General features: G+C 41.4%; 1 protein-coding gene, 1 long non-coding RNA gene and 1 pseudogene across 3 annotated transcripts; all 3 read right to left on the bottom strand.

The window, feature by feature from the left end:
• Positions 1 to 1,369: 1,369 nt before the first annotated feature.
• Positions 1,370 to 7,279, bottom strand: LOC139437081 (uncharacterized). The gene is made up of 2 exons (XR_011646631.1): positions 4,638 to 7,279; positions 1,370 to 3,142 (listed from the first exon to the last, which is right to left on the bottom strand). It is a non-coding gene; the product is annotated as an uncharacterized lncRNA (long non-coding RNA).
• A 27,628-nt stretch (positions 7,280 to 34,907) lies between these two features.
• Positions 34,908 to 82,708, bottom strand: LOC101433871 (aldo-keto reductase family 1 member C1-like). 2 transcript variants are annotated; one of them, XM_004477368.4, is made up of 9 exons: positions 82,539 to 82,708; positions 79,919 to 80,086; positions 78,539 to 78,655; positions 64,585 to 64,662; positions 61,764 to 61,886; positions 43,853 to 43,962; positions 42,218 to 42,383; positions 36,249 to 36,331; positions 34,908 to 35,174 (listed from the first exon to the last, which is right to left on the bottom strand). In XM_004477368.4, exons 1-9 carry the CDS (start codon positions 82,620 to 82,622, stop codon positions 35,132 to 35,134), a joined length of 972 nt encoding a protein of 323 aa, XP_004477425.2. In that variant the 5' UTR covers positions 82,623 to 82,708; the 3' UTR covers positions 34,908 to 35,131. The 2 variants fall into 2 exon arrangements, with proteins under 2 accessions (XP_004477425.2, XP_004477426.2); XM_004477369.4 differs by lacking the exon at positions 64,585 to 64,662 and having other exon boundaries at positions 82,539 to 82,693.
• A 33,449-nt stretch (positions 82,709 to 116,157) lies between these two features.
• LOC101435315 (aldo-keto reductase family 1 member C1-like) lies at positions 116,158 to 139,986 on the bottom strand (annotated as a pseudogene).
• Between the last annotated feature and the right edge of the window lie 4,193 nt (positions 139,987 to 144,179).

Here is a 144,179-nt window from a genome sequence, read left to right as displayed (position 1 = left end):
CTACATTTACAACTTTATATTTCACTGCAGAAATAAATTGTTTTCAAGTGTAAGTTCCTGTTTAATATTGCATCCTTAGTACCTAACTTAGTGCCAAGTACATAATAGGAATTCAACAAATGTTTAAAGGACTAATACAACGGTTTCCCATTACTCCCAGTCATGTTGCTCACGGTCATCTTAAAATCGTACACTGTTAGAGGTAACCTCGTGGTCATCTAAAAATCATACACTTAGAGTTTAAAGGGAGCTGAATGTTCAGCCAGGATTAAAACACTTTAAAGTAATGATGATAATAACTAACATTTATTGAATGTTGAGATGTGCCATACATATTAACTTACAACAATATTGTTAAATAGAACCTATAAATATTGCCATTTTACACATAGGAAATTGAGGCAGAGAGACAAGGCATTTCCATAGACATATGCAGGAGGTACCACGATTAAATACCTTTTGTTTGTTTTAAGGATTTTAAAATGGAAGTTACATAAGTAAACTCAGAAGTGTGTTCATGTAATCTCTAGATGATGACATTTCCTCATTGGTCCCTGCATAGCCCTCTTTTATTTTATTATTGGTTTATTTTTTAAAATAATATAATAATTGTGACTCAGATCACCATTTTACTCAATATACATATTTGTAATTTAAGGGGTAGTGAATTTTCCAGGGTCACAACTTTATTTTGTGGTGTCAATCTCAAATCCATGTTTCCTGAGTAATGAGCTGGCACTCCTTATGGCTCCTCCTTCTTTTTCTTATCAATTTCCCTCTTTTATCTCTCTCCTTCCTGTTTTTCCATCTCTTTCTCTCTTCATTCAGATTTTCTTTAGATCAAGAGGAGAGAGCAAAATGGGTAGTCTGGAAGGTAAGGTAAGTGACTGGACAGAGTTGGTCAGCTAACTAATGGGTATTTCATTACTGCTTAATGATATTTTTCACCAGATAAACTCAGGGTTAGAAGGAGTGGCATAGGCCAAATCTTGCCTAACATATCCCTTCCAAGGTACCCTGTAGTAGTGCTTGATCTTCTTCCAAAAAATCACTCTCTCCAGGACAATTTATTTATTTAGGTAGCTCTACCTATTAGATCTTCTTAATGGTTATCCCAAATCAATTTCTCTAAGGTTCTATTCCTTGTTCTTAGTTTGAATATATGGGATTGAAAAGAATATCCATGAGGTATAGCAGTGCTCCAAAATATATTCACCAAATGCAATGAATGTGCCACAATGATGAAAAAGGTTGATGATGTGGGAGGAGTGGGGGGTGGGGGGTGGGGTATATGGGAACCTCTTATATTTTTTAATGTAACATTTTTTTGTGATCTTTGTATCTTTTTTAAAAAAAACACTATTAAATTAAAAAAAAAAAAGAATATATATGATCCTTTATTTCTCAGAGAGTGGTGTATAGACCACCAGCATCAGAATCTTAAGGTGTGGCTGTTCAAAATGCAGATTTGGGGGCTCTATCCCAAAAGAAATACAACAGCCTCCACGGAGGTGAGACCTATGAAGCTTTACATATAGTAAGAACTTCTAAGTAGTTGGCATATATCCCCAAATTTGAGTGAAACTCTGGACTAATCAGAATCTCTTATACAGAGATTTCAGTGGAAGGCAGAGATTCATAAATCCAGAAGGGTCCCGTGGGTAAGCTACTAAACAGAGAGGAATTCCCAAACCCAGAAAAGAAACTAGCTCCTACGGTCCCCCTGCACCTGCCCTGCGCAGCGCCGTTTGCTCCGTGGGTCCTGTGCTCCCTCGCGGTGGTCCTGCAGGGGACGTTTTTGTCTCAGCTCAAACTGCCTTCAGCTCACTGTGTCTCCAGCACAGTAACACGCAGCTAACTCCTCCCCGCTCCGGCTGTTCGTTTGCAGATACAGTGTGCTCTTTGTCTCTGGAGATGTCGAATGGTCCTTCAGGGATGTTGCATAATTCTTAGTTCCTCCATCAGGTTTAATTTCTCCAACGCATTCCAGCCCCAGCCCTGGAGCCTGTCGGAGCCAACTCATCCAGTAGCTACTAAAGGTGAATCCCGAGGTTGCACAGTAGAGCCTCGGAGAGCCCCCGGCTGCACCAGATCTCCCCCCAGATTCCAACAGTTGGATTTCACTCTGAACACCTGGAACAGGCCAAAACGTGGAACAGGCGCTCACCCGTGTCAGGGAGGCAGCAAGAGGGTTCCCACACGTGGTCGACTCAGAGGGCGCCGAGCGCGCTGCACGGCGGGCGGGGTCGCAGCGCAGACCGGGCGCCCAGGGCGCGGGCTCACCCGCTGGGTGACGCGGGGCGAGGGGGGCCTGCGCCCGAGGTCACGGAGCTGCTGCGCGCCTGCCGCTCCGCCTCCGGCCGATTCGCTAGGCAGGCCTGACAGACCCCCACACTTGAACTAAGTTAGACTGAAATCATTATCAAGAGAGCATTTCGTAGCATTTGCCGCAGTGAATGTGCTCTGCTCTCCCTGCCCATCGCACCTCTGAGCCCAACTTTTCCGAATGGTTACTTGCCGTCCTCGCTGGGCATTAGCCTTGGTGACCTCTCCCAGATCGCCAGGACTAAAGTGCTGTCATCGTTTCTACGTGTGCCTCACCTTCCTAAGTATACGACGTGCATTTTCATGGTCCTCAAAGCGCTAAGGAAACACTTCTGACACGTAACTGCTGGCTTCTGCTTTTCTAAGAGGCTGAAAGCCCCACCTTCAGGCTCACCCCAGCCATCTCAATAAAATGTCTTTGTTTTCGCCCTCACTCTTCCCGCAATCTCTAGATAAATCATAATTTTGGCTCTAATGAACAGGAGAGAGAGACTGGAGAAATTAAGGACCGTTGTGTAAAATCAAATCTTACTGTTTTGGGACAGTCACATGAAATTGATGCTTTTCCTCTAGATGTGAATCTAGGCGCCTGTGAGTTAATACACAGCATGGATTTAGCCAAAGGTGGTCATCAGCATGTGAGACGGTTCCAGCATCACTCTGCGTACTCAGGAGCTCCGGGTAGAAGGGCTCCCTGTTAATATTCTTCAGTAAGTGCATAATTAACGTGGCCCATGGCACTAACATGAGAGAGTAGTGGGTAATGCATATGTAATGGTTGTATTTCTAGAGTTATGCAAACATGGTTTCCGTGAATCTGAAAGTAGAGCAAAAATTTAGTATTTTACTTCCTACCTTTCTATGTTCCATTAACTTGCAGCTGTAATAAAATTTCTCTTAAAAAGTAAATATTCAATTTTATTCCCATGAAAGGAATTTTACGTACTTTACCCTACTACTGCAAATATTCGAATATAGTCTCCTTCCTTAGTTATATATGTAAATAGCAAAGAGATTTCCCGTTTTTTTTAAATTTTAATTCTCACTGAAAGCAGAAACACATTCTGACTTGTTATGAGCAAGAACTCGAGCTGCACGCTCAGCACTAATAACTATTTTAACACGCCACACATTGTTGGTTGCAATTTCAGTTCCAGTTTAATAATTCGTTAACTATTTACTAACTGAGCATCATGTGCAACATACTGTGTAAGACTCACAACTGGATAAAACGAAATGTAAAAGATATGACTCCATATCCAAAGAGGTTACCATACTGTCTGGGTGATCTCTATATTGAAATAACAGTACATAATATAAAGTGATTGCAACAATACATAATATAAAGTGATAAAGTGATTATGACTAAGATATTTAGTTGATGTTAATACTTGTTTCCTGCCATTCTTTCATTCTTCTTGCATTAGTTCCCTACTTTTTTCCCATTTTTCTCTATACCACCAAAAATTAGCAACGGAACTATTGTATACACAACATTTTAAGTACTTAAGTATCATTGTTACTTTTAACATGTAACATCATGTGATTTTTCACTGTGATTTAAATTCACAATAGCTTTCCATAGTTTATATTGCATATGCTCTTCACAAACCTAGAACCTTAGAACTTGAATGAAAGTATGTATCTATTGGCTGTAATTCTCCCCAACAGTGGAGGCTTTACCTCCACACTCTTCTTTTTGGTTTCAAATCTCTCCTCTCAACCTTATTCATCATTTGTATGGGAATTTCCATAATTCAGAAAATTAAAACCATTAGTTCTTATACACTCAACCAAGACCAACCTTGCAAGAGGAAAATGCAAATTACAGTGTTTGGGACCTGCAGTAACATGAGATGGAAAGGAGGGAAGAGATTAGAAAACGATTAAAGACATAAAATTTATAGGACCTGGTGAATTATTATGTATTGGGGTGATTGGAATTTCTTATAGAACAAACACAGGAATGATGAATATGCCTTTTATCCTCATAAGGAATTGAGTAGGTTTGGAAGAAGAAGATCATTAACACAGATTTGGAAACATTTAATTGAGCTACAGTTGCAATTATCATAGTGTATATCCACCATATTGCTGTAGAAATGAGAGACTGACAGAGAGATTGTACATTCAACAGTATTACTGCTGAATCAGTTAACAGAGCTCTGGAGTGAATCCAGTCTGAGTTTCTAGAGATCTCCTTTTCTGTCACTATTTCAAAGTGTCCTCTACATTCCTGGCTGAAGCAAATTTTTAGAGCTCTCCTACTTTTCCCATGAGAAAAAAAGAAGCAATAAATTAATGTCACTTACAGTTAGGGATGAATATAGTGAAGATTTAGGTTTACTCCTTCTAAGAACCTCATGTCCTCTGTTATCATTTGGAATTCAAAAACCTATTAGTGAAGTGGAAAACATTCATTATATTTATATTGTATAATTGTCCATCTGGTCTAATCAAAGAAATCATTATTACTAACAAGGAAATTACAATGTGTCCAGGAGAATATTTATAGATAAGAATCAATAAATATCCAATACTACACATAGAAAATAAAATAGAATAAATGTTCTCAATAGCAAAAACAACATATGTGCCCTAGATATCAATTTAGTATGAAATATACAAGGGATTTCAGTAGAATATTCTGAAATGTTATAAGGAATGTAAAAAAGAGTTGACTAACTTGAACAAGGTAACTTTTTCTCCTTTAGAGAGAGTTGCTATTATGAAAATGTCATTTGCTATAAATTAATTTTTACTTTTTTCATACTGCAAAATTCACTAACATTTATGAGTGAGAGGGAGTTCTTATACGGATAAGACACTTCTGTCCCTGGAACAGGCACACATAGTACATCCCTGAAAAACCAAGACTAATATTCTTCTCAGCTTGAAAATATTTGCTAGACCCCATGACTGCGCATCATTCTGTTAATTTGTTTGTTTTTACTAACTGAGGAATAAGGTGTAAATAAAAAGAGACAAATGCTGGAATGTTCCCCAAGTTGAAAATTAAATAGAAAATCCTCTGCCATAATCTTTTTTTTTTTAACCAGAATATTGCTTTTATTCTTTAATTTATTTTTTATTTTTTAAAATACATTGTTTATTGAAGCATATCATTCATACATGAACATGCATAAACAATAAGAGTATAATAAAGACTGTGAACTTAAAAAATAAACATATATAACATCATACAGAGATCTCATACATTACTCTTCCACCAACACTTGCATTGTTATAAAACATTTATTACAAACTATGCAAGAGCATCATCAAAATTTACTACTAACTATAGTCTCTATCTTACATTTGGTTTATTTTTCCCCAACACATACTAATTTTTAAAAATATTTTTTTTATTACAGAGATTGAGAATTTGCAAAGGAATCATACACATGTGTAGAATTCCCATACAACAGTCCTTCACCTACACACCACATCATGGTGGAATATTTGTTACAGATTATGAGATAATATCATCTGACTATTACCACCAACCATGGTCCATAGCATACATTTGGCACACTTTTTCCATACACCTCCATTATCAACTCAGTACAGCTTTGGCATTGATGCAAGAATATTATAGTACTGCTGTTAACCACAGTCTATAGGTCACATCAATTGTAGTTTTCCCATGCTTCTCCACATTCCCACGTCCATAATATTTTGACCTAAAATGTTGTACCATCCAGATAAATAGGAGCTCCCCCAGAGGACTCAAACAAAAATTGTCTATTTCAAATATTAGTATTGAGGTGAGATGGTAGTGAAATCACTGTTGCAATTTGGATTCACAGTTTATCCCTTTGCATGCTTGCACCCTGAATGCATACTGCTCAGTGTCCTAAAGGTGCTTTAAATTAATATGGTGTTTTCCTGGACTGGTAGTGCCATCATCTCTTGAGAATCTACCCTAATTAAATGCTTCAAAAGGCTTCCACACGTAAAATTACATAGAAAATGAGGATCTTACAGGTAATCATACCCCAATGACTACAGAAAAAAAGTCATCACAAACCAGGACACACAGGCATAAGAGATAGAAGAAACAGACCCACGAGAGTTATGAATATTGGCATTGACAAACAGCAAAATAACTGTGCTAGCTGTACTTCAAAATAATTCAGAGAGAAAGAAACTCTATAGAATGATTAAGAGAATACTAAAGGAATACTATAGAATTTCTATAAATAAAATTTGATATTAGAAATACTGAAGACTTCTTTAGCAGCATATTAGACACAGATGAAGTGAGAATTCATTGTATGGAATGTAGAGCTGAAGAAGTTTTCCAGAATGCTGTACATAGAAATCAATAAATGGGAAAATAAAAATGATGGAGATACACAGAGAATAGAGTGTAAAGTTCTATGTGGTTTCTAATTTGAGTTCCTGAAAGAGTACAGAAAATGAATTGTATGTGCATGCATATAAGTATTCAGAGATTGTAATTGAGGGGATAGGTAGTAGATAGTTGTAGAGAGAGCACGTAGAAGTGTGAGTATTTGGTGGCTAGGTAATAGGGTTTTTTTATACCATTCTTTCTATTTTTTTAACTATTTCTGAAAATTATAAAGAAAAATTTAAGAAAAAGTTACTGAAAATTAGCAAAATTATCATTTATCTAGGAATAAATCTAGGAAAAAGAGACAATAATGCATTTATAGAGATAAATTTTATATTAATTGAAAGATACTGGGAGCAGGTGCAACTCAGTAATTCCCTGCCTGCTTCACATGTATGAGGTCCCAGGTTCAATCCCCAGTACCTTCTAAAAAAAGATATTAACACATAAATAATAGGAATGTCACATCATGATCATGAATTGGAATTTTCATTATTGTAAAGACGTTCCTTGTCTATTATTTGATCTCTAATTTCAGTGCATTGGATGCCAAAATTTACTTTGGTGGTACTTAATGAGGTTATTCCAAATTATGTATAAAAGAAAAAGCAGTAAAAAATAATCAAGCCAATGTGATAGAAAAACCAGGAGTGAGAAAAAAGTATTACCCTTTTGAATGGCAAAACTTATTATCTATCAATTTAAGATAGCTTTGAAATGTAAATAGGCCACATGACAGAAGAAAGAGCTCAGAAACAGGGAATGGGTACTTGATATATAATAGAGATGACAATGAACATTTGTGGAAAAAATAAAAATTTTCAATAATTAGTGTTTGAACATTTAGATATCCATTTCATATATATACATATATATATACACACACATATATACTTATATGTACATATATATAAATACACATACATACTTGGCTATGTATTTGAATTGTGGGAAGACGGCATTGGACTAACAGGCAGGGCTCAATGCTCTCACAAAAACAATGGAAAATGAGCCAAAATTTGCCTTAGGGACCTGCTTTGAGGGTCAGCAGATCAGGACAGTGCTACACAACTCCCAGGAGGGTGAAGAACATAGAGACAATGAGCCTGAAAAAACAAACATGAATGTGGCAATTTGGCATTGTTTATGAATTCCAAAAATAGATATTGAATTGTGTTTATAAACTGGTCTGTTCCTCTGGGCATATTAGATTGTATTAGTCTAAGAGGTTTCACTTTTACTTGGTTAAATCAAGATTAGGGTGACTTGGTTTGAGTCCCTGCCTATAGCTAACCTACAGCTGTGGGCTAAATGGATGCTCAATCAAAGACAGGGAAGTAAACACACTGAGACGGAGAACATGAAGAGTTGAGTTTTTGATGCTGAAGCCCTGTGGAGAGAGCCAAACCATTCGCCTGAGAGTTCACAGCAGCCTTGTGGGGATTGCAGAGCATCTGAGCCCAGAAAGAGATGAGTCCCAGGAAGAGAGAGGAGCCTTATGGCAGCCTACAGCTGTAATTGGAAGAAACTGGGACCATGGAACCTTAAGAGGAAGGAGGAAGGCTGAACCCTCGCAGATATCACCTGCCATGTTGTGTCAACACATGGCAAAAGATTTTGGGTGAGAAAGTACCTCTCATGGTACCTTGAGTTGGACTCTTTAAGGCCTGAAAAGAAAAGATAGGAGAGAGAGGCTTGGAAGAAGGTCTAGAAATGAAGATTATATCAGTAAAATTAACTAAAACTCTCAAGAGAGTGGTGAAAATGTGCAATCTGAGGAGTAAGTTAGGGGGGAAAATCCCATTACAATAGCAATTAAAAGAATAAAATATTTAGGAATAAACTTAACCAGCATTGTAAGGCACTTGTATTCAGAAAACTACAATGCATTGTTAAAAGAAATTTAAAAAGACCTAAATAATTGGAAGAACATTCCATGCTCATGGATTAGAAGACTAAATATCATTAAGATGTCAATTCTACCCAAATTGATACACAGATTCAATGCAATCCTTATAAAAAATCCACCAGCATTTTTAAAATAAATGGAAAGTATGATTATCAAATTTATTTGGAAGGGTAAAGGGACCTAAATAGCTAGAACTTCTTAAAAAGGAGGTTGGAGGACCCTCACTTCCAGACTTTAAATCATATTACCTAGCTACGGTGGTAAAAAGAAAATAGTACTAGCATAAAAACAGACACATAGACCAATGGAATTAAACTGATGATTCAAAAACAGACCCTCATATCTACGGTCAAGTGATTTTTGACAAACCTGTCAAACCCACCCAGATCAGGTAGAACAGTACATTCAACAAATGGTGCTGAGAGAATGATATCCATGGCCAAAATAAAGAAAGAGGACACCTATCTCACACCTTATACAAAAATTAACTCAAAGAGCATTAAAAATCTAAATATAAAAGCAAGAACCATAAAGCCTCTAGAAGAAAAAGTAGGAAAACATCTTCAAGACCTGGTGGTAGTTGGTGGATTCTTAAGGGAGATGAAAGGACTGGAATGGACTACTAATGCTTAATGTATGTAGAAGTTTTATTTAACTTTACTGTAAAAGTGTGGAAATGTATGGGGTTGATAGTAATACATTATAGTGAGTAACAGCTGGTTTATAAATTGAAATGTGGCTGGAAAGGGTAGTCTAGGGATGTAAATGTCAATTGAAAGAAAGCTAGAGAATATCTAGGGACTGAATAACACAGTAAACCCAGAGGTGGATGAGAATTGTGGTTGATTGTACAGATGTAAGAGTGTCTTTTGTGAGCTAGAGTATATTTATATCACTATTGCAGGGTGGTGGGAATGTGGAGAAGCATGGGAAAAATACAACTGGAGTGACATATGGACTGTGGTTAACAGCAGTACTTTAATATTCATGCATCTATGCCAAACACATACTGTGTTGATAATGGGGGAGTATGGGAAAAGTGTGCCAAATGTTTGCTATGGATCATGGTTAGTGGTAACAGTCTGATGATATTGTCTCATAATCTATAACAATTGTCCCACCATGGTGGGGTGTGTTTATAGAGGGGTGCAATATGGGAATTCTGCACATAGGCATGATTGTTTTGTAAGTTCACAACTTGTGTAATAAAATTATATTTTAGTATTTCCTGCAAAGCCAGTCTCTTGGTTATAAACTCTGTCAGTTTCTGTTTATCTGTCTAAAATCATTATCTAAAATCATTCTCATTTTTGAAAGACAATGTTGCTGGATATAAGATTGTTGACTGGAAATTTTTCTCCTGCAGTATCTTAAATATATCATAGCCTTGTCTTCTTACCTCCATGGTTTCTGGTGAGAAATCAGCACTGAATCTTATTGGGTATCTTTATATGTTATGCATTGCTTTTCTCTTGCTGCTCTCAGAATTCTCTATCTTTGGAATGTGACATTCAGATTAGTACATGTCTCAGAGTTGGTCTATTTGGGTTTATTCAGATGGGAGTTCTTGTGCTTCATGGACATGGAAATCTATGTCCTTCAATAGGGCGGGAGATTTTCTGTTATTATTTCTCCAAATATTCCTTCTGCCCCTTTTCCCTTCTCTTCTCTCTTTCTGGGACACCCATGACATGTATGTTTGCATGCCTTTTGCTGTCATTTAATTCCCTGAGACCTTGTTCAATTTTTTCCATTCTTTTCTTCATCTGTTCTTTTGTATGTTCGCTTTAAGAGGCCATTTCTTCAAGTTCAGAAATCCTTTCTTCTGCCTCATCAACTCTGCTGTTATAAGCCTCCAGTGTATTTTTAATTTCATTTATTGAGCCTTTCATTCCCATAAGGTCTGCTATTTTTCTATGTATGCTTTCAAATTCTTCTTCGTGCTCATCTATTGACTTCCTAATATCCTTAATCTCTTTAGCCATCTCATTGAGTTTATTAAGGAGATTTGTTTGAACATCTATGATTAGTTGTCTCAATTCCTTTATGTCATCCAGAAGCTTTTCTTTTCCCTTCAACTGGGCCACACCTGTTTCTTGGTGTAGATTGTAATTTTTTATTGGTGTCTTGGCATATTGCTATCTTACTAGATATATTTATACTGCATGTTTCTCTCTTTAGTTTAGGGCTTTCTTGCCCTTTCTCCCTTGCTGGTTGTGTAGTAGGAGCTGAACTGTAGTTGGCACTGTTAGCTGTGGAGGCTCAAGCTGTCTGCATTGCCCCAGGTACTGAATGAAGGTTTCCCCACCTTTGTCCTTTGCCAGGAGTAGGGACAGAGCCATAGCTGTGTGTAATAATGCAAGTTATGCAGGCCTAGATTGTAGTTACCCAGAGAGACTGATGAAGCTTCCGCCTCTTCCTCCCTTGCCTAGGGTGGGGATGGAGCTGCAGGTGTGGGCAGCAATTTATGTTGTGTGGGTCCAAAATGACTGCAGTTGCCCCAGGAGACTTCAGTCTATTCAGTCTGTGCCAGCCAAATGTACTTGCAGTTACCAGGAAAGGCTTGTGCAGGTCCCTCCAGCTTCCTCCCCGCTGGAGATGGTGCTTAGCTAGAGCTTCAGTCCAATCTAGGTGGAAAGAAGCCAGCGCCTGCCATCACGGTGATTCTCAGTCTGCCCCACTTCCCTTCATGCTGGAGGAAGAGTTAAAATGGTAGCTACCAGCCTCTTTCCAACTTGGACAGTCTCAAACTCTAGCTGTTCTTAGGATTATTCTTTAGCCCACTGAATTTACTAATCAGTAGCTGAAGATGGTGCCCAACCATCTCTTCCACCCCATTTTTGGGAAGTGGAGCTTCCAATTCCAGCCACAGAATAGCTCCTAAGATGGTTTGTGCTGCCAGTGCAGGATGGACACCAGTTTCTGGAGTGCAGAGTGCTCTACTCACGAATCTTCCCTGCAGATAGGTAGTGTCCTCCTTCCATTCTTTCAAGGATGCTGCAGGATGCTCTTCTGGTGTTCTGGAGCCCCCAACTAGGTGCTTTTGATAGCTCTGGGTGATTACTAACTGCCCTGTAGCACAAGCTGACTCTAGGAACTCTTTACCCTGCTGCCATCTTCCTGGTTGTCCCAGTGATGATATTTTGCATATCTCTATTGCCAACTCATGTCATGGACTGTTAGCAGCATTTTGATTATTGGAAAGGGAGTCATTAGTACCCTTGAGCCCAATTAGAGTAGAGACCCAATTGCAAAACTCCTAGAACCACCTCAGACATCCCATGTTTAAGACTGTTCTGCAAGAACCACTCCTGGCACCGTTAGTCAGAGTTCTCTAGGGAAACAGAATCAACAGGAGATATTTGTCAATAGTATGAGATTTTATGATTCTCTCATGTGACCATGCGGATGCACAAGTCCAGGTTCCACAGGCAGGCTGCAAACCAGGGGCTCCAATGAAAGCCCAATGAAGGTTCTTGATGAGTTTCCGGGAGATGTTAGCTATCCAAAGACAAGTTGGAAAATTCTCTCTAAATGCTGAAATCACTTCCCCTTTTAAGTCATTCAACTGATTGGATAAAGCTTCACACATTGCTAAAGGCAATCTCCCTGATTGGTATAGATGTAATCAGTCATCTATGCAGTAAACTCACTGGTGACTAAAGTCCATAAATGCCTCTTTATTACAGTTAGCCCAGTACTTGCTTGACCAAACAACTGGGGACAAGTACCTAGCTGAGTTGACATATTAGCCTAACCATCACAGCCCATATGGGCAAAATCTATGAAAAGGTGGAAGGGTGCAGTGGATGGGCATGACAGTGATGTAGTGATGCGAATGGGTTGGGTGGTGCCAGTTTGTGAGGCTGGGGAGGGTGGGGTGGGCTGACTGTGGAACTGGGGGAAGAGTTGTGGGAGTAAGCAGGTAAACTCTGGGGATTGCAGTTATATGGTTGAAACTACAACACTAGGAATGTTCTTTTGGCAAATATGGCAGGGGAAAGTTATTGGTTTAGGGTGTGGGATGTGGAGGATATTTGAGACAGGTTGCTCCTGGGACAGGCTTCTAGGGAGGGTGTGAGTGTTCGTCTTGTCATAGTGGGTTGTATCAGTGGGTGGAGACCCACATAATGAGACCCACATAATGAGACCCACATAATGACCCCCACATCCTGGGGGGTCCTGATATGTTCTCAAATAGAGGGACAGAAGTCTGTCAAGAACATAGGCAGTGCCTAATAGGGCAGGATAGGCCAGTATGTCAAGCCCTTAATGTTGTTGCAAATAACCATGAATCTTTTTCTTCAAAGAGTGAAACTTGGTGGTTGTTGTGGGTCCTGATGGGAGGGGGAAGGAAGAATAGAATAGATGGATCATGGGGCATTTAGGGGACAATGGAAGTGTTCTGCATGATCTTGCAATGATGGGTACAGGCCCATGGTAAATTTCATCAAAATTTATAAAAATGTACAGTCCAAAATGTAAACCATAATGTAAATCATTGACCATGGTTAGTAGCAATGTTTAAATATTTGTAAATCAATTGCAAAAATGTACCATCTACATGTAAAATGTTATTAATAGGGAAAATGGGGAAAGGGGGAGGATGTTGGGTATATGGGAATCCTCTGTACATAACTTTTCTGTGACCTAAAACTTTTTGAAGACAAAATGAAAACAATAAGCCACTGGGGGAATAAAAGGAAGAAAATGTCACCATACATACAAGACAACAGATCTTATAGTGATGAAATACATAATGTCAAAAAATATTTTACAATATTTTTCATTATTTTTATTCCAATATTTAAAAAATGTTTTTGTATTTTATTTCTTATTTTTAAATCTGTCATTATTTCATTTTCTTATTAATTGTATATGGTTATTTTGCTGGCTTCATTTTTGGAGAAGTTTTGGATCACAGAAAGTTCACAACTATGCAGGGTATAAGTGATGAGGGATACATGGGAGGAGATTCACCTGTGGCATACCTTTAAGGCATATAAATGTGCTCAAGTGTTCATGGGGTATTGTTACAGTGGGTGGAGATTCACACTATAACCAAAAGAACATCAAATTCCCATCCTGGGTAGCTCTGCCACATTCTCTAATGTGGTAGCAAGAACCCCTGAGTATAGGGGCAGTGACTAGTGAAGGAGGATGGTCAACTGATGGACCCTTGATATTGATTACTGTGTTTATGAACCTTTAGTTTTGAAACTGAAACTTAGCCTAGTATGATAGAATCCCTTAGAGTTACTACCTGAGAACCTCCTTGTTGCTTAAATGTGGCCTCTCTCTAAGATAAACTCAGCATATAAATGCATTACCTACCCCTCAGCATGAGACATGACTCCTGGGGATGATCCTCCCTGGCACTGGCCGATTGCTACCAAGCAACTAACAATGCAACTGGAAAAAGACCTTGACCAAAAGGAGGAATGAGTAAAGACAAATGAGTTTATACGGCTGTAACAGTTTGATATGGTTATGAATTCCAAACCTGGGCATGATTGAGTTATGATTGGGGCTTTGATTGGGTCACTTCATTAGGGTATTGAGTCCCTGCCCCTGGGTGGATGGGAACTCACAGATAAAAGGCATGGCAAAGGACAGAGTTGAGGATTCTTAATGTTGGAGTTTTGATATTGGAGTTTGATGCTGAAGTCTTAAGCTGGCACCCCAGGAAGTAAGCACACAGAGGAAAGGGAAGCAAGCCCCAGGAAGAAAGGACACTGGAACCCAGAAAGAAGCAAGACCCTAGAAGGGAGGAACCCAGGAAGCCTGAACCCTTGCAGATGTCAGCAGCCATCTTGCTCCAACATGTGAAAATAGACTTTGGTGAGGGAAGTAATTTATGCTTCATGGCCTGGTATCTGTAAGCTCCTACCCCATATAAATACCCTCTATAAAAACCAACCAATTACTGGTATTTTGCATCAGCACCCCTTTGACTGGCTAATACAATGGCTAAGAGACTTCAAAGTGAGTTGGGAGGTCATTCCAGAGGTTATGTTTATGCATGTCTCAGCAGGGTCTCATTGACTGCCACAGTAAGTATTTTCCTCAAATAGGGGTGCTCCTAAGGGATCTGGAGGAATCCAGACACGCAGGAGTTTGGTGCCCTATCAGTGGGCCCTACTTTGCCGTAGTGTGACAGAGTTGTATTCAGTTGTGTTTTCCCTACATATAGCTCTTTCACCCCTTCTATTTGGACCTATAATTAGTACTAAAGTTGATAGGTATATGTCAAGAGACTTAAATCTTGAGCTGTCCACGTACCAGCTGGGTCCTGACTCTCAGTAGAGTTGCAATACCTACTCTTCAGTTCATAGGACTCACCCAGGACAACTAACAAGGAGAAAATGATGGACAATGACCATCCTAAGAGACAGAGAGAGTCTGCAACAGCAAGCAAGGTAGTACTATCCATCTGCCCCATGGGGTCTAAGCCCCCTTGTAACTAGAGATGGAGCGACATCACCATCCCAGAATCCTCAGGATTGAGGAATGAAAAATGGACTAGAATAGACTTACTGGTGTTCTACTATAGACTTATCGTGATTCTAGCAAAGGAAGAAATTATGTCTTTAATGTGGAGGCACTGGTCACTGGAAGTTGTGAGGCAGGGAGAGGGAAAACCAGGGGTAATATGGGGGCATTTTGGGGACCTGGAAATTGTCCTGAATGACACCTCAATGACAGATATGGGCCATTATATGTCTGGCCATAACTACAAGATTGTGTGGGAGAGAGTGTAAACTACAATGTAAACTATGGTCCATGCTTAGTGACAATGCTCCAAATTGTATTCATCAATTGTAACAAATGAACCACGCTAGTGAAGGATGTTGTTAACATGGGAAAACATGGGAGGGGTTAGGGAGCAGGGTATAAGGGAATCCCCGATATTTTTTTATGTAACATTTATGTACTCTAAGTATCTTTTGCAAGAAAAATTAAAAAGCATATTTTGAAAAAAGGAAATGGGGCACTGAGTGAGGGAAGGAATTTAAGTAAGTCATAGGAGCTGGAGTGACAATTCTGCACAAAAAAACACAAAAAATAAAAAACCGATCAAGTTTTCCAGAAAAGGAAGAGAAGAAAGCAAGCTCTTTCCTAGAGGTGACACAACTGGATAAAATGTGCAATCTTAAAATTTGTATCACATATACAGGGAGGAATCAGATGAAGAAGAGCTGACATAATCTGAAAGTTAAACATGGGCTACTGAAAAGTTCTAGAATAAGCTGACTCACTCATCAAAGAAAAGACTTAACACAAACACAATAAAATCCTAAATAAGAGGGAAAAATAGACCTTCAGAGTTATCTAGATATTCATGTGCTTAGACATCAAGAAAACATTATAAGCCATACTAAAAAATGGGAAATATAGCTCAGTAAAGAGAACAAATTAAAACTTCAGAAGAGACAGAAGTTGGAGCAGCTAATCAAAGATGTTCACACAAATCTCCTAAAGCAATTCAAGGAGATGAAGGAAAATATGTATGAAGAGACAAAGGATATTAAGAATACAGTTTGTGAGCATAAGAATTTTAGAACATAAAAAGAAACAAAGGTACAATAGCAGAGATTAAAAATACACTAGAGGCATAAAAAAGCAGATTGAACAGGGAGAAGAAAGAATCAGTGAACTAAAAGAAAGAAAAGAACTCATACAGCCAGAAGGCAGAAAAAAGAAAAGAAAAAATTGAGCAAAGTCTCAGGGATGTGAGTGACAGAACAAAATGCACAGACATATGCATCATGAGTGTCCCATAATGAGAAGAATAGGGAAAGGGGTCTGTATGAATATTTGAGGAACTAATGCAAAAGAATGAAAATGTACACATATCTCACACGCTGTACAAAAATTAACTCTGAATGATCAAACACCTAATATAGAACAAGGACTATAAAATGCCTAGAAAAAAATGTAGTGAAGCATCTTTAGGATCCTGTGTTAGGCAATGCTCTCTTAAACTTTATACCCAAAGCACAAGTAAAGAAAGATAAAAACGGATAAATGGACCTCCTCAAAATTAAAACTTTTGTGCATCAAAGGACTTTGTCACAAAAGTAAAAAGACAACCTATTCAATAGGAGAAAATAATTAGAAACCACCTATCTAGTAAGGGTTTAATATTCAGAATACATAAATCCTACAACTCAACAATAAAAGACAAACAACCCAATTTTTAAAATGGGCAAAAGTCTTGAATAGATATTTGTGAAAAGAAATTATACAAATGGTCAAAAAACACATGAAAAGATGCTCAACATCACTAGCTATTAGGGAAATGCAAATCAAAACTACAATGAGATATGTTTCATGCCCCCTAAAATGGCTAATATTAAAAAAAAAAACAGAAAACTTTTGTTTACTGTTGGTGAGCATGTGGGGAAATAGGAACACTCATTCATTGCTGGTAAGAACGTAAACAGGTGGAGCTACCATATTAAAAAAGTGCCGTCACCAATTGTAAAAAATGCTCCACACCAATGCACAGTATAGCTGGTAGTATTGCTCATCCAGATTCACTGCCTGATGTGCATAAACAGTCAAATAGGACACTGGGGTTTCAAAGAGAGAAAAAGCGATTATGACAAAGTACATGTAAGGTGAACAGAAGGTCTGTGGGTCTCAGATCTGTCTTCTGGAGTTGGAAGTGCTGAAGGTTTTTATGGGATTAAACAGAGGGAGGTAGGGATAGTGATGTGATTGCTTGTGTATAAATTCAAATTAAGGATTTACATTAGTTTATACTTATTGGTGGTGTGTAAATTCAAATTAAGGATTAAAGTTGGCTTGTATTGACTGGTTGTGTCTTTTGGTTACCATCAGTAAGCATGGGCCTAGGAAGTCTTTGAGCTAACTGACAAATGCAGCTGGAGAAATCCTTGCGGTAATGGGCAAATGCAGCCTGAGAAGTCCCTGAGCTAACTGGCAAGTGCAGACTGAGAAGTCCCTGAGCTAACTAGGGCACAGATGCATTGTTATAAATCATTCTGCTAATACAAAATAAAAACTACAAGTGAAGAAAATAACAAATAAAAGAATAAGCTAAATTAAGAACTCCAAATAAAAGTAAAACCACTGTAGTTCCTGTATTTTATGCATGATTGTTGTGTAAATGTCACAACTAATAAATAATCAAAGTAATAATAATAAAAATAACCCTCATTTCCCAAATTTATTTCCAACTAGCTGGTCACAAAACAGAGAATGTGTGCAAATCATAGCAAGTACAGGCAACCTGGGTTTATAGTTTTACTAGTTTTAATATGCCATAGAATTCCTCTATTCACCATGATGCAGCAATAATGTTGAAAGAAGGAGGTTGGATTTATCCTAGAAACCTTTTCTCAGGATTATGCTTCGGTCAGTTGGCATGCGTCAATGCAGGATAGAGCAGAGGATATTTTCCTTTGGGGAATGTCTTAAATAAGAGTCCCTCTAGGGCACAACAATGTTTTTTATAATCTCTTTTGCTGTACAGAATATCTCCTGGGTGACAAGGAAAATACAACATGCACTGTCAGTCAATTCTTGAGGAGGGGGCGTAAGTCCGATGGAAGAGGCAGCCTGGGGGAAGGCAGACCATGGGATCCTCACATCCAGACACATGACAGTGACACATCATGGACATGTGGCAGCAGTACACATTTTCCTCCAAGAACCCTCTTTTCATTTCTCAACAATCTGAGGAGTCCTTATACATCTTGTCACAATCCTCAGGAACTACCGAACCTGACCAGGAAAAACCTGAGGCTCACAGAGCTGCTAATGTCACAATAGTCCCTGAAGAAGTAATGGTTATTTGCACATTTGCATCCTGATGTTTGCTTAAAAAACCTGAAAAATGGCAATCCTGCCCTCCTCTTCACACCAAACCAACCTTCAGATGTTACATAAATGTTTATCATCTCCTGTTTATGCCTGAGACAAATAGTCACTGGAACTCATATAAAATATTTTTCATTTCATATCCTGTTGAAAAAATGGTATTGAAGTTTAAGCCACTTTTGATATTTACTTTTCTGGGCCTTCCTTATAATATGAATAAATTTATATGAATTTGATTTCCAAAACTATGATCCCTATTCTAATTATAAAACATATTGAGGAAAATGTTTGATTAGAAAGGAAATCAAGAGCACAATAAAGTACTTTATGGATTACTTGCCTTGCATTTAAAAGTTGGTTAGTTTTTTATGCCAAACACTCTGTCATTTAGCTATGGGGAATGTTGTAAAAAATCAGTTTCATGGTTCAAACAGAAGACCTTTAATGCTCTCCCTTTTTCTTCAGAAATCCGTGCAAAAGGGGAGCACTGTATTTCTAAAATATGAAAAAAAGAGTAGGTGACATTCTTTCAAGAATAAAGTATATATTTGCTTAGGTAAAGAGTCAAGAAACAATGAAATATTCTGAGCTCAGAGAGTCAATACCCCATCACTCTGAATCTTGGCAGAGTTACAGTTAACATCTACTCTCCAGTTTATCAGACTCACCCAGGACAGGTAACGAAAGAATGATGATGGACAACACCCATCCCAAGAAGCAGAGAGTATCTGCAACTGCAAGCAAGACAGTTCCGTCCATCTGTCCCATGGAATCTAAGCCCCTTCTCAATCGGAAGCAGAGTGGATATCACCACCCCCAAATCCTCAAGATAGAGTGCTGAACAAACATAAAGTGGAGTGCAACTATGGACAAAGTAGACTCATTATTATTCTAGTAATGGAAGAACTTGTAACATTGATTTAAAGACAATGGTCACTAGAGATTCTGAGTGGAAGGAGGGGAAAAAACAGGTGTCATATGGGGCATTTTTGAGACATTGGAATTGTTTTGCATGACATTGCAATGGCGGATACAAGCCATCAGACATTTTGTCAAAACCTATAAAATTGTGCGGTGCAAAGTGTAAAACATAATGTAAACTATAGACCATTGTTGGTAGCAATGCTTCAATATGATTCATCAATTGTGACAAATGTACCACACTTGTCTAATGAATAACAAATGAAAAATGTTAACAGGGAAAAGTGTGGGAGGGGAAAAGGGTGAGGTATGTGGGAATCCCCTAATTTTTTATGTAACATTTATGTAATCTAAAACTCCTTTAAAAACAAACAAAAAAATTTTAAATATTAAAAAAAAAATGGGATATTCAGATCTCAGAGATTCAATACACCATCATACGAACAAGGAAAAAAGAAATGACAGTTTCAACATGTCCTATGATTTCGAGGGACCTATGATTTCAGGGAGAGTCATTCCAAGTTTTGTTTTCTGACCAATTCTTCTCTCCAAACTTCCAAGAAGACGTAAAAGCCCATGCCCAAGACTTTTCCCCACTGATGGGGGCGTGGCGGTGGATGTAAGAGAAGGTGGGGCAAGCGACTGTTCATTTCATGCTGACTCACAGCTTAGCCTAACAAAACTCCTTTAGGGAAAAAGAATAGGGCAAATTAACCTTATCACTAAGGTATCACACATATTCTCTTGGAAGGGGGAAGAGAAAATAATCTCTTTTTTAAATTGTATGATTCCATTTATTTAAAATGTAAATATAATTCAATTTATAAAGATGAAAGGAGATTATTGGTTATGTAGGTCTGAATGCTAAGGGGTGTGGAGTATTTCTTTTTGGGATAATGAAATCATTCTAAAATTTTTGACATGATGAATGTACAACATTGTCATTGTACTGAAAGCCATTGGTTTTACACTTTGGATAGAATAGCCATAAACAGCAGCTATGTACAGTGGGGGAAGCATAGACAGATTGACAGGTGAGGAATTTTCCTGTTGTTTGTTTTTTGTGTATTGTTATCACTGAAATAATGAAAGTGCTTTAATAATGATTGAAGTGATGAACATACACCTATGTCATTATAGCAATACCACTGATTGTACACTTTGGATGAATGGTATGCTTTTAAAATATGTATTAATGAAATGGATTTGTTAACAAAAACCTTTTTGAGGACTTCCTGGAAGATGGCATCAGAATATTTTAGGCAGGGCTCAACTCTCACAAAAATAAATGGAGGACAAACAAAATGCCATCCAAGGAGCCTGCTTTGGGGTTCTGAAGATCTGGAGAGTTCTACACACCCCAGGAGGGTGAGGATGGACAAAGAAGCCAAAACGAACACATTGAGTTACTAACCCCTGCAACTGTGGACGGCACACATCCCCATCCTCAAGGTGAACCCATGCCTCATTGCAGTCAGCTGAGAGGGGAACTGAAGTCTTCCTCCCTGGAAAGAAGAAGAATGTGAGGGAGAAAGGAGAGGGGTTTCTCTTCAGAGATTTGACAAGCACAGCCTGCCTAGAGTCTCAGCTCCGACCAGACCAGAATCACAGGCAAGTGAAGGATGACAGAATCACCTCTATGAAAAGATTTGCCAACAAGCACCACTGCTGGCTGGTCAGGAAGCTGCAAGACCCACTTTTTTTTTTTTTTTAAGATACATAGATCATGCAAAATATTACATTAAAACATTTAAGAGGTTCCCATATACTCCACTCCTCACACCCCTCACTCCTCCCACATCGACAACTTCTTTTGTTAGTTTGATACATTCTTTGCTTTGATGAGTACATTTTGGAGCATTGCTACACAGCATGGATTATAGTTTATGTTGTAGTTTACACTCTCTCCCTGTCCATTCAGTGGGTTATGGCAGGATATATGATGTCCTGCATCTGTCCCTGCAATATCATTGAGGACAACTCCAAGTCCCAAAACTGCCCCAATATCACACCTCTTTTTCCCTCTCCCTGCCCTCAGCAACTCCCATGGCCATGGTCTCCACAGCAATGATATAATTTCTTCCACTGCTAGAGTCACAATAATTCTATAGTAGAATACCTGTGACCACTCTAATCCATATTTTATTCCTTCATCCTGAGGACTCTGGGATGGCGATGTCCACGCCACCTCTTTTTGAATCAGGGAAATGGCTCTGGTTTTGAGAAACATTTCAAATATAAGTTATTGGTTCTAAGAATTTCATAAATGAAGAAAAAGGGTTTAGCAAACTTCTAATCCAAGAGTCCAGATCCTGGTAACATGTTAAATAGCCTGAATTGGTTTTTGGACTGTTTATTTTCACGGATCGCTTGTTTAGAAAAGACTGCATAGTGACAATACTGTGAATGTAAATAACACTATTGAATTATATATTGGAAAGTGGTTAAAATGGAACATTTTAGGTTATATATATATATAGTAGCAGAATAAAAGGTATAAAATCATAGAATTGTACAACAAAAACAGTGAATCCTAACATAAAACTAAGGACTGCTGTTAAATAAATCTCATAATAGTGTTTCATCATTTTTTAAAATTTATTTATTTTTCATTCTCCCACCCCCAAGCCCTGGTTCCCTCATCTGTTTGCTCATTGCAGCACATCTTCTTTAGGAGGCACTGGGTACCCAACTGGGACCTCCATGTAGGAAGCAGATACCCAATTGCTTGAGCCATATCCACTCCCCCATTTCATCATTTTTAACAAAATGACCACATTTATGAAAAATGTTAAAAACAGGGAAAACTGTGTGTATGAGAGAGGTATATGGGAATTCTGTACTTCATGGATGCTTTATCTGTAAATTAAAACTTCTTTAATAAAATATTTAAAATAAAGTGTATTTTAAAAAAGAAAAGAATAAAAAGGCTGCACCTCTGCCTATTCATTCAGTGGCTCCAAGTTGGGCCCAGGTGTCTCTATTTCTGTGTAACTCTGGTTAACCCCTATGGTTTTGCAGATAAAGTGGTAGATTTGTGTCACCTGTTTTAAATTTACTTACATTAGGACATATAAAAGTTTCCTTTGAAAGGAGTATCATTTTTCCTAGGAAAGTTATAGGAACACTGCTACAGGAGCATCTCTAGATGAAATTGACAAATGTAACTAAATCTCGTTGTAAAGGAAGATACCAATGCAAGTGGACTAAGCCCCTGGGTCATGATTGAGACTTGTCCCAGCAACATAGGAAAGAGGTCTGTAGACTGAGCCGGAATAAAACTTACCCTGTTGGGCCTTTCACAAGAGCTCAGAGCAGTGAGTGCTGCAGCTACACCTGAAGGGGTTGAGCCCACAAGGAGCTAACCAGTGATTTGTAACATGTAGAAACTTTGAAAAATCCCCTGAGAAAGCAGATGGGTGACCCTGACTGCCCTGATTATCCTAATAATCACCTCTGGTGCTCAGAACCCCAAGTCACCTTTTGATTTCTCCTCCACTGTGCAGGCTGTTAAGCTCAAGCCAGAGATAATTTTCAATTCACACATTCCCTTGTGGTTTTCTGAACTGTCTCTTCAAATAGATTTCAATCCCTACCTGATTGACAAACGTTTGCTCAGTATTCCACCCTAGCCTGTTTTTTTGATCCTCTTAGTTTTAAGTGCCTAATCTGCCATCCTCACTACCACCACATCCAGCCACCAGGTCAATCTTTGACCTGGGGTACATTCAGAAGAGTAAAGATTCTTAAAGTTCCTGTACCAAATCTTATAGCAGCTCATGCCTGAGCATCCTTCCAAATTTCCCAATTTTATTTTATTTTTAAAAATACCAGGGATTGAACCTGGGACCTTGTATGTGTGCAGTGTGTGCTCAACCACTGAGCTACATCTGCTCCCAAACTTCCTAATTTTGATGCCAAAGCTACCTACTCAGTACTCCACTTTGCATCTGCTGTCCATGAACTGGCATCCTGTTTCATTTCTTTCCACTGACTGGGTTCATTGTCTCCATACTTGGAATTTGGATGTGTTCCTGGAATCAATTTCTTATGTCCTATTTGTTTATTTATTATTATCACCTCCTGGTACCCACTCTTATAGGATCTTGTCCTTGTAAGAAATACAGATACCTTTTCATGTTATCTTTATTTTGATCCATATGTTCCACCTGTGGATTCTAAAGGGAATCAGACTCATTTGAGGAGGAAATGTTTAACCCTTTATGAGATTGGATTTGTTGGTTGCTTGTTGTTTTATTTTGTTTAATATGTATTGTTGCTGCCTCCCTTCATCCCTCCTCCTAGCCTTTGTTATCTCCCTTTTCCAGCCGTTGCTATCCTTCACCGCCTACCTCATAGCTGCCTGCACAGTTCCGCCTATCCACTACCGCCCCGTAGCTAACCCGCCCCAATTCCTACCCCTCCCTTGACCTACCTTATATAATCAAGTGTCTTTCCGCAATAAAGTGGACTAGCTCATTCTCACAGGCTGTCTCCGTGGTTTTTACCGCGCGTCCCCCACGCCTGGAGAACCTAGGCCTACGCGCTGGCCTAGGGGCTCACCGCCGAGCCGTGGAAGCCCGCCCGGTCCTCGTGGGTTGCTAACTTAGAATAGCAGCCCACAGCAGGGGTTGCTAATTTAGAATAGCAGCTCGAGCAGGGGGCTTGCCCAGGATCCTTTCCTTCCACCGTCCTCCGGCCCCTCTCTGCTGCTGCTGCTGCTGTCTACAGGCGACCATTTCAGCTCTCCAGGTAGGGACCCCATCGCCGTCTTTTCTTCTCCCACTATGGGCGCCTCTCTCTCCTCACACCATACCCCTCAGGTTCGGCTTTTAGCCGCCCTGCTTGATACCAATGGAGTCCGCGTTTCCCTGAAACAGCTCCAAAAATACTGGGACCTGCTACTCCCTTTTAATCCGTGGCTCGCCACCTGCCAGCTCTGGAGCCCAGACACATACTCTCGACTCATAGATCGAGTCACCTCCGCCATAGAGCATGAAAAGCGGTCCTTTCCGCACGGCCTGCTGCCTGCCCTAGTAGCCATACGCGCCTGTCTCCTTGGTGCGCCGTCAGAAGCTATCCGAGACAAATCGGTTAAGCAACCCAATGACTATGAGCCCGATAATCCTGGCGACCCAAATTCTCTGTCTGACCAGCTCGCCGCCGCTCTCGAGCGCGAACCTCCCCGCCCGCGCTCCCCACGGCCCGCAGAAGCCGCTTCAGTAGCTCCTCAAAATAGCGGACTTTCTCCTTCTTCTTCCACCTCTGCCCAAAATGGCGCACTTCCGGCTTCTTCTTCACCTATGTCCGAGCCCGCCGGCGGGAACAAAGGCGCTTCCTCTCACCTTTACCCGCCCCTCCCTGTCTCATCATCTTCCGGCCCTGCCCCGGAAATAATGCAGTCGCCATCTTGGCCGGCTCCCGGAAATGACGTGACTTCGCCGCCATCTTGGCCGGCTCCCGGAAATGACGTGATTTCGCCGCCATCTTGGCCGGCGCCCAAAAATGACGTAATTACACTGCCATCTTGGCAGGCGCCTAGAAGTGATGTAGCCGCTCCGCCATCTTGTCCAGCGCCCAAAAATATCCCGCCACCAGTTTGTTGCCGCCTTGACGCTGCTAAGCCATCATTCTCTCATCTGTTTCCTGCTACCGTTCATCCCTCACCACCACCGTATGGCAGCAGCCCCCCACCTGCTTCTAGCGAAGCACATTCTCCCGCCCCCCAGCTATACCCACTCAACCCGCTGCCCACGCAGCAACGCCCTCAGACTTGGCTTCCCTTCACAGTAGAAGAAGTTAAAACTCTTCGTAAAACCGTTAAAGAAGACGGCATTGATAGCCCATATGTTCTACAACTAATAGAAGAGTTGGGGGTTCAGCTTGTTCTTCCTTATGATTGGATTTCTCTAGCCCGTTCCATCCTTCAGCCAGGCCAGTTCCTTGAATGGCGCGCTCACTATCAAGTAGCTGTTGATCAACAAGTAGTGGAAAATGTTCGAGCGGGTGTCCAAGATCCAGCTGATGCCTACACAGGGGTTAACAACTATGCTGACCCTCGTTCCTATGTGAACATAGACCCAGGGTTTTGGCACCGAGTGAAAGTTCTCGTTCAGCGGTCATTCTCTTTAATTTCCACCAAACAATCCACCAAGTTCACGCAAATGCTTCAAGACTCGCAAGAAACCTTTCCGGCATTTGTCGCCCACGTTATCGAAGCATGCCAACGTAAAATTACTAACGAAGATGCTCAGTTTGCGTTAGCAAAAGAACTCATTCTCGATGGGTGCCTCGCACCCTTCCGAGCTGTCATCCTTCCTATCCGCGACAAGCCAATGCACGAATGGGTCCTAGCTTGTCGAGACATTGACCCACAGACTAAAGCACTTACTGCTGCCTTCGCTTCCGCCATGGCTGTCTCATCTGCCTCCACTTCTGCCTGCTTTCGATGCGGTCAGCCCGGTCATTTTGTTCGCGAGTGCCCTCAACCGGCAGCTTCCCGCCCTGCCGTAGCACTGCACAGACCAAGAGGCCCCCCCACACCATGCCCACGCTGTGGCAAGGGGTATCACTGGGCCCGCGATTGCCGCTCATCGCAACGTATCTCCCAGCCTTTAAACTTCCAGTGGGGCAGGCCTCAGCCCCTCCCCCAAGAGGCCCTCCAGAGAGCTCCAAAACCTTAATGTGGACAATGCCTATCAAACGTCACCAAAAACCTTCCTTAGAGCTTAAAATAGACGGACAATGGCTTGAAGGGCTCTTAGACTCTGGTGCTGAAATCTCTTGTATTCCCTTTGAAATCGCCGCCTTCAATCATTGGCCCCTCGAAACCGGCCCTCAAGTCATCGGCGCCACGGGAGCTGCTACCTCCTGGAAAACATCCCAGCCTCTGCATTGGAGCGACCGAGAAGGCCACGAAGGCCAAATTCGTCCACTCGTCCTTTCTTCAGTCCAAACCATCCTGTGGGGAAGAGATGTACTCAGCCAGCTAAAAGCTCGAATCACCACAGAAGCCTTCTTAGCTGTGCCGCCCCCCCCCCTTATAGGGGCCACTGCTCCTGTTTCAAGACCTGACCCTATCCCTCTGGAATGGGACACAGAGGAGCCCATCTGGGTCGAGCAGTGGCCCTTGCCAACTCATAAACTGCAAGCTCTCTCTGCCCTCGTCGAAGAACAGCTACAAGCAGGGCATATTGAGCCGTCTACCAGTCCCTACAATTCGCCAGTCTTCGTCATCAATAAAAAGAACACAAGCAAGTTCCGCCTCCTTCATGACCTTCGAGAAATTAACAAACATATTAAGCCAATGGGATCACCTCAGCCTGGCTGCCCGCATCCCACTGCAGTCCCTCAGCATTTTTATGCAGCCACCATTGACATCAAAGATTGCTTTTTCTCCATTCCTCTTCACCCGCGAGACTGTCCACGGTTTGCGTTTACAGTCCCGCGTACCAACAATCAAGGAGCAGCACTCCGATTCCAATGGCGAGTACTACCACAAGGCATGCGGAACAGTCCAACTATATGTCAGCTCTATGTCAATCATGCCATTGAGCCGCTACACTCTAAGTTCCATCCAGAGCACACATACATCATCCACTATATAGATGACCTTCTTCTAGCAGCAAGTTCTAACACACTTCTCAATGATTTACTCTCTGCAGTTACGACGAACCTTTCAAGTCTTGGATTAATAGTGCAACCTGACAAAGTCAACCCCCAGCCACCTTTCCAGTTCTTAGGCTTTCATTTTCATCAATATATTCAGCCCACCAGCCCGCAAATCCATGTTTCTGATCACATGATGCTGACTGAGCTCCAACGGCTTTGCAGACAAATCAATTGGCTTCGATCAGCACTCCCCATCACAACAGCGCAAATGCAACCCCTTTTCGAGCTCCTGCAGACTAAGTGCAGTCCATCCGCTGCAGTCGTTCGCCCCATCACCATCACCCCAGCTGCCAAAGAAGCCATCCAACAAGTAAATGCTGCACTCCAGCAATGCCGCCTAGAGCGATTCTCTCCCGATCTCCCAATCCTTGCCTTAGTTTTGCCAACACCAGTCACCCCAACGGGTCTCCTATGGCAAGACGGCCCTCTTCTTTTTCTGCACACGTCAAAAAGTAAACTCCCAAAAATCTGCCCTTTCACAAGGGCTTGGATCACATTAGCCACGGACTTAGTACTTCTCTCCATACAGACGTACGGCGTCCCGCCACATACCATTGTTTGGCCTTTTGATGCAAAAGAAGTTACCTCTCTCATCATGAATAATGCCCAAATGCAAAGCCTAATAGAATTCTTTCGTGGCTCCTTTGACAATCACTATCCGCATCATCCACTACTACAAGGGGTATCTCAATTAGCATTTTCCAACCCGTTCCATCCGCTGCCCGCAAGAAAGCCAATTCCTTTTGCCATCACTGCTTTCACCGATGCTTCAAAAAAGGCATTTGCTGCTGTCATATATACGCCAAAAGAACCTGAGCCACGACAGTTAGTGTTTGCTAATGACTTTTCTGTCCAAACAGGTGAACTTTTAGCTGTCGCCGCAGTCCTCAATCTCTACCCAGACCAGCCTCTTAACATCTTCACAGACAGCTTATACACTTTACAAGTGTGTCGCAGCCTCCTGCTTGCTACTTTCCTACCCAGTGACTTAACTATTGACCAAGCACTCGCTTTTGTACAGCGACTGCTTGAAGAAAGGCAACAACACTGGTTCATTGCTCATATCAGAAGTCACTCTAGCCTGCCAGGACCGCTAGCTCAAGGAAATGCCCTCGCCGACGCTTTAGCATCCGGCCGCCATGTATGCCCAGTTGCCATTCAAGAAAACCTCACTGACAAAACAAGACTGGGAGACTTTGTCAACCAAGCTAAGCTCCTACACTCTCAATTCCACTTCTCAGCGCGATCCATTCAAAAGCTCTTCCCAGACCTCCCCATTGAAACATGTAAACATCTTGTACGTTCCTGCCAAACATGTGCACCTTTGCTGCCTCTTGGACCCTTGCAGCCTCGCGGAGCTAATCCCCGCGGCCTACGGCCTAACTCCCGCTGGCAACTTGACGTCACACACGTTAGCGCCTTTGGACGCCTTAAGTATCTTCATGTTGCAGTTGATACTTTCTCGCACCTGTGCTACGCCGTGCCCCTCACAGGAGAGAGCGCTAAACATTGCATCAAAGCACTCCGACAAGCCATTCTATTCATGGGAATTCCCTGGGATCTCAAAACCGACAATGGACCAGCCTATCGCAGTGCCACCTTTGCCAGCTTCGTACAAATGTACCGCATCACACACCATTTCGGCATCCCCTATAACCCACAGGGGCAAGGAATTGTTGAGCGCACTCACCAACAGCTCAAGCTACTCATTCAAAAAGAAAAAGTTTCCTCTCCCCATAAAGCCCCTGCCGACGTCATCACTGCCTGCCTTATTCATCACAATCTCCTGACCTTCGATGACAAAGGACTCTCCCCAACTCATAAACACTGGGGACCCATGTGGCAACCCTCGCAAGTTCCTCTCGTTCACTGGAAAGACCCTGCCACAAATCTTTGGCAGGACCTGGCTCCCTTGCTAGCACAGGGGAGAGGTTTTGCTTGTATCTTCCCAGACTCAGAGCCACAACCACTCTGGGTCCCTAGACGCTATATTAGGCCTGCCACTGACCCTAAAGTTCCCCCTAATGATAAGCACCCTATACCCTCCGTGAGAGACAACATTGACAGCGGAGGCCCAGATGTCACCCCATTCGCTCAAATTCAGCACCAGCCAGCCTCTCCCTAAAGTGCCTATACCTAAGCAAGTGCTCTTTGCTGATTGCCCCCCCCGTGAGGGCTCTCTTTTTCTTCTTTTGTCATTACAGATTTCCCGAAGACCTCAACTCTGCACACTCTACAAGAAGCGCTCCTAACGCCCCAACAACCCATCGCTGACAAGCGTCTGACCTCCGCCAAACGTGCCTTATAGCTCATCAAGAAACCTCCCGGCGCAGATGCTCCTCGCACTCCCCTCGCACCCACTCCTACTCTACTTCTTCCTTGTTATTTTCACCTTTCTAACAATCTTTTCAGCTGTCTGTCTCGCAGCCACAGCCCCGACAGATTGGAACCTTCGTCAACGCCTTCTCCTCGCTGTCGCCTGGCTGCTTCTGATTGGCATCTTCACCTCCCTTGTTGTCCTCCTCCCATGACTACTATGCGCCCCCAAGTACATTCATCTGAGCCTGCTACTCCAACACCGTCGCCCATGGGGACCACACCAGCTCTCTCTCGCCGCAAACGACGTCGACAACTCTTCTTTGCCCGCCGCCTAAGCCGTCTTTCTCTTGAAGATGATGACCCCATCGAACGCCAAGTTCTCCAACTCCTCCGACAAGCCTGCTCTGTTCATACCCCTGCCTCCTGCTCCCCCACCCTCCCCCACCTCATTCATCTCCTCATTCTCACGTTGTCTCTAGCCTCTTCTGCCCAAAGCTCCTGCTGGTCATGTCTTTCCCCCAGCCTCCCCCTTTATAATCCACCTGCTATTCCCTGCACCCTGGCCTTCTTCGCCCTCTCAGCCGCTGCCAATCAGAATCACCGACCTTTCAACTGGACTCTCACTCAGTTTGACAAACTCATCTCCTTCAACGTAACTGCAAGTGCCCCCTCCTTTACCCTGCCCTTTTGTCAGCTCGCCGGCTTCCAGCCCAAGTATCAAAAAGCAAACCAGCGCTCCTTTGTCAACTGCGAAAAACGTGGCCTCACTCGCGAAGAGACTATAGTCTCATCCGCCACTGGTTTCTATATCTGCCCAGCTTCCGCCATTGGCTGCCAAGACCCAACAAATTTCTTCTGCCCCTCCTGGGGCTGTGAAACTATAGCCTACGGCTGGCGAAATCCTCCTAATCAAGACTCCCATCTCTCTCTCTTAAGCACCACCCCCCTGCGAACCAACCTGGCCGCCAGCATCACGTTTTCTATCAAAAATCCCAATGATGACCAGTGGTTGACTGGCCGCACGTGGGGAGCTCGCCTATATGCACACGGCTACCACCACAGCAGCCTCTTCACCATACAAAAGCGCCATGCAACCACTGCAACACGTCCCCCTGCTATAGGCCCAAATCGAGTTCTCAACCTTCCTAAGGCACTGCCTCCTCCTCCTTCTCCACCTCCGCTCCGCTCCACCTCGCCCACTCCCTCACCTGGTACCCCCCTTACCACTGCCTCCCTCAGCTCCCATGCTCCTAAGCCTCACCTGCCCCCTACTCAGTACTCCAGTCCCCTCTTCAAACTAATCAATGCCTCATACACCTCCCTAAACACATCTTACCCCAACCTCACTCGGAGCTGTTGGCTCTGCCTCTCCCCCTCCCTTCCTCTCTCTGAACCTGTCGCCACCAACCTCTCCTTCAGCAAATCCTCCAAACATAATCCCGCCGAATGCAATTGGAACGCCTCTTCTGTCCCCCTAAACTTTCAGTCTGTTTCCTCCACAGGACACTGTGTTCACTCTCGTCGGGGCCCTCACCCCTCCCTTAGTGTTTGCTCTGATTACTCCTCTCCCGACACTACTACCAGATTCTTAATTCCTCATAACACCTCTCAATGGCTTTGTACCTCCACTGGACTAACCCCTTGCCTCAACGTCGCCACCCTCGATGCTAATAATGAAACTTGTATGCTTATCTTTCTCGCCCCTCGAGTCCTCTACCACTCTGACACTGACTTTTTCCGCCGTTTGCTGCGCAAACAAACCTCTCTCCACCTACAAAAAAGAGAACCAATCACTGCAGCCTTAACTGTTGCTTCCCTTCTGGGTCTCGCAGGGGCAGGCACCGACATTGCTGCCCTCGCCACACAGTCTTCTGCCCTCTCCTCTCTCAGACAGGCCGTAGATGAAGACATAACCTATCTTCGCGAAGCTGTCAAATATCTAAAAGACTCTCTTAACTCTCTCTCCGAAGTAGTCCTGCAAAACCGTCGTGGCCTCGACCTCCTCCTTCTCAAAGAAGGAGGTCTTTGCGCCGCTCTTGGAGAAGAATGCTGCATATACGCCAACTCCACCGGCCTAGTCTAAGACAATCTAAAAAATGTCGAAGAGGGACTAGAAAAGCGCCGCAAAGAATGAGAAAACGCAAACTATTCTTCTAATCTTTTTCATGCCCTCCTCCCCTACCTCCTTCCATTTCTAGGCCCGCTCATTGTCGTCATTTTGATTCTCACTGTGGGCCCCTGGGGCATCAAGAGAGTGCTCAGCATTGCCAAAGATCAAGCCACGGCTGTATCCCATGCAGTATTCAGCTCTTTCGTGCAAATCCATTACCAACGTCTTGCTACCTCTAATTCCACTCCTCAATCTCGACCACGTCCTCACCCCCTTTCCCACCGTACTTCCCGCCTGTGAAGCTGCTTGCTGTGAAGCTCTCTGACTTTAGCCGCCGGCACGGGTTTGTTTCCCTCGGCGTAAAGGGCTTGGGTGCACCCTCCGCCCCCCTTTATTGCTATACGTCTGAGAGTCCTTCGCGGTTAAGCCAGCCACAGCGCTATCCACCCCAAAAAAAAAAGCGTGCGCAACATCATGTTAGATATTTCGTCTAGCACCGGCATGCACCGACCCTAAGGGCTATGCATACATTCTGGCCAAATGATATGTCATTTGCCCATCGCCAGTCAATTCTACCCCTTTTCTCTCTCACCCTCCTCAGCCCATCCCTCTACTCTCTCACACCTTTTTTTTTTTATAAAACAAAAGGAGCAATTGTTGCTGCCTCCCTTCATCCCTCCTCCTAGCCTTTGTTATCTCCCTTTTCCAGCCGTTGCTATCCTTCACCGCCTACCTCATAGCTGCCTGCACAGTTCTGCCTATCCACTACCGCCCCGTAGCTAACCCGCCCCAATTCCTACCCCTCCCTTGACCCAACCTTATATAATCAAGTGTCTTTCCGCAATAAAGTGGACTAGCTCATTCTCACAGGCTGTCTCCATGGTTTTTACCGCGCGTCCCCCACGCCTGGAGAACCTAGGCCTACGCGCTGGCCTAGGGGCTCACCGCCGAGCCGTGGAAGCCCGCCCGGTCCTCGTGGGTTGCTAACTTAGAATAGCAGCCCACAGCAGGGGTTGCTAACTTAGAATAGCAGCTCACAGCAATGTATTCTTTTTTTTTTTTAAAGATTTATTTATTTATTTAATTTGCCCCCCTCCCCCAGTTGTCTGTTCTCTGTGTCTATTTGCTGTGTCTTGTTTCTTTGTCCGCTTCTGTTGTCATCAGCGGCACGGGAAGTGTGGGCGGCGCCATTCCTGGGCAGGCTGCACTTTCTTTTGCGCTGGGCGGCTCTCCTTACGGGCGCACTCCTTGCGCGTGGGGCTCCCCTACGGGGGGACACCCCTGCTTGGCAGGGCACTCTTCGCGTGCATCAGCACTGTGCATGGGCCAGCTCCACACAGGTCAAGGAGGCCTGGGGTTTGAACCGCAGACCTCCCATGTGGTAGACGGACGCCCTAACCACTGGGCCAAGTCCGTTTCCCTTAATATGTATTCTTGATGGAAGGAGGTTTGGTTAAGCAACATCAATTGGGAGGTTTCCAATCCACATGAGGAAAGAAACTTTAAAATAATGATCAATAATATGCTCAAGGAGATAAAAGAAGATACAGGGAATGAAATAAAGGATATGAGAAAAACAATATGACAATCCAGAGAGATTGAGTATTTTAAAGCACAATAACTGAAATGAAAAACTCCCTGGTTGGTTTCAAGAGCAGATTAGAAGTGGCAGAAGAAAGAATCATTGTACCAAAAAACAATACAATTGAAATGATTCAAAATGTAGAGCAAAAAGATAAAATAATAAAATAATAAAAAAGAAAGAAGATAGCCTAAGAATCTTGTGGGACACCAACAAGCATACCAATACACACATTGTGGCAGTCCCAAAAGCAGAGGAAGAGAGCAAGGGGCAAAAGGAATATTTAAATAAATAATGGCAGAAAACTTCCAAAATTTAATGGAAGTCATGAATATGCACATTGTAGGATTCCAAAGAGCCCCATATGGGATGAATTCAAAGAGAACTATGCCCAGACACATAGTAATCAGTTTGTCAATGCAGTGGACAAGGAAAGGATTTTGAAAGCTGCAAAGAAAAGAAATGAGTTATGTACAAGGAAATCCCAGTATGATTAAGTGTCAATTAATTACACAAATGTAATATAACAGCTTATGTGAATGTAAGAACTAGGAAGCTGTATGTTTAATAGGAACTGGGTAGTTGGCATATATCTCAAAATTTGAGTGAACCAGTGGCCTGGTCTTTGAGGAAATCTGTTAAGATATTTGAATATTCCTCCCCCAATAGTCTTCTTCAACACCTCTCTCTTCAGATAATCTCTATACCAAGTTTTAATCCTTTCCTTATCCTGGTTTCTCCCTTTCAATATATCTCCCTTACTTCCTGGTGTTGTAATTTCTGCAAAGTTAATGAGCATATTCCTTAAGAATTTATTCAAGACAGTGATCAACTAAATGGGGTGGAAGACAAAGGACTGTGGACATTTTAAGAAAACTATCCTATAGTGAAATGTTGGCCAATTAATCATTTTGATCATAAATGTTCAATACCTAACCCAAGTAATTATCTTACCTCAAGCCCATGTTTCTCCATTCTCCTGAAAGCCTGGATGAAATTAAAATATATTAGGTAGAACTGCATGTCTGTGTTCCATGTAGGTAAAGCTAAAGAAAAAAAGGAGCCTATTTTGACATGGTTATTATTGCTCAGCTAAAATGTAAGCTACATCCTAATCATTACAGCTTCTCTTTCTAAATCCTCTAAAACATTTTGCTTAATAATTTAATCTAAAACTTTGTCAGAAATTGTCCTGACTGCTTACTAGTCATTTACCACAAATCATGCTGCATACTTGTCATTCGTATCATCCACCTTATTCCCTATTTGAAATTGGAATTATTTTTTTTCCTCTAATAGCTCATATTCTAAAACATTTTCAGATCATCAAAGGTGTTTAAGCAATGTCATTTTAAAGACCTCAAAACTAGGGTAATGATTTATACAGGCCCAAATATTTGAACTAAATTAGGCCTATAACATTTTCAAGAAAGCATTTGCTAATATATCCCTACCAGTGAAGGTGCTCTACTCTCTCTACTCAAGGCACATATTTGAGCCCATCCTTTCAGACTCATTAACTGCCCACCACCTTGGCCATGGGCCACAATGACCTCTCCTTCCCAGATTTCCTGGAGCTCTGATCCTCTGAGCTGCTCAAAGGTAGTCCTTGCAGTGCTGGTCATGATTTCTACATATACCTCACCTTCCCAAGTACATGCCATGAGTTTTCATGGTCTTCTAGGTGGTAAGGAAACACTAACCAATACATACATGGTAAATACTGCTTTCCAAAGAGGGTGAAAATCCCATCCTCTGTCTCACCCCAGGAATGCTTATGAAACTGCTATCTTCCTTGCTTTTCGTCAATCTCTAGATAAATCATAGTTTGGGCTCTAATGAACACAGGAAACACAGACAGAGACTGGAGGAGGTAAGGCTCTTTGTGTAAAATTAAATCTTAATTGTTTTGTACAGACTCAAGATTTTAATTTCTTTCCTATAGATTTGAGTCAGGTCAGTGTGAGTTACTAAGCAGCACGGATTTAACCAGAGGTGATGTCTCTAATCAACAGCATCTGAGACATTTGAAACATCATTATTCACACACTGGAGCTCTTGGTAGAAGGCATGGTAAAGGCCATCTTGCTAATATTCTTCAGTGAATGGATAATTAGGGTGGTCCATGGCACTAAAATGAGAAAGAATGGTCAGTAATGAGGGTGTAAAGATTGAATTTCTAGGGCAATGCAGACATGGTTTCTATGAAACTGATATTATGGTTAATTTTTAAAAGTTTATTTCCTGCCTAACGGTAAATCCTATCTTTCTGGCATCAATAACATGATGCTATAATGAAGTTTCTGTTAAATATTAATAAGTAATCAAATTATATTCCCATGTATGGAGTTTTAAGTACTTTGAAATATACAGCAATATCCAAATATAGTCTCCTCCCTTAGCTACACATGTAAATAAAGCAAAGAGATATCCTGGTTTTTAAAATTTTCACTTCTCACTGAAACAAAAACTGATTCTGCCTTGTTACGAGCAGTAAGTCTAGCTACATAGCCCTAATAATTATTTTAAGATGCTTCAAGTTGCTGATAGCAATTTCATTTCCATTTTAATAATTCATTTAATAATTCATTAATTATTTACTGATTACCATGTGTAACATATTGTATAAGATTTACAACTGGATAAAATGTAATGTAAAAGATACTTGGCCCTGTATCCAAGGAGGTTACTAGACCCTAAAGGAGAGCTCTGTGTAAGTAACAGCAATACAAAATATAAAGTGATAAAAATGATTATGATCATGACAGGAATGATGGAGATGCCTTTTTTCATGATGAGGAATTAATCATGATCTTTGGAAGAAGATCATTTACAAATTTGGAAGCATTTAATTGAACCACATTTTGATTTCAATAGTGTGTCTCCACCATATTGTTGTAGAAATGAGAGGCTGCCAGGGAAGTTAGAGATTTAGCAGTGATATTGGATAGCTCTGGAAAGTGCTACAGAGAAAAGAGTGCAGAGGAGCATGTATAGAGGTCTAAGCTGACCATGGCCATGCTCATCCTTCTGCTGAATCAGTAAACACAGCTCTGGAGTGAATCTAGTTTGTGTGTTTCAGGAAAGCTCCTGTTCAATCCCTGTCTCAAAATGGCGTCTGACGCCCTGGCACTGAGACAAATTTTTAGCGCTCTTCTTTATTCTTCACCAGAAAAAAAGTGAAGCAAAATTTAATGTCACTTACAATTTGCAATTAATATACCGAAGATTTTGGTTTAGTCCATCTATGACCTTCATGTCCTCTGGTGTCAACTGGAATTCAAAAACCTGTGAGGGAAGTAAGAAAACCTTTATTATATTTAGATTATGTAAGTGTCACTCTGGATCAATCAAAGAAATCATCATTATTAAAAAGGAAATTACACTGTGTATAATGAATATTAATAAAAATAATAAGTATCCAATTACTACATAAAACCCTTTAGAAATTAAAATAGAAGTAAAGTTACCATTTGTATTACAACAATAGTGTATGTCACTAGGTAGCAGATCAGGAGGAGTTGCACGAAGGATTTCATAAGAAGATTCTAAAATGCTATTAAGGATATATAAAAAGAGTTGACTAAATTGAAAGTGATAATTTTATCTCCAATAGAAAGAGTTGATGGTATGAAAATATTAGTTATAAATTAATCAGTATAATAAGCTGGAGGTAAGTATTTGTACAAGGAAGGGATAAAATGGGGGCATAGGGTTACCGTTGGGTGGGGCTTTGAGGGCTTGAGGGGGCTAGGGATGAGAGGATGGGTAATATTGCCCAAGAAATTGGGGGGAGGGTGGGGGAACATACAAACATAGGAGATTGTCAAGTATTTGGTTGAGAGTATAATGCTGAGAAAACTGTTTCAAAAATATAATAAGGAAGGTTACCTGTTTAAGGTGCTTAAAGGGGATAATCTGACACAGGACAGGCTTCTAGGGAGTGTGTGAGTGCTCATTTTGCCATAGTGGATTGTATCATTGGATAGAGACCCATATAATGAGAGTGAAGGTATACCCACATCCTGGGGAGGACTGATATTCTCAAATAGAGGGAATTGTATCTCTTGAGAGAAATGGTGGCTCCCAATGCATTAGGGCAGTTGAGCATGTCAAGCCCTCAACACTGTTGCAAGTATCTCTGAACATGGCCCTTCAAGCAATGAAGATTGACTGTCACTGTGGGCCCTAAGGGGAGGGGGAAAGAGGTATTGAATAGATAGAATCAATGTAACTGTGAGGGCAATAGAAGTGTTCTACAAGATTACGCAAGGATGGATATAATAACATGTTAAATTACACCAAAAATGTATAGGGACTGATAGGCTAAAATGAAAATCATAATGTAAAACATAAGATAACTAAAAATTTAGAAAATTGTATAGTGTAAAATATAAACCACAGTGTAAACCCAAATGTTACCTTGTTTGAAAGCTATTGTCTCAATATCTGTATATCAGTTTCAGTAAATATAGTATGAACGTGTAAAAAGATTATTGCTGTGGAAGGGAAAAGGGTTTTATGTTGGATATGTGGGAGTACTGTATATTGCATATATGAATTACTGTGATCTAAAACTTTTGTGAAGATAAGCTCAATAATTAGAAAAAAGAAAAGAAAAAGATAGGTCGTAGACACTGAGGAAAAGATGGAAGTAGCTGCCTTGCCAATTTGCATACAGGGCAACACTTATTGCAGTGATGGAAGGCAAAACATCAAAAACAAAGCTTTTCCATTTTTACATTTTTTGATACCCCAATTTATTTTTACCTTAATTTTTCTAAATTAATACATATTCTATATCTAACCTTTAAACTCATCGCTATATTCCATTTTACTATTAATGGAACCTGGCAATATATTGGGCTTCATTTTTCAAGAAGTTTTGGATCACAGAGAGGTTCAACAATGGCAGGGGTGGAATCCTGGTGTGGGATGTTATTTACAGGGGACACATGGTTGGCAGGGAGTCCTACAGGGCATATATCCAGGGTACATAAAAATGTTTGGATATTTTCATAGTGGTTACAATTAAAAACAACAACCGAGGGAGTGCTGAGTTCCTAGCCAGGGGAGCTCTATCATTGTCCCTAAAGGAACAGCAACAATCTCCCAAGTGCAACGGCAAAGACCAAAAAAGAAGGAAGGTCAAAAATGAGCCCTTGATACTAATGACTATGCTGGTAAGCCTGTGCACCTGAAATAAGAACAAGGCCTAGAGCTGCAGGGCACCTAAGAGTTACCTCCTGAGAGCCTCCGTGTTGCTCAAATGTGGCCAGTCTTGAAGCCAAACTCAGCATGTAAATGTGTTGCCTTCCCCCCAGCGTGGGACATGACTCCTGGGGATGAGCCTCCCTGGCACCAAGGGATTACTACCAAGTACCAGCTGATGATGAATCTAGATAATGACCTTGAATAAAAGGGTCAACTCGGACCAGCAGAATATCTCAGTCTACATATAATACCAGGAGTTAAAAATGCTTCTTGATCTAAAGAAAAGGGGGAAATGGAAAGGACACATGAGTTTATATGGCTATGAGTCTCCAAAAAGAGTTGGCAGGTTATCAGAGGGGTTGCCCTTATGCACACCTCAGCAGAGTCCCAGAGACAGATAAAGTAGATACAACCCCAGGTATTGGTTCTTCTGAGGGCTACAGAGACCCACAAGTTCTATGGGCATGGCAGATGGAGTTCGGTGCCATGTCAGTTGGCCCTTCTTTGGAGTTTGTGTTTCTGTGTGATGGAGCTGGACTCAGATGTGATCTTTGTCCACAAGCCTCTCCTGTTACTTTTACTGGATCTGTAGTTGGTGCTGGGGTTTAGTGTATACCCAGGGGACCTGAATCTCTGAACTGACCATGTGATAGCCAGGCTCTGAGCCTCAACAGACTTGCAAATCCTACACTCTGGTTTATTGGAGTTACCCCACTCAGCTAACATGAAGGTGAAGAAGGTCAACCACCACACAAGAGAGCCAAAAGTGTCTACAACTGAAAGCATGAGAATTGCATCCAGTATCCATGTGGAATCTAAGCCCCCTCTTGATATAGATGTGGAGTGGACACAACCATTCTAAGGTCCACAGGATGGAGGAATAGAGTATGGATTAGAGTGGACTTACTGATATTCTATTCATGAACTATTGTGATTAGTAATCGAAGAAAATGTGGCATTGGTGTGGAGAAAGTGGCCATGGTGGCTGCTGGGGGTAGAGAGTGGGAGAAAGAGATGTGATGTGCGGGCATTTTCAGGGGCTGGAGTTGTCCTGGGTGGTGCTGCAGGGACAGTTACCGGACATTGTATGTCCTCCCATGGCCCACTGGGTGGACTGTGGGAAAGTGTGGGCTATGGTGTGGACCATTGACCATGAGGTGCAGTGGAGCTCAGAGATGTATTCACCAAATACAATGAATGTCTTATGACGGTGAAGGAGATTGTTGTTATGGGGGGAGGAGTGGGGTGGGGGGTATATGGGGACCTCATATTTTTTTAAAGACAAAAATTTAAAATTTAAAAATTTAAAAATTTAAAAAAGATGCTACAAGTAAAGAAAAAAATTAATCAGTATTGTTCATATTGCAAAATTCACTAACATTTATGAGTGTGAGATGGAATTCTAATATGAATAGAATGCAGTTGTTCCTGGACCAGGCACACAGTACATCCCTGGCAAACAAGGCTTATGATCTCCCTAGGTTGAAAATATTTGCCACACCCCAACTGAGCATCTTTGTTTTTATTTTATTTTTTTTATCTACTGAATGAAAAATAAGGTGCAAATAAAAAGAGACAAATACTGGAACTGAAAATTTAATGGAAGATCTTCTCCCATATACTTTAGACTCTAAAATGCTATACAAACCAGATAAGCATGAAATACCCCAAAGGACTACAACAAAAATTGTCTGTTTCAAATATAAGTAATGAGTTGAGATGGAGGTGAAATCACTGTTGCAATCTGGAATCACAGGTCATCCCTTTGCATGTTTGTACCCTATACTGCTCAGTGGTCAAAAATGCTTAAGCTTTCAAATTAATATGGTGTTTCTGCACTGACAGTGTTCTCATATCTGGAGAGTCCACCTAAATCAAAGACCTCAAAAGTCTGACACAACTAAAATTTTGTGGAAAATGAGGATTTCACAGGAAAAACAGCCCAACAGCTACAGAAGCAAGTCATCACAAATGAGTACCCTCAGGAATAAGAGACAATAGGAACAGATAAATGTGGATTCTGAATATTGGCATTGACAATAAAATAACTATGTTAGCTGTACTGAAAGAAACCAGAGATAAAGGAATTCTAGAGAATGATTAAGAATTCTACAGAATTGCTAGAAATAAAATTCAATATTAGAAATTAGAAGACAGCTTTAATAGAATATTAGACATAGCTGAAATGAGGATTATTTAACTGGAAGATAGAGCTAAAGAAGTTATCCAGAATGCTGTATATCAAGACCAACAGATGGGAAAATAAAAGTGGTTGAAAGATCTAAAGGGATGAGTGCAAAGTTCTAGGATATTTCTTTTTTTAATATATTATTTTATTTATTTATTTATTTATTTATTTATTTATTTATTTATTTATTTATGGTACTGGGGCTGGGGAATAAGCCCAAGACCTCGTATGTGGGAAGGTGGTGCTCAACCACTGATCCACATTGGCTCCCCTGAGTTGGCTTTTTTGTTTATTTGTTGTATGGTGTTTTTGTTGTTGTTGTTGCTTTTAGGAGGCACAAGTAACCAAAAGCTGGGACCACCCATATGGGAGGCAGGCACTCAACTGTGTGAGCCACATCACACCCCACTAGGAGATTTCTAATCAGATTTCCTGATAGTGTAGAGAGAACAAATGGGCATGAATTCATAGCAGTACTCAGAGATAGTGATACAGAGGATAGACAGTATATAATATAAGGAGAACACACAAATGTGTTAATATTTTTACAACTGATGCCACATGCATCATGTGGATTATTCTCACACTTAATGTTAACTAAATGAAACAAGTTAAAGCAGAATATAGTTTGATTCCACATATACAAAGTTCAAAAAAGTAAAAATGAAAGGCATTTAATGTGATAGACTTATAGGTGGTAAACCATAAAAATAATGGCAGGGGAAAAAAAGATTATTATAAAACCTCTAAATGGATACCTCTGAGGAAAGGAAATATGATCAGTAAGGATGAGATAGGGACAATGTGCTATTTTATAATCTGAAAGTCCTAGGATTTTCAGTTATTGTTATTATTTTACATATAAATGTATGTCTTGCACACATTGTGTTTATGGTATCTTTCATATAATTAGAAAGCTTGGGGCAAGAAAGTTGACTCAACTCACTTTTCAAGTTGACATCATATAATTGAAATAGAAAGTTTTTATCTTTACAAATCAAAATGAGAATTTGTGTCTCTGAACTCAAAATGAAAACAACATGTATACCATTTTATATACTCTGCATTAAGCTTTAAAGATGGCAAATACTCAGGGAATGTCTCTGGGAACTGATGCAGGAGTGATATGGAGCAAAAGAAGGTAATTGGGAAACTGAAGAACAGATCAGAAGAGTTCTTTTTCAGTCTATATGTCTTTATGCTATTTAAATTTTTAATGTAAGTTTAAAAACCAAGCCATTAAAAGTTTCAAACAGTGATGAGAAAAACATTTCACTTCACTGCAGGAATGGGACCTCTTCCTGCAGGAACTCAGCGGGGAGGAGACTGTCATCAAGACTTTGGTCTTCCCACTTCTGAGACCTAGCAAAAACCTGGGGATTATCCAATATGTGTGTTTAGGATTTTGCTCCTGGTTCAGAATTGTCACTTAGGTCATGGCAAAAGGATCCTAGAGATTGGGAGATTGAAGATTGCCTAATCCAACTCCCTCATTTTAGAAATAAAGAAAATGAGATGTCAGCGGAACAAAATTAAAGATTAAATTACAGAGATAAGCCTAAAACTGAAATCTTTGACCCACGTCCACCCAGTTATCTATCCAGTTATCTATCCAGTTGTAGGAGGAAAATATTGCAAATCACCATGGGGCATGTGAGCACAGTAAATGCTAGTCAAACCAATGTGATCAAAGATGTGTTGAGATGCTTACAAAGCAGAACACATGTGAGGACAACATAGAGGCCTCCTGAGGCCCCAGCGCTGCTCCTCACCTGCATGTTCTCTTTGATCCGCTTCTCATTGAAACTCTTGGCCAGGACCACGACCCCACGCTGGATCTGGTAGCGAAGAGCAATCAGGGCTGGGGTTCGCTTGTACTTTTTTGCCATATCACAAAGAACTGGATCATCCAAGAGAACAGGTGAGTTCTGGTCAACCCTGGAAGAAAGACAGAAAGACTGAGTACCTGTTGCCAGGCATTCAGTTTATTGGGAGGCTCATAAATGAATAAGGTGATCTGTATTAGACCAGCAGTTCTCAAAATATGGTCACTAGAGAAGCAACACTATACCACCTGGGGACCTATTAGAAATGCACATTCTGGAACTTCATTTCAGATCTAGTAAATGGAGGTCCCAGATGTAGCATCCAGCAATCTGTGTTTTATCAAACCCTCTAGGTCATTTTTAAGTAGGCTCGACTTGTGAAAATGGTCCCAGACCATGGAATTTTCTTTTCCTGCTTCCCTGTGGCTATGTTTCTTCTCTTCATATAGCTCTAGAAGAAGGACAAGAAATTGAATGGGAGAAAAGAAATGGATAGATTTGGATAATTTTTGTTTTAACTTTTCTAACAGGTTGTTGAAATTCATGTATGCTCCAAATGAGAACTATTGATTCTCATCAGTAAGTATGGTATGTAATATTTCACTAGAAGATTATAAAATGTTTTCAGATGATAATTTCATTCTATACTTATACATTTAGGAATTACATAATAAGAAACTGAAGCTTATAGAGGATGTTACTTGAACTTTCAAAATTATGCTTTGTACTTTTGCCTTTGGTCTCACCTTATGTTTATATTTTAATGCATATATGTACTTTTTTCCATTTTTAAAAAATTTTTATTATCTTTTTAAAAGATACATAGATCACACAAAATATTACATTAAAAAATATAGGAGGTTCCTATATACCCCCCTCCCCACACCCCCCACTCCTCCCACATTGATAACTTCTTTCATTAGTATGGTACATTCATTGCATTTGATGAGTACATTTGGAGCATTGCTACACAGCATGGATTATAGTTTATGTTGTAGTTTATACTCTCTCCCTGTCCATTCAGTGGGTTATGGCAGGATATATAATGTCCTGCATCTGTCTGTGCGATATCATTGAGGACAACTCCAAGTCCCAAAAATGCCCTAATATCACACCTCTTTTTCCCTCTCCTTGCCTTCAGCAACTCCTGTGGCCACTGTCTCCACATCAATGATACAATTTCTTCCACTGATAAGAGTCACAATAATTCTATAGTAGAATGTCAGTGAGTCCACACTAATCCATATTTTATTCCTCCATCCTGAGGACCCTGGGATGGCAATGTTCATCCACCTCTAAATCAAGAAGGGGCTTAGATCCCACATGGCAGATGGATGGAATTCTCCTGCTTGCAGCTGTAAACTCTCTCAGTTCCCTGGTGTGGTGGTTAAATAAACTATAAACAGACATGTACAATGTAAAAGCAATGGGCCGGGTTACGGGATATATGGGAGGAATATTTCTAAAGTTCTTCTCCACCATTTAGAGAATTGAGAGTTATCGCTAGGAAACAGTTTGGTACGATTAAAAATGTTTCATCTATAACTGGGGTTTAAGTGAACTTCCTATTGTTCTCATTACCAATTTTTCTCTCGGTGCGATCCCAGAGCACTATAAGCAACAAGCACAATATCTTTTGACTTGCAGTAGTCCAACAGTTTTCTCTGGTTGAGATAAGGGTGACATTCTACCTGTGGAATGCCAAGAAGGAAATGTATTAGAAAACATGAAAAAAAAAAACACATTATAATGTAAGAGAAAGGGTAAAAGTCAAAGAAACACAATTAAAACCCTGCAGAGTTAAATGTGAACTGGAAATATCAACATGAGCTAATGACTTGAAGAAAGATAATTTTCTATCACTGTCCACTGGAAAGGTCAAAACCATGATGTTCTAGAGAAGAAACACTTCCTCTGCCCAGATCTTTCTTCGAAATACCATTGCCTTCTACAAGGAGAAATGGCTAATAGGAGACAAGGAAGGAAAAACCATTTGAGATCGCACATCAGATTGTGCCAGAAAAGAGGATCAGTTCAGAACTTATTTGGGCATATGAAAAAGACAAGCAAACCTTTTTGGGAGGATGACATTTAGTAGAGTAATGATTACTACATTTCTTATCTCATTGTATCAATAGAAATCCATGAGTCCATAGTGATAAGAAAGAAAGAGGGAGCAAGTATTTTAAAAAAATCAACATTGAATGTGATTATTATAGTACTCCTCAATATATTGATAATTAAAGGGAAAGAGGTAAACATTTACCCCATCCAATAATTAGAATTGTAGTTTATCTGGAGTTGATGAAAAAAATTTTAATGTAGAAAAATGTCAGCTAAGAAATGTAAAAGGAGTGATAAAAGTAGAAAATTAGTAGCTACAAACCCCAAAGAAAAATAACTATTTCCAGCAAAATCTTAGATGGATATCAACGATTAGTTTAAAGGTTGTAGAGGGAAGAATTTCCAGGAAGATGTCAGATTAGAAAGACATCGGACTCTCTTCTCCCAGAAAAATAGCTAGAGGACAGGTAGAAATGGCTTGGGAAAAAAAAGTTCTAGGGTTTAGGACACCAGGGGAAGGCTGGGGACACTGCCCAAAAGAGAGAGAGAAACAAGCAAAGAACATTGATATTAAGACCATGAGTCAAAGAAGCTGAGGCTGCAGCTGCTGGTGCCACTTCTCACCCTGTGAGCAGAGAGTGCAGATTCTCTGATCTCAGACCAGTGGCAATAGACAGAAGGAAGCTGCAGGGATCCACCTCCCTAGGAGAGAGGGATGCAGCCTAAGACTGATTCAGTTTGGGCCACAGATTTGGTGTGCTATGTCCAGGAACACTTCCAGGCTGGGCAGGCTGCATCATTTTCCCTGGGAGCCAGCACAGACTAAAGAGATCTCAACCTTCTCAAGTACACACCCTACTGATAGGGACTGGTTGTTGAGGATGCAGAGGGGAATGGAAATATTTCCTACCCAGGAAAAGAGAGGGGGCTTCCAGAAAAGGTTGGAGAACTGCCTTTGAGAAAGTTTGGTTTACAAGGCTCTTAGCCCCTAGGCAGGATCCTCTGTCACACTGATCTGGTGATGTTGCAGCAAACACACTCCAACTAGGCTTTGAATGGAGAGGCCTGCCGAAGAACACTGTCTGCTGGCAGATCAAGGAAATGCATGTGAAGAAATTAAAAGTAAATAAGTAAGGGGGGGTGGAGCCAAGATGGCAGTAGAGTAGGGAGTTCCTGGAGTCAGCTTGTGAAACAGGGCAGTTGGTGGTCACCCAGAGCTACCTACAGCACTTGTTTGGAGGACACAGGGGACCAGAGGAGTATCCTGAAACATCCTTGAGAGTGTGGAAGAAGGAGACTACCCATCTGCACAATGGAATCTTGAGTAGAGCACTCCACACAATGGAGGTCAGTCCCCCTGGCATGCAAGCCACCTCGGGAGCTATCCATGGTTGGAGTAGGAAATTCCATTTCCCCCAATAAAAACGGAAGGAAAAAATGGTATGGCACTGACTTCAGCTACTGGTGAGTGGATTCAGTGGGCTGAAGTAGAATTCTAGGAACAACTAAATTTTGAGATTGTCCAGGTCAGAAGGAAGCCAGTGGTGGCCATTTTGACTCCACCCCGGGCATGAGGGGAAGTGGGACTGACTAAAATCACAGTGCTTGTAAGGACTGGCTTCTTTCCACCCAAGTTGGATTGCAGGTCTAACCTAAACCCCAGTCTTACCTCTGGTAGGGAGGAAGCTGGGGGGACCTGCACCATCTTTCTGGGAAGCTACAAGCCAAACCACAGAGGCTGGTGCCCCTCCTACTCTAGGGGCACAACTGCCTCAGAAGCTATTCTGTGACTGGAGTTGGAAGCTCCATTTCCCATAAATGGTGGAGGAAGAGACAGATGTCCACTGACCTCAGCTACTGATTAGTGGACTTAACTGGCTAACATATTATCTTAGAGACAGCTAGGGTCTGAGCATGTCCAAGCGGGAAAGAGTCTGGTAGCCACCATTTTGACTCTGCCCCCCTGGCTTAGGGGGAGCCTGGCTGACTGAAATCCTGTGAAGTTAAGGATGGGCTTCTTTCCACCAAGATTGGACTGCAGGTCTAGCCTAGGCTCCAGCCCCACTTCTAGCAGAGAGGAAGCTGGCAGAACCTGCACCAGCTCTCCAGGCAACTGCAAGTGCTCTCTGCTGGCACAGGTTGAATAGTCAGACACATGGGGATGCATCCCCACATCCCAAGAGAATAGGAAAGGAACTGAGTATCCTTGGCCTCTCCAGGCAATGGCAGGAGTTTTCAACTCACACAAAGAGGTTCGTTGAGTGCCTTTGAGCCCATCTCCCCCTCTGTCCCCCCATGGGATAGGAGGGGCTGGTGTTACCTCAATTTCTCAGGGCAACTTCAGACAGTTTTGGGCTACACAAGCCTGACTGTTGGGCACCTGTGGCTCCACCTCCAACCCCCACAGGACAAGAGACAGACTGTGTTTGCCCAGCCTTTCTTGGTAACTGCAGGTGCTTTTGACCCACACAGCTGGTCTGGTGGGTACTTGTGGACCCACCCTCACACCCCAAAGAAGGGGACTGGTCTTTCCACAACCTTTTTGGGTAACAGCAGACCTTCAGCCTGTGTGGACTGGACTATTGGATGCCTAAGAATCCCTCCATCCCCAGTAGGATAGGAAGGGTCTGGTGTCTCCATCGACTCTCTGGATAATGGTGGGTACTTTAAGTCAACAGGGTCTGAACTGTCAGGTGCCTATTGATCCAACCCCATGCCTTAAGAGGACAGAAGGGAGCTGGTGTTTCCTTAACCTCTCCAGACAATGGCAGGTATTCTTGACCTAAAGGGACTGAACTGTTGCCCATAGAACCACCCCTACCACCCAAAAGGATAGTAGGGGCTGGTGCTTCCTCTGCCTCTCTGGGCAATGGTGGGTACTTTCAACCTAGAGGGACTGAACTGTTGGGCATTGGTGGTTCCATTCCCACCCCCTAAAGGGCAGAAGGGATAGTACTCCCTCACCCTCTCAGGGCAACTGCAGGCATATTTGGCCCACAGAGATTAGATCATTGGGCACTCCAGAGGGTCCATTTACACCCCCAGCAGGGAGAGGGTCTGGTGCTACATCAGTTTACTTAAGCAACTGTGGTCATTTTGTACCCACACAGCATAGATTGCTTACCAAAACTATAGCTCCGTCCCTGCCTAAGTTAAGGGAGGAAGGGGCGTGAAGCTTCATCAGTGTCTCCGGGTGACTACAGACTTGTTGTGCCGAACTTGGATTATTATACATGACTGCAGCTCTGTCCCTACCCTGACAGAGGAGAAAGGTGGGAGAAGCTTCATCACTTTTTGGGGCAATGTGGGCAGCTTCAACCTCCATACCTTACAACACCAACTACATCCTTGGCTTCTACTACACAACAGGAAGGGAGAAAAGATAAGAATCCCTAAACTAAAGGGAGAAACTGCACCCAGAATAAATACATCTAGCAAGCCAGATGCGGAAATGCAAACAAAAAATTACAATCCATTCCAAGAAACAGGAAGAGATAGCCCAACTAAAGGGACAAGATAAAATTGCAGATGACATAAAGGAGTTGAGACAGCTAATCTTAGATGTTCAAACAAATCTCCTTAATAAACTCAATGAGATGGCCAAAGAGATTAAGGATATCAAGAAGACATTGGATGAGCATAAAGAAGAACTTGAAAATATACATAGAAAAATAGCAGACCTTATAGGAATGAAAGGTGCAATAAATGAAAGTAAAATACACTGGAGGTATATAACGGCAGATTTGAGGAAGCAGAAGAAAGGATCAGTGAGCTCAAAAACATGGCCTCTGAAAGTGAACAAACAAAAGAGCAGATGAGGATAAGAATGGAAAAAATTGAACAGGGTCTCAGGGAATTAAATTACCTCAAGAGATGTGCAAAATATGTGTCATGGATGTCCCAGAAGTAGAAGAGAAGGGGAAAGGGACAGAAGGAATATTTGAAGAAATAATGGTGGAAAAATTCCCAACCCTATTGAAGAACATAGATATCCATGTCCAAGAAGCACAACAGACTCCCATCCAAATAAACCCAAATAGATCAACTCCGAGACATATACTAATCAGAATGTCAAATGCCAGAGACAAAGAGAGAATTCTGAGAGCAACAAAAGAAAAGCAATGCATAACATATAAGGTATATGCAATAAGATCAAATCTTAATTCTCATCAAAAACCATGGAAGCAAGAAGGCAGTGGTATGATATATTTAAGATACTGCAGGAGAAAAACTGCCAGCCAAGAATTTTATAACCAGCATGGTTATCTTTTAAAAATGAGGGTGAGATTAGAATATTCACAGATAAACAGAAACTGGGAGTTTATAACAACAACAACAAAAACCTGCTTTGCAGGAAATACTAAAGGGAGTGCTACAGCCTGAAAAGAAAAGACAAGAGAGGCCTGGAAGAGAGTCTAGAAATGACAATGTATCAGTAACAGTAACTGAAAGTGTCAAATATAAAATGACAGATAAAATGCAAAGATCAAAATGGATGAAATAAGAATAGCCTTTACAATAATAACATTGAATGTTAATGGAATAAGCTCCCCAACCAAAAGACACAGACTGGCAGAATAGATAAGAAAACCTAAGCCATCTATATGCTGTCTGCAAGAGTGTCACCTTAGACCCAAGGATTTCAATAACTGAAAGTGAAAGGTTGGAAAAAGATATTCCACACATGCAGTAACCAAAAAAAAACTTGGAGTAACTACACTTATATCAAATGATATAGACTTTAAAAGCAAAACTGTTATTGGAGACATTACATATTAATAAAAGGGATGATTCACCAGGAAGAAATAAGAAACATGAATATATATGCACCTAACCAGGATGCTCCAAGCTACATGAGGCCAGTTTTGCCAGTGCAAAACTGAAGGGAAAAATAGACATCTCCACAATAATAGGTGAAGACTTCAACACACCACTGCCAGCATTTGATAGAACATTTGGACAGAAGATCAGTAAAGAAACAGAGAGCTTGAATAATATGATAAATGGACTAAACCTAATAGACATATACTGAACTCTGCACCCCAAAACAGCAGGATATACATTCTTTTCAAGTGCTCATGGATATTTCTCCAGGACAGACCATATATTGGGTCACAAAGCAGATCTCATTAAATTCCACAAAATTGAAATTATACAAAGCACTTTCTCTGATCATAATGGAATAAAGTTGGAAATTAACAAGCAGCAAATAAAGGGAAAATTCACATATATATGGAGATTAAACAACACACTCTTAAATAATCAGTGGAACAAAGAAGAAATTTCAAGACAAATTAACAAATATCTTGAGATGAATGACAATGAGAATACAACATATCAGAACCTATGGGGTGCTGTGAAGCAGTGTTGAGAGGAAAATTTATAGCCATCAATGCTTACATTAAAAAAGAAGAAAGTGCTAAAATCAATGACCTAACTACACAGCTGGAGGAACTAGAAAAAGAACAGCAAACTTATCCCAAAGCAAGTAGAAGGGATGAAATAACAAAGATCAGAGCAGAAAGAAATGAAATTGAGAAAAAAAAAAAACAATAGAGAAAATTAACAAAACCAAAAGTTGGTTCTTAGAGAAGATTAACAAAATCAACAAACCCTTAGCTAGACTAAGAAAAAAGAGAGAAGATGGAAATAAATGAAATAAAAAATGAAAAGGGGAACCTTACTACTGACCCCACAGAAATAAAAGAGATCATTAGAGCATACTATGAACAAGTTTATGATAAAAAACTAGGCAATGTTGAGGAAATGGAAAAATTCCTAGGAATGTACAAACAACCTACACTGATGCTAGAAGAAATAGAAGACCTCAACAAGCCAATCACAAGTGAAGAGATTGAAATGGTCATCAAAAAGCTCCCCAAAATATAAAGCCTAAGACCAGACAGTTTCACAGGTGAGTTCTACCAAGCATTCAAAGAAGATTTAATACCAATCTTACTCAAGCTCTTGCAAAAAATTCAACAAGAAGGAACACTACCAACTAATTCTATGAAGCCAATATCACCCTAATACCAAAGCCAGATAAAGATATTACAAAAAAATAAAATTATAGACACATTTCTCTAATGAATACAGATGCACACATCCTCAATAAAATACTTGCTAATCAAATCCAACAACACATTAAAAGAATTATCCATCATGATCAAGTGGGTTTTATGCCAGGCATGCAAGGCTGGTTCAACACAAGAAAATAAATCAGCATAATACACCACATTAATAAATCAAAGAATAAAAATCACATGATCTTATCAATTGATGCAGAAAAGGCATTTGACAAAATACAGCATCCTTTCTGGATAAAAATACTACAGAAAAAAGGAATTCAACATGATAAAAGGCCATATATGAAAAACCCACAGCTAACATTGTCCTCAATGGTGAAAGACTAAGAGCTTTCCTGTTGAGATCAGGGACAAGACAAGGATGCCCACTGTCACCACCATTGTTCAAAATAGTGCTAGAGGGTCTAGCTAGAGCAATTAGGCATGAAAAAGAAATAAAATGTATTCAAATTGGAAAGGAAGAATTAAAACTTTCACTATTTGCAGATGATATGATTGTATATCTAGAAAGTCCTGAAAAATCTACAACAAACCTGCTAGAGCTAATAAATTATTTCAGTAGAGTGTCAGGATACAATATCAATATGCAAAAATCAGTGGTGTTTCTATACACTAATAATGTACAATCTGAGGAGGAAGTCAGGAAAAAATTTCCATTTACAATAGCAACTAAAAGAATCAGATATTTAGGAATAAACTTAACCAAGGATACAAAGCACTTGTATTCAGAAAACTATAGTGCATTGCTAAAAGAAATTTTAAAAGACCTAAATAACTGGAAGAACATTCCATGCTCATGGATTGGAAAACTAAATATCATTAAGATGTCAATTCTACCCAAACCTATATGCAGATTCAACACAATCCCAATAAAAATTCCACAAGCACTTTTAAAGCAAATGGAAAACACAATTATCAAATTTATCCGGAAGGGTAAGAGGCCCCAAATAACCAGAAACATCTTAAAAAGGAAAAAAATGAAGTTGGAAGTCTCTCACTTCCAGACTTTAAATTACATTACCTAGCTACAGTGGTAAAAACAGCATGATACTGGCATAAAGATAGACACATAGAACAATTGAACCAAACTGATGGTTCAGAAACAGACCCTTACATCTATGGCCAAGTGATTTTTGACAAGCCTGCCAAGCCCTCCCAGTGGGGACAGAACAGTTTATTCAACAAACGGTGTTGGGAGAACTGGATATCCATAGCCAAAAGAAAGAAAGAAGACCCTATTTCATACCTTATACAAAAATTAGCTCAAAATGGATCAAAGATCTAAATATAAAAGAAAGTACAATAAAGCTCCTAGAAGAAGATGTAGGGAAACATCTTCAAGACCTGGTGGTAGGTGGTGGATTCTTAAACCTTACACCAAAAGTATGAGCAACAAAAGAAAACATCAATAAATGGGACCTCCTCAAACTTAAATATTTCTGTGATTCAAAGGACTTCATCAAGAAGGTGAAATGACAGCCCAGTCAATAGAGAAAATATTTGGAAACCACTTATCTGATAAGGGTTTGATTTCCATTCTATATAAAGAGATCATACAACTCAACAATAAAAGAGCAAGCAACCCACTTTAAAAATGGGCAAAAGATTTAAACAGACATTTCTCCAAAGAGGAAATACAAATGGCCAAAAAGCACATGAAAAAATGGTCCATATCACTAGCTATTAGGGAAATGCAAATTAAAACAATGAGATATCATCTAACACTACATAGAAAGGCCATTATTTTAAAAACGGACAAGAATAAGTGCTGGAAAGGTATGGAGAAATAGGAATACTCCTTCACTGTTGGTGGGAGTATAAAATGGTGCAGCCTCTGTGGAAGACAGTTTGGCAGTTCTTTAGGAAGCTAAATATAGAACTGCCACATGATCCAGCAATTCCTCCACTAGGAATATAACCAGAAGAACTAAAAACTATGACATGAACAGGCCATTGTTCATAGCAGCATTGTTCACAATTGCAAAAGATGGAAGCAACCCAAGTGTCTATCCACCAATAAATGGATGAACAAAATGTGGTATATACATACAAGGGAATACCATGCTGCAGTAAGAAGAAATGAATTGGGACATATGCGATAACATGGGTGAATCTTGAAGACATTATACTAAGTGAAGTAAGCCAGACACAAAAGGACAATTTTTGCTTGGTCTCATTAATAGGAACTAAATACAAATAATAAACACATGGAATTAAAACCTAGAGTATAGGTTATTAGGAGATAAGAGGAGGGTTGAGAAGAACTATGGATGCTTAATGTATGTAGAAGTTACAATTAACTTGTCACTAAATGTGTGGAGGTGGATAGAGTTGATAGTAACACATTATAGTGAGTAGCAACTGGTTTATAAATGGGATTGTGGCTGAAAAAGGTAGTTTGGAGAAGTGAATGTCAATAGAAAGAAAGCTAAAAATAATCTAGGGACTGAATAACACAGTGAACCCAGAGGCAGTTGAGAATTGTGGTTTAGGGTACAAATGCAAAAGAGTCCTTCTGTGAGCTAGAGCAGATGTACACAACTATTGCGGGGTGATGGAAATATGGAGAAGCATGGGAAAACTACATTTTGTGTGACCTATAGACTGTGGTAACAGCAATACTATAATATTCTTTCATCAGTGCCAAAGCTGTACTATGATGGTAATGGAGGTGTATGGAAAAAGTGTGCCAAATGTATGCTATGGACCATGATTGGTGGTAACAGTCTGATGATATAGTCTCATAATCTGTAACAAATGTTCCACCAGGGTGTGGAGTTGTATGGGAAATCTACACATCTGTACAGTTGTTTTGCAAGTTTGCAATATCTGTAACAAAAATATATTTTTTAAAAATAATATGGGTTGGGGGTGGGAATACACCAAATGTAAGATAAGGACTATAGTTTGTAGTAATATTTTGATGATGCTCTTGTATAGTTTGTAACAAATATTTCACAACAATGCAAAGAGTTGGTGGAGGGGTGGTGTATGAGATCCCTGTGTGATGTTATATATGTTTATTTTGTAAGTTCACAGTCTTTACTATACAATTACTGTTTATGTGTGTTCATGTATGAATGATATACTTCAATAAAAAAATAAAATAATTTTTTTTTATGGAATGGTTGGTGGGAAGTGGATGTGGCTCAAGTGATAGGGCTTCCGCCTACCATATGGGAGGACCCAGGTTCAATCCCTGGGGCCTCCTGGTGAAAAAGAAGAGAAAGTGTGCCTGCGTGGTGAGTCAGTGCCCATGTGGTGATCCAAGTGCCAGCACGAGTGCCCAGGTGGTGAGCCAGTGTCTGCACAAGTGAGTCACACAGCAAGATGATAGCACAACAAGAGAGAGATGAAGGAGAGAGTCAAGGTGAAGCACAGCAGAAACCAGGAACTGAGGTGGTGCAGCTGACAGGGAACCTCTCTTCATACCTGAGGTTCCCAGAATCAAATCCTAGAAGAGAAGACCAAAAAAAAAAAAAAAAAAGAGAAATAGATACAGAAGATTGCACAGTGAATGGACACAGACAGCAAAAACAGCAGAGCAGGAGGATGGGAGAGGAAGGGAGGGAATAAACAAATAAATGAATCTCTTTTTTAATGGGAAAAATAAATAAATAAGTAAGAAAGGCTTTATCCAGCCTTTACAGCCTCCCTCCCTAAGTTCCTTGGAAGTGGATCTGCAAAACATTAATGGGTTCAAGGTCCAGATTTGAACATCTAATAGGGACAATCCTAAAGACCTGAAACAGGTTGAATCAAAGAAATATATCAAAGGCCCAGATAAGACACAGAATTTGAGACAACTAATTAATGAGATTCATATAAATTTCTAAAATCAAATTAATGAGTTGAAAGACAATAGGCTAAAGAGATGAAGGGCATCAAGAAGACACTGAGCGAGCACAAAGAAGAATGTGAAAATCTGAAAAGAAAAATAGCAGAGCTCATGACTGAAAGACATGAAAGGTAAGATAAAAACCATATTAGAGGCATACACGGCAGACTCAAAATGATACACTAAAGAATAAGTGATACAGAAAGCAGAACATATAAAATTGAAGAGAGAAAAGAATGGAAAAAATCGAGCAGGGGCTCAGGGAGGTGAATGATAACACGAAGAGCAACACCGTACACGTCATGGGAGTTCCAGAAGGAGAAGAGAAGAGAAAAGGGCAGAAACAGTATTTGAAGAAATAATGACTGCAGTTTCCCAACCCTCATGAAAAAAATGAATTTAAATGTCTAAGAAGAGCAGTGTGCCACAATCAGAATAAATCTGAATAGAGCTACACAAAAACACATACTACTTGAAATGTCAAATGTCAAAGATAAAGAGGAAATCCTGAGAGCAGCAAGGGAAAGGCAAACCATCACATACAAGGAACACCCAGTAAGAAAGTGCAGATTTCTCATCAGAAATCATGAATGTTTTGAAAATCAAATGCACAAGTATACTCCTGTAGCATTTCTGTAGCTGTTTCAGGCACTGTCCCTCCTCCATCCCTGCTGTAATACTTTTATAAGCCTTTACCCCCTGCGAGGTGGCATAGAACTATCTCCCAACCTCCTGTCATTGAGTTTGTAAGTAATAAAGGCATGTCTACTCCTGCTGGGCTCCCGTGTAGTTTCTCTATAAGATCAAGATGCTCGGTCTGCCATCCCGGGTTTGACGACCTGCCTTACAGTTGGCATAGTTGGCAGATATTCCAGGGTCTTCTAATGGTGTCAGAGCTGTGGGCGGCATGTCAGTCATAGGTAACTCTATGGGGGAAATCCCCGGGTGGCCCCGTTCCTCTATGTAGTTACAGCTGACTTGCCTCATAGACACTTGGGGTCCTGTATGTGACTTGGGCGACGCCCTGTATATGCCTGCAGGGTTAGTGCATTTAGAGAAGAATGTAGACGATGTCTCCATGAAAAGGAAAGAGCATCCAGCCGTGGCTGCAGCCACTGCTTGGCCCTTGTTAACAGCCTTGAGAGAGTGCTCCCAGAAACATCTGACAGCTGAATCCCGTGAGCATGGTAGAGGAGGAGCTTAAATTAGAAAGAGAATTTAGACTAGTCCAAGTAGATCAGGGAGAAAATACTCGGCTAAAAAGTTAACTGAAATAAGGACAACGTTCTGGCATAACTCTGCAAAGCCCCTGTCCCCTGAATGGCATGACTGTGGGCTAGTGGCGCTGACAGAATAAAGCTGCTGGACAAGTAGAAAAGCTTAGCAACATTAACATTCTCTGGTTTAGTTCCATGCGAATTCTAATTGGGCCTGAATAACCACATTGATAAAATCAGTGCTGTTAAAGTTTAATGTAATAACTTTTAAACTGGGTAACTGAAAGTGAAACAGAAACATGCTGGCTGCTTTGTAAGCCTGCAATTAAATCATGGCTTAGTCCTGATAGTAATCAGCCTCCCCTGCCAACTTGCCTCCAAAGATTGTTTCTAGATTGCATCCTACTAGGTATTTGAAATAAAGAAAAGTTTTGTTTACATATGACCAAATTAAAACATTACTCTGGAAAATTTGTTTAGTGTTAATGGTAATTGTATGTCGTAAGAGGTTTGCTTGGAAAGAGTTTCCAAAATCATTTTGGTAACTTATGTGCATAAGATATATAGAATGTGTTTCTATTATTAAGGAAAAAGACAGTGATTTTGTCCAAAGATAAAATAACTGGTTATTAAGAAAGAGTAAATTGTAGGACAAAAGCTGAATGAGTACAGAAAGTGCAGAAGATTTGTGGAAAAGGAATTTTTGTGGTCCAAGTTAAGTAAGATTTGATGGGTCTATCTATAAAGTTTTAAAACTTTTAGTATCAAATAGTATAATGATACAAAACTAAAATTTGGTTCTTTCTTTATTAATGTAACAAAGTTGCTTTTGTCATTTGTCTGTTTGAGTAGAAGTTTATAGGGTTTTCTACTGAAAAATGAGTATACAAAGAAAAAGTCTGTTTTATAAAAATAGCCTCTTGTTCTTTAACCTTATCATGTCCTTGGATGGTTTATGAAAAACAAGTCTTCTTGCTTTTGAAAAGGCATAATTTTCAAACCCGACAACTGTCAACACCTTTTTATTTCTTTTTATTTCAAACTGTTGCAAAAGATTTGTTCTTCAATCTTGAAAAAAGTGAAGTCCTAAAAATAGTTAAGTTCATTTGATGTGTTAATAAGTTGAATGAAAAGTGTTTAAAAACTGTTATAAAATTAAAAGGAATTTTTTAATCTTATGTTAATCAAAATTGTATCGGTAAAACGTTCATATAAATACTTAAAGACTGTATAAAATTCATAGAAATTTAACAATGTTTTCTGCATAATATTAGATAAAAGTTTCAAGTTGTTAATCATGGGTTTAATTATTTTGGAGATGTTATATGTCACAGAAACAACCTCTCAGCCTGGGAATCAAGAAGCAGATGCTTTGGCTCCTATTGTCTGATTTGCCCCACCTCTGCTAAAGAAGCAGCTCCATGGATACATGAAAAAAGAATGGCCAATCAAGAGGCTGCCAGGTGTGGTACATAACAGTAGATTATTGTAAGTTAGAGTAACATCACTGCTTATGCAGCATCCCAAATATTGCTAGTTTATTGCAAAAAAAATTAGTACCCAGTTATGTCTCTATCACTTTGTTTTAGATCTTGCTAATGCTTTCTTTAGTATCTCCTTAGTCACTTCAAGCCACCCTGCCTTCACCTTCATGTGCGAAGACCAACAGTGAATTTTTACTGTGCTTACCCAAGGCTATCTGCATAGCCCAACCATCTGTCCTGGCCTGATGGCAAAGAATCTGGCCCCGTGGAAAAAACCTGTGGCTATAACCCTATTTCATTATATTGATATTATGTTAACCAGTAATCCTCTTTCAGAATTAAAAGAAGCAACAGAAACAATGCTGTATTATCTTGAGAGCCTGGGATGGGCAAACAACTGGGACAAGCTGCAAGGTCCCAGCTGCTCTACCAAATTCTTAAGTGTTGCTTGGTTGGGTAAGACAAAATTTTATCTTCTGCTGTAATTGATAAAGTAAAATGTTTTCTCACATTTGTGGTGTTGTTGGGGTGCTGGAGACCCTTCATCACTCATTTAGCTCACAACCATTGTATGTGTTAATCAGGACTGGTTGTGCATGGGAATGGGAAAGATCACCCCCACCCCCACCTCCACCCCAGCAGGCTGCTTTTAAGAAGCAAAGAGGGCAATAGCACATATTCAACCATGGGGGAGTGGTGGTGGATTCTGACTTACCCTGTGAATCGGATGTGGCAGCACCAATATTGGCTTTGGGTGGGTTTGTGGCAAAGGCAACATTCTAAATGAATACCTCTTAGGGTTTGGTCACAATTGTGGAAAGAGGCCAAATTATGACATAGCCCCTTAAAAAAAAAAGCTGTGTGCAGCATACCACACCCTGTTGCAAGTAGAAGGCCTAACCCAGTAGTGTCTGGTCACTCTGAAGACTGACATCCATATCTAGGGGTGGATTGTCAATACTACAAACAAGACAGGAACAATGGACTGTTGTAAACCACCTTCTGTGGGGGAGAGATTTGTGGAAAAATTTCTGGAATGCCTGCAAAAGGTAACTGTCTGTCACATCACTGCTCACTCCTCTAACACCCCCCTCAGGAATGTTGAGGCAGAAGCCTTTGTGAAGATCCAGAGCTATGCCACTGAGGCCTGAAAAGCAGCAGAATGGCTCCACAGAAAAAGCAGACATCGTGACTACTAGACTCTTTGCTGTCTAGCCCAGAAGTTCCAGCTGCTTGTTTTTTGCCAGCAGCTCATGGACATCACCCACAAGTGTCCATTGTACTCACTCTTGACGACTGCAACAATTACTTCAATGGATGGAACATATTGGCCCAGTAGCACATGGCAAATGAATTACATTGGTCCCTTCGGCAGTGGCAAAATATGCTTTCAATGCCACTAACACTGCCATGGGATCTTGTAGCCTACTGGCTACTATTCACTGCCTAGAAAAAGTGAGTGTCCTTTATAAGGTGACAGCCCAAACTGAAAGTGACAAAAAACTCCATTTACCTGATTCCTCACACAATATTGGAGCTATGGACCAATATTGCTTGAACTTTTTATAGAAAGGATAAATAACTTTTTAAAGGAACAAATAAAAGACAATTATGAACCAACGCAGGCATGGAGAATACAAGTTAAAGGACCAGCAGCCCTACAACCCAAATGGGGAAGTAATAATAACCTGTTGTTGCCTATGCCTCAAACCATACAAAGGGGGAGAATGAGGTCATTTGGCCATAGTACTGGCTGTTGCAGCCTTGCTGGTTAGTAATCTTAAGCCTATTGGAAATAAAAGTAACCCAAAACATTGTTATAAAACCACAGTTTATAAAAAAAAAAATGCCAGTAAAAGTTTTTATTAATCATCTGAGTTCTCCTATTCCTCCTGGAGCTCTATGTATATCTATCTATGTGGACTTTTCTTATACCCAAACTAGTTTTTAGTGTCACTAAAGAAAACTCAAAGAATTTAGAAGGGGAAAAATGTATGATACTATAAACTCCTCATAAACCTCCCTGAATTGTGTGATTTCACTGTCAAGCATTAATGTTCAATGTCATGTATATGTTACTCCTATTATTCTGCTGTATTTTTATACTGTTGCTGTGGAATCTAAATGCAATGTTCCAATGCCTTGACTGCTCAAATATTGCAGAAGATCTAAGGGTAGATTATATGGTGGAAAGAGCATTAGCACAGAGTGTGGGGTAAATGAAGGCAAAATGCCTTTTCTGTGAACCTGAGGCCCTCGAGGATGGATGGGTTGTACTGGTCATCAGCCCCGTCCTTGAAGATAAGAGCAAAGATGAGGTGAGAATGTTTTGAGAATCACATGCACATTCCTGTAGCATTTCTGTAGCTATTCAGGGTATTGTCCCTTCCCCCTAACCCCCTATAATACCTTTATAAGCCTCTAACCCTGAGAGATGCCATAGAGTTCCCCCCCAATCTGCTGCCCTCGGGTTTGTAAGTATGAAAGGCATGTCTACTCCTGCTGGGCTCCTGTGTGGTTTCTCTGGAATACCAAATTATTTGGTCACCGTTCCTGGGCTTGACCTCCTGAATTACAGTAGGGGTGAAATTTCAAGTCTACAACTTAATCTGAAAGAAATCAGTAAACATGACACAAGGGGAAAATATGCATGTTAACTATCATATTTTAAATATTACTTTGGAAATTTTGAAAAAAATTAGGGTAAAACTAATACTAGACCTACAATAAATTTTAAATGCTTCTATTTAACCAATGGTTCTATATCACTATATATAAAAAAGATAAAACCACATACAAATGTGATCCTGGGGAAGCAGACTTGGCCCAGGGGTTAAGGCGTCCGTCTACCACATGGGAGGTCCACGGTTCAAAACCCGGGTCTCCTTGACCCACGTGGAGCTGGCCCATGCGCAGTGCTGATGCATGCAAGGAGTGCCCTGCCACGCAGGGGTGTCCCCCGCGTAGGGGAGACTCACGCGCAAGGAGTGCGCCCCATAAGGAGAACCACCCAGCGTGAAAGAAAGTGCAGCCTGACTAACAATGGCACTGCCCACATGGAGAGCTGACACAACAAGATGATGCAACAAAAAAAAGACACAGATTGCCGTGCCGCTGACAACAACAGAAGTGGACAAAGAAGAAGACATAGCAAATAGACACAGAGAACAGACAACCGGGGTGGGAGGATGGGGGGGAAGGGAGAGAAATAAATAAATCTTAAAAAAAAAAGTGATCCTGAGGACTCTAGCAACATCTGGACACCATAGGAAGCAAGCCACATGGCCTCATGAAATCAACACTCCCTCGGTGAGCCCTTACTATTTCCCCAATATAACCTAGTGATATATTTATAGTTCCCCTAATCATGATTCTTCTACTCATTTTATTTGAACCTGTAATTTTCAATTTACCTGCTAAGTATATTTGTCAGAGACTTAAATCTTCATATTGTTCATATGCAGGTTAAGGCCTGACACCCAGCAGTGCTATGGCCAACTCTTACTCTCCAGTTCTTTGGGCTTGCCCTGGACAACTAACAAAACAATGATGATGGGCCAGTCCCATCCCCAAAGGAAGGGGCATCTTCAATTGCAAGCAAACCAATTCCTTTCCTCTGCCCCATAATATCTACATTTCTTTTCAGCCTCAGGCAGAGTGGACATCATCCCAAATCCCTCAAGATTGAGGAATGAACAAAAATAAGGGGAAGTATAACTATGGATCAAAGCAGATTCATTGTTATTGTAGTTATTATCTTGTGTTAATGGAGTAACTTATAACATTGCTATAAGAAATAAAAAAATGAATCCAAAGTTTAGTTAACAGTAATGTACCCTTGATAATTTTTTTTGACAAATGTAAGGCATTAGTTAACATTAGGGGAAGCTGAGAGGAGGGTATATGGGAAATCTCTGTACTAAATTTGCAACTTTTCTGTAAATCTGAATTTATTCAAAAATTAAAAATATATTTGTAAAAATTTCAAAAAATATATATATTTTTGAATTTTGTAAATATATGGTACAGTGTAGGACCCTCTACCACTCCTAGGTTCCAAGTTACTAAAAGGTAAGTTAGAACAAGGAACCAGTCTCAGAATAGATATATTTAGACAGTTACTTTATTTGTAGAAAGCAAAGAGGAAAACCAGACTAAGATTTAATCACAAGATTTGCCCTTCCTACCTGCAAAAGTTCCTTAGAGTTCATTTCTTGCACCTTTATCATCACTTCAAACCAATTACCTAATTCCTCAAACATGGATTATTTAACAGACTCATGTTAAGTTTTGCCATATGGTTCCTCTGTCAAGGACTGGGACTAAGGAATATGGCTTCCAATCCCAAAACAAACCCTGAACACCTATCTGATTTATTTTCACTCTTTCCTTGTTTATACTCATATTTCCAAGTTTTAACGGATTTCTTTACTAAAGTCAATTCATTTCAAATCACCTTCACCACCCAATCTCTGGTCATGCTTTAAAGCTCAGGTAAAGTCCACCTTCTTCCTGCTGGTGTTGTTTACTCTTCCAACCCTCTTCAATCTCCTCTCCCTTCCTTTAAATTCTTTCATATAATTTAATGTTAATGTCTTTCCACCATTTTCACTAAGACTATAAGACAATTAAGGGCTCTGTCACTGTCCTTCTAGACAAATGAGATGCTCTCTAGAATATTCTGGCCCACAAAGCTAAGATGAGAAGGAAGGGAGGATACGTAGACATCTGGCAGAAGTGCAGGAAGAAAGGTGTGAAGAACAGAAAGGGGAAAGGTCCTGGTGGGCTAAGGAGGCTACTGACCTGGTTGCAGACAGGCTTGTACTTGAGCCCTGGCTTGTTCAGGATCATCTCCAGCTGCTTGTGGTTAAAGTTGGACACACCAATGGACTTGGTCAGTCCTGCATCCTTACATTTCTCCAGAGCCTGGGAAGAAGAGGTTGGGAAGAAGGAATATGATAAATAGATTGTCTAAAAAACAAAAAATGAAAAAGGGAAGGAGATGAATTAAATAGAAAGAAATGAGTATTTCATTCTAGGGAAAACAGGAGAGTCTATTGTACTCTAAGGGAAATAGATGCTTATACTCTCCGTTCCCAATTCTTTCCCTTCCTATCTCTCTTTTTAAAAAAAATTTTTTTTTTTACCTATCTCTCTTTAACATTCCCATAAATCTCCAACACCCTTTCCCATTATTCCACCAAACAATCTTTGTAAGATTATGAGTTGCTAAATTTAATGGTGCCTATCTCATTTGACCTAGCAGCAAAATTGAATCCAGTTATTAATTTCTTCCCTTAAAACACTTTCATCATTTGGTTCCAGCCACTGAACTATTTCAGTAGTTCTCCTAATCCCCTTGATTCTTCTCTTGCTAGATTTTCATCATCACTCTCAATTCTAAGTTTGGGAACTTCTGGAGTCCAAGTGATCTCATCCAGATTCATGGTTTAAATGTCATCCACTTGCCCAAAACTCCCAAGTTGATATCTCCATCCAAGATCTACAGCAAGACTTTGATATTATAGACTCATAGATTAGCTGCCACTCAACATGTCTATTTGGGATGTCTCATAGGCATCTCATACTGACCAAGTTCAAAAGAGTTACTGATATTCTCCCCTAACTTGTTCCTCCTGTAGTCCTCTCCATCTCAGTGAATGCCAGACCCACCATCCCATTTGCTGAAGTCAAAGACCTCAGAGTTAGTCAGTCCTTCTCATTGTCTCACACCCTCATCCATTATAGCAGAAAACCCATTCATCCCTGTGTTCAGAACTGGTCCAGAATCCAGTTGGTTCTCACCATTTTCACTGCCTCTAATCTCACCACTTTCACTGCCTCTATTTTCACCACTTTCATTGCCTCTATGCCATAATACCTTCACTACTGCTTTTGATTAATTAAAGTGCCTCCCTGCTTGTCTTCCTGCCTCTTTTCTTACCTCACTAGCCTATATTTCTCAGCATTTAGTGTTCTCAATAAAATTTTCTCTGGTGATGGAAATATTCCACGTCCACTCTGTCTATATGGTAACCTCTGGACAAATGCAACTATTTGCCAATTAAAATATATGACTAAAGTACTGATTTTTTTCACATTAATGATTTATAATTTATGTAAATTGCCTTATGTGGCTACTGTAAAAGACATTGCAGATATATGGTAGTCCTCTTAAAAAATAAATCATATCAAAACCCTGTAAGAGCTTCCTAGATCATATTGAGTAAAAGTCAAAGTCCTCCTAAAAAGTCCTTAATGATCTACTCTCCCACTTGCCCTCGGCTTCATTCCACTCTTTCTTTTCCAGTCCTAGGAGGAATCTTGCTTTTCTTTGGACACAAAGCACTCTACCACCTAAAGACCTATGAACTTGCTGCTACCTCTCCCTAAATAGTCTTCCCCTTTATTCATCCCTCATTTCATATCTCTGCTCAGATATCCTCCTTGAAATGAGACTCTCACTTTGAGGCCTGTAAAACTGCAAATGGTCCAGTTACATCCTCATGGTCTGCCCTATCTTCCTTACCTTACTTTATTGTTCTCCACATAACATATTACCATCTTAGAAACTTAGGTTTATCCTTTTACTTTTTTATTTTCTGACTCTTCTGACTTCAATGTAGGAACAATGAGGGTAGGGAATTTTGTCCCAATGCCTCATACATATTAGTTGCTCAGTAAATATTTTTGAATAGTAGATTAATAGATGAATGTCATAATTCCAAGTCTATGTACAGTAGACTGAATATATCAAAATTGTAAGCATTCCTCCAACTGGATTATAGAAATATTTAGATTGAGAAAAGGTAAAACATGTAGAGTGAGCACCAGGCTGGGAGCCAGAACAATGAGTAGGTCAATGGGAGAGATCTCCCTTATCTTCTGCCAGGACAGGTACAGAAATTCTTTTGCCCAGTGAGGAATGCTGGACAATAGAGGAAGCGTAGGCATTGGTAGTTATGGAATAACAGGACTTTATTTTTCTGATTAAATTTATCAATGAAATTCTGTTCCACGGGTGAAATTTCTACCTAGTTTATGGTAACTGACATTCCCAAAACTCAAATTTACTAATGAGGCAGAAAAATTTAATTTTACTTTGTCAGAGTGAAATTCCATGTCTGACTCTCATTTTCCAGAGGAGGTTTAGGCTGGATGCAGGATTGCACATTTATGTTCCAAATTCCTATAGCCCTTCTGAAATTTTATGTACCCTACATACTCACTAGTACTGGGAACACATGACTGATGAAAGTTATAATATTAATATTATAACCAATTTCCAATACCCTTTTAGAACAAATAGAGAATTTCCTCCTTCCATCCTCCATGAGGAGGTTTTTCTGCCTGTGCTCCAAATAGACATGGGATTCTGTCAGTTTCCTTTGTGAAGGCCAATCACACTGTGTGACCAGTAAACTTCTACTAAATAATATGTACAATGTTAGAGTTTCCAGAGAACTTTGGGATCATTTGTCCAATTCCTGAGTATATATTTGAAAACATTCAGTTTGAAGACCATTTAGGGACAATTCTAAATTCTCACTGGTGGAAGAGTGAACCATACCCCCCTCTCATGGCTCTGTCATTTGAACACTCTTCTTAGAGGAACAACACTCACCTCCCACGTGGCACGGAGATCGACTATGTCAAATATGTAATTTCCATGTTCATCTTTAGGGAGAACATCTTCCCCAGGCTGGAACAGAAGCAATGATTATAGGGAGCTTAAAAATTAATGCTTCTGCCCTTAGTTGTGCTGTCAGGTTCATCTAGGGCTGGGATAGATGGGGTAGATGAAACTTTCCACATACTGATTTTTACATAGTCATTTGCATATTCCATGGTAAAGAATGTCTTCAGAGACAGGCTTCCTATAATCTCTTCCAACTATTATATGTTCAATAAATATATATCATACAAAGTCCTACTGGAGACTCAAAATGGACTTAGGTTACTTTTAGTTTGCCTCTTATATTTTGGAAATATCTCTCCATCTGAGAAGGCAGTATGTTTTGTGGTCTTAATTTCCATCAAAAATGCATTGCAACCCTGCCCCCAGGCTGACAATCATATTTCCTCATGCTCTGCACACAAAAAGACCCAGGAGTAAAGACACAAAACAACAGGGTCTATCTAGATTCTTCTCAGGATTTATAAGGAGGCTAGACAAACCAGGGATGTTCTCAAGTGCTAATCCCCATAAGCCTGCCTCATGGGCATATTGGCCACCACTGGAAAGTGCTGGGACAAAAACAAAGCTGATAACTCAACAATAAAGAGAAACACTACCTAAATAAAAAATGGGCAAAAGACTTGAATAGACAACTGTCAAAGAAGAAATACAAATGGCAAAAAAACACACACAAAAAAAGGTTCAACATCAGTAATGATTAGGGAAATGCAAATCAAAAATACAATGAGGAATTGTGGGAAGGTGGTATCAGACTGGGCAGGTAGGGTTCAACCATCTCACAAAAACAACAGAGAAAGAGACAAAACCTGTCCAAAGGATATGCTTTGGGGGTCAGCAAAACAGGACAGTGCTAACAACTCCCAGGAGGTTGAGGGATCTAGAGATTAAAATCCAAAACAATAAATATGAGTTACCAAATTCCCATGGCAGTCAGAAAGTGCTCCTCTCCACCACCCGCAAAATATTAAGGTGGGCAAAACCCCTGGCTCACCACAGCTGACAGAGAGGGAATAGTCATCTTCCTCCCTGTCAGCTGTTACGAGAGAAAAGGGAGGGGAGAGTCTGGTGGCTTTTTTTTTTTCAGTGAATTTGGCCAGCTGAACCCACTTTGAATCTTGGCTCTGGCCAGACCAAATGCAGGAAAAAGGAGATTTCCTCCCCGTGGAAAAGTGTGTTGATGATAGCCACCTGCTAGCCACTCTGGAAATTGCATGGACTAAAACTGCTTTTGGTTCTCTCTATATTCAACATCACTAGCAATTAGGGAAATGCAAATTAAAACTACAATAAGATACTATTTCTTCTATCAGAATGACAACTATTAAAAAGACAGAGAACTACAAGTATTGGAGAGAATGTGGAGAGACAGGAACACTTATTCACTGTTGATAGGAATGTAGAATGTTACAGCTACTGACAAGGACTGTTTGGCACTTCCTAAAGTAGTTGAATATAGATGCACCATATCAGCTGGCAATACCACTAGTGGGTAAATACCCAGGATAACTGAGAGCAGTGACAGAAACAGACATCTGCACACCAATGGTCATGATGGCATTATTCATGATTGCCAAGTTGGAAACAACCTAGTTTTCCATCTACTGATGAATAATAAGCAAACTGTGTAGTATTCACATGATGGAATATTATGTAGCTGTAAGAAGAAATGAAGTCATATGACAACATGGATGAACCTGGAGGACAAAATGTTGAGTGAAGCAAGCCAATATGGTGTGATTGTGGTACTATGAACTGAATATATTGTGTAATCTCATGGAGTTACTACTTTGAATTGTGTCACCAGAATATAGAATGAGTTTAGACAATAGAAAGGTGAAAGTTAACTTGTGCAGAACTGGTAAAAAAAGATATGGGTTAATCTTTGGAAATGAATAGAAAGGGTGAAAACCCAACATAATGTTTGTAAGTAGCAGTACATATTATGTGGATATCAAAGTGGTTTAAAAGGAAAAGTCTCAGGTCATGTATAATATTAAAAGGAAAGCTAAAAAAATGTAACATGGAACTGTAGAGTATAGTAAAATTGCATATGAAATATAAATATAGGTAAAATAGCATATATAAGATCTTTTTTCTTTGAAGGTGAACAAATGTATGTCTATACTACAAAATGTTAATATCATACCAAAAACACAACCAATCCAATGTCCACATAGAAGAGGTGGCATTGGAATGGGAAAAGTGGACATAGTGGACGAAGGGTATGGGGAAAGGCAGGAAGAGATGAGAGGTGGAGGCGTCTTTGGGACATGGAGCTGCCCTGGATGGTACTTCAGAGGCAATCACCGGACATTGTAAATCCTCACAGGGCCCACTGGATGGAATGGAGGAGAGTATGGGCTATGATGTGAACCAATGTATATGAGGTGCAGAGGTGCCCAAAGATGTACTTACCAAATCCAATGGATGTGTCATGATGATGGGAACGAGCGTTGTTGGTGGGGGGAGAGGGGGGGTGGGGGGATGGGGTTGAATGGGACCTCACATATATATTTTTAATGTAATATTATTACAAAGTCAATAAAAAAAAATTAAAAAAAAAATATCATACCAAAAGAAAATGCTAAGTGAAAAAAATCAGACACAAAGTACTGCATCAATATGTATGATGCCATTTATATAAAGGGTAAATATAAATCAATTTATAAAGATGAAATTAGATAGTGGTTATGTAGGGTTGGGGAAGGAATACTAAGGGATGTGGAGTTTTCCTTTCAGAGTAACAAAAATGTTCTAAAATTTTTTGTGGTGATGAATGCATAACACTGTGATTATACTAAAAGCCTTTGTATAAAAACAAAACAAAACAAAAAACCTCCCTAAGATGAAAAGCCAAGGACCAGATGGCTACAAAGGTGAATTCTACTAATCATTCAATCATTCAAAGGTGATCTAATACAGATCTTGCTCAAGCTCTTCCAAAAACTGAACAGAAAAGATTGCTACTCATTCTATGAAGTCAACACCATCCTAATACCAAACCAGATAAAGAAAAGTACAGACCAATATCTCTAATGAATACAGATACAAAAATCCTCAACCAAATACTGCAAACCCAATCCAAAAGCACATGAAAAAAATTATACATCATGATCAAATGGGTTTTACCCCAGGTATGCAAGGGTGATTCAACACAAGAAAATCAGTTAGTGTAATAAACCACATTGATAAGTTGAAGAAGAAAAATCATGTGATTCTCTCAATTGATGCAGTAAAGTTATTTGACAAAATTCAGCACCCTTTCTTGATAAAAAATACTCCAACCAATAGGAATAGGAGGAAGGTTTCTCAAGATTGTAAAAGGCATATATGAAAAACTTACAGCTAGCATTGTAGTCAATGGTGAAGACTGAAAGCTTTTCTGCTGAGACCAGGACCAAGACAAGGATGCCCACTCTCACCATTATTATTCAGTATTGTGCTATAAGTTGTAGCTAGAGCAATTAGGCTAGATAAAGAAACAAAAGGGAGTAACTGTGGAAAGATGGTGTCCCACTAACAGGCAGAGCTGAATGCTCTCACAAAAACAACAGAGAAAAGGTCAAAAGCTATCCGAGAGACCTGCTTTGAGGGTCAGCAGACCAGGACAGTGCTACACACCTCCCAGAAGGGTGAGGGACAGAGAGATAAAGAAGCAAAAACAACAAACTTGAGTTACCAAACCCCAGCAGCAGCTGGGAAGGATTTCCCTTCTCCATTCCCAAGATATTAAGCTGGGATAAAACCCCTGGCTCTCTGAAGAAGACTTAGAGGGGAACAGACATCTTCCTCCCTGTTAACTGTTTCAAGGAAAAAGGGAGGGGGAGTCGGGGGGGGGGGGTGTTTCTTCAGTGAATTTGGCCAGCAGAGGCTCCTTTGAATCTCTGCTCTGGAGATTCAGCCTAGTAACACAAGAGAGCTGAGACTGAAACACCTTCTGTGGCAAGGTGCATTGATTGGTGCCATCTACTGACCAGTCTGGACGTTGCATGGACAAAAATTGTTCTCTGTTCTATCAGTATCCTAACCCCTGGGAGAGAATCTGTGCCACACTAGTGAGTCCCTGGCCTATTTTGAAAATTTCAGCTGAGCAATTTTAAAGACTGAGAATGTGTTGAATCAAAGAACTGTGAAAAAAAATAGGCAAGGGAGAGAGCTTGATATCAGAGTAAATTCAGCAACATATTCAGATGACTAGACATCAGCAAAAAATTACAAGCTATACTAGGAAACAAGAAGTGATGGCCCAGCTAAAAGAACTAACCAAATATCCTGACGTGATACAGGATTTAAAACAATTAATCAGTAATAATGACATAATTCTACTAAATCACATCAAAGAATTTAAGGAAAATATGACTAAAAAAATAATGGATATTAAGAAGAACTGGGTGAGCATGAAGAACAATTTGAAAGCTTGCAAAGAAAAGTAGCAGACTTATGGGAATGAAAGACACAATGGATGAGATTAAAACTCTACTAGAGTATATTGTATATATGAATTACTGTGATCTAAAACTTTCATGAAGATAAGCTTAATAATTAGGAAAAGAAAAAAGAAAAAGATAGGATGTAGACACTGAGGAAAAGATGGAAGTAGTTGCCTTGCCAATTTGCATACAGGGCAACACTTATTGCAGTAATGGAAAGCAAAATATCCAAAACAAAGCTTTTGCATTTTTAAATTGTTTGGTACCCAATTTATTTTTACCTTAATTTTCCTAAATTAATATGTATTCTATATCTAACCTTTAAACTCATCATTATATTCCATTTTACTATTAATGGAACCTGGCAATATATTGGGCTTCACTTTTGAAGAAGTGTTGGATCACAAAGAGGTTCAACAGTGGCAGGGGAGGAATACCGGTGTGGGATGTTATTGACAGGGGATACATGGTTGGCAGGGAGTTCTACAGGGCAAATATCCAGGGTACATAAAAATGTTTGGATATTTTCATAGTGGTTACAATTAAAAACAACAACTGATGGATTGATGAGTTCCTAGCCAGAGGAACTCTATCACAGTCCCTAAAGGAACAGCAACAATCCCCCAAGTGCAATGGCAAAGACCAAAAAAGAAGGAAGGTCCAACAATGAGCCCTTGATACTATTGACTATGCTTGTGAGTCTGTGTTCCTGAAATAAGAACTAGGCCTAGAGCTGCAGGGTGCCTAAGAGTTACCTCCTGAGAGCCTCTGTGTTGCTCAAATGTGGCCAGTCTTGAAGCCAAACTCAGCATGTAAATGTGTTGCCTTCCCCCCAGTGTGGGACATGACTCCCGGGGATGAGCCTCCCTGGCACTGAGAGATTACTACCAAGTACCAGCTGATGATGTAACTAGAAAATGACCTTGAATAAAAGGGTCAACTCAGACCAACAGAATATCTCAGTCTACATATAATACCAGAAATTAAAAATGCTTTTTGACCTGAAGAAAAGGGAGAAATGCAAAGGACAAATGAGTATATATGGCTGTGAGTCTCCAAAAAGAGCCAGGAGGTCATCAGAGGGGTTGCCCTTATGCACACCTCAGCAGAGTCCCAGAGAGAGATAAAGTAGATATAACCCCAGGAATTGATTCTCCTGAGGGCTACAGAGACCTACAGGTTCTATGGTCATGGCAGATGGAGTTCAGTGCCATGTCAGTTGGCCCTACTTTGGAGTTTGTGTTTCTGTGTGATGGAGCTGGATTTAGATGTGATCTTTGTCCACAAGCCTCTCCTCTTATGTTTACTAGAACTGTAGAACTGTAGAACCAGGGGACCTGAATCTCTGGACTGACCATGTGATAGCCAGGCCCTGAGCCTCAATAGACTTGCAAATCCTACACTCTGGTTTATTTGACTTACCCCAATCATCTAACATGGAGGTGAAGAAAGTCAACCACCACACCAGGGAGCCAAGCAGGAGAAATTGCACCCAGCATCCATCTGGAATCTAAGCCCCCTCTTGATATAGATGTGGAGTAGACATAACCATTCTAAGGTCCACAGGATGGAGGAATAGAGTATGGATTACAGTGGACTTACTGATATTCTATTCATGAACTATTGTGATTAGTAATCAAAGAAAATGTGGCATTGGTGTGGAGAAAGTGGCCATGGTGGCTACTGGGGGTAGGGAGTGGGAGGAAGAGATCAGATGTGGGGGCATTTTTGGGACTTGGAGTTGTCCTGGGTGGTGCTGCAGGGACAGTTACCGGACATTGTATGTCCTCCCATGGCCCACTGGGTGGAATGTGCGAGAGTGTGAGCTATGATGTGGACCATTGACCATGAGGTGCAGTGGTGCTCAGAGATGTATTCACCAAATGCAATGAATGTCTCATGATGATGGATGGAGGAGATTGTTGTTATAGGGGAGGAGTAGGGTGAGGGGGTGGGGTACATGGGGACCTCATATTTTTTTAATCTAATATTAAAGAAAGAAAGAAAGAAAAAAAAAACTACATTAGAGAGAAGTGGACTTGGCCCAGTGGATAGTGCGTCTGTCTACCACATGGGAGGTCCACAGTTCAAACCCTGGCCTCCTTGACCCATGTGGAGCTGGCCTGCATGCAGTGCTGATGTGCACAAGGAGTGCCATGCCATACAGTGGTGTCCCTGCATACGGGAGCCCCACGCACAAGGAGTGGGGCCCGAAGGAGAGCCACCCAGCGTGAAAGAAGTTCAGCCTTCCTAGGAATGGCGCCACACACACAGAAAGTTGATGCAGCAAGATGATGCAACAAAAAGAAACACAGGGAAACGGACTTTGGCCCAGTGGTTAGGGCATCCGTCTACCACATGGGAGGTCCGCGGTTCAAGCCCCGGGCCTCCTTGACCCATGTGGAGCTGGCCCATGCGCAGTGCTGATGCGCGCAAGGAGTGCCATGATACACAGGGGTGTCCCCCCCATAGGGGAGCCCCACGTGCAAGGAGTGCAACCATAAGGAGAGCCGCCCAACGCGAAGGAGGGAGCAGCCTGCCGAGGAATGGCACCGCCCACACTTCCCGTGCCGCTGACAACAACAGAAGCGGACAAAGAAACAAGACGCAGCAAAAAGACACAGAAAACTGACAACCAGGGGAGGGGAGGGGAATTAAATAAATAAAAATAAATCTTTAAAAAAAAAAAAAAAAAGAAACACAGATTCCCATGCTGCTGACAACAACAGAAGTGGACAAAAACAAGAACACACAGCAAATGGACACAGAGAACAGACAACTGGGGTGGGGGGAGAGAAATAAATAAAAAATAAATCTTTAAAAACAAAAAAAACTACATTAGAAGCACATAAGAGTGGATTTGAAATGCTTGAAAACAGAAGTAGTGATTTTTTTTTAAAGATTTATTTTTTATTTATTTCTCTCTCCTCCCCCGCCCCCCAGTTGTCTGCTCTCTGTGTCCATTCGCTGCATGTTCTTCTGTGACTGCTTCTATCCTTATCAGTGGCACCGGGAATCTGTGCTTCCCTTTGTTTCATCATATTGTTGTGTCAGCGCTCCATGTGGGTGGCACCATTCTTGAGCAGGCTGCACTTTCTTTCACGCTGGACGGCTCTCCTTACAGGGCGCACTCATTGTATGTGGGGCTCCCCTATGCGGGGGACACCCCTGAGAGTCACGGCACTCCTTGTGCACATCAGCATTGCACATGGGCCAGGTGCACACGGGTCAAGGAGGCCCAGGGTTTGAACTGCAGACCTCCCATGTGGTAGGTGGATGCCCTATGCACTGGGCCAAGTCCACTTCCCAGAAGTAGTGATTTTGAAGACAGAACATCTGAACTGGAAAAAACAGAAGAACAGAAAAAGAAAAGAATGGAAAAAATGGAACAGAGCCTCAGGGAATTTAACAACAATGCAAAATGCACACTCACATTATCAGTGTCCCAGAAGAAGAGAATGGAAAAGGCATAGAAAGAATATTTGAGGAAATAATGACCAAAAACTTCCCAACCCTTATGAAAGACATAAATATCAGTATACAAGAAGGACAACTCACCCCAAACAAGATATATCTAAATAGACCTACCCAGATACACCTACTGTCAGAATGTCAAATATCAGCGATAAAAAGAGGATTATAAAAGCAGTGACAGAAAAGCAAATCATCACATACGAGTGAAACTCGATGAGATTAAGTGCTGACCTCTTATCAGAAACCACAGAGGCAAGAAGAATGTGGTATTGTGTATTTAAAGTACTGAAAGAGAAAAATTGCCAGCCAAGAATTCAGTAGCCAGCAAAATTGTCCTTCAAAAATGAGGATGAATTCAAAGTCTTCACAGACAAACAAAAACTGATAGAATGTTACCAAAAGACCAGAATTACAAGAGATACTAAAGGGAGTGTAGCAACCTGACAGGAAAAAACATGGATGAGAGACTTGGAGAAGAGTGTAAAATGAAGATTATCAAGAAGGGTAAACTAAAGGATAAGATGACAGACAATACAATGACATAACAACAGAAAGCCAAAGGACGAAATGGATGAAGTAAGTAATGCCTTTACAGTAATAATCACACTGATGTTAATGGCTTAAACTCCACAATCAAAAGACATAGACTGATAGAATGATTAAAAAAATATGAGGGAAGCAGACTTGGCCCAATGGATAGGGCATCTGCCTACCACATGGGAAGTCTGCTTCCTTGACCTGTGTGGAGCTTGCCCACACGCAGTGCTGATGCACACAAGGAGTGCCCTGCCACACAGGGGTGCCCCTCAAATAGGGGAGCCCCACGTACAAGGAGTGCACCCTGTAAGGAGAGCTGCCCAGCACGAAAGAAAGTGCAGCCTGCCCAGGAATGGCACCACACACATGGACAGCTGACACAGCAAGATGATACAACAAAAAGAAACACAGATTCCTGTGCCACTGACAACAACAGAAGAGGACAAAAAGAAGAACATGCAGTAAATGGACACAGAGAACAGACAACTGGGGTGGGGGTGAGGGGAGAGAAATAAATAAAAAATAAATCTTTAAAAAAACGGGCAAAAGATTTGAGTAGACATTTGTTGAAGGAAGAAATACAAATGGCAAAAAAACACAGGAAAAATGTTCAACATCATTAGTAACTAGGGAAATGAAAATCAAAACTATAATGAGATACCATTTCTCACCTATCAGAATGGCAACTATTAAAAACAGATCGCCAAGTATTGGAGAGGGTATGGAGAGATAAGAATACTTATTCACTGTTGGTGGGAATGTAGAAGTGGTACAACCACTGTCAAGGACTGTTTGGCAGTTCCTAAAGAAGTGAATATAGATTTGTCATATGACCCAGAAATACAACTAGTGGGTAAATACCCAGAATGACTGAGAGCAAAGATGAAAAGCCCAGAATCTGATGCCTTCACAGTTGAATTTTGTCAATCATTCAAACATGTACTAATACCAAACTTGCTCAAGCTCCTCCCAAAAATTGTTCAGGAAAGAACACTACCAAACTCATTCTATGAAGCCAGTATCACCATAATACCAAAACCAGATAAAGATCCTACAAAGAAAGAGAAAATTACAGACTAATATCTCTAACAAATATAGATGCAAAAATCCTCAACAAAATACTTGCAAACAGAACCTAAAAGCACATTAAAAGAATTATATACCATGATTATGTGGGTCTTATCCCAGGTATGCAAGGGTGATTCAACACAAGAAAATCAATTAGTGTAATAAACCACAGTGATAAATTGAAGAAGAAAAATGACATGATCCTCTCAATTGATGCAGAAAAGGTATTTGACAAAATACAGCACCCTTCCTTGATAAAAACACTCCAAAAGATAGGAATAGAAGGAAGCTTTCTAAAGATGGTAAAGTGCATATATAAAAAACCTACGGCTAGCTTTGTAGTCAATGGTGAAAAACTGAAAACTTTCCTGCTGAGATCAGGAACAAGACAAGGATGTCCACTGTCACCATTGTTATTCAGTATTATGTTATAAGTTCTAGCTAGAGCATTTAGGCTAGATAAAGAAATAAAAGGCACCCAAACAGGAAAAGAAGAAGTAAAACTTTCACTATTTGTTGATATGATCCTATATACAGAATCTCCTGAAAAATCCTTAATAAAGATACTAGATCTAATAGACAAGTTCAGCAAAGTGGTGGGATACAAGATTAAGACTCAAAAATCAATAGCATTTCTATACACTACAGATGTGCAATCTAAGGAGGAAATCAGAAAAAAAATCCATTTATAATAGCAACTAAAACAATAAAATATTTAGGAATAAACTTAACCAAGGACATAAAGGACCTGTATTCAGAAAACTATAAAATTTTGCTAAAGAAACCTAAGAAGACTTAAATAAATGGAAGTACATTCTATGTTCGTGAATTAGAAAACTAAATATCATTAAGATGTCAATTCTACCCAAACTGATTTACAGATTCAATACAATCCCCAAAAAGCCCCCAACAGCCTTTTTTGCAGAAATGGAATTGGCAATTATCAAATTTATTTGGAAGGGTAAGCAGCCCTGAATAGTTAAAAATGTTTTTAAAAAGAACAAAGTTGGAGGACTCTCACTTCCTGATTTTAAAACATATTACTTAACTACAGTGGTAAACACGGGATGGTATTGGCAAAAAGACAAGTAGATTAACCAATGGAACTGAATCAAGAAGTCAGAAATAGATCCTCACACCTGCAGTCAAGTGATATTTGACAAGGCTGATAAGCCCACCTAGCTGGGCCAGAACAGTCTGTTCAACAAATGGTACTGGGAGAAAAAGGACCCCTATCTGACACTTTGTAGAAAAATTAACTCAAAATGAATTGAGGATCTAAACATAAAAGCGACAACCATAAAACTTCTAGAAGAAAATCTAGGAAAACATATTGTGGTAGGCAGTAGTTTCTTAAACCTTATGTTCAAAGCATGAGCAACAAATGAGGAAATAGATAAATGATACTTCCTCAAAATTCTACATTTTTGCACTGCAAAGGACTTTGTCAAAAAGATGAAATGGCAGTCAACTGAATGGGAGAAAATATTTGACAATCACATATCCAATAAGGGTTTAATAACTATGATATATAAAGAGATCATACAACTCAAAAATAAAAAGACAAACTACTTGATTAAAAATTAGGCAAGGGAAACGGACTTTGGCCCAGTGGTTAGGACGTCCATCTACCATATGGGAGGTCCGCGGTTCAAACCCCGGGCCTCCTTGACCTGTGTGGAGCTGGCCATGCGCAGCGCTGATGCACGCAAGGAGTGCCTTGCTACACAAAAGTGTCCCCCGCGTGGGGGAGCCCCACGCGCAAGGAGTGCGCCCGTGAGGAAAACCGCCCAGCGTGAAAAGAACGAGCAGCCTGCCCAGGAATGGCGCCGCCCACACTTCCCGTGCCGCTGACGACAACAGAAGCGGACAAAGAAACAAGACGCAGCAAATAGACACCAAGAACAGACAACCAGGGGAGGGGGGGGGGAATTAAATAAATAAATAAATCTTTAAAAAAAGAAAAAAATTAGGCAAAAGACTTAAAAAGACAATGGTCCAAAGAAGAAATACAAATCATGAAGAAACATGAAAAAATATTCAACATCACTAGCAATTAGGGAAATGTTAATCAAAACTACAATGAAATATCATTTCACACCTATTAGAATGGCAACTATTAAAAAGTTGGAAAATTGTAAAAGCTGGAGAGAATGTGGAGCGATAGGAACACTTATTCATTGTGGGTTGGAATGTAGAATGGTTCAGCCACTGTGGAGGACTGTTTGGCGGTTCCAAAGACACTTGAATATAGATTTGCCATGTAACCCAGCAGTACCATTATTAGGTATATATCCAGAAGAACTGAGAGCAGTGACATGAACAGACATCTGCACACCATGGTTCGTAGTGGTATTATTCATGATTGCCAAAAGTTGGAGACAACCCAGGTGTCCATCAACTGAAGAACGGATAAACAAACTGTGTTGTATACACATGATGGAATATTATGCAGCTGTAAGAAGACAGGAAATTGTGAAGCATATGACAACAGGGATGAACCTGGAGGACATTATCTTGAGTGAAGCTAGCCAGACTTAGACTGGACTTAACTGGTGTTCTGCTGGGGAACTATTGTAGTAGTGACGTGGAGAGGGTGGCCACGGTGGCTGCTGATGGTCGGGAGAGGGAAGAAGAGATATGGTGTGGGGGCATTTTCAGGATTTGGAGTTGTCCTAGGTGGTGCTGCAGGGACGGATGCTGGACTTTGTGTGTCCTGTCATGGCCCACTGGGTGGACTGGGGGAGAGTGTGGACTACAATGTGGACCACTGTCCATGTGCTGCAGCAGTTCTCCAGAATGTATTCACCGGGTGCAGTGGATGTGCCACAATGATGAAAGAGTTTGTTGATGTGGGAGGAGTGGCGTGGGTGGGTGGGGAGTATATGGGGACCTCATATTTTTTTAATTTAACATTTAAAAGAAAACAAAGAAGAAATACAAAAATACAAATACTGTATGATTGTGCTACTATGAACTAAATGTATTATGTAAGCTCATGAAATGAATAATTAGAATATAGCTCACCGGAAAACAGAATGAGGGTAGAGAATGGAAAACTGAGGGTTACTCTGTGCAGAACTGGTAAAAAGTTGTTTGTAAATCTTTGGAAAGGAATAGAAATAGTGAGAGCACATCATAATGTCTGTGACTGGCAGAGCTATTACATGGATATGACAGTGGTTGAAAGGGTAAGTCTGAGGTCATTTATGTTACTAGAAGGAAAGCTAAAAATGTAACATGGGACTGTATAACATTGAAACCTCATGGTAAATATGAAAATGGTTAATTTACAAAATATATATAAAAATAAACTAGAGAGAAGGGAACAGAATAGCAGCTATGTATGGCAGAGGAAGCATAGAGAGAATGAGAGGTGATTAGGTGCTTAGTTTTTTAGGAGGTACTAGGAATTGAAGCCAGGACCGCGTACATGGGAAGCAGGTGCTCAACCACTGAGCTACATCTGTTCCCCAAGTTTTTTGTTTGTCTGTTTTTCGTTTATTACTACTATTGGAATAATGAGAATGCTCTAATGATTAAGGTGATGAATGCACAACTATGTGATTATAAGAGACACCACTGACTGAACACTTTGGATGGATTTATGCTTTATTAATTTTTATCAATAAAATGGATTTGTTTAAATAAAAAGGAGCAAATAAAAATAATTTAAAAAAATAAAGCTGAACTGGAGGAATTCAGAGACAAGAGTAGGAGGTAATGTGGCATTTCTGAGAATAATTTTGAATACCTAAATCTTGTCTTGCCTTGGACTTCCCATTTACACTATCTAAGAAACTGTTACTTTCCTGTAAGGTAGCTTGACTAGATTTTTGCTATTTTAATTGAGAGTCCTTACAACACAGTAATTAGTGGCTAAGATCAGGCTATAAACTCTACTTTGAGATGGTGCCAGCTGTAAGAGCAAAGGCCTTCAGGTCCCTGAGGGGCTGTTAGTTTTAGACCCACCCAGAGTGAACAACGACAAACTTCCTTTCAGCTTGAAATTGGTGAGAGGAGGACAATAGCTTGTTAACCATCATAAGGCAGTTTCATTGCTCACCATAGCTGCATGAAACTCGGTCTGTGAATTTCCCCAAGAGACACAGGAGCCCTAATCAGGCCTGTTCCTTGGACGTGGCCCAAGTTATTTCCTAAAAATTTTGGGGCAGTGGTTTTGAGGATGTTGAACTCTTATCCTTTGGAAGCATTTAATAAAAAAAGAGACATATAAATTATTATTTAGGATTTCTCTCCAGTTTCATTATCCCTACATCCCTCTTAAAAAGTATTACCAAACATTTATGCAAAATGAAAGTCATGCTGCCAGAGGAAGTGAAAATGGTTTGATCATGCAACTTGCTAACCTTCAGAGCTGCTGGGAAATGAATAATATAGAGGTCCACGTAGTCCAGCTGAAGTTTCTTCAGTGATGTTTCCAAGGCCGGTTGGACCAACTCTGGTCGAAAGAAAGTGACCCAAAGCTGTAGAAGTCAAAAGAAAAGACATTGCTCATTAATACTTCAGCTGATTGTGAATGAGATCAGGAAAGAAATAGCAGATAAAGGGTGACTAGTTTAGCAAATTCACATTGAAAACTTCTTTGCCATTATTACTGAATTCAAGCTAAACTTGGGTTGCCAATACCTAAACTCTAATCAGTAGAAATGTACCTAATCTTTAGGTTTTATTCAGAATATTATTCCTTTATTAATATCTTTTACATTTTGTGGATCTCTACACTGTAAGAATGATATGGAAATATGGAAAATTTTTTAAGGAAATAGCAGAAAATGATCATGGAATCATAAAGGAGATAGAAACCTTGCAAAATGAAAACAGATTAGAGCTATGGGAACTCTTGCACGCATGATAAGTGAAGAACACAGAAATATAGACATCCTGGGACAGTTCATTCAGGTGCTAAATAAAAATATTTCCCACAAGCATTTTTCAAGGACTTTAATGTTAACTCCTCAATGTTTTACTTTAACCTATATTTGCATAGTTTTCTACTACTTGAACACTCGAACACTGTAGGAAAAATTTCCTTTTATCACAGGTTCTCTTTTCACCTGACCTAATTATAGAATTCTATGATTTTTTTAGTGTGTTGCCAGTATATCTCCCGAATAATGGAAAGAAATGACTCAAGAGGTAAAATCACAATCAAGCAATAATAATGTTCATCATCTGAATTACATTTTATAGAATTTACAAAGCATTTTCTGGTAATATATCTAGTTCCATCTTCATAAAACCATGTAAGATGAATATTTTCTATTTCTTTTGCATACCTAACAGAAGGGAAAAATTGGTTTTACATGGTCATGTTTGCTGACACCATGCAAGAAATTTTAGCAATACCTTTTTAAATACTTAAATAGCTCTCTTATGTTGCTTTCTTTTCTTGATAGAGGTGAAAACTGAGTTTCAGAGTGTTACGAAATTTGACAATGTCACACAGATGAGAGGGAAAGCCATCATGTGATCACAGATAGGTTTAATGCTATCCTTTATGCTAAATCACTCTGCTTTGGGCTGAAGCTCAGAAAAGTAAAGTGACTCTACTTAAACTAAAGCCACAAAATGTGTATATGACCGTGATAAAGCCATAATATGTGTGTGAATAAAAGTTGGGCAAATAGGTACAATCAGAAAAGTTAATTAATCACACCATCACAATTTCACATACAGTCACATTTCACAAATGTGCATGCACACATAAACAGAACATACACACTCACTTTTGAAGTGAAGAATATGTCTTCTCTCTTCACAGTGCCATCTGCAATCTTGCTTTGGATGGCCCGTCCAATCTGCTCTTCATTTTTGTACACAAAAGCAGAATCAATATGGCGAAACCCAGCATCAATAGCTAATTTAGTGGCTTCCTCTGCTTTACTCTTAGGAATCTAGAGGAGAAACAAAGGCAGAAGTTGACTTGATTGAGAGGTCGTCGTGTTCCAAGTGGTGGTCCTCAGCAGAATAAATCATTCCCTCATGTCTTGTGCTAGTCCTCCATGCAGGGTAAACAGTTTGTCCCGGTTTGCCTGGACCTTTCCCAGGTTTACTTTGGAACGTTGTACATCCCTGGAACACCTTCAATCTGATAAATCTGAAAAGATTGTTCATTGGCATTGGAAGTCCCCGAGACCACCATCAGGTTCAGGGATTTGTTAGAAATTCTCATGGGACTGAGAATCTGAGAATATACGTGTCTTCACAGGTATGATTTATTGCAGTGAAAGGATACAAGGCAAAATCAGTAAAGGGGATAGTTTCATGTGGCATAATACATAGGAACCAGGCACAGAAGGCCAAGCCTCCTCCTCCACTGGAGGCACATTGAACATATTTAATCCTACAGTATCAATCTTTGACAATACACTGGAACTGTTGCCTACCAGGGAAGCTTACTGCAGACTCAATTCCCAAGCTGTTTAGAGGGTCTCCTCAAATAGGCCCACTCTGCCTAACACATAACAAATTTCCAGTCGTCCTGAAGGAAAGCAGATTCAGAATAAACTTTGTTGTTTGCACAAACTCTTTAAGCACAGTCAGCCACCGTTATCAATAAGAGGAATGGTGGACACTTTCTGAAATTCAAGGTCACAAATGCCACACAATGGTGAAACTTGTAAGCAGGCATTTCTAAGCATAGTGGTCTGCTATGTTAATTCTTTTCTGACTAGTCACTTTAGTCCATGTTAGGACGGTATATTAGGAATTATAATGTACACTCTGAGCTTATAGGTTTAAATAAGAAATTAATCAGAGCTTGTAAGCAGTTACTGAAGTAGAGCTGAGCCTTGAATGCCAAGGTCAATTCAATGAAAGAAGATATAATTCTAGAGAAATTTGAATGAATATTTTGTCTACCCTTATTGGAGGAAGATTTTAAGGTGAAGTTGATAACAGAATAAGATAAATGAAGCAAACCTTTTCTTTCTTTTTCTGTTAAGTATATCAAAAGCTCTCTTTTTTTCAACATAATTACAAGGAATTGGATACTGAGCCCCACCTGTCCCTGCTGGTCTCTTTAGGTGTCCATCACCTGGTAGTTTACAAGACAGCAGCCTCAGTGTTATCCATGATCCTCCCTCTTCTTTGTCCCCCATTGTATGATTAAGAAAACCTGTCCTGTCACCTGTCCTGTCTGTTAAAAATTCCTGCCTACAGGGAAGCGGCTGTGGCTCAGTCAGTTGGGCTCCCCTCTACCATATGCGAGGCCCTGGGTTCGTGACCCGGGGCCTCCTTGTGAGGGCAGGCTCACCCACACGCTGCGGAGAGCCACCGACCTGCAGGCACCATAGAGTGCCACCACCCTGCAAGTGCCGCAGAGAGCTAACTCAGCAAGGTGATGCAACAAAAAGCGAGACAAGCAAAAGCGCAGAAGAGTGCACAGTGAATGGATACAGAGAGCAGACAGCAAGCAAGCTGCAAGGCGGGGGGTGTTGGGTGGGAATAAATACAGACACAGAAGAATGCACAGCGAATGGACACAGAGAGCAGACAGCATGCAAAAAAAAAAAAAAACAGCTGCAAGGGGGGGATGAAAAAAGAAATTCCTGCCTATAATTCAATTGTGAAAATGAGACTCATAGTTTGACTTAATTGTCCCAAGTTATGTATTTAAGAAGGAAGTAGTCAGAATGAAAATAATCTGACTTCCCAAACTAGTGACCTGTCCACTTTGCTCCCTCTCAGGTGAGAGAACAACTTTACCTATTTCCTTCAAACATAAGGTGTTTAACAAGGACCAAGAATTGTGAGATAGTATTTCCCTGAAAGTGAAGTCATATTTTCTTTTCAGGGAAATTATCCAGCAGAGAATTAGAAGGGAAACTCTTCTCACTCTGGGTGCTCTATATTCTGCCTGATACTCGTGGGCTACCCTTACCCCACAGCTGCAGTTCCCTCCCATCGTTTAGGACACACCTTCAAGTGCAGGGCTCCTGACCACAAGGACTTCTTTGGCCCATGTGTACTTGGCAGGAGGAAAGATTTCTTGAATTATAGAAATGGACAGAGAAGCTCCTCATTGCAATCGATCTCATAGCAGGTGGCTGGCAGCAAGAGCCCTGAGTGTTGAGGTTATTTTCTGCTAAACAGATGGAGATAGAGGAGAGGCCAAGCCCAGAGAAGCCAACTCCTAGGTGACTACACTGTGAGACCCTGAGGAACTGGCTGAAGATCGTCCTGCTTCTCACTTTATCCATGGAACAGCTCTAGGCTTGTGAAATTGAGACTGAGTGGGTCCCCCAGAGTCACACGGGAACTTAGTTCTATGGCAACCCAGGTGGGCAACAATCCATCCAAGGCTGTTTTCATTTGCATTCTTAACCCCAAGTCCTCTATTGTTACCTCTGCAGTTCCATAGGTGCCGAATCCCAGTACAGGAATGAAGTGGCCATCGTTTAGCGGCACACAATGAGGTTTGTGATCCATTCTCACCCTTCAGAGTAAACAGAGACTGCTTTTTTCCCTTTCCCTTCAGCAGACTTATGAAACAACACTAAGGAAACGCCCCGACTGATGAGGCAACGCCCCAACTGTACTTTTCAAAGTTAAACAAATAAGGTAGGAGGGACCATGCTTAAAGGGACATTCCACGGGAGAGTCCAGAGTTGGCCCCTTTGCACTTGCTTTTCTTTTCTCATCAGAGTGTACTGAAGTTCATTATTCTAAATGATAAAGAAACCAGTTTTCTGGGAAGGTAGCTCATGGATTTATCCAAAGACACCAATCTGATCACAGGAGCCTGGATTCACTTTATCCTCCTGTTACCACAAAGCTCAACTCCCACAGCCACTGCTTATTCAGTCTGTTCCCAAGTGCCCTCTCTATGTGACCTTGCATGATGCAGTGTTCTGCTCCCTAGGCTGTGCGTAAATGGACTAATAAACTGCTGCCCATCTCACCAGTCCAGCGGTGGGTGTCATGAGTTTGGCCATCCCCAAAACCTTAGGATGGGGACCCTTCTGTCACCAGCAGGATGACAAGGATGTGAATAAAGGAATTGGCATCATGAACAAGATGGCTAAGGAACCGCCAAGGACCCCTGGTCAGGTGTAATGAACTTCATTTTGCTAAGTGATCGATTCCTTGGTAGGGGGAAGGTTGCTTGGAGTGGAACTGCCATTGTTGCCTAGATGGGGATGAACTATTATCACCAGATGAACTCCCACTGCAGCCTAACAGGCCCTAAGAACAAGCTTGTTTCCTGGAGGAGGCCTTGGTGTTAGGTTAACTAAGATGCCCTCAGGAGAAAAATGAGATAGAGATGGAATATTCCTACATACCCTTTTGGAGGATCACAATGTGTTCTGAACTGCAGACTTTGAGAAGACTTTCAGGTTAAAAAAATAAAGGTAAGGATTATGCAAATAAATATATATTTACACAAGGAAAGCATTTGCCCCATAAAATTCTTAATACACTCACACATTTGTACTCCCACAATTTTCCATCTGCTCTCCTCAATCAGTTGTCCTTAATAAACCTCTGCCTCTGGAAATGAGCGTGGCTCAACTGATAGAGCACCCATCTACCATATGGAGGGTCCAGAGTTCAATCCCCAGGGCCTCCTGGCCCATGTAGTGAGCTGGCCCATGCGCAGTGCTGCCGCGCACAAGGAGTGCCCTGCCACTCAGGGGCGCCCCCCCGTAGGAGTGCCTCATGCGCAAGGAGTGCGCCCCGTAAGGAGAGCTGCCCTGCGTGAAAAAAACGCAGTCTACCCAGGAGTGGCTCCGCACACATGGAGTGCTGACACAGCAAGATGACGAAACAAAAAAGAGTCACAGATCCCCAGTGCCACTGGATAATGCAAGCAGACACAGAAGAATAGACAGCAAATGGACACAGAGAGCAGACAACGGGCGGAAGGGGAGAGAAATAAATAAATCTTAAAAAAATAAAATAAATTAAAAATAAATAAACCTCTGCCTCTATCCAGCTGTGTGCAGCTAGGGAGGGGGTAGGGGGTAGGCAGGGGAGCCTGGGCATCTAGCAGTTAGAGTCTCGAAATTTTCTAAACATCCATCTGTATACTCTGTTTTCTTTCCTTTGTGCCATCCAAGGTAATGTTTGCTTCTTTCAGGTCTGTCTATTATTTTTACTTTATCTTTTCCGGTTTGTCTGACAACTGCAGGCACTCCATTTGAAAAACCTTAAAAACATAAGTTCACCTTGAGATCCTTGGCCAGGAGCCACACTCCCAGGCCTCCTGGAAGCTGGATAGCAGCCTCAGGAACATGGAAAGAGCTTCAAGCAATAGGCTGATTTGAGAAATAATTGTTCTCATTTCCTGAGCTTCTTTCCAACAAGCTAGTAACAAAACAGAGAACCTGTACAGCTCAGAGCAAGAACAGGAAACCGGGTTTGTGGTTTTACCAGTATTAGTACGGCATCCAATTCCTCTGTTCACCATGGCTCAGCAATATTTTTGAAAGAAGGAGGTTGGACTTAACACTCTAGAAACCTGTTTAGATCATAATGCTTGAGACAACAGGTATGCAATAATGCAGGGTGGAGTAGAAAATAAATATCCTTCTGGGTACATTTTGAATAGAAACCTCTCTAGGCCATTTTAATCTTTTTATAAACTCTTTTGCTGTGCATATCCCCTGAATTATTGAACCTGACAAGGAAAAACCTGATGCTCACATAGCTGCTCATCCCACAGCAGTCCCTGAAGAGGTGATGGTTATTTGCACATAGGCCTCCTGACATTTGCATTTAACAATTTGAGAAATGGTGATCCTGTCCTCCTCTCACTCCAAACCAACCTTCAGATGTTACATAAATATTCACTACTTCCTGTTTAAACTGCGTCAAATAGTCTCTGGTGTTTATATGAAATATTTGTGAGTTCTTACAGTGTGGACAAACGGGATCAATGTTTTAATCCCTTAACTTCTCTGAGTCCTCCTTACATTTATTTTATCCTGCCCCCCACACACCTTTGCAGTTTTTTGCTTGCTGTCTGTTCTGTGTCCATTTGCTGTGCATTCTTCTGTGCCTGTATTTATTTTTATTTCCCCTCCCCCCTCTTGCAGCTTGCTTGCTGTCTGCTCTCTGTGTCCATTTGCTGCGTGCTCTTCTGCGTTTCTTTTTTTTTTTGCTTGTCTCCCTTGTTGTTATGCCACCTTGCTGAGTCAGCTCTCCATGGCACCCGTGGGCCAGCAGCACTCTGCAGCACCCACAGACCAGGTAGCACTCTGCAGCGCCCGCAGGCTGGCGGCTCTCCAACAGCGTGCAGGCAAGCCTGCCTTCACAAGGAGGCCCCAGGACAGGAATCCAGGGCCTCCCATATGGTAGATGGGAACCCAACTGATTGAGCCACAGCCACCTCCCTCCTCCTTACATTGTGAATAAATTTATATTAATTTAAGTTCCAAAATACAGTCCCTATGCTAACACATTGAGGGAAATATTTAACTCAAAATAAAATAAAAAACACACAAAAAAGTGTTTTTCTGACAACTTGCTTTGTATGTAAACGTTGGGTTAGTTTTTGAGGCCAAACACAAATATCCTGCCATTTTAATCTAGGAAAAGTTTAGAAAAATCAATTTCATAATACAGAAAGACCAAAAAAAGGGGGGTGAGGGTGGAGCTTTAATGCTTTCTCTTTTTCTTCAGAACTCCAACTAGAAGAGAAGCACTGCATTTCCAAAATATGATAAAGAGAGGAGGTGCCATTCACTCAAGAATAAACTATTTGCTTAGGTAGAGAGTCAAGAAAATATAGGAAATTCATGTGGAGATATGGCCAGAGATTAAAATGTTACCATAATGCTAATGAGGGTACAGACCTTAGAACATCAGGTCTTTTGGATATAAAGCCTTGCATATAGAGCCATCTGATATTTGACAAGGCCACAAAGCCCACTCAACTAGGAGAGAATGACCTCTTCAACAAATGGTGCTTGGAGAATTGGATATCCATATGAAAAAATGAGAGAGGATTACCATCTCACACCATATACGAAAATCTACTCAAGATGGATCAAAGATCTAAATATAAGAGCCAAAACCATAAAGACCTTGGAAGACAATGTAGGGAAACATCTACAGGACCTTGTAATAGGAAATGGCTTCATGAACTTCACACCCAAAGCATGAGCAGCCAAAGAAAAAATAGATAAATGGGACTTCCTCAAAATTAAAGCCTATTGCACCTCAAAGGAGTTTATCAAGAAAGTGGAAAGACAGCCTACCCAATGGGAGAAAATATTTGGCAACCATATATCTGATAGGAGCCTAAAATCCAACATATATAAAGAAATCTTAAATCTCAAAAATAAAAAGACAAACAACCTATTAAAAAATGTGCAAGAGATTTGAGCAGATACTTCTCCAAAGAAGAAACACAAATGACTGAAGCATGAAAAGATGCTCAACATCACTAGCTAATCAAATCTACAGTGAAATATCATCTTACACCCATCAGACTGGTGGCTCTTAAAAAAACAGAGGACTACACGTGTTAGGATGCAGAGAAACGGGAACCCTCATTCACTGCTGGTGGGAATGTAGAAGGATCCTGCCATTCTGGAGGACAGTTTGGCAGTTCCTCAAAAGACAATCTATAGATTTGCCATATGACTCAGCAATTCCTCTGCTGGGTATATACCAAGAAGAACTGAAAACAAGGACACAAACTAATATATGCCCACCAATGTTCATAGTGGCATTATTTACTATTGCCAAAAGTTAGAATCAACCCAAATGCCCATCAACAGATGAATGGATAAACAAAATGTGGTATATACATACAATGGAATACTACTCAGCTGTAAGAAGGAATACAGTACTAACACCTGGGATAACACAGATGAATCTTGAGGATCTTATGCTGAATGAAGCAAGTCAGGCATTGAAGGACAAATACTACATTATCTCTCTGATAAGAATTAAGCAAATCAAGGTGTCTCAGAGAGCTAGAGACAGGATGATGGGCTTACAGGAAATGGGGGGGGGCAGAGGAACGTTGTGAGCTGATGTCTACGAGGACAAAATCTACAATAAAGTGGAGGTAAGTAGTTGTGCTGTGAAGGGATAAGGCAGGGGCATAGGGATAATACTGGGTTGAGAGTTGCAGGCTTGAGTGTGGCTAGGGTTGGGAAGCTGGGGCAGATGGTCCATGAAATTGGGAGAAGGGTTTGGGGTGAGCAGGTGAATATGAGAGAGTGTCATGAAAACCTAGCTTTGTCATGCTCCCAGTGACCCTAGATGAGCCCTGGTATGATGACCCTGGGGAATGAACACTGCAGCTCATGCAGCACACACTAGAGTCATGGCATCCAACGATGATGAGTAGATCATCATCCCAGTTAGCAGTGGTAACGCAGTTGGTAAGGTTACAGAGGGGGCATTCTACCACATAGTAAGATCCCTGAAAGGAAATATTTACACGGCCCCCTAAAACTGCATACGGGCTGGAGACACAGGTCTTCAATCCACATCGAAACTGGCAACCATGGTCTGCAGTCCCAGTGCCTGTGAAATTGATATGATGGGTCACAGCAACCAACTGCCACAGCTTATCCTGCAAAATAAACTTTGGGGAAGTGATGACATTAGCAACAAAACCTCCTGCAGACATATAATGAAAATTCAGATGCTGGGGGTCTGCAAGGTGGGCCCAGGTATATAAAGTACCCAAGCCTCCTGTGATGTTATGAGCACAGGCTGGGACAGAAGCACACGAAACTGAAGGAGGAAAGCCCTTAAACTCTAAATTACTGCTTTTAGTGCATAGTGAAAATGGGGGCCAATGGTGCATGGCCACTGGAGTATTATTAGTGAATCCCCATTTGCTTACAGTTTGGATGTATCTATAGAGATCCCATGGGCCAGCAACATTGGATTCATGACTGCCCCCATAGGCTGTCTGATTTTCCTGCTGGGTACATAGACAACCCACAGTTGGAATGCAGCAAAAGCTGTACTGAGAAGGAAATTCATAGCCATATATTCATTCATCAAAAAAGAAGAAAGAGCTAAAATCAAAGACCTAACCACACACTTGGAGGAATTAGTAAAAAAACAGCAAAGTAATCCCAAAGGAAGAAGAAAGAAAGAAAGAACAAAGATAAGAGCAGAACCAAATGAAATAGAAAATAAGAAAGCACTAGAAAAAATAAAACAAAGACTGGTTCTTTGAGAAATTCAGTAAAATTGATGAACCCTTAGCTAGACTAACAGAGGAAAAAAGAGAGAAGATGAAAATACACAATATAAGAAATGAAAAAGGGGATATCACCACTAACCTACAGGCATAAAGACTATGTTAAAAGGATACTTTGAAAAACTATATGCCAACAAGGAGGACATTTTACAGGAAATGGACTGCCGTGACCTGAGCAGGTGAACTGAGAACCTGAAGAGAGGCAATGGGAGCTGAAGAAAGACATATAGAGACAAAGCAAGATGAGAGGGGGTCAGGTGGGCCAGGCCTAGCTGATGGCAAAGCCAAGGCCCAGAGCTGGCACCACAAGCTTTATTTAAGTAGTTACCTAGGTCATTGTTCTCCCAGCAGGGACTCTCAGGCATGAAGTTCTTTGAGGAGGGTTTTCTTTGAGTTTCCTCTTATCAGGACATCAGCTCCTTTCTGCTGACTTGCAGGTACAGACACAGCTGACCACACACTTACCTCTCTGCACACACTGATCCTCCCTAGCAACGTGTCTTGAGGCCCGCACATTACTTCAGGAACTCCTACAGGTCCCCCTTTTCTTTTTTGTCTGGACATCTGCTGTTCCTGTCTTAGGTTGGTTTCCTCTGAAACTCTTACCCATCATTGACTACCAGCCAGCTATAGACTATTGTACATGGGGTGCCATGGGAGTGATCAGAGGCCACACTGAGCCTTTGGTGTGAGTTTAAGGTGTGTGGTTTCAGTTTGCAAATGTCAGAGCACTTGTGAGTTTGACTGTAAAATAGAGAAAACATGCACCACAACACAAGAACACAGATAATAAGGCCTGCTAAATACCTAAAGCTATGCTGCAACAGGTTCCAAGGACTGAAATCACATAAAGTATATAGGAGGTTCTCAGCCAATTGGGGTCCCTAACTGCCAGATGAGCAGTTTGGAGAGCTAAGATCTCATTGTGTAAATGTTTTAGACCAATACTAATTTCTTCATGATTCCATACCCCTTGTAGGTACAGTTTCACTGCCATCCAATTCCAGGAAGTTTCACTGAATTGGACAGAGGTAACACAAACAAATGTGTACTGCAGATGGCATTGTAACCATACACAGTTCTGCAATGCCTCCAACTGATCTCCTAAAGAAAGTACCATTTCTTCCAATGCATTTAATTTTGCTTCCAATTTTCGGTCAATATGTTCCTGATTTTCTAATGCTAGTGAAGTGTTTCAAGCCAAATCGTTTACAAAGTGAGCTGTCTGCTATTTGGTAAGGCAACACTGGGGGCTACAGAGGAGGCTATAATGGTAAAGAGGGCAACAATGCTGACAATGATCAGGCCGAGGGCTCTACAACATCATGACTCTAGTGTGTGCTGCATGAGCTACAATATTCATTCCCCAGGGTCATCATACCAGGGCTCGTCTAGGGTCACTGGGAGCATGACAAAGCTAGGTTGTCCGATGATGACTAGATCATCATTCCAGTTAGCAGTGGTGATGCAGTTGGTAAGGTTACAGAATAAGAACTCTGAAAGGAAATATTTACATGGCCCCCTAAAACTGCATACGGGTGGGGACACAGGCCTTCGATCCATATTGAAACCAGCAACCACAGTCTGCAGTCCCAGTGCCTGTGAAATTGATATGATGGGTCACAGCAACCAACTGCCACAGCTTATCCTGCAAAATAAACTTTGGGGAAGTGATGACATTAGCAACAAAACCTCCTGCAGACGTATAATGAAAATTCAGATGCTGGGTGTCTGCATGGTGTGCCCAGGTATATAAAGTACCCAAGCCTCCTGAGATGTTATGAGCATAGACTGGGACAAAAGCACACGAACCCGAAGGAGGAAAGCCCTTAAACTCTAAATTACTGCTTTTAGTGCATAGTGGCAATGGGGGCCGATGGTGCATGGCCACTGGAGTATTATTAGTGAATCCCCATTTGCTTACAGTTTGGATGTATCTGTAGAGATCCCATGGGCCAGCAACATTGGCTTCATGACTGCCTCCATAGGCTGTCTGATTTTCCTGCTGGGTACGTAGACAACACACAGTTTCTTGGGGAGAAAAACAAAGAGGCACTTCGGCAGTGAGGCCACTGTAGTTAAATGGGTTGACAACATGAGGTTTGATATGATCCATCAATGAGCCTCCTCCTATCATGGCCCTATCATTGACAAACACAGGCACAGGCAGGTCATACCAAGTGACCAGGTGCAGTACGGGAGGCCTGGGGCAAAACATCCAATAGGAATAAGATGCGTGGCTAACTGCAGCAACCACAACCACCCCGCCTCCTTACTCAGCATCCTGCTGGCCCCTTTCCTTGTTTTCTGAAACTTCTCCTTCAGCTCCGGGCAGGGTCGCTGGTGTTGTTGCTGGCCGGACTGAATGATCAGGAACCCACAGCAGCTGATCTGCAGTTTCAGGAAACACACAATAACCTCAGCCCCATAATAACACAAAGTCAGGACCATGTCACTGGCCCATAAGGGCATCCTTCCACATAACGAGCCCTTTTGCCTCCCAATGGTTTCTAGTGAAATGCCGTTCAGCCGCAGAGGTCCCTAAAGCATGACAATTTTAAAAATTAAGGGTATAAAGAGCAGTAGCTAATTGACGCTGTGGACTCATTGCAGCCTCATTTTCCCCCTCTTTTTGTTTTAAGAGCTCTGTTTTTAGGGTGCAATTGGTTCTCTCAACAATTGCTTGTCAGGTCGAATTGTAAGGAATGTCCATTGAGCGGCGGTCACCGTACAGAAAAAAAAAATGTTGCAATGCACGGCTGCAATAAGTGGGAGCGTTATCAGTTTTTACATGATGGGGCAAACCCATAACTGCAAATGTTAGCAAACAATGGCTGATAACATGCCATGTACTTTCTCCCATTTGACAGATAGCATGAAGAAAATAGGAGTATCTACAGTCACATGAACCCACAGAACACAGCCAAAAGGGGCAATTTAGGTGACATCCACTTGCCAGAGGTGATTGGGGTCAAGCCGCGGGGATTAAGGCCAGCAGTGGGGACGGAACTGAAAGGAAGACAGTTCGTACATTGCTTTACAATCTGCCGGGCTTGTTCACGGTTTAGCTGAAATTGTTTCCTCAATCTATTTGAATCTGATGGAACATAGCGTGCGAGCACTGGGCTTGTGAAACCTTGTCAAAGGTGGGGGCTACTAAACGATCGGGTTGGGCATTTCCTTCCACTAGGGATCCAGGTAAAGACGTATGTGCACGTATATGACCCAAACAACAGGGAAGAGACCGTTGGCGGATAAGAGTTTGCAAATGAAAGAACAAAACAGAAAGCTCTTCAGACAGGATTGTTTTTAAACAAGCACTTTCAATTCACGGGGCCACACCGATCACATAGCAGCTGTCGGAATAAACATTAAGGGGCTCATGAGGAAAACATTGCTGAGCATCACAAAGCGCACAGAGCTCCACTGCTGAGCACAGGTGTAAGGCGTTTGCCGGTTGGGAGAGAAGGAAGATGAAACAACCGGGGCCTGACCCGACCTGCAACCAACTGTAAAGATAGTTCATGAACGTGGTATCGGACAGGCAGAAGTACGACAGGGAAACACAAAAGGGGTTAACAAGAGAAACTGTAATAGAGGGTGTTTTGGAGAATGATTGTTAATTCCTCCTGGGAATTGCGCCAGTGCGCACTGCCAAGGGGTGGAGAGCATGACCATTTGATCAAGCTGCTTTTTTGAAGACGGAAGAACAATCCACTTTATGTTGGGATTCCGTGCCAACTAATTGAATTGCAACAAGGCTGGCAACCTCTTTTGCATAGGGAAGCACACTTTTTTGTGGACTATGAGACAGGTGAATCCACTCCAGGATGCCTATTGATTGCCACAAAATACCTGTAGGAGAAAAGGAGTGTCGCAAATCAGTAATTCAACAGGCAAGGTAGTATCAGCTCGTGTTAGTTGAGTGTCTGCTATTTTTTGCTCCACAAGACGTAGAGCAGACTCAGCTTCAAGTGCAGTGTCCGTGGGGACGTGGGATCAGAGTCTCCTCAGATAATGTCAAATGAAGGAGTTAAATCACCTGTGGTTAATCCCAAAGAGGACTGCAACCAATTAATGCCCCCTAACAATTTTTGGAAATCATTTAAAGTAGTTAAATGTGACACACGAATAGTCGGCCTTTGTGGCACTACTCGCCACTTGTCCACTAGATGGCCTAAGTAAGCAAAAGGAAAGTCTTTGAACTTTTTCTGGAGCAATCTGCAGTCCCCACTGCATAAGCAGCTGTTGGGTGTCTGCGAAAAGTGAAAGCAACCGTTCTTCTGTTGCACAAGCCAATAAGATGCCATCTATATAGTGAACAATATAGGCAGAAGGATATTTTTCTCGCACTGGGGTCAGCGCCTTCGCTACGTAAGCTTGGCAGAGAGCAGGACTGTTGGCCATGCCTTGATGCGGTACAGTCCAAAAGAACCAGCGTAAAGGTTGATGAAAATTAGGGCTTGGCAAGGAAAAGGTAAAGCAGAGGTGGTCAGCAGGGTGCAAGGGAATAGTGAAAAAGGCATCCGTTAGGTATAGTACCAAAAAGTGATATTGTAAAGGGATAGCAGTTGGAGACGGAAGTCCACGTTGTAATGGACCCATAATCTGTATGATTTTATTTACTGCACTCAGATCTTGAAACAACCACAAATCTCCTGATTTCTTTTTAATAACAAAAAGGGGAGTATTCCATGGACTAAAAGTTTCACAGAGATGGCTGGCAGCTCTCCATTCATTTCATTCATTCACTAGCATTTCTGTAGCAACTAACTTCTCCTCTGTAAGGGGCCACTGATCCACTCAGACAGGTTCATTGGATAGTCAAACTGTGGGTGCTGCAGTTGGCTGGGCTGAAGTATCAGTGACCCCAGCTAAAAATGTGGGTACCCTAACCCCCATCGAGGAGGATGAGTCTGAGTTTGCACAGGTTCCAACAAACACTGTTGTTGTTTTCCCAGGCCCTTTTTGGGCAAAGGGGATGGGTACCCACGGATTCCAAAAGGGACATGGTGAAAAGTGAAGTAGGACCATGAGTACTGCAAACCATTTTTAACTCTTTCAGCAATTTAAAAGGAATGGGGTCATGAGAGCGCAAGACCTGACCAGGATTATTAGGGTCTGGGTGCTCTATCACAGGGAATAGTTGGAACCCTGTGACATCTTCCCCAGCAAGACACACAGCACACAGCCCATGCTGCAGTGGAGATACCAAAGGAGCCTCCACTTTATGTGCAGGCACCACAGGGGCAGAAGGGAGAGCTGCAGCTAGCAAGTTCTGATCTTGCACAGACAATTCAGACATCTGGCGTTGTAGTCCCCCTAATCCAGAGCCCAAAGGCACGGTAATCTCTTCCCCCTCTTCCTCAGAGTCCTCAGCAGCAGCAAGAGAGGATTCCTTTAGCAGTTTATTAACTGTGGATGCTAAAGCTTCAACCATAGATTTGCGTTCCAACTCCGTCAGAGGATCCAGGGAATCCCTTATCAAGCCCCACAAAGTAAAGGTGCATGCCCTGTGGCCCTTCAGCAGTGTAATGGTCCTGAAGGTGTTGACCAAACTTCCGCCATGTCTCTTCATTTACGGTGCCTTCATCGGGAAACCAAGAGCAGGTCTGTTGCACAAAAGCTAAAAACGTTTCCAGTTGTGAGGTAGTTACTTTTGAACCTCTATCAGCTAACAAGGCTTTCAACATTTGGACATACAAACTATGCTGCGACAAACTGAGATTCCCCATTTTTTACACCCAGCACTTCCTCACTGTGCTTACCACTCTTCACAGGGGACTCCTCGCCTTCTCATTGCGTTCCTCCATACTGAGGTTCCTGTTCAAGGCCACTTGCCGCGACCTGCTCAGGTGAACTGAGAACCTGAGGGGAGGCAATGGGAGCTGAAGAAAGACATATAGAGACAAAGCAAGATGAGAGGGGGTCAGGTGGGCCAGGGCTAGCTGATGGCAAAGCCAAGGCCCAGAGCTGGCACCACAAGCTTTATTTAAAATAGTTAACGAGGTCATTGTTCTCATAGCAGAGACTATCAGGCATGAAGTTCTTTTTTTTTTTTTTTTAGTTTGAATTTTTTTTTATTGACTTTATAATAATATTACATTAAAAAATATATATATATGAGGTCCCATTGAACCCTACCACCCCCACCCCACCTCTCCCCCCCCCAGCAACACTCCTTCCCATCATCATGACACATCCATTGCATTTGGCAAGTACATCTTTGGGCACCTCTGCACCTCATGGTCAATGGTCCACATCATGGCCCATACTCTCCCCCATTCCATCCAGTGGGCCCTGTGAGGATTTACAATGTACGGTGATTGCCCCTGAAGCACCATCCAGGGCAGCTCCATGTCCCAGAGACGCCTCCACCTCTCATCTCTTCCTGCCTTTCCCCATACCCATCAGCCATCATGTCCACTTTTCTCAATCCAATGCCACCTTTTCTATGTGGACATTGGATTGGTTGTGTCCATTGCATCTCTATGTCAAGAGGAGGCTCAGATTCCACATGGATGCTGGATGCAATCCTCCCACTTTCAGTTGTAATCACTCTAGGCTCCATGGTGTGGTGGTTGTCCTTCTTCAACACCATCTTAGCTGAGTGTGGTGAGCCCAATAAGTCAGACTGTAGGTGCTGGAGTCTGTTGAGGCTCAGGACCTGGCTATCACATTGTCAGTTCAGAGATTCAAATCCCCTAAATATATCTTAAACCCCGACACTAACTGCACCTCCAGCACATTAGCATGAAAGTCTTATGAAGAGAGATCCCATCTGAGTCCAGATTCATCACACATAAACACCAGTTCCAAAGAGGGGCTATCTGACCTGGTAGTTAACCCCATCGGCCATGACCATAACTCCCATGGGTCTCTTTAGGCATGAAGTTCTTTGAGGAGGGTTCTCTTTGAGTTTATTCTTATCAGGACATCAGCTCCTTTCTGCTTACTTGCAGGTACAGACACAGCTGACCACACCCTCACCTCTCTGCACACACTGATCCTCCCTAGCAACGTGGCTTGAGCCCTGCACATTACTTCAGGGACCCCTACAATGGACAAATTCCTAGAAACACGTAAGCAGCCTACATTGTCAAAAGAAGAAATTGATGAGGTCAACAAGCCAATCACAAGTAAAGAGGTTGAATCAGTCATTAAAAACCTCTCAACTAAGAAGAGCCCTGGGCCAGACAGATTCACAGGTGAATTCTACCAAACATTCCAGAAAAAGCTAACACCAATCTTGCTTTAACTTTTCCAAAAAATCAAAACAGAAAGAACATTGCCTAACTCATTCTATGATGCCAACATTATTCTAATACCAAAACCAAAAAAGACACTACAAGAAAGGAAAACTACAAATCAATCTCTCTAATGAACCTAGATGATAAAATCCTCAACAAAATACTTGCTAATCATATTCAACAACACATCAAATGAATTATACACCATGACACAGTGGGTTTCATCCCTGGTATGCAAGGATGGTTCAACATAAGAAAATCAGTCAAGTGATGTATTGTAATAAACTACAGATCATAAACAGGAAAAAATCACATGATCATATCGATAGATGCAGAAAAAGTGTTAGACAAAAGACAGTACCCCATTCCTAATAAAAACACTGCAAAAAGACAGGAAGAGAAGGAAACTTCCTGAACATGATAAAAGGTATATATGAAAAATTCACATCTAACATCACTTACAATAGTGAAATCCTAAAATCTTTCCCTCTGTGATCAGGAACAAGACAAGGATGTCCACTATCAACCTTCCTATTTAACATTGTGTTAGAAGTACTTGCTCAAGCATTGAGACAAGAATCAGATATAAAGGCATCCAAATTGGTAAGGAAAAAGTCAAAATTTCACTGTTTGCTGATGACATGATCCTATATATAGAGCACCCTGAGAAATCTACAACAAAGCTTCTAGAATGTATAAATGAGTTCAGTAAAGTTGTAGGTTATAAGATCAATGCACAAAAATCAGAAGTCTTTCTGTACACCAATAATGAGCAATCTGAGGAGGAAATCAAGAAAAAAATACTATTTACAACAGTATATTAAAAAATCAAATACCTAGGAATAAATTTAACTAAAGATGTAAAAGATTTATACCAAAAAACTATACAACACTGTTAAAGGAAATCAAAGAAGACTTAAATAAATGAAAGAATATTTCCTGTTCATGGATAGGAAAACTAAATATCATCAAGATGTCTATCCTACCCAAACTGATCTACAGATTTAAGGCAATCCCAATAAAAATCAACACAGCATTTTTTACTGAACTGGAAAAACTATAAAATTTATTTAAAAGGGAAAGAGACCCTGAATAGTCAGATATATAGAAAAAGAAATACGAAATTAGAGGAATCACACTATCAGACTTTAAAACATACTACAAAGCTATACTGCTTAAAACAGCATGGTATTGGCACAAGGATAGACATACTGACCAATAGAACCAAATTGCAAGTTCTGATATAGATCTTTGCATATACAGTGATCTGATATTTGAGAAGGCACCAAGACAACTCAATTGGGAGAGGATAACCTCTTCAACAAAAGGAGCTTGAAGAATTGGATATCCATATGCAAAAGAATGAGAGAGAATTACCATCTCATACCTTATACAAAAATCTACTCAAGATGGATCAAAGATCTAAATATAAGAGCCAAGACCATAAAGAACTTGGAAGACAACATAGGGAAGCATTTACAGGATGTTGTAATAGGAAATGGCTTCATGAACTTCACACCCAAAGCATGAGCAGCCAAAGAAAAAATAAATGGGACCTCCTTGAAATGAAAGCCTTTTGCACCTCAAAGGAGTTTATCAAGAAAGTGAGGGAATGAGAGGCAAGATGGTGGCTGCATGAGCTTGCCTGGTAGTGTCTCTGCAGGGGGCGGCTGGGCAGCGTTGAAGGCTCTTTAGGACCGCGCTGTTTCGGGGATTTTTGCTGGTTGGAAGGTGTCTGGACGTCAATTCAGTGGGAAGGTGCTACAGGGAACACCTCACATTTGCTGGGTTTTCCCATCCTCCACTGCCTCATTTTTGTGTGAACTGATTTAGGTTACCTACACTATCCCCCTTCCCCTGCATCTTGATATCCACTATCATCAACTGTCTCTACTATATTCCACCACCCACCTCCCATTCTTTGATCCACAAAGAAAAGTGTCTAACTCTTAATTTCTAATACCTTTGTTCTGTTTTCTGTCTGTTATCCACTCTTGAAACTATTACCTTTCTTTTCTTTCTCCCTCTCTCATGAAAACAATAGCTTTGTAGTTCATACCATATTCTGCCCATATTCAGTCATCTACTTCATAAAAGGTACTCTACCTACAGCTATAACTCTATACAATCTACATGAATCTAACCTCCATCCTCCCAGATCTCATATTCTTGCTTTGTTAACATACATTACTAATACTACTTTACACTTTTCCCTTGCTGACACAATTGCCTTTCCCCAACACTAATACTTTCTTCTAAAGTGAACTCAACCAACAACAAGTAACTTGAATAAGAAGGAAAAAGTGACAAAAAGAAGATATAACACCTATGCAAAAATAACAACTAATTAACCTCCAAAAGCAGACAAAGAAGCTAAGGAACTGATTAAATTAGTCAAAATAAAGAGATGACCAGAAAGCAACAAAAATCTACAAACCAAACCAATAATCAGGAAAACATGACTGAATCCAATCAACAAACCAATAATCATGAAGGGGAGCAAAACTTGGCACAAGCAATGAAAGAACTCAGAACATTTATCACCGACAAATTTGATGCAGTAATGAAAGAGGTTAACAACATGAAGACATCACTTGGAGGGGAAATTGCAGACATATGCAAAAACATAACAGATATGATGGGAATGAACACCACAGTTCAAGAAATCAAAAATACACTTGCAGCAAATATCAGCAGACTAGAAGAGACAGAGCAGAGAATTAGTGATGTGGAAGACAGTACATCAGAAATCAAACAGATAGTAGAAGGGGTCAATAAGAAGATAGAAAAAATCCAATTAGGATTTAGGGACCTGAATGACAATGCAAAACGCTCAAACATACGTATTATAGGCATTCCAGAAGGTGAAGAGAAGGGAAAGGGGTCAGAAGGAGTGTTGCAGGAAATAATGGCTGAAAACTTCCCAAATCTACTGAAAGAGACAGATGTACATATCCAAGAAGCACAGCGCACTCCACAAGTCATAAACCCCAACAGGCCCACCCCAAGACATATACTTATCAAATTATCCAAAGCTCAAGACAAAGAGAAAATCCTAAAAGCAGCAAGAGAAAAGAAAACCATCACATACAAGGGAAGCTCAATTAGATTAAGTGCTGATTTCTCTTCTGAAACCATGGAGGCAAGAAGACAGTGGTATGATATAGTCAAGGTACTAAAGAAAAAAAACTTCCAACCAAGAATACTCTATCCAGCTAAACTAGCATTCAAACATGAAGGAGAGTTCAAAATATTCACAGACAAACAGAAACTGAAAGAGTATACCAACAAGAAACCTCCCCTTCAAGAAATTCTAAAGGGAGTTCTGCAGGAAGAAAGGAAAAAACAGGAAAGGCAAAGTTGGAGGAGAGTATAAGACCAACAGCAACAACAAAAAAGACAACAAAAAAATATATATACAAACAAAATATGACAAACAGAAATCCAATCAAAATATGGCTAACACAAATAATTCCTTGATAGTAATAACACTGAATGTCAACGGATTAAACTCACCTATCAAAAGATTCAGACTGGGACATTGGATAAGGAAATATGACCCATCCATATGCTGTCTACAAGAGACACATCTTAGACCCAGAGACGCATGGAGATTGAAAGTGAATGGCTGGAAAACAATCATACAAGCTAACAATAACCAAAAAAAGGCAGGAGTAGCTATATTAATATCAGACAAAATAGACTTTAAATGTGAAACAATTGTGAGAGACAAAGAAGGATACTACATTTTAGTGAAAGGGAAAATCTGTCAAGAAGATCGAACAATCATAAATATCTATTCCCCCAACAAGGGTGCCTCTAAATACGTCAGGCAAATGCTGGAAAAACTAAGTGAAAGAATAGATACATCTACACTTATACTGGGGGATTTTAATACACCACTATCAACTCTGGACAGAACATCTCAAAAGAGAATCACCAAAGAAACAAAACATCTGAATAGTATATTAGAGGAGCTCGATCTAATAGACATATATAGATCGCTACACCCAAACACAGCAGGATATACATTTTTCTCAAGCGCACATGGATCATTCTCCAAGATAGATCATATGCTAGGCCACAAAGAAAGGCTGAACGAATTCAGAAAGATTGAAATCATACAAAACATTATCTCTGACCACAGCGGAGTCAAGCTGGAGATTTGCAAGGGACGGAAGCCCAGATTTCACACCATGATTTGGAAATTAAACAGCACACTCTTAGAAAAACAGTGGGTCAAAGAGGAAATCTCAAAAGAAATCAATGACTACCTTGAAACAAATGATAATGATAACACAACATACCAAAATTTATGGGATGCAGCAAAAGCAGTACTGAGAGGGAAGTTTATAGCCATAAATTCATATATCAAAAAAGAAGAAAGAGCAAAAATTGAAGAACTAACTGCACATTTGAAGGAACTAGAAAAACAACAACAAAGTAGCCCAACAGGAAGAAGAAGGAAGGAAATAACAAAGATAAGAGCAGAACTAAATGAAATAGAAAATAAGAAAGCACTTGAACAGATAAACAAGACCAAGAGCTGGTTTTTTGAGAAGATTAACAAAATTGACAAACCTTTAGCAACACTAACAAAGAAAAAAAGAGAGAAGATGCAAATGCACAAAATAAGAAATGAGAAAGGCGATATCACCACTGACCCCACAGAAATAAAGACTATCATAAGAGGATATTTTGAAAAACTATATTCCAACAAAAATGACAATCTAGAGGAAATGGACAAATTCCTAGAAACACATAAGCAGCCCATATTGACGAAAGAAGAAATTGATGATCTTAACAAACCAATCACAAGCAGAGAGATAGAATTGGTTATCAAAAATCTCCCAACTAAGAAGAGCCCAGGGCCAGATGGCTTCACAGGTGAATTCTACAAAACATTCCGGAAAGAACTGACACCAATCCTGCTGAAACTATTCCAAAACATCGAAACAGAAAGAACATTACCCAACTCCTTCTATGATGCCAACATTACCCTAGTACCAAAGCCAAACAAAGACATCACAAGAAAGGAAAATTACAGACCAATTTCTCTAATGAACCTAGACGCAAAAATACTTAACAAAATACTTGCTAATCGTATTCAACAACACATTAAACGTATTATACACCACGACCAAGTGGGATTCATCCCAGGTATGCAAGGATGGTTCAACATAAGAAAATCAATCAACGTAATACACCATATAAACAGATTGAAGGAAAAAAATCACATGATTATATCTATTGATGCAGAAAAAGCATTTGACAAAATACAGCACCCTTTCTTGATAAAAACACTCCAAAAGATTGGAATACAAGGGAATTTTTTGAACATGATAAAGAGTATATATGAAAAACCTAAAGCCAATATTGTTTACAATGGAGAAATCCTAGACTCCTTCCCTCTAAACTCAGGAACAAGACAAGGATGCCCACTGTCTCCACTCCTATTTAATATTGTCTTAGAAGTACTTGCACGAGCACTGAGGCAAGAACCAGAAATAAAAGGCATTCAAATTGGAAAGGAAGAAGTCAAAATTTCATTATTTGCAGATGACATGATCCTATACATAGAAAACCCTGAGAGATCTACAACGAAGATTCTAGAACTCATAAATGAGTTTAGTAAAGTCGCAGGTTATAAGATCAATGCGCAAAAATCAGTAGCATTTCTGTACACCAATAATGAGCAAGATCAGGAGGAAATCAAGAACCAAATACCAATCACAATAGTAAATAAAAAAATCAAATACTTAGGAATAAATTTAACTAAAGAGGTAAAGAACTTATACAACGAGAATTATACAAGATTGTTCAAGGAAATCAAAGAAGACCTAAATAAATGGAAGACTATTCCTTGTTCATGGATAGGAAGACTGAACATTATTAAGATGTCTATCCTACCAAAACTGATCTACACATTCAATGCAATCCCAATAAAAATCAACGCAGCCTTCTTTAAGGAACTAGAAAAACTAACTATGAAATTTATTTGGAAAGGAAAGAGACCCCGAATAGCCAAAGACATACTGAAAAAGAATAACGAAATTGGAGGAATCACACTACCTGACTTCAAAACATACTATAAAGCTACGGTGGTGAAAACAGCATGGTATTGGCATAAGGAGAGACACATAGACCAATGGAATCGAATTGAAAGCTCTGATATAGAACCTCACATATACAGCCACATAATATTTGATAAAGCCACCAAACCCTCTCAATTGGGAGAGAGTGGCCTATTCAACAAATGGTGTCTGGAGAACTGGATAGCCATATGTAGAAGAATGAAAGAAGATTACCATCTCACACCTTATACAAAGATCAACTCAAGATGGATCAAAGACCTAAATATAAGAGCCAAGACCATAAAAACCTTAGAAAGCAGTGTAGGGAAACATCTACAGGAGCTTGTAATAGGAAATGGATTTATGAATATCTCACCAAAAGCACGAGCAGCAAAAGAACTAATAGATAAATGGGACTTCCTCAAAATTAAAGCCTTCTGCACCTCAAAGGAATTTGTCAAGAAAGTAAAAAGGGAGCCCACACAGTGGGAGAAAATATTTGGCAATCATATATCTGATAAGAAACTTATAACTTGCATATATAAAGAACTCCTATATCTTGAAAATAAAAAGATAAACAACCCATTTAAAAAATGGGAAAAAGACTTAAACAGACACTTCTCCAAAGAAGAAATACAAATGGCAAGAAAGCACATGAAAAAATGTTCCAAATCTCTAGCTATCAGGGAAATGCAAATCAAAACTACAATGAGATACCATCTTACACCCATAAGATTGGCAGCTATGAAAAAAACAGAAGAATACAAGTGCTGGAGAGGATGTGAAGGAAGGGGAACACTCATCCACTGCTGGTGGGAATGCGGAAGGATCCAACCATTCTGGAGGACAGTATGGCGGTTTCTCAAAAAACTAGCCATAGATTTGCCATATGACCCAGCAATACCACTGCTGGGTATATACCCAGCAGAACTGAAAACAAGGACACAAACCGATATATGTACACCAATGTTCATAGCAGCATTGTTCACTATTGCCAAAAGTTGGAATCAACCCAAATGCCCATCAACAGATGAGTGGATCAATAAAATGTGGTATATACACACAATGGAATACTACTTGGCTGTAAGAACAAACACACTACAAACACATGTGATAACATGGATGAATCTTGAGAACCTTATGTTGAGTGAAGCAACCCAGACATTGAAGGACAAATACTACATGACCTCAATGATATGAAATAAACAAGCTGCCCTAGATAGCAAGAGACTGAACGATAGGCTTACAGGAAATCGGAGGGTGGAGGAAGGATATGAGCCGGTGTCTGCAGAGGTGGAATTTAAGATGAGATGGTGGTAAGTATGAACACAAAGAAGAGATAAAATGGGGGCAAGAGGTTGCCTTTGGTTGGGGCTTTACGGGTTTGAGGGTGGCTGGGGAGGGATGGTTGGGTAACGTTGCCCAAAAGTGGGGGGAGGGAGGGGGAGCATACGAACACAGGAGAGGGTCAGGAGGTGGTGGAGAGTAAAATGCCGAGAAAATCATATCAAAATATAATAAAGAGGGTTACCTGTTTAGAATGCTCGGAGGGGAGGGTCTGATGCAGGACGGGCTCCTGGGGAATGCCTAAATGCTCATTCTGCCAAAGTGGGTGACACCATGGGGTAGAATCCCAAGTAGTGAGAGTGGGGGTGGACCCACATCCTGGGGAGGACTAATGCCACCAAATAGAGGGAACGGTATCCCTCGAGAGAAAGGGTGGCTCCCAGGGCATTGGGGCAGTTGAGCAAGTTAGGCCCTGAACACTATTCCATCTATTTCTGGAAGTGGCTCCTCAGGAAACGGAGGTTGGCTGTCACTGTGGGCACCAAGGTGGAAGGGAAAATGGATGTTAAATGTGTGGAACCAAAGTAAAAGGGGGGCAAGAGAGGAGTTTTTTGAGAGTACACAAGGATGGATATAAAACATGTAATATTACACCATAACATATAGGAGATGGCAGACTGATAATGTAAACCATAATGTAAAACATAGGATAACTAAAAATGTAAAGAACTGTGTATCCTAAAGTATGCACCATAATGTAAGCACAGATATTACCTTGTTAGAAAGCTAATATTTCAGACTCTGTACATCACCTTAAGTAAATATGATGTGAATAGGGTGAAAGAGTATCGCTGTGGAAGGAAAAAGGTTTTGTGGTGGATGTATGGGAGTGCTGTATATTATATATATGCATTGCTGTGGTCTAGGACTCCTGTGAAGAAATGCTGAATAATTAGGGGGGGGAAAAAAAAAAAAAAAGGATAGGATGTGGAATTTTTTCAAGTCAACATTCTTTATCTAGGTTCTTTATCTAACTTTATCCAAGTTCTTTATCTATCCTTTAAACCCATCGCTATATGCCATTCCCTAGTAAGGGACCATGACATTATATTGGGCTTCAAATTTCGGGGAGTTCTGGACCACAGAGTGTTTCAACAATGGCAATGGAGGGATACTGGTATGGGATACCAATGACAGGTGATATATGGCTGACAGGGAGCTGTACAGAAAATATATCCAGGGGGCATCGTAATGATTGGATATACTCATAGTGGCAACAATTAAAAACCACAGCAGGGGGGTTACTGGGTTCCTGGCCAGTGGTGCTCTGTCGCGGTCCCTAGGGGAGCAGGGACAGTCTCCCAGGTACAGCGGCGGGGACCTGGAGGGAGTGAGGGTTCAACAGTGAGCCCCTGATGCTAATGACTATGCTTGTGAGCTGATAAACCTAAAATAAGAACAAGGCCTAGAGCAACATTGTGCCTGGGAATTTCCTCCTGTCAGCCTTCATGTTACTCAAATGTGGCCAGTCTCGAAGCCAAACGCAGCATGTAAATGCAATGCCTTCCCTCCAGCGTGGGACATGACACCCGGGGACGAGCCTCCCTGGCAACGAGGGACCACGATCAAATACCAACTGATGATGCAACTGGAAAAGGACCTTATACGGAAGGTTCAATGCGGATCAGCAGAATATCCACGTCTACATAAAATAACATGACTTTAAAATGCTGTTTGACAGTGAGCCCCTGATACTAATGACTATGCTTGTGAGCTGATAAACCCAAAATAATAACAAGGCCTAGAGCAACATTGTGCCTGGGAATTTCCTTCTGTCAGCCTTCATGTTACTCAAATGTGGCCAGTCTCGAAGCCAAACTCAGCATGTAAATGCAATGCCTTCCCCCCAGCGTGGGACATGACACCCGGGGATGAGCCTCCCTGGCAACGAGGGACCACTATCAACTACCAACTGATGATGCAACTGGAAAATGACCTTATACGGAAGGTTCAATGCGGATCAGCAGAATATCCATGTCTACATAAAATACCATGACTTTAAAATGCTGTTTGACCTAAAGTAAGGGGGAAACGGAAAGGAGAAATGAGTTTATATGGCTACGAGTTTCTAAAAAAGAGTCTGGAGGCTGGCAGAAGGTTTGCCCTCATGCACAACTGAGCAGAGTCAGAGAGACAGATAAAGCAGATACAACCCCCAGATATTGGTTCCTTTGAGGGCTAAAGAGACCCATGGGAGTTATGGTCATGGCCGATGGGGTTAACTACCAGGGCAGATGGCCCCTCTTTGGAAATGGTGTTTTTGTGTGATGAATCTGGACTCAGATGGGATCTCCCTTCATAAGACTTTCATGCTAATGTGCTGGAGGTGCAGTTAATGTTGGGGTTTAAGATATATTTAGGGGATTTGAATCTCTGGACTGACAATGTGATAGCCAGATCCTGAGCCTCAACAGACTCCAGCACCTACAATCTGATTTATTGGACTTACCACACTCAGCTAAGATGGAGGTGAAGAAGGACAACCACCACACCATGGAGCCTAGAGTGATTACAACTGAAAATGGGAGGATTGCATCCAGCATCCAGGTGGAATCTGAGCCTCCTCTTGACATAAAGGTGCAATGGACACAACCAATCCAGTGTCCACATAGAAGAGGTGGCATTGGATTGGGAAAAGTGGACATAATGGACAAAGGGTATGGGGAAAGGCAGGAAGAGATGAGAGGTGGAGGCGTCTTCGGGACATGGAGCTGCCCTGGATGGTGCTTCAGAGGTAATCACCGGACATTGTAAATCCTCACAGGGCCTACATGATGGAATAGAGGAGAGTATGGGCCATGATGTGAACCAATGTATATGAGGTGCAGAGGTGCCCAAAGATGTACTTACCAAATCCAATGGATGTGTCATGATGATGGGAACGAGTGTTGTTGGGGGGGGGAGAGGGGGGGTGGGGGGGTGGGGTTGAATGTGACCTCACATATATATTTTTAATGTAATATTATTACAAAGTCAATAAAAAATAAAAAAATTAAAAATAAAATAAAATAAAATAAAATGCTGTTTGACCTAAAGTAAGGGGGAAATGGAAAGGAGAAATGAGTTTATATGGCTACGAGTTTCTAAAAAAGAGTCTGGAGGCTGGCAGAAGGATTGCCCTCATGCACAACTGAGCAGAGTCAGAGAGACAGATAAAGCAGATACAACCCCCAGATATTGGTTCCTTTGAAGGCTAAAGAGACCCATGAGAGTTATGGCCATGGCCGATGGGGTTAACTACCAGGGCAGATGGCCCCTCTTTGGAAATGGTGTTTATGTGTGATGAATCTGGACTCAGATGGGATCTCCCTTCATAAGACTTTCATGCTAATGTGCTGGAGGTGCAGTTAACGTTGGGATTTAAGATATATTTAGGGGATTTGAATCTCTGGACTGACAATGTGATAGCCAGGTCCTGAGCCTCAACAGACTCCAGCACCTACAATCTGATTTATTGGACTTACCACACTCAGCTAAGATGGAGTTGAAGAAGGACAATCACCACACCATGGAGCCTAGAGTGATTACAACTGAAAATGGGAGGATTGCATCCAGCATCCATGTGGAATTTGAGCCTCCTCTTGACATAGAGGTGCAATGGACACAACCAATCCAATGTCCACATAGAAGAGGTGGTATTGGATTGAGAAAAGTGGACATGGTGGACGATGGGTATGGGGAAAGGCAGGAAGAGATGAGAGGTGGAGGTGTCTTTGGGACATGGAGCTGCCCTGGATGGTGCTTCAGAGGCAATCACCGGACATTGTAAATCCTCACAGGGCCCACTGGATGGAATGGAGGAGAGTATGGGCCATGATGTGGACCATTGACTATGAGGTGCAGAGGTGCCCAAAGATGTACTTACCAAATCCAATGGATGTGTCATGATGATGGGAACGAGTGTTTTGGGGGGGAGTGGGGGGGTGGGGGAGTGGGGTTGAATGGGACCTCACATATATATTTTTGATGTAATATTATTACAAAGTCAATAAAAAAAATAAAAAATAAAAAAAAATAAAAAAAATAAAAAAATATATATATATAATGTGATTACCCATTAAAAAAAAAAAAAAAAAGAAAGAAAGTGAAAAGACAGCCTACCCAATGGGAGAAAATATTTGGCAACCATATATCTGATAGGAGCCTAATATCCAACATATATAAAGAAAACTTTCATCTTGAAAATAAAAAGACGAACAACCCATTCAAAAAATGGGCCAGAGATTTGAACAGATACTTTTTCCAAAGAAGAAACACAAAAGACTGAAAAGTACATGAAAAGATGCTCAACATCACTAGCTATTAGGGAAATGCAAATCAAAGCTACAATGAAATACCATCTTACACCCATTAAGTTGGCAGCTCTTAAAAAAACAGAGGACTACAAGTGTTGGAGAGGACGTGGAGGAATAAGAACCCTCATCCATTGCTGGTAAGAATGTAGAAGGATCCTTCCATTCTGGAGGACAGTTTGGTGATTCCTCAAAAAATTAGCTATAGATTTGCCATATGACTCAGCAATTCCACTGCTGGATATATATCCAGAAGAACTGAAAACAAGGACACGAACCGATATATGCACACTATGTTCATAGTGGCATTATTCATTATTGCCCATCAACCCAAATGCCCATCAACAGATGAATGGATGAACAAAATGTGGTATATACATACAATGGAATACTACTCAGCTTTAAGAAGGAATACAATACTAGCACCTGGGATAACATGGATGAGTCTAGAGGACCTTATGTTGAGTGAAGCAAGTCAGGCATTGAAGGACAAATACTACATGACCTCTCTGATGTGAATTAAGCAGATCAAGCTGTCTCAGAGAACTAGAGACTGGAAGATAGGCGTACAGGAAATAGGGGGGGACTGGAAGCTTGTGAGTCAATGCCCACATGGGTGAAATCTATGATAAATTGGGGGTAAGTAGTTTTCTAGTGAAGGAATAAGACGGGGGTGTAGGGATACTATACTGTTGGGCTTTGCAGGCTTGAGGGTAGCCTGGGTTGGGAGGATGGATCTGATGGTCCAAGGAATGGGGGGGAGGGTTGGGGGGAACAAATTAACATGAGAGATTGTTGGGTATGTGGTTGAAACTATAATGTTGAGAAAACTCTTTAGAAAATATAATAAGAAAGGGTTATGGGTTTAAGGTGTTTGACAGTGGGGGGGGGCGCGTTGGCATCTGGTACCTGGGGCAGACTTCTAGGGGGTGTTTGAGTGCTCATCTTGTCATAGTATGTTATATCAGTGTGTGGAGACCCATAAAATTAGCAGGAAGGTGTTATACCCCCATCCTAGGGAGACCTGATGTTCTCAAACAGAGGGATGGGTATCTCTCAAGAGCATGGGTAGCTCCCAATGGGGGATGACAGACTAGTGTGTCAAGCCCTCAGCATTGTTGCAAGTATCTATGAATCTTCTCCTTCAAGCAGTGAAGCCTGGTTGTCACTTTGGGCCCTAAGGGGAGGGGAAGAGAGGAATAGAATATTTGGAAGAGGGGTTACTGGGGGACAATGGAAGTGTTCTGCATGATCCTGCAATGATGGATACAGGCCATTTTAAATACACCAGACTTTATAAAGGTGTATAGTCTAAAATGTAAACCATAATGTAAATTATAATGAAACCATGGTTGGTAGCTTTGTTTCAATATCTGTACATCAGTTGCAGTAAATATAACATCCACATGTAAAAAGATTATTGCTGGGGAAGGGGAAAAAGGGTTTGATGTTGGGTATATGTGAGTTCCCTATATTCTATATGTGACTTTACTGTGCCCCAAAACCTTTTTGCAGACATAAAAAAAAAGAGGTTGTAGACACTGAGGAAGAAATGGAAGAGATTGCCTTGCCACTATACATACAGGGCAACACCTATTAGAGTGATAAAAGGCAAAATGTCAAAAAAATTTTTGATACTTTTCATTCTTTTAATGCCCCAATTTATTTTTTACTTTATTTTAGTTTTTCTAAATTATTATGTATTCTATTTCTAATCTTTAAACCTATCATTACTATTTCATTTTCCTATTAATTGAATTTGGCAATATATTAGACTTCAATTTTGAAGAAGTTTGGATCACAGAAGGGTTTGACTATGGTAGGGGAGGAGCACTGATGTGGGGTGTCACTGATGTGGGATGCATGGATGGGAGGGAGTTCTCCAGGGCATGCATATAGGTTATATAGATACGTTCAGATGTTCATTTGGTATTGACTTACAGGGTAAAGTATCACACAAAAACTGAGAGTGTGCTGAGTTCCCATTCCAAGAAACTCTGTTGCACTCCTCAATGAAGCATAACAATCCTCCAAGTACAAGGGCAAAGACCAGAGAAAAAGGATGGTCTTATGATGAGCCCTTGATACTAATGACTATGCCTATGAGCCCATGTGCTTGAAATTTCAACTTGGCCTAGAGCTGCATGGTGCCTAAGAGTTATTTCCTGAGTACCTCCATGTTGTTCAAATGTGCCCACTCTATGCCAAACTCAGCATGCAAACTCATTACCTTCCCTCCAGCATGGGACATGACTTCTGAGGATGAGCCTCGCTAGTTCCAAAGGATTACTGCCGAACTCCAGCTGGTGATACAACTAGGAAAAAAAACCTTGAATGAAAGAGGGAAATGGTAAAGACAAATGAGTTTATATGGCTAAGAGATTTCAAAATGAGTCAAGAGGTCATCAGAAGGGTCCTGCTTACACACATCTCAGCAGGATCTCAGAGACAGCCAAAGTAGATACAACCCCAGGTAGTGGTGCTCCTGAGGGCTATGGAGACATCTAGGCCCTACAGTCATGACAGATGTCTCTGGAGTTCAGTACCTTGCCAGTGGGCCTTACTTTGGAATTTGTGCTCTTGAGTGTGATGGAGTTGGACTCAGATGTGATCTCTCTATGCATGCCTCTTCTGTCACTTTTACTGAACTGTGGTTGGTGCTGGAGTTGATGTATGCTGAGGAGACTTAATCTCTGAACTGTCTATGTGCCAACTGAGCCCTGAGCCTCAGCAGAGTTACAACACCTACACTTTGGATTGTTGGACTTATTCAGGTCAGCTAACAGGGAGTTTAGGATGGTCAACTACCACACCAGGGAACTGAGAGAGTCTATTGCTGCAAGCAGGAGAATCACATCCACCAGCCATGTGGGATCTAAGCCCCCTCTAGATTTAGAGGTGGAGTGGACTTTGCCATCCCAGGTCCTCAGGATGGAAGAATAAAATATGGATTAGAATGGACTTGCTAGTAGTCTACTGTAGAATTATTGTGACTCTAGCAATGGAAGAAATTATATCATTGATGTGGAGACAGTGGCCACAGGAGTTGGTGAAGGCAGGGAAAGGGAAAAGGAGGTATGACATGGGGGCATTGTCAGTACTTGGCATTGTCCCCAGTGATACTGCAGAAAGATGCAGGACATTCTATATCCTGCCATAACCCACTGAATGGACTGGAAGAGAGTGTAAACTACAATATAAACTATAATCCATGTGGTGAAGCAATGCTCCAAAATGTACTCATTAAATACAACGAATGCACCGCACTAATGACAAAAGTGTCATTGTGGGAGGAGTGGAAGGTGTGGGGAGTGCGGTATATGAGAACTTCTTAAATTTGTTAATGTAACATTTTGTGTTATTTATGTATCTTTTTAAAAAAATGATAATAACAAATTTTTTAAAAAAGATTTACCAATCTTACTCAAGCTCTTCCAAAAAATTAAAAAAGAAGAAACACTACCAAATTAATTCTCTGAAGCTAGTATCACCCTAATACCAAAGCCAGATAAAGGTATTATGAAAAAAATCTCCAGGCCCATTTCTCTAATGAAGAGATGCAAAAAACCTCAATAAAATACTTACTAATTTGATCCAACAACATATTAAAAGAGTTATTCATCATGATCAAGTGGGTTTTATACCAGACATGCTTGGGTGGTTCAACACAATAAATCAATCAGCATAATACATCACATTAATAAGTCAAAGAAAAAACACATAATCTTATCAATTGATGCAGAAAAGGCATTTGACAAAATACAACATCCTTTCTTGATAAAAATACTACAAAAGATAGGAATTGAAGGAAACTTTCTCAATATGATAAAGGCCATATATGAAAAATGCACAGCCAACATTGTACTCAAGGTGGAGACTGAAAGCTTTCCCTTTGAGATCAGGATAAGACAAGGACACCCATTGTCACCACTGTTGTTCAATATATTGCTAATGTTTCTAGCTAGAGCAATTAGGCAAGAAAAAGAAATAAAAGTCATTCAGATTGGAAAGGAAGAACCAAAATTTTCACTATTTGCAGATGATGTGATCCTATATCTAGACAGCCCCAAAATATCTACAACAAAGCTGCTAGAGCTAATAAGCAATTTCAGTAGAGTGTCAGTATACAAGATCAACATGCAAAAATCAGTGGTATTTCTATACATTAGTAATGTGTTATCTGGGGAGGAGGTCAGGAAAAAAATTCTATTTACAATAGCAACTAAAAAGAAACAAATATTTAGGAATAAACTTAACCAATGACGTAAAGCACTTGTAGTCAGAAAACTATAGTGCATTGCCAAAAGAAATTTTAAAAAGACCTAAATAATTGGAAGAACATTCCATGCTCATGGATTGGAAGACTAAATATCATTTAGATGTCAGTTCTACCCAAATTGACATACAGATTCAATGCAATCCCAAGAAAAATTCCACCAGCATTTTTAAACAAATGGAAAACACAATTATCAAATTTATTTGGAAGGGTAACAGGCCCCAAATAGCCAGAAACATTTTAAAAAGGAAAAGCGAAGTTGGAAGTCTCTCACTTCCAGACTTCAAATCTTATTACATAGCTACAGTGGTTAAAACAGCATAGTATTGGCATAAAGATAGACACAGACAAATGGAACTGAACTGATGGTTCAGAAACAGACCCTCACATACATGGCCAAGTGATTTTTGACAAGTCTGTCAAACCCATTTAGCTGGGACAGAACAGACTATTCAACAAATGGTCCTGGGATAACTGGATATCCATAGCCAAAAGAAAGAAAGAAGACCTCTATCTCACACCTTATACAAAAATTAACTCAAATGGATCAAAGATGTAAATATAAAAGAAAGTACCATAAAGCTCCTAGAAGAAAATATAGGGAAACATCTTCAAGACCTGGTGGTAGGTAGTAGATTCTTAAACCTCACACCAAAATCACAAGTAACAAAAGAAAACATGGATAAATGGGACCTCCTCAAACTTAAACACTTCTCTGATTCAAAGGACTTCATCAAGAAGGTGAAAAGGCAGCATACTCAATGGGAGAAATTATTTGGAAACCACATATCCGACAAGGTATTTATTTCCATCTATATAAATAGATCATACAACTCAAAAATGAATGAGCAAGCAATCCAATTAAAAAATGGACAAAAGATTTAAATAGACATTTCTCCAAAGAGGAAATACAAATGGCCAAAAAACACATGAAAAAAACATTCCATATCTCTAGCTATTAGGGAAATGCAAATCAAAACAACAATGAGATATCATCTGACACCACAGAGAATGGCCATTATTTTAAAAAACAGACAATAAGTGCTAGAGAGGATGTGGAGAAATGGGTTTGTGGCTGAAAAGTATAGTCTGGGGAAGTAAATGTCAATTGAAAAAAGCTAAAGAATAATCTAGGGACTGAATAACACAGTGAACCCAGAGGTGGATGAGAATTGTAGTTGAAGGTACAAATGAAAGAGTATCCTTCTGTGAGCTAGAACAGATGTACATCACTATTGAAGGGTGGTGGTAATGTGGAGAAGCATGGGAAAACTACAGTTGGTGTGACCTATAGACTGTGATAACAGCAATACTATTATATTCTTGCATCAATGTCAAAGATGTTCTGTGTTGATAATGGAGGTGTATGGAAAAAGTGTGCCAAATGTATGCTATGGACAATGGTTGGTGGTAATAGTATGATGACATTATCTCATAATCTGTAACAAATGTTCCACCATGGTGTGGTGTGTTGATGAAATGATGTTGTGGGGGAATTCTACACCTGTGTATGATTGTTTTGCAATTTCACAACCTCTGTAATAAAAATATTTTATTTAAAAAATAAGGTGCATTGGGCCCTTTTGTCTCAGTCACTGACATGCCATCCAGTTTGAGAAAGACCCGGAAACTCTGGGGCCATGTGAGCCATGGCCACAGCCATATCAGCAAACACCAGAAACATCCAGGAAGCTGGAGTAATGCTGGTGGCATGCATCACCACAGGATCAACTTTGACAAATATCACCCAGGTTACTTGGGGAAGTTTGGTATGAGACATTATCATTTGAAGAGGAATCAGAGCTTCTGTTCAACTGTGAACCTTGATAAACTGTGGACATTGGTCAGTGAGCAGAAATGGGTAAATGCTGCCAAAAACAAGACTGGAGCTGCTCCCATCATTGACGTGGTGCGATCGGGTTACTACAAAGTTCTGGGAAGGGAAAGCTTCCAATACAGCCTGTCATCGTGAAGGCCAAATTCTTCAGCAGAAGAGCTGAGGAGAAGATTAAGGATGTGGGGGGAGCCTGTGTCCTGCTGGCTTGAAGCCTTATGGAGGGAGGTTCATTATAGACTAACATGCTTTTCGAAAATAAAGAAATAAATAAGGTGCACTGGGGGGAAAATATACCAAATGTAAGATAGGGACTATAGCTAGTAATATTTTGATGATGCTCTTGCATAGTTTGTAACAAAGGTTTCACAACAATGCGAAGTGTTGGTGGAGAGGTGATGTATGAAACCCTGTCATACAGGGCCCTAATGTTATGTATGTTTATTTTGTAAGTTCACAATCTCCACTACACACTTATTGTTTATGCATGTTCATGTATGAGTGATATAGTTCAATTTAAAAATATGTTTAAAAACACACTGGGCTGACTGCGTGTCCATGCTTCATCCAAGCAATGCCACAGAATGCAAGGAACTTGTTTTGACAAGATTATTACTGAGCTAATGTGTACAGTAGGTCCTAGTCATTATAGTTCCTACTCCTAAGTCCTCAAAAACCACTTACTTAGTAATTAATCCTAATATTTTACCAGAAATTATCCTGTGTACTTACTTGTCATGTAGCATAAATTGTACTGAATAGTTATTTGTCATGTGTATTGTCCACATTTTTTCTTATTTGGAATTGAATTATTTTTTCCTATAATACCTTGTATGCTAACACTATTTTCAGATCATCAATAGTAGTTAATCAATGTCACTTGAAAGACCTCAGAACCTAGACAGTGATTTGCCCAAGTCAAATATTTGAAATAATTCATGCCAATATATCATTATCAAGGGAACATTTGCTAATATTCCCCTATCAGTGCTCTCTACTCCCTCCACCCAATGCACATGTCTGAGTCCATCATTTCAGACTGGTTACTCGCCCACCTCCTTGGCCATCAGTCATAGTAACCTCTCCTTCCCAGATTTCCTGGAGCTCTGATCCTCTGAGATGCTCAAAGGGAGCCTTTTTTGTAGTGTTGGTCATCATTTCTACATGTGCCTCACCTTCCCAAGTATATGTCATGTGTTTTCACAGTTCTGAAAGTGCTAAGAAACACCGCTAACTACTGCTTTCTTTTTTTTTTTTTTTGTCTGTATGTGTGTTTATAAATTCATGTAACTGCCACCACAATAAGGTTACAGGACTATTCCTTCATCACAAAGACCTCCTACATGCTACTCCTTTGCAGTCACATCCATCTTTCTCCCCACCCCATCCCTGACCCTTGGCAACATTTAATATGTTCAACAGCTTTATAATTTTGACATTACAAGAATACTATATATATGGAGTCATTGAGCATGTACCTTACCCACTCAGCATAATAACCTTGAGATATTTTCAATTTGTCACATGGATCAGTAGTTTTTTCTTTTTCACTTCTGAGTGGTATTCCATGGCATGTATATATCACTGTTTAAACATTCATTCATGGGAGGACATTGAGTTATGTACAATTTATTTGCTATTACAGATAAAGCTGTTGTCAACTATGCACAGATTTTGTTTGGACAATTATTTCCTTGGGATAAATGCCCAGGAACGCAATGGCTGGATTGTACTGTAACTACAAATTTGCTGACTGTTTTCCTGAGTGCCTGTATCATTTTTTTATTGTATTTTTTGAAGATACATATCACAAAAAATTATACATTAAAAAATGTAAAAGGTCCCCACATACCCCACACCCAACCCCATCCCATTCCTCCCACATGAACGACTTCTTTCATCATTGTGGCACATTCATTGCATTTGGTGAATACATTTTGGAGCACTGCTGCACCACATGGATTATAGTTTACATTGTAGTTTACACTCTCCCCCAGTACATTCAGTGGGTTATGGCAGGATATATAATCCAGCATCTGTTCCTGCAATATCATTTAGGACAACTCCAGGTCCTGAAAATACCCCTACATCACATCTCTTTTTCCCTTTCCTTACCCTCAGCAACTACCATTGCCAACTTTAACAGATCAATGTGACAGTTTCTTCCATTACTAGTCACAATAGTTCTATAGTAGAATAAAAGTAAGTCCACTCTAATCCATATTTTATTCCTCCATGCTGTGGACCCTGGGGTGGTGATGTCCACTCCACCTCTGTATCAAGAAGCGCCTTAGACCCACATGGTTGATAGATGCGATTCTCCTGCTCAGAGTTGTAGGCACTCTCAGTTTCCTGGTGTGGTGGTTGACTAACTGCTTCCTAAGAGGATGAAAACCCGACCCTCAGTCCCAGCCTAGGAATGTCGGAAATGTTCTATTTCCCTCTCACTTCCCTCAATCTCTATGCAAATCATAGTTTGGACCCTAATGAACAAAGTTAAAAGAGACAGAGACTGATGGAGATAAAGATCTTTGGGTAAAACTTGATTTTTATTTTATTTTTTGCAAAGTCCCAAGAATTTAATGCCTTTCCCATAGTTCTGAGTCTAGGTGAGTGTGAGTTGCTAAACAGCATGGATTTAACCAGAGGTGATGTCTCTAATCAACAGCATTGAGACATTTCCAGCATCACTCTTCACATACAAGAGCTCCTGGTAGAAGACATGGCGAGGCCTTCTTGTTAATATTCTTCATTAAATGGGTATTCAGGGTGGCCAATGGCACTAAAATGAGAAAGAATAGTGGATAATGTGGTTGCAATGATTCTATTTCTAGGAGGATATAAACATGTTTTCTATGAAACTGATAATAAGATGAAAAATTAAAATTTTATTTCCTGACTATAAAACCTATCTTTCTAACTTCCATATGGATGATGTTATAATAAGATTTCTCTTTTAAAAATCATTAAGTAATAATAAAATTATATTCCCGTGCATGGAATTTAACACGCATTGATGTACTACTGCAAATATTCAAATATATTCTACCCCCTTAGCTACGTTTGTAAATTAAGCAAAGAGATATCCTACTTTTGTAAATTTTGAATTCTCACTGAAAGCAGAAACTCCTTCTCCATTGTTTTGGGCAGGAAGTATAACCACACACTCAGCACTAATAACTATTTTAAGATGCTACACAGTACTGATAGCAATTTCACTTCCGTTTTATTAATTCATTATTTACTGACTACCACATGCAACATATTGTGTAAGATTCACAAATGGATAAAATGACATGTAAAAGATATAGCCTAATATCCCAGGAGATTACTGTACCATTAGAGACAGCTCTATGTAGTTATAACAGGACACAATATGAAGTGATAGAAAAATGATAGCGACTAAAATATTAGTTGGTGGTAGATTTACTGGTTTCTTGTTAGTCTCCTGTTCTTTTTGCATTATATACCAATTTTATTCTTCATTTTTCTCTATACCACATACAAAAAAATAAGAACAATAACATTGTGTCTATTTTCATGGACTTAAAGATGAGTATTACTGTTACCCATTATGTACATTAACATGATTGTTACTATGAATTAAATTCCCAGTAGCTTTCCATAATTTGTATTGCATATCCTTTTGCACAAACCTAGAATCTGAAAGAATGAATTAATACTAAAATGTCTATCACATGTAAAGTCTCTCAATAGAGTTTTGCCTATACTCTTCTTTTGGTTTTAAATCTCTCTTCTCTTAACCTTATTCATCATCTGCATTGAGATTTGCATAATTCAGAAAATTAAAACCAGGAGTTCTTACACATCCCTCCAAGGCCAGCCTTGGAAAGGGAAAGTGCAAAATGCAGGAATATGAGATGGAAAGGAAGGGAGAGATTTGAAGATTATTAAAGACATAAAAGAACCTAGTGAATTACTACATATTGGAAGTGATGGGAATTTCTGAATAGAATACAAGAATGATGGAGATGCCTTTTATCATGATAAGCAACTGAACAGATTTGGAAGAAGATCATGAATACAGTTCTGGAAACATTAATTGAGTTAGATTTAGAATTTCCATAGTGTTACCACCATATTGTCATAGAAATGAAAGGTCAACGGGGAAGATGGAGATTCAGCAATGATACTGGGTTGGTCTGGAAAGTTACATGGAGTGAAGAGTGCAGAGGAGTACGTGTGGAGGTCCAACAGGGGTTCATCTTCTTGCTGAATGGGTAAACAGAGCCCTGGAGTGAATTCAGTTTGAGTGTTTCAGGAAAGTTCCTCTCTCATCCCTGTCTCAAACTGACCTCTTCCGGAATTCCTAGTATGAGGCAAATTTTCGGAGCTCTCTTATTTTCCTCACCAGAAATAAAAGAAGCAATGATTAAATTAACTTACAAATCATAATTAATGTAGCGAAGATTTCTGTTTACTCCATCTAAGATCTTCATGTCCTCTGGTGTCAACTGGAAATCAAAAACCTATTAGGGAAGATGGGAAATACGTATTATATTTAGATTGTATAGTTGTCAATCTGGAAAACCCAAGGAAATCATTATTTTAAACAAAAGAAGTTAGAGTGTGTTTGGTATAAAATTAATAAACAAAAATCAATAATATCCAAATCCTACATAAGACCTATTAAAATTGAAAATAGAATAAAAGATCCTATTTGTGATGGAAACCATAAGATATGTTACCTAGGACTTGATTTACCAGGATGTACAGAAGGAATGTCAGAAAAACATGCTAAACCACTTTTAGGGAATATATTTAAAAAGTTGACCATTTTGAAAGAAATAACTTTATTTCATATAGAAAGACTAATTAAATGCAACAGAATGTAGAAGTAAAAAGGAACACATGACACTCACATGAACCAACATATATGATTCTCACATACTTACTGTTAACTAAATGAACCAAGTTAAGGAAGAATATCATTTGAGTCCACTTATATAAAGTTCAAAAGGTCAAAACAAAAGGTATAAAAGGTAAAATACGCTTAGATAGTAAACTATAAAATAAACAAGGGTGCTAGGGTTTTCATGTTTATTATTATTTTAGGTATAAATGTATGTCTTTGATACATTTTATGTAGATATATCATGTGAACAGGGCTAAAGGGTAAATTACAGAAATAAAGCTAGAATCCTAAGCTCTAGTTTCTGCTCATTCTTCTTTCCATCCAGCCATCCTGCCTCTCTTTAGGGTGAAGAAGAAAGAGAAAACTACTGGGAGTGGATATGGGACCTATGAGCATAGGAAATGTTAGGGAAATCAATAAGACCCAAGGTGTGTTGAGATGCTTAGATGGCAGAATGCATGTGAAGATAATATTGAGGCTTCCTGAGACCCACAGTTCTGCTCATCACCTGCATGTTCTCTTTAATCCGCTTCTCATTATAACTCTTGGCCACGACCACGACCCCACGTTGTATCTGGTAGCGAAGTACAACCAAGGCTGCGGATCACTTGTGCTTTTTGGCTATGTCACAAATAGCTGGCTCTTCCAGGAGGATGGGCGAGTTCTGGTCCACCCTGGAAGGAAGGCAGTAAGGCTGAAGATCTGTGGCTGAGTAGTCAACTTATTAGGAGGCTCCTAATAGACTAAGGTGATCTAACCTTGACCAGTGATTCTCAAACTGTGGTCGCTAGACCAGCAGCACTATACCACCTGGAATCATATTAGATATGCACATTCTGGGACTTCATTCCAGATCTAGTAAATCAGGACCCCAGATGTGGATGCCAGCAAACTGTGTTTTATCAAGCACTCCAAGTCATTTGTAAGTAGGCTTGACTGTGAAAATGGCTCTAGACCTTTGAATTATCTTTTCCTACTACCCTGTGTCTAAGTTTCTTCTCTTCATATAGCTCTAGAAGAAGGACAAGAAATTGAATGGGAAAAAAGAAATGGAAAGATTTGGATAATTTTTATTTTAACTTTTCTAACATATTGTTGAAATTCATGTATGCTCCAAATGAGAACTATTCATTCTCACCATTAAATATGATGTGTGACATTTCAATAGAAGATTACAAAATGTTCTCATATGGTTATCTCATTCTATCCTCATCTACATGGGAGTTATGTACTATTACCCTGAACTTAGAGATAAAGTAACTGAAGCTTAGAGAAGATTTTACTTGATCTGTTAAAATTATGACTTGAGTTAATGGCTTTGTTTCACCTTTGGATTAAGTTTGGATTTTAATGCAGTTATGTATTATTCAACAAACTATAATCAGATCCATACAAGCGCAAGCAATAGCTGGGTTATGGAATTTAAAAGAGGAGTATTTCTGCAGGACCTATTCACCATTTGTACAGATGGCTGGGAATTATCTCCAGGAAACAATTTAGTAAAATTAAGTGGTTCATCTATAATGGGGTTTTAGGTAAACTCCTTATTGTCCTCATTACCATCTTACATCTCGGTGGGATCCCAGAGCACTGTATGCAACAAGTACAATATCTTTTGACTTGCAGAAGTCCAACAGTTTTTTCTGGTTGAGATAAGGGTGACTTTCTACCTGTGGAATCAAGACAGAAATGTTAGTTTATATGTGTTAAATTATTTATTTAAAAAGCACATTAAAATGTTAAGAGAAAGGTTAAAAGTCAAAGAAGCTAAAATGAAAACTGCAGAATTAAACATGAACTGAAAATATCAACATGAACTAATAACATGAACAAAGATAAATTTTCTATCACTGTGTACTGAAGGCTAAGAAAAGTAAAAGGAGTGATAAAAGTAGAAAATCAGTATTCTACAAACCCCAATGAAATAAGGACTTCAGCCAAAAATCTTAGGTAGATAGCAACCATTTGGTGAAACCTTATAAGGGAATGTGAGTTTTCCCTGGTCCCAAATTACCACCCACTTTATTACTTGGCATTTGCAAAGGGAAAAAACATAAGTTATAGAGTAGATCGGACTGCCAATAGTTTAAGCAAGAGATGAAATCTAACCTCACAAACAGCAGGACAACCTGTCATTACACGCTTTCTAATGAATTGCAATGTTAAGGGCTCAGCATCATGATGAAATTTACTTGCCAAAAATGTTTAACCTGAATCCCAGTATGTCTTCTTATGTCACTTCTTTTGTATACAATCATGAACTACAGAAACAAGTTACCTAGTATCACAAGGCAAACATCTGATAAATCCAGAATATTTGACAAAAACCTATCAGTATATCATGGGAAAAAATGTATTGAGTGATGTTTAAAGATGAAAAAAGTTTAAAGACTCAAAAAATTAATATGTGGGCTGTAGTGGATCCTGGTTTAAAAAGGACTATGGAAGGTATTAGAAAAAAATGGGGATATATATGAATATGAACTGGATAGTATACATTATTAGGGAATTATTGTCAATTTGCTTAAATATAATAGAATTGTGAGCCTATAGGAGAACATCTTTATTCTTATGATATGCATCATAAGGCACGTAGGAGTGAAGTGTCATGTCTACAACTTACTTTGAAAGGGTTCAGTAAACATGACATATAGTTATACATCTTTGGCAAATATGGCAGTATGTCAACTATTCTTGAATATCAAAAGTAAACATGCATGTGAATTGCATTGTATTTCAAATTTTACTTTAAAAATTTTTGATAAAAATTTAGGGGTGAAACTAATGCTAGAGCCAAAATAAATTTTAAATGTTTCAATTTAAACTCACAGTGCTATATCACTATATATCAACAAGATATTCTTGAATTTTATAATTATATTGTACAATGTAGGACCCTCTACCTCTTCTTGGTTCCAAATGTTCAAAGGTAAGTTAAAATAAAGAACCCATCTCAAATAGATATTTTTATACAGTTAATTTTAGGAAGTAATGAGGAGAAACAGACTGCTATTTACCCCCAAGACCTGCCTGATCTTCCTGGAGAAAGTTCCTCAGAGTTAATTTCCTCCATCTTTATCATCACCATGAACCAGATACTTCATCCCCCAAACCTTGATTACTTTAATAGTCTCAAGTTTATTTTTGCCATATATATGCTTCTTTGGTGAAGAACCAGGATAGAGTCTTCAGGTTTTCCAAACAGCCCTAACTCTTAACACTCATCTCATCTTAAGTTGACTTATTCCTGGTTTTGACTTAAACTTTCATGCGTGATGAATTTCCTTATTTTTTAAAAAGATTTATTTCTCTCCTCTTCTCTGCCCTTCCCCCTCCCCATGCCAGTTGTCTGCTCTCTGTGTCCATTTGCTGTGTGTTCTTCTGTGTCCTCTTGTATTCTTGTCAGTGGCACCAGGAATCCATATCTCTTTGTTGTGTCGCCTTGCTGTGTCAGCTCTCCATGTGTGCAGTGCCATTCCTGGGCAGGCGGCACTTATTTCACATAAGGCAGCTCTCCATACGGGAAGCACTCCTTGTGTGGGGGGCTCCCCTATGTGGGGAACACCCCTGAATAGCATGGTATTCCTTGCAAGCATCATCACTGCATGTGGGCCAGTTCACACATGGGTCAGGAGGCCCTGGGTTTGAACCCTGGACCTCCCATGTGGTAGGCAGATGCTCTATCATTTGAGCCAAATCCACTTCCCAATGAATTTCCTTATTAAAGGCAATTCATTTCAAATCACTTTCACCACTCAATCTCTGGTCATGTCTAAAAGCTTAGGTAAAGTCCACCTTCTTCCTAAAGGTGTTAACTCTTTCAACCCTCCTTGAGCTCCTCTCCCTTCCTCTAAATTCTTTCATATAATTTAGTGTTAACATCTCCCCACCATTTTCATTAAGACTTTACCAGACAGAGATACAATTAAGGCTTCTGCCCTTCCAGACAGATGAGCTGTTCTCTAGAATATTCTGTTCCATAAAGATAGGATGAGTAGAAGGGGAGAATGCAAAGGCATCTGGCAGAAGAGTGAAAAAGAAGGGTGTGAAGAACAGTCCTGGTGGGCTAAGGAGGCTACTGACCTGGTTGCAGACAGGCTTGTACTTGAGCCCTGGCTTGTTCAGGATCATCTCCAGCTGCTTGTGGTTAAAGTTGGACACACCAATGGACTTGGTCAGTCCTGCATCCTTACACTTCTCCAGGGCCTGGGAAGAAGAGGTTGGGAAGACAGGTTATGATAAATTTGGCTATAGATCAAGAAATAATGATGAAAAACAAGATGGTTAAATGAGAACAAATGCCAAGAAATGACCATGAAGCTGACTGACTTAGATTGTCTTAAAGTTGAAAAAAAGTAATAAAGTCAAAGGGGAAGGAATTGAATTAAGTAGAAATAAATTGCTGTTTCCTTCTGGGGAAAACTAGGGAGACTTGCACATTGAGGGAAAGAGCTGCTTATACTCTCTGCTCCCAATTCTTCCCATCCCTTTCTCTCTTTAACATTCTAGTAAGGCTCTCCCTGATACTATTCCACCAAAGAGCCTTTGTCAAGATCATGGATTGCTAAATCCAGTTGTGCCTATCTCATTTGACCTAGTAGCAGCATCGGACATAGTTGAGAATTCTTCCTTAATAAACTTTCGTCACTGTCTTCCACACTCTGACCTCTTTGGGGGTCCTCCTAATCCCCTAAATTCTCCTCTTAGTAGAGCTTCATCATCTTTTTCAACTCTAATGTTGGAATCTTCTCAGTTAATGCTTCAGAAATTATCTCTTCTATTTTCTCTCACTCGCAAGTGGTCTCATTCAGAATCATGTGTTAAATACCAACTACTTGCTCAGGACTCTCATGTTGATGTCTCCATCCTAGACCAACACCCAAACCTTGATATTTAGAGACTCCTAGCTTCTCTTGCCTACTCAACAGCTCTGTTGAGATGCCAGAATAGACATATCATTATGAATAATTTTTTTGTATTTAGTAACTATATTTCTTATTTATTGAATTGCCTTTTTTCATTTTTTAAAGAAATTATTGAAGCATATCACTCACACATAAACATACATAAACAATAAGTGTGTGGCCACCGCTGCGGTACCGCGGGCGGGTCGCCGCCGAGCGGGCGGGTCGCTGCCGGGAGTCGGGCCGAGCCCACGGCCGGACTGGGGCGGCAGCGGGCGGCTCAAGGCTTGGTGGGGACTCGCGGTTCGATGGAAGAAGAACCACGGAGACAAGGTCTATGCGCAGGTCTGATTTTATTAGGGAAGTACATGGGGTTTTATAGTCTCGTGGGGGCGGGGAGGTTGTGGGAGGGGCATGTCCGCGGGGCAGCTGAGGATTGGCTGCAGAGGCAAGGGCGGGCCTGCGGTGCCGGGGCGGATGCGGGATGAGGGCGATTGGAATGAGGCGGGGAGAACAGCAATCAGCTGGGAGGGGGAAGATAACAGTGGCTGGGAGGAGGGGCGGAGGGAGGCAGCAGCCAGCAGCGTAAGCTGCTGCTGAGAAGAACCACAATACAGAGAGGTTACGAAGAACAGTCGGGTAAAGTATAGGGAAGCGTAGAGCAGGGTGGGAGCAGGGGACAATTGCTCCCTTTTTCAAAAATAAGGGACATTGACGGCTTTGAAGAAAGCGCAGGTTTTGCAGGATTGACATTTTGTGGGGAGGAAAGATGGGGGGGTGAGAGGAGGGGAAATAGGAGGGAAAGGAACGAGGGGGGCTACCGGCAGGGGGCGTGGGGGGCACGAGGGGGGCGTGAGCAGAGGGGAGGGTGGCTGAAATGCCCGATTCCCCATGCGGAGGGCAGAGAACCCGTACCCGCAGCTCGAGGTGGCCACGATGGGCCCTATCGATGGCCGCCTCTTGCCACCCTCGTGAGCCACACCTGGGCGTGCCGGGCTTCCTCGGGAAGGGGAGAACTTTGGGAGCTAAACGTGGGAGGTGCAACACTGGGAGGGACGGGGGCGCCGAGTGGCGCGTGGACATGGAGGGTTGGGCTCTGAGGTGGCTAGGCATTGGTAGTGGACTTGAATGAAGGAGGAAAAGACACTGTTAGCTTGGTCTTTAGCAAGGCGAATGATTCGCCGAATGGCCCAGGGACCGATGGTAAGGCCTAGGACGAGGAGTAAGACTGGGGTCAGTAGAGGCAGGAGGTATGGGAGGAGGGGCTGCAGGAAGCCCCAGGAGCCGGCGGCCTGGGCTCGCTCACGTTGGCGTTGGTTAAGGCCTTTCTCGAGTTCTTTTAGGCTGGAGTCTACTAAGCCGGTGTAGTTGGCATAGACGCAGCATTCTTCTCCTAGAGCTGCGCACAGGCCACCTTCTTTGAGGAGGAGGAGGTCAAGGCCTCGACGGTTCTGTAGAACAACTTCAGAGAGGGAATTGAGAGAGTCTTTAAGATACTTGACTGCATCTCGGAGGTAGATGATGTCAGTATCGACTGCCTGTCTGAGGTTTTGGAGGGCGGAGGTTTGAGTGGCGAGGGCCACGACACCAGTGGCGGCTCCAGCTGCAGCTAAGAGGGAAGTGACAGTGAGCACAGCAGTGATAGGTTCGCGTTTGTGAAGATAGATAGCTTCTTGGGTGTGACCGAAGGCTTCAAAGAAATGTCTTGGGGTGTGATAGATGACTCGGGGCGTAAGGAGAATGAGGACACACGTCTCATTGGTCGTATTGAGGGTAGCGACAGATAGGCATGGGGTGAGTCCAGTAGAGGAGCAGAGCCACTGGGTGGTGTTTAGGGGGACTAAGTATTTGGTGGAAGCATTGGGGAAGGTATAGTTGGAGCAAACGGGAAGGTCAGGAGTGGGGGTTGAGCAGGAGTGGACGCATAGGCCTTTGGGAGAGATGTGTGTGAGAGTAAGCGGGACATGGGTGGACTTATTCCAATTGCAGGAAGAAGGGGCATCATCGTCAGAGGAATTGAAGAGTGGTGAGGGGATTGCGAGTGGATCATAAAGGGGGAGGCTGGGGGAAAGACACAGCCAGCAGGAGCGGGTGAGGTTAGGGTGGGAGGCGTTGAGGGAGGAATAGGAGGCATTTAGGAGTTTGAAGTAGGGGCTGGAGTGGAGGAGAGGGTGCGGCTGCATACGGGGAGCGGGGGGGGGGGGATTAAGGCCTGTAGAGGGTATGGCAGTAACCAAGGTGGAAGAGGTATTGGGAGGAGCGGACGGGGACGGAAGACGGACAGCGGGCGTGGGGGGAGGGTTAAGAATTTGGTTGGGACCAATAGCTGAGGGTGGGGCGGAGACGGGGCGCTTTTGGATCTCAAACAGAGCTCCGTAATCGTAGTTGTCCATATACAACCGGAGTCCATAGGGGCGGGCGGACAGCCAGGTATCGTCGTGTGGGTTTTTAACAGTCAGCCAGATGAGGTCCCAGCGGGTGCTATTGGTGACTCGGAAGGAAAGATTTGGGTCTCTCTTGGGGGCACCAGACCAACCATAGGCCATGGTTTCACATCCCCAGGAGGGGCAGTAGAAGTGCGATGGATCATGACAGCCTCGAGCGCTGGCAGGGCAGATGTAAAAGCCAGTGATGGCGTTATTGTAGGGCCCTGAAAGACCATCAGTTTGTCGGTCGTTGGCAGCGCCGGAACAGCGTAGGGCGATAACGCCACAAGTGGGGGCGCCCGGAGAGCCAGTGTTCGAGAATCCGGGCTGCTTGCACCGATAGTAGTAGGTGAGACCTGCAAGGGGGCAAATGTGCGAGAAAAAGGAGGGGGCAACACTGGTAACATTATAGGCAAGAATGCGTTTTTCTGGGAATGTTTGGGGGTCCAGTTGAATGGCTGGTGGGAAGTGGAGCTCTGAGCAGAGGAGGCTAAAGACAGCATGAGGATAAGGAGATGAATGAGGTGGGGGAGGGTGGGGGGACAGGGGGTGTGGGCAGCGCGGGCTCGACGGAGGAGCTGGAGAACTTGCTGTTCGACGGGGTCATCATCTTCAAGGGAGAGGCGGCTCAGGCGACGGGCAAGGAAGCGGCGCCGACGCCACTCGCAGCGAGAGAGAGCTGGCGTGGTCCCTACGGGTGATGGCGCAGGAGGGGTAGACTCAGGCGGGCTCGACTGGGCAACTGGAGGCATCATCTGCAATGACAAGAGGAGAAAAACCTCACGGGGGGGGTGAGGTGCGGAGAGGGGGCCATCATTACGGCAGGGGGGAGTTATCAGGGGGAAGGGGGTCGGGAGGTGGAAGGTCGGCAGGGCCGTGTGGGGTGAAGGGCTTAACAAGGCGAGCAGGGATCCAGACAGGCTGGGGTGCGGATTCCAGGAAGATGCAGGCAAATCCTTGCCCTTGGGTGAGAAGGGGCGCTGGTCCGGTCCACTTGCTAGTGAGCAGGTCGCTCCAGAGGACGAGAGGGGCTGGAGTGGGCCGGTAAGAGGGCCCCCAGTGCTTGTGGACGGGCGAAAGCCCCTCAGAGTCAAAGGTCATCAGGTTGTGCTGGATGAGCACCTGCGTGACTGTTTCACATGGGGTGAGACGGGGTTGAGTCTCTCTAGTCTTCTGGACGAGGGTCTTGAGGGTTTGGTGAATTCTTTCAACAAGTCCTTGGCCTTGTGGGTTGTACGGGATGCCGAAGTGGTGGGTGATGTTGTAGAGCTTCACAAACTCGGCAAAGGTGGCGCTGCGATAGGCGGGGCCATTATCTGTCTTTATGTCCCAGGGGACTCCCATAAAGAGGATGGCCTCCCGGAGCGCTTGAGTGGCATACTTGGCAGACTCTCCCGGGAGGGCGACGGTGTAGCAGAGGTGTGAAAACGTATCGATGGCAACATGAAGGAACTTCCATCGGCCAAAGGAAGCGACATGAGTGACATCTAATTGCCATCTAGAGTTGGGCCGCAATCCACGCAGGTTGACACCCTGGGGCTGGAGTGGCCCCAGGGGCAGCAAAGGTGCGCAGGAGCGGCATGCACGCACCAGATGTTTACATGTCTCGATGGGAAGTTCTGGGAGGAGTCGATGGAGGGCGGGCGCACCAAGATGGAAGCGTGCATGCAAGGTCTTTGCCTGGTTGATAATGTCTCCTACGGCAGCTGCGGGGCTGAGGGCATTGATGGAAGCACCTTGGGCGGCCTGGTCAGCAAGATAGTTGCCGTGAGCCAAGGGGCCTGGGAGGCCTGAGTGGCTCCTAACATGGGCAATGAACCAGGGTCGTCGCCGCCTCTCTAAGAGGAGTTGAAGGTCAGCTAAGGCCAGGTTGATGTCCCGGTTGCCGATGCTAGCAGGCGGCAGGAAGGCCACGAAGGCAAGGATACGAGAGACCTGCAGGCAGTAGAGACTGTCCGTGAAGATATTTACTGGCTGGTCCTGGAGGTATTGGAGAGCCAGAGTGACGGCTTTCAATTCGGCCACTTGGACAGAGCTGTTATGTTGGCGGGTGTGGCAGAGGGGTTGTGTGGAGTTGGGCTTGTAGAATATTATAGGAAGGCAGTGTTTGGAGGCATCGGTGAAGGCGATGGCGGCGTTGGGGAGCGGCTTGGAGGACGGGAACGGGAAATGGTCAGGAGCTGCGACGGGGAGCGTGCTGAGGCCTTGTATGAGGCGGTGCTGGGGGAAGTGATTATCGAATGGGCCTGGGAATAGGAGGAACAGTGCCTGCATATCTATGGAGTCCTTTAGCAAGTGAGTGACCTGCTGAGTTGTAAGGGGCCAAATGATGACATCTGGATGACGCCCGTAATGGTGGGTGGAGCGCTCAACAAGGGCGATGGCGAGCTGCGCGAACAGGATGGATTGGGGGGTGATTTTGCGAAGCTTGCTTTTGGCTAAATGGACCCACAGGAGTGGACCGTCCTGCCAGATGAGGCCAGTGGGGGTTCCACGGGTGGGAAGGACGAGTCCTGCGAATGGCTTGTCTGGGTCTATTCGTTGGAGCAAGCAGTCCATTAGGGCAGAGTTGACACAGCCCAGGGCGCACTCCGCTTCATACGACAGGGTGACCCTCTTTGTGGGTGCCTGTGACGGTGGACCAGTGGTCTGAAGGAGCTGGAACAGAGGCTGCAGCTGATGTGTGGTGACTGGCAGCGACGGGCGCAGCCAGTTGAGCTGGCCACAAAGCTGTTGGAGATCATGGAGCGTCATGGTTTTGGGGACGTTTATAAGCGGCGCCATGGGCGTGATTGTCTCCGAGATTTCAAAGCCCAAGAATTGAAACGGCGGGTGGAAAACGGCTTTCTCTATGTTGACTTGAAGACCGATATCTTCCAGATTGGAGAGAAGACTGGCAACTATAGCTTGTAGTTTTGGCTCGCTCGGATGGGCTACAAGGATGTCATCCATGTAATGCACGATAGTGGCCTCGGGGGTTAAGGGCTCAATAGCAGTAGCCACAAACAGCTGGCAGATGGCAGGGCTGTTCTTCATGCCCTGGGGGAGGACTTTCCACTGATATCGTTTGGCAGGCCGGTGGTGGTTGGGCCGGGGAACAGTAAAGGTGAACCGTGGGCGGTCATCCGTGTGCAGGGGGATAGAAAAGAAGCAGTCCTTGATGTCGAGGACTGCCACATACCAATCTCGCGGGAAGGCTGACGGGTGAGGCATGCCGGGCTGAGGGGAGCCCATGGGTTTGATGTGCTTGTTAACCTCTCGCAGGTCGTGGAGGAGGCGTGGCTTGCCAGATTTTTTGATGATGAAAAAAATGGGAGTATTGTATGGACTGGTGGAGGGCTCAACATGGCCAGCACGGAGCTGCTCTTCCACGAGGTCCTGAAGAATAGCTAGTTTCGGGGCAGTCATAGGCCATTGCTCCACCCAAATGGGTTCCTCTGTGTCCCATTGCAGAGGAACGGGTGCTGGAGGTCGAACGCGAGCAACGGCCAAAACTATTGGGGGGGCAGCGATGGCTGCGAAGTAAAAAGAACGGCGCCTGACTGGTGAAGAATGTCGCACCCCCAAAGGACTTGCTTGATATCCCTGAGAACCAGGGGATGGAAGAACCCTGACCGTCCATCGGTGTCATGCCAGGCAAGATCTTCAGCCGCCTGTTGCGAGGAGGACTGGCCTGTGGCGCCTATGACGACGGGTCCAGCTGTGAGTGGGAAGTCACAAGCTTGGGAGAGTGGGATGCAAGAGATTTCGGCGCCGGTGTCAAGAAGGCCGTCCATCCACTTTCCATTGACTTTGATGGTGAGGCGCGGCTGTGAAGCGGGCGACATGGGAACGGTCCAGTGGATGCCTACGGGCGGGGTCGGCGAGGGGCGACTGGAGCCTCTTGGTGGCGGGGCTGAGGCTTGCCCCGCTGCCCGTTTAAAGGCTGTCTCGGAACACGGCAGTTGCGAGCCCAATGATACCCTTTTCCGCAGCATGGGCAGGGGGTGGGGGGCGGCCGGGCGGCAGGAACAGGGCGCGGTGGTGGCACCATAGGCTGGACTACGGGTTGCAGCGGAGCCGGAAGGTTGGGGCACTCACGAGCGAAGTGGCCCAATTCGCCGCAGCGGAAGCAGGTGTTGGTTGTTTGGACTGCCGCGACGATAGCCGCTGCAAGCGCAGATGCTTGCCCAGAAACCCCGGAGCATGCGAGGACCCAGTCTTGGAGCGGCTTGTCACGAAGGGGACGAATGATGGCTTTGCAAGCTGGGTTAGCCCCCTCCTGCAGGATGTCCTTAACGAAGGACTCGCGGGCTGCGTTGCCAACAACTCGCCTCTCTGCAGCAGCCTGCACACGAGCTACGAACTCGTTAAACGGCTCCTCGGGTTTTTGGAAAAGCTTCACGAGGGGCTCTGGGGCGGCCGCGGCGCATGAACGGAAGGCTCGGAAAACACAGTCATGGAGCTGGAGGAAAAACCCGGGCGGGGTGGCAGTGTAGGCGCTGGGATCGCCATAAGGGCCGAACCCGAGAAATGCGTTTGCAGGGTAATGCACACCCTGACGCGCGTTGTCAGCAATCTGATTGTCGATTAGGACACCGAGATGGGCTCGCCAGTCAATGAATTGTCCGGGGGAGAGAACCGCTCGGGCTAGAGAGATCCAGTTGTAAGGGATGCAGCGAGGGATGGTCATACACTCGAGAATGTCTTGGGCATGAGGGCTGGCAAGGCCATCCTCTTTTATCGCGTTGCGGAGCATCTGGATGTCTTTGGGAGAAAAGGGGACCCACGCTTGTGGGTTCTGCGGAGTGCGAGCAGGATTGAGGGGGAACATCTGAGCCAGAGGCGGAGTGGGAGGGGTGAGAAAGGCGGTGTCGTACGCTGGCGGAGGAGGATTCACGATGCTCCCGCTATTGCTGGGGCAGGCGGGAGGTGAAGCGGGCCACGGAGGTGAGGCATTGGCGGTGCCACCGGGCGCCGGCCAGGAGGGCGCGGCTGCAACTGTGTTTCTGATTGGCCAAGATGGTGGCACGGAGACGTCACATCTGACATCACTTCCGGCTTCGGGCTAAGATGGAGGAGTGGCCGCATCACTTCCAGATACAGGCCAAGATGGCGCCGGAGGCTCTGCCGGTTTAGCTGAAAATGGCGGCCGGCAGGCATCCGGGACGGGACCGGATGGCGACGAGACAGGAAGAGGCGGGTAAGGGCGGGAAGAGGGCGCCGAGGAAGAAGAAGGAGGAGGTGCGCCATGTTGGCATTGTTTGCAGGGCGCAGTGGGGGGGGGAGAAGGCGGAGGGTCGCCATGTTGGTTGGGGTCCGGATCGGAGGCTGTGGGGGGATTCAGTTCGAGCGCAGCCTCGAGCTGGGCGGACAGAGAACGAGCATCGTCATCTCCATCAGGATCGCAGGTGAGAGGGTGGCTAGGCTCACAGGCGAGAGCGGAGGCAGGGGAGGGCACACCTTGGAGACAGGCGCGAATAGCGACGAGGGTCGGGATAAGGCCGGGGGGAAACTGCTTGCGATCGTGCTCCATAGCGGACGTCACCCGCTGAATTAAACGTTCATAGGTCTCTGGGCTCCAGAGAGCACAGGTGACGAGCCAAGGGTTAAAGGGTAGGAGAAGGTCCCAATACCGCTGTAGCTGACGGAGAGAGACCTTCACGTGGTGAGTTTCTAAAAGGGCCGCGAGTAAACGTACTTGAGGGACTTGGCGGGACGAGAGAGAGGCTCCCATTGTGGCGGGGGGTTCAGGAGGGGGGTAGACTCGCTGTCGCTGAGGGCTGGGTTAGGTTTACGGATGGACTGGGACGGCGGAGAGGAAGGGAACAGCGCCAGAGAGTCCCTACCTTGAGCGGCGGCCCGGGAGGACGGCGATGGGTCCCGTGCGGGGGGTCGAGCGGCTGGCCGGCCAAACAGGAATGCGAAGGTATCGCTCCACCACATACAGAAGGGAGCGGGGGTCCCTGTTCGGGCGCCACCTGTGGCCACCGCTGCGGTACCGCGGGCGGGTCGCCGCCGAGCGGGCGGGTCGCTGCCGGGAGTCGGGCCGAGCCCACGGCCGGACTGGGGCGGCAGCAGGCGGCTCAAGGCTTGGTGGGGACGCGCGGTTCGATGGAAGAAGAACCACGGAGACGAGGTCTATGCGCAGGTCTGATTTTATTAGGGAAGTACATGGGGTTTTATAGTCTCGTGGGGGCGGGGAGGTTGTGGGAGGGGCATGTCCGCGGGGCAGCTGAGGATTGGCTGCAGAGGCAAGGGCGGGCCTGCGGTGCCGGGGCGGATGCGGGATGAGGGCGATTGGAATGAGGCGGGGAGAACAGCAATCAGCTGGGAGGGGGAAGATAACAGTGGCTGGGAGGAGGGGCGGAGGGAGGCAGCAGCCAGCAGCGTAAGCTGCTGCTGAGAAGAACCACAATACAGAGAGGTTACGAAGAACAGTCGGGTAAAGTATAGGGAAGCGTAGAGCAGGGTGGGAGCAGGGGACATAAGTGTATAGTAATAGTTGTGAAATTACAAAACAAACATATATAGCATCATACAGGACACTCATAACTCACCCTACCACCAATACCTTGCATTGTTGTTAAACATTTAAACTAATGATTAAAGAGCATTGTCAAAATATTACTATTAACCACAGTATTTTCCCCCAACCCACCCTATTATTATTATCTTTTTATCATTTATATATGAACGTACATAAGCAATAAGTGTATAGTAAAAGTTGTGAACTTACAAAGCAAACATGCATAACATTATACAGGGGTCACATACATCAACCTTCTACCAACACCTTGCATTGTCATGAGACATTTGTTACAGATTATGAAAGAATATTGTCAAAATCTTAATACTAATTATAGTTCTTATCTTATATTTGGTGTATTTTTCCCCCAACCCACCCCATTATTATTTTTACATATATGTATGTATTTATTGTTTTTTTATAAAGATTCATAGATCACAAAAAAAGTTACATTAAAAAGTATAAGAGGTTTCCATATACCCCACATCCCACCCCATCCCTCTCCTCCCACATCAACAACCTCTTTCATCATTGTGGCACATTCATTGCATTTTACATATATTTTTTATGACAGAATTTGTAAACTTATAAAACGATCATGTACATGTGCAGAATTCCCAAACAAAATCCATCTATCAGCACACCACACTGTGTGGAACATTTGTTACAGATAAAATAATATCACCTGACTGTTATCACGCCCATAGTGTACATTTTATACACATTCTCCATACTGCCCCATTATCAACACGGTACGTCTTCAGCATAGACACAAGCATATTACATTATTATGGCTAACCACAGTCCATTGGTAACTCCAGTTGTACTTTTCCCATGCTTTCCACATTCCCACCACCTGCCGTAGTGATGTACATTTGCTCTACGCACAAAGGACACTCTCTCTCCTAACCTGTTCCTCCTGTAGTCCTCCCCATGTCAGGGAATGCCATTCCTACCCTTCCATTTGCTAAGGCCGAAGAACTCTCACACCATTGTCTTTTTTCAGCAGAAAACCCTGTCATCTCTGCCTTCAGACTGTATCCAGAATCCAATCACCTGTTATAACCTTCACTGCCTCTACGCTAAAATAAATGCTTTCTCTTCTTGATTACTTCAAGTACCTCCTAGTAGCCTTCCTGATTCTACTGTCATTCCTCTAATCTCTAGTCCACAGCATTTAGATACAGTGGTCTGATTATGGAAATAGTCCAAATCCACCCTGCCCAATATGATAACCAGTAAGAAATTTGGCTCTTTGCCAACTGAAATATGTCACTGAAGTACTGATTTTTTTTTTATATCATTATTAATTTATATCAAATGTAAATAGCCTTGTAAGGCCAGTGGCTACTGTAATAGACAGTGTGAATATAACGTGGTCCTATTAAAACCTCTAATGGCTTCGAAGCTCATATTGAGTACAAGTCAAAGTCTTTCCTAAATGGCCCTCCATGAGCTGCTCTCCCATATAGCCTCTAGCTTCATCTCACTCTTTCCTCTCCCAGGCCGATAAGTGATCTTGCTGGTTTTGGACAGAAAATATTCTACTGCTAAAGGCTTTTGAACTTGCTGTCCCCTCTCCCCAGGTAGTTTTTCCCTTGATATCCCCTTTAATCACCCTTCATTGCATATCTCTGCTCAAATGTCTCCATTTAAATGATCATCTTCCTTCGATGATTATAAAGTTCACAAATTCCCCAGTTACCTGCCCCATGAAACCCTCATCTTCCTTACCTTGCTTTATTGTTCTCCAACATAACTAATCATCATCTGACAAACGTATGTTTACCCTTTTACTTGTTTATTGTCTGTCTCCTCTGACTTGAATGTAGGATCAATGATAGCAGGGACTTTTTGTTCTCTATGTACCATACGTAACAGCTGCTCAGTAACGAATTTTTAATAATAGATTAGTAGATGAATGCCATAATTCCAAGTCAATAGTGGATCTAATATTGCAAAATTGTCAGAATGCCTTCAGCTTGATTACAGAAAGAATTAGGTTGAGAAGTGGTAAAACTATTCTAGTTCAGCACACAGAATACCATATTATGGGGTAGGCATAGGCTGGGAGACAGAGCAATGGTTAAGTCAATTGGAAAGGTAAAGAGATTTATTTGCCCATTGAGGGAGCATGGGACACTAGATGAAGCATAAGGCATTGGCAGTCATTAAATTAACAGGACTTTTTTTTCTGTTTAAACTCATCAATGAAATTCTGTTCCAGAGGTGAAAGTGTTACCCAGTTTATGGTAATAAAGATTCCCAAGAATGTGATTTACTAAAGAAAGCAAGATTTTTCAGAAAAATTTCATTTCAGTGAAATTTTCAGCTTGGGAGAGAAGCCAGGAACATTCCAACTGACTTCTTCTCATTTCCAGTAGAGATTTAGGCTGGAGGTAGGATTGTAATTGATATTCACAGTTCCTAAAACTTTGTCTTGGAAAATTATGGTTGATGACAGTGATAATACTAATATCATTCTAAACCCAATTTTCTGTGCCATTTTAGAACTGATAGAAAATTTCCCCTCTTTCATCCTTCAGGAGGTTTTTTTCACTTGTACCAGATACTGAGCCATGGGTTATGTCAGCTTCCTTTGTGAAGTAAGGATATTGCCATTAAAGAATAACTACAATATTACAAGTTCAAGAGAACTTTGGGATCATGTGTCCAATTCATGCCTATAAATTTCAGAGCCCTCAGGTTGAGGGCCATCTAGTGACAATCCTAAATTCCCACACTGGTGGAAGAGTGAACCAGATCCCCCTCTTCTGGTTTTCCCATCTGAACTCTCTTTTCTGAGAAACAGCACTCACCTCCCATGTAGCACGGAGATCCACTGTGTCAAATATGGTTTTCCCATGTTCATCTTTAGGAAAAAGATCCTCCCCAGGCTGGAACAGAAGCAGTCATTATGGGAAGCTCACAAGTTGATGCTTCTACCCTTAGTTTGTACTGTCAGATCATCTAGGGCTGGGACCCTAAGGATCCATGAGATTGGTGAAAGTCTCTAGACTCTAATTTTTACAAAGTGGTTTGTATGTATATGCAGCAATAAGGAATATCTTCAGAGAGAAGCTTCCTATAAACTTATATCTATTTTATACAATAAATACATTTTGTCCAAGGTCCTGTTAAGGATTCATAGTGGACTTATGTTACTTTAGCTTGCCCCTTATATTTTGGAAATGTCTCACCTTCACCTAAAAGGCAGTGGGTTACATGGCCTTAATCTCCGCCAAAAATGCATTGTAACCTTGCCCCAGGCTGACAATTACAGTTCTTTTTCCCTGAACCTGTAAAAGGCCAAGACCACACAGACCAAAAAGCGTCTATTTAGATTCTCCTCAGGATTTTTATGGAGTCTGAAAGAAGCCAGAGTTTCTCTAAAGTATTAATCACCATAAGCTTTAACCTATCCCCATGGGCACACTAACCACACTTGAAAAATGCTGGGACAAAAAATAAAGCCGAACTGGATGAATTCAGACATAAGGGATGGAAAAAATGAGACATTTCTGAAAACAAAAATCTAGCATTGCCTTGGGCCTCTAATTTGCATAATCAAATAAACCCTTAGTTTTTTATAAGCTAGCTTGATCAGAGTCTACTATTTTAAATGAGAGTCCTTACAACATAGTCATTGGTAGCTAAGAGTAGGATACAAAGCCCTACTTTGAAGTGGTGCCAATGATAAGAGCACAGGCCTGCAGGTCCCTGTGGGAGCTGCTCGTTTTAGACCCACCCAGAGTGAGCAACGACAACCGTCATTTCAGCTTGAAATTGGTGAGAGAGGAGGAAAACACCTTGTGGACCTTCATTGCTGCATGAAACTGGTCTATGAACTTCCCCAAGAGGCATAATCAGGCCTGTGCCTTGAACTCAAGCAGAGTTATTTCCTCAAGGTTGTGAGGCAGAGGATTCTAGTTTGTTGAACTCTGATCATTTGGAAGCATGGACTAGGGAACTAGGGATACAAATATTATTCAATAAACACAGATGCATGAAATATTATTTAGGACTCCTCCCATTCCATAATCCCTACATCCTCCTAAAAAAGCATAATTCAACCATCCATGCAAGGTGAAGGTCATGCTGCTACAGGAAGTGAAAATGGTTTGATCATGCCTATTGCTAACCTTCAGAGCTGATGGAAAGTGAATAATATAGAGGTCCACATAGTCCAGCTGAAGTTTCTTCAGTGATTTTTCCAAGGCTGGTCGGACCATCTCTGGACGTAAGAAAGTGATCCAAAGCTGCAGAGGTCAAAAGAAGTGTTGCATTAATATTTTAGCTGATTTCATGAACAAGATCAATGAGATAACAGATGGAGTGTGAGTAGCTTGGTCAATCCACAATTGACACTTGTTTGCCATCATTATTGAATTTAAGATAAACTTGGATCATTGATGAATCTAGACTTTACTCAGTAGGAATAGAACTAATCTTTAGGTTTTATTCAGAAGTTTTTTCCTTTATGAATACCCTTTAAATTTTGTGGATCTCGCCAACTTTAGAATGCTATATAAAATGTTGAAAGGAAATGGAGGAAAACGATCAGAGAATCATAAAAGAGATGGAAACCTCGTCAAAGGAAAACAGATGAAAGTTATGGGAAATTTTGTATACATAATATATGAAGAACACTGAAAAATAGCCATGCTGGAAGAATTCCATAAAGATACCAGACAAAAGTACCTTTCCCACATGCATTTTTCAAAGACTTTAATCTTAACTCCAGAATTGGTATACTTTAACTAATATTTATACAGGTTTCTATTATTTGTAAACTCAACCTCTTCAGGGAAAAAATTTCCTTTCATCTGACCTATTCACAGAAACTATTATTTTCTTAGTACATTGTCAGTACATCTTCTGAACAATGGATGGTAATAACTCAAGAGGTAAAAATCATTATCAAGTAATAACTGATGTCCATCATCTGAATTATATTTTATAGAGTATACAAAGCATTTTCTAGCAATGTATCTAGTTCTACTCATAGATTCCTGTAGGATGAATATTTAATATTACTCCAGCATTCAAAAAATGAAGGGAAAATTTCCTTTTTACATAGTAATATGTGCTGACACAAGTAAAGGAACTTTAGTTAGATCTTCTTTAATACTCAAATAGCTCTCTTACCTTACTCTCTCTCATTGAAAATTGGGAATCAACAACTGAGACTGACAATTCTTTTATTGAGAATTGAGATTCAAAATGTTAGGAAATTTGACAATGTCACACATAGGGAAAGCCATCATGTGATCACAGAGTTGTCTGATGCTGTAGTCCATGCCAAATCACACTGCTTGTAGCTTAGGCTCAGAAATTAAAGTGATAATAATTTAAGGTAGAGTCACATATGAACATATGTATATATGTGTTTGAAATCCATAATGTACGTGTGAAAAAACATTGTACAAAATAAATACAATTCAGAAAACAGCTACTCATCCAATCATATCATCCCATTTCCACACACAATTACAGTGCATACAACATATACACACACCTTGGAAGTGTAGAATATGTCTTCTCTCTTCACAGTGCCATCTGCAATCTTGCTTCGGATGGCCCGGCCAACCTCTTCTTCGTTTTCATACACATAGGCAGCATCAATATGGCGATACCCAACATCAATGGCTATCTTGGTGGCCTCCTCTGCTTTACTCTTAGGCACCTAGAAAAGCATCAAAAGCAAAAGCTGGAGATCCATTTGTATGGCAGCTAGTCATGCGCCAACAGTGGCCTTCTCCAGAATCAATCATGCCCTCATGTTTTTTGTTAGATCTGCATGTAGAGTGACCAAATTGTCCCAGTTTGCCTGAGACTTTCCTAGGTTTAGGACCAAAAATTGTGGATCCCAGAAACTCCTTCAGTCCAGGAAATTGAAATGGCTGTTCATTGGCCTTGGAAGTCCTCAAGACCAACCTCAGGTTCAGTGATTTGCTAGAAGTACTCACAGGACTGAACATATTGCTATATTCACAGTTTTGATTTATTTCCATGAACAGAAACAAAGCAAAATCAGCAAAAGGAAAAGGTGCATATGGCAAAATAGAGAGGAACAAGCACAAATGTCCAAGAGTCTTCTTGTACTGGAGACATATTGAACATGCTTGTTTCTGTAACATCAAAATTTGAGAACACACTGGAAATACTATCTACCAGGGAAGCTCAATACAGACTCAGTGTCCAAGCTTTTTAGAGGGGGATGTTCATACAGGCCCACTGTGCCTAGTACATAACTAAATTCCAGGCCCTCTGAATCAGCATGAAGTTCACTGTTTGTACAAACATTTTAGGCACAGTCAACTACTGTTATCAATGAAAGGAATTGTGGAAACTCCTGAAATCCTAGTACACACACACCAGCCAATGATGAAGCTATTAAGCAAACATTTCTAAGGATAGCACGCTGCTATGAAAAATTCTTTTCTGTACAGTCACTGTAGCCACCTGACAGTACTATATATTAGGAGTTAAAATATACATTTTAAGGTGATTGCTTTACATAAGAAATTAATCACAACTTGTAAAGAGATAGGTGAAAGTCCAGTTCAATTACAGAAGATAAAATTCCAGAGAATATAAACTGATAGCTTGTCTACCAAAATTGGAAAAAATCTTTAAAGTACCTTTGACAAAGTACAAAAGATAAATGAAACAAATCTTTTCTTTCTTTTGCGAAGAATATCAAAAGTCTTCTTTTTTCTCAAGCTAATTTCAAGGAATTAGATACTGAGCCCAATTACCTCTGCAGTTTCCCCATGTGCTATTTCTTAGGTGTCCAGGATGCAGAGGTTTATAAGGCTGAAGCTTCAGTATTATCCACAATCTGTCCCTCTTCTTCATCCCCTATTGCATGACTAAGAAAATAAATCCTGTTCCTTTCATCAAAATGTCTATTAAAACTTCCTACCCATGTTACAGATGAGCAAAATGACAATGAAAGTTGTGTAACATTGTTCCATGTTACACAGTTAAGTAGTAAGCAGTCAGAAAGAAAATTTTGAAATGCAAATTTTCTGACTTCCCATCTAGTTACCTGTCCACTTTGCTCCCTCTCAGGTGAGAGAAACAACTCTACCTATTTCTTTCAAGCTTAAAGTATTTTAACAAGAACTAAGAACTGAAGACTTACCCTTGTAAGACAGCATTTCCTGTAAAATAATGTCATATTTCCTTTTCAGGACAATTTTCCAGCAAAGAGAAAAGAAGAGTGGAAGCTCTACTCACTCAGGATCCTCTCTCTCTCCTGCCTGGCTTTCAGGACACTACCCCAGCCCATAGCTGCAGTTCCTTCCCATCGTTTAGCACATACCTTCAAGTGCAGAGCTACTGACCACAAGGACTTCTTTGGCCCATGTGTATTTGGTAGGACGAAAGATTTCTTGAATTATAGAAATGGACAGAGAAGCTCCTCCTTGCAATCAATCTCAAAGCAGGTGACTGGCAGCAAGAGCCATGACTGCTGAGGTTCACTTCTTAACTGATGGAGACAGGGGAGAAGCCAAGCCCAGAACAGGTCCTAGGTGACCACACTGTGAGACCATGAGGTCCTGACTAAAATCGTCTCCCTTCTCACTTTTTCCATGGAATGGGTCTATCCTGTGAAACCAAGACCAAGTGAATCCCCCAAGTCACATGAGAAATTAGTTCTTTGACAAATACAGCTGAGCAACCAGCCATCCTAGGGCTGTTTGCATATGCTCCCTTTCCCCAAATCCTCTATTGTTACCTTTGCAGTTCCATAGGTGCTGAATCCCAGGACAGGAATGAAGTGACCATCATTTAGTGGCACACAATGAGGTTTACGATCCATTGCTTCTCACCCTTTAGAATAAGAAGAGACTGCTTTCTTTCCTTTACCTTCAGCAGATTTATGGACAACACTAAGGCAACGCCCTAACTGTTTGGCAACTCCCCAACTGCACAGTTCAACTTTTAACAAATAGTTTGTTAGGAGGGGCCGTGCTTAAAACCGCATTGCATGGGAGTAGACTTGCACCATTTCACTTGATTTTCTTTTTGCATCCAAGAGCATATTGAAGTTCATCATAATGAGTGAAAAAAGAATTCAGCTTCTTACTATTCATGGATTTATTCAAAGAAGCCAATCCCATCCTACCTCAGGAACCTATATTCACTTCATCTTTCTGTTACCACAAAGCCCGACTCCCACAGCCACTGCTTGTTCAGTCCAGTCCCAGGTGCACTCTCCATGTGACCTTGCATGATGCAGTGTCCTACTCCCCCAGGTTGTGAGTATATGTGACTAATAAACTGCTGCCCATATCACCTGTACAGCTCTAGGTGTCATGCATTTGGCCATCCCAGTAATCCTAGGATGGGGATCCATTTCTCACCAGCATGGCAAAATGGAGGTGAATAAAACAATTGGCAATAAAACTGTAAAAAAATAAGAAAAAAAACAACTGGCATCATGAACAAGATGGCCAAACAACCACCAAAGGCACCTGGTCAGGTGTAATGAACTTCACTGTGCTAAGTAATTGATTCCTTGATATGGGGAAGGTTGCCTGGAATTGAATTGCCAGTTGTTGGAAATTGAGGATAAACTATTATCACCAGATGAACAACCACTGAGGTGTAACTGTCCCTAAGAACAAGTTTGTTTCCTGAAGGAGGCCTTGGTGTTAGGTTTAAATGAGATACACTCAGGAGAAAAATGAGGGGTAGGTGGAGTCTTCCCAAATATTCCCTTGGAGGAAAACTATATACTCTGAACTGCAGGCTCTGAGAAGTTTTTTTAAATATGTTTACATTTATATATTGATACAAATACAAATATTTACCCAAGGGAGGAATTTGCTCCATACAACTCTGAATATGCTTACATCTATGTAACCATGCACAGTTTTCACTCTGTTTTCCTTTATCAGAGTCCTTCTAAACCTCTACCGCTGTTCCAGCTGTATGCAGTTGGTGGGGGAGGAAGTTGACGGTGTTTACTGGGTAGACTGAGCGTTTAGCAGCTGTGATCTGGCAGTTATCTAAATATTAATCTGTAGACACTGTCTCATTTCCACATGCCATTGTTCATAGTAATGGTTGCTTCTTCCAGAATATTTATTATTTTTCCTTTACCTTTTCTGGTTTCCCTACCAAGTACAGATACTCCATATGCTAAGCATCGAAAATATAAGGGTACAATGAGATCCTTGGCCGGTGGCCCCATTGCCAGATGGAATCAGACCTCTTGGAAAGCTGGCTACCAGACTCAGGAACATGGAAAAAGATCTTCAAGAAATAGACTGATTTAAAAAATAATAAGCCTCATTTCCCGAGCTTCTTTCCAACCAGCTGGTAACAAAACAGCGAACCTGCACAGCTCAGAGTAAGTACTGGTAACCCAGGTTTGTGGTTTTACCAGTTTAACAAGCAAAGAATTTCTCTATTGACCATGAATCAGCAATATTTTTTAAAGAGGGAGGTTGGACTCACCACTCTAGAAACTCTTTTAGATGGTTATGCTTGGGTCAATGGACATGCGATAAGGTTGGAGCAGGGGACAAAAATCCTTCTGGGAAAGTTTTGAAAAGAAGCCTTTTAAGGCAATTTTAATGTTTTTTATAAACTCTCATGCTGTGTAGAACACTTCCTGGGCCACAAGGAGAACAGACAACATATACTGTCCATGTGTGTCCTTAAGGAAGGGTCTGAACTACGATGTAGGAGGAAGCCTAGAGAAGGTAGAGCTTGGGCTCCTCATGCCCAGACACTCGGCAATGACACATCATGGGCAAGTGGCGGCAACACACATTTTCCACAGAAGACCCTTTTTTTTAAAGAGGTATCAGGGATTGAACCCATGACCTTGTACATGGAAGGCAGGTGTTCAACCACCAAGCTACGTCTGCCCCAACCCTCTTTTTATTTCTCAACAATATGAGGAATCTGTGTCCATCTCTCTCCAGATTCCCAGGAACTCCTGAACTTGACCAGGAAAAACCTGATGCTCACACAACTGCTTACTACAAGAGTCACTGAAGTGGTGATGGTTATTTGTACATTTGCTTCCTGATGTTTCCATTTAAAACCTTAAGAAATGGTGATGGTGCCCTCTTCTTCACCCCAGATCAACCTTCAGATGTTATATAAATACTCATCATCTTCTGTTTAAGCCTAAGTCAAATACTCAAAGGTGAGGATATGAAATATTTTTGAGTTCTCACACTGTCTACAAAATTGAATCAAAGTTAAACCACCTTTGTTCTTCAAATTTCTGACTGCTCCTTGCATTATGAATAAATTCATATTAATTAAATTTCTAAAATGTTATCCTTAAGCTAATTAGAAAATATTTTGAGGGAAATACTTGACTCAAAATAAAACCAAACACACAAATAAGTACTTTACTGATTACTTGCCTTGTATTTTAAAATTGGTTTAGGTTTGATGCCAACAAAGAAACGTCTTACCATTTTGCTATGGGCAATGTTTAGACATATCAAGCAAAAGAAAAAGAAAAAACTATAATGTTATCCCATATTCAGAAATCCATCCAAAATGGAGGCACTGCAAATTCAAAAATATTGCAAAGAGAACAAGTGCCAATTTTTCAAAGATGAAATAAAGGCTTAGGGAGAGCATTAAGATGAAATGGGAAATTCAGAACTCAGAGACTCAATTTCCCATCAGAAGAAAAAAGAAGAAAGAAATGGGAAAAACAGAATCTTAACATGCCACATTATTTTTGAGGGAGAGAGGTTCTAGTTCCTTCTATAGTGACTGATTCTTCTCTTCTGACTACCAAGAAGATATAATAGCCCATGTCAAGGCACAATCCTACTATTCATATTTGGGCATAGTGGAATAACACAAGGGAAGACTAGTCATTTTTTCCTGGCTCACATTCTTTTGGGAAAAAAGAATAAGATAGGGAAGTGGATGGGGCTCAACTGACAGAGTGTCCACCTACCATATAGGAGGTCCAGGGTTCAATACCCATGTAGGGGTGCCCCATGTACAAGGAGAGTGCACCACAAGGAGAACCGCCCCACGTGAAAAACACAGCCTGCCCAGGAGTGGCACTGCACACACGAGAGCTCACGCAGCAAGATGATGCAATGAAAAGAGACACAGATTCCCAGTGCCACCTGACAAGAATGCAAGCAGACGCAGAAGAACACACAACAAATGGACACAGAGAGGAGACAATGGCAGGGAGGGAGAAATAAATAAAATAAATCTTAAAAAAAAGAATAGGACAAATTAACCTTATCACTGAGCTATCAGAAACATTACTTGGGGGGGAGGGGAGAGGGAAAGAAGAAGATTCCCTTACAACAGGGAAATGGCTAGAGGTTTCTATAAACATTTCAAATGCAAGTTATTGGTTCTAAAATCCCAGAAAAGAAGAAATGAGTTCACAAATTTTAAATCCAAGAGTCTAAATCTTGGCAACTTATCAAATATTATGGGTTGGTTTTCAGGTGTGTTTACTTTTCTGTATTTAGTTCTTTAGATAAATGCCCCACCTCAGACTTAGTCATTCAGTATCTCCAGGTTGGGACACATGCTTCTCTATTTCACTTTATAACAATATAGAATTAATACACTTTCTGATTGCATATGTACAATAAGTTATATATAAGTATTGAGTGTTAATTAACACTATTACTTATATCTAAGTATTTTTATAAGGTATATACATATTCAGGTCATGATGGGCAGTCATTATTTCGTATAACATTCATGGACCAAATACAATCTGTATTCTAAATAACTGGGATACATCACTCAACAAAGGAACTATCACGGCTCCCATTCTTCAGATGAGGTATTTGAGACTCAGAAGTACCAGGAACCTATGCTCTAGGTGCAGAAGGAGCAGCCTCCCAGGCTTTGGTTCTAGAAAGACTCAGATAAGATACAGAGAACCCTACATTTCCTATATGCCTTGGGCTGGTCTGCCTGATACGAAGGCCAATCTAAGGAGACTGTCAGCCAAAGCAGAGGCAATTAGCAAAGGAATGATAGGTGCTTTTTGCC

This window comes from Dasypus novemcinctus, chromosome 20, assembly GCF_030445035.2.
Source record: "Dasypus novemcinctus isolate mDasNov1 chromosome 20, mDasNov1.1.hap2, whole genome shotgun sequence".
Lineage (NCBI taxonomy): Eukaryota > Metazoa > Chordata > Mammalia > Cingulata > Dasypodidae > Dasypus > Dasypus novemcinctus.
Note: the sequence above shows the minus strand (reverse complement) of the source record. Positions and strands in the feature narration are given on the sequence as shown.

What these genes read in the sequence shown, in the direction of transcription:
- LOC101433871 (XM_004477368.4), bottom strand. Translation starts at nt 82,622, where the DNA reads ATGGATCACAAACCTCATTGTGTGCCGCTAAACGATGGCCACTTCATT. An exon ending in ATCTCCGTGCCACGTGGGAG is followed by an intron (nt 61,887 to 64,584) that starts GTGAGTGTTGTT and finishes TCTTCTTCCCAG; the next exon opens with GCTCTGGAGAAATGTAAGGA. An exon ending in CGGTATATTAATTGCAAATT is followed by an intron (nt 35,175 to 36,248) that starts GTAAGTGACATT and finishes TTCTCATTTTAG; the next exon opens with TGCCATGGACCACCCTAATT.